This window comes from Ylistrum balloti, unplaced genomic scaffold (assembly GCF_031769215.1).
Source record: "Ylistrum balloti isolate Yb309-2 unplaced genomic scaffold, AGI_CSIRO_Ybal_v1 Utg370120, whole genome shotgun sequence".
NCBI classification, from domain to species: domain Eukaryota; kingdom Metazoa; phylum Mollusca; class Bivalvia; order Pectinida; family Pectinidae; genus Ylistrum; species Ylistrum balloti.
The window spans coordinates 672,611-776,872 of record NW_026782137.1 but is presented as its reverse complement, the minus strand read 5'-3'; the positions used below and the strand labels follow the sequence as shown (position 1 = coordinate 776,872).

Sequence of the window (104,262 nt, the reverse complement as noted above, 5' to 3'; positions counted from 1 at the left end):
TGAGCCGTCCATTACATAATACAAAGAATGCCCTTTTAGATCCGAAGAATCTAGTCTTGATACGAAGCCATCCAGAGTATTGCGGGAAAATCAATTTCATAGTTTATAGTCGGCTTTCACTGTCGGTGTCGACGTCATCGTCCACTACAACAGACAGAAATAACATTTACTGTGTAAAGCAAGAAAAGTCAACATGAGAGTAACACTATTTGTTCAATAACGGCTTTAACTTCATAATAAAATTCACATTTTGAAAAACAATGCGTCAGCATATGTAAAGAAAAAATACGATCACTTTCACAATTACAAGATCCATGATAAAAAATCAAACTCTCTTAAACAGACTTATGAATTGTTCGTTTATATTTCCCAAATTAAACCAAAAAATTGATGATATATATATGTATTTTCTAAATATAGCCATATATGCATGTTAAAAACGAAACAGTATTAATTGTTATACAGAAAGAAGAAAATACAGACGCGGTGGGATAGCCACCATGAAACCAATAGCTTCCAGCAGCTTACATCTCTCTATTAAAATCTTAAATATCTTTTTATGATTAAAAGAAACAACACACTTAAATACTGACACTAAATGAATGATTTTCATGCAAAAATATATCAAAACAATATATGTGATGGAAAATATCTATTTACCAAACTTTGAAAAGAAGAATTTAGTGGTGAAACGAATATTTTATATTGAGATGCAATCGATCTCTTAGTAAATTTGGTTGTATAGAAGCTATAACCCATCAATAGATGAATTTCACATTGTTTTCAAAAAGATTTAATAAATTACAATATTTTCACATTGCTCGTCGTTTGAAATGAAAAAAACGTGTCATTAAGTGATCTATGTAATTCTAATCATTATGTTATGAATACAATAGCCCTGTCATGACTCTTCATCAGTATGTGTTTTTGTTTGTCCTTCTATATCTTTAATGTTTGGATAGAAAATCCGATACGATTAATTCACATGTTTGTATTTGAAATTGTATATAGATGTATTACAAAGTGTATTTTGTTATTAGACGTAAATATTGGTGTTTATGTATGTCGAGCGCTTTGTAGAAACCCGGGTAGGTTATTGTCCATGGCAGACAAATCGATATTACAGTTACCACGATTCATTAACAGTGTCATACAACCCATAAAACAACACTCTAAAAATAAATCTGCCAATAGAATTCTAATATTTACTGATCCTGTGTTCAACAATGACTCTTCCTTATAACATCTACCTTTAACTCCATCATACAGTGTTTTAACTCTGTTGACTGTTACATTGGAGCTGTCGAAGAGTCCACCTTCTTGAAAATCAAAATCACTAATCGTTTTGTTTCATTAACTTTATCTACTTCCGGGTTCAGTCTATAGATAATTTCGTGTAGGCGGTATAGCCATTTTATACGTGATATATTTCGTCTCTACATCCATTATTCACAGGTAAGATGTGACAGAAGTATATATTTACCATGGATACGGTGTATGAACGCTGACTCACTAGGAACTTCTGTGCTTTGATAACAGAAAACTGTATTCTATAATAAAGGTCCACAAGTAACGAATATTACGTATTACAGCTTAACATAGACTTCGTCTGATATGGTTGTAGGTGACGCAATGGGGTATATATACATTGTAGGTCCATTACATCATATATTAAGGCATGTCGTGTGTTAAATAGAAACGACACAAAAAATCACGTGATATTCAATTCAACGATACTCTATTGCGTATGTTTATTCAAAATAAAAATATGAAGACAAAGAAAAAAAATACCAATACATAGAATCACCGATACTGAAAGTTATTTCTAGAACCATGTAAATCACCAGTCTAATTTTAGATCAATCTATTTATAACGCTTTACTTATCTGGATAATGTCGTTGTTTATGTAAATACTTCCCGGTGTTATTGTCGTTGTTTATGTAAATGTTTCCTGGGGATATTGTCGTGTTTATGTAAATGTTTCCCGGTGATATTGTTGTGTTTATGTAAATGTTTCCTGGTGATGTTGTCGTTGTGTTTATGTAAATGTTTCCTGGTGATGTTGTCAAGTTGTTGTCAGAACTTTTAGATTGTCGTTTCTCAATTGATATACTTTGTTTATGTATACAACAAAGAGACAAGTTCAAATCGAACTTGGAATTCACTCTATAAAACCAGAAATCATGTGACCCTGAAAGGGTGAGTTATTACTGGTGGAAGTTATCATTGCATACCTACTTTTGTATTAATAGGTTTTTTTTTCACCAAACAGTATAACGCAGAACCCGTATGGACACTAATTATCGAAATGTATTTGTACAGGTGTCCATTTTTTTTCAGTATACATAAATAGTGACCTGTACTTACCATAACGTTTACAACATCACGCCATTGTCCACCTCTGAGTTGTCTAATAATGATAACCTCCGTGTGGTTTTCCAGCGGTGTTATTGATAGCCGTTACTGGAATTACCTGTGGATTTAAACACGTCACCATAAACCGACTTTTCATAGTACAATCATATCGTGTAAATTAATACAAGATTACGTCAAAGAGAGGGTTCAGAGGTCACGCAAACTAAAAATAGTAATGCCGAAATTGAAAGTTCTATTTTACATGCCTTTTTAAAATTGCTATGTTAAGGTTAAATTATACCAAACCTACAAGTACTTAGTAAATAGCTGACTAATAATCATCATTCTTATTTCTATATCATTTCTGCTATAGGTTATTGTACTTTGTTTGTCCTTGTTAAGAAGTATATAATAGTTGAAACCGATGTATGTATAAAAATAGCATTAATCGTTAAGAAACCATGTCAATGATACAGATGCTTACTGTTTACTTTGGCTGCGATTTTGAGATAAATTTCAATATCGGCAGGTAAAACTGGGTTTATTTAGAGTCATTACGTTTTCTTGCTTATTTCACTGAATATTGAGTCGAAAAATTACTCATTAAGATTGATGTTGACCCGGTTGTAAACTCTCCGAAATTAGTGACTAATAACTTAAATGAAACATGTTTGCGATATCGTTTAGTTTTTAAAGTATGTGGTGAAATTGATTTTAGCTTCTTCAATAACCAACAAAACATTAATCAGTAATCACGTGATTTAATTCTTTGTTTATGACATACAAACTGTAATGTAAGTAGTTCAAACTAGTTAATTGATATTCTATTTGAAATAACGATATTGCCTAAGCATATAATTAACAAAAATACAGTGATTATAATAATAAAATTTCCCAGAAAATATTGTTCTGCTGAGGACTTAAGGTATATTCGGATGTATTAGATTTAACTGTCATTATTTTTTTTATACATGTTTCACGTCTTTTATCGTGAGATATAGGCAAAAGACACGTTGTCTCTTTGTATGTTAATGAAACCCAACACTTATTGTTCAGTTTCTGTATAAGATACACATTATTTAAGATAATTGATATATATATATATATATATATATATATATATATATATATATATATATATCTAGAAGGTATCTACTACATAATATATCTAATATTGTACACAAGATATCTTACATAGTACACAAGCTATCATAGTACACAAAATATCTTACATAGTACACAAAATATCTTACATATTACAAAAGATATCTTACATGGTTTACAAAATATCTTACATAGTACACAAGATATAGTACACAAGATATAGTACACAAGATATCTTACATAGTACAACATAATACACAAGATATCTTACATAGTACACAAGATATCTAACATAGTACATAAGATATCTTACGTAGTACACAAGATATATTGTATTGTACACAAGAAATCTTATGTAATACAGAAGATACATTGTTTAGGACTGAAGATATCTTACATAAGTATGTAGGCTTTCTGACATTTCCTTTCCCATCGTATAGAATTTATAAAAGGCAAAAAAAATTAATAACACCCTCTTACATTCTAGCCATATAATGAATTAAACCACGTCATGCAACTATTTCGTCCTTCGAGGACTCGTCAGTGATACTAATGGTCAAAGGGTCTAGACTTTGAAATCTAGGAGGCGACTGAGGCAACTCCAAAGTGTTCGAATGAAATGTCTGAATCTAGGCGGGGAGGTGTACTAGCCCCACATTACGATAGATCTTTGTGTAACCACACCAGCCTTATCTTTCTGCTCGTAACGTCGCCTGTCTCACGTGTAAGATCCTTCATCGCGATAAAGAAAATAAAAGCCACGCGACTTATATTGAGGTCAAGGATGTCTGCACCGGAGGATCGTCTGTTCGGACCGAATGAAGAAAAATGGGATACAACCTCCCTCACCAGTCCCTGTGAGGCGTTCCGTCAGGGACCACAAGCCTCCAAACCGTTATGGTGACTGGGCAATATGGACTGGATTCTAGGAGACGTCGCTATGAGACCAATGTATTTCTTTTAAAATGGATGAGTCGCAAATGTACTCTTTATTCATTGGTTTAATGTTGTTATCTTATATCTCCGGTTTCTGTAGCCAGATTGGCCGGAAGGTAAGGCTTTCCCCAACCATCGGTTTGGGCATGAGAACCTTAGGACGAATAAATCCGATCAGTTTTAAGTGTTTATAAGCCATTTCTTAATTACCATTGTCATCGAAGCCCGAACGCTAACATCTGAAATCGCCTTTGGTGACACTCTACCTGCTGTTACTTGTAAAAGAGGCATTATGGTGTTTGTGCAGTTGGATAGACATATGTGTAGTCTAAATTTGGCTAAGGTCTAATATATAGAGTTACTGAACTCCTGTAAGTATACAGTACTGATGGAGTTAATATGTTTTGACTCTAAGTCTAGCATATATATGAATGTATGAAAATACCTACTGGATAATGCGGTATCAGTATTATGCTTATGTTAGGTTGTACTAGGCCATTGTAGTCAGCACAGTGGCAGGCATGTTTTACTACGTGTAATTCTGGATCTACAGTAGATTTAGGATAGGATTGGGGAGATGTCTGGACTCATTTATCAAAGAGAGGGAATATGTAACCGGGTTACCTTGTTTTAAAATGTCACTAGCGCGCGTATTCTGCACGTGCTGTGAACGACTGAGTAACGCATACGCCGTTCTATCCACTATCCTTGTTCACTGGAACACTACTCACTCCGCACCTGACCGGCATCCAGCACACACCTGGTTCCCTGGTTTCATTCTGTGTGCTACATGTACACCAGAGACGTATATATACGTCTCTGATGTACACATACGATAACAATGACTAAATACAAAATGTGGATTGACAGAAGTTCAGTCATTATTTTATTTGACCAACTCGGCTACATAATTATATGGTATTCATATCAAATAAATCTATTAAGAAGTCAATAAGTTGTCTGCTACCTATGTAATATCCTTTCGTATTGAGAGTTATTAAACAGTAGATTAAAATTCCTGCTATGAAAATGTATGCTGAATTGAAAGTTGAAGCACACCCCCATTTTTGACCAATCACCGAACAGGAATATTTATCCGTGACGCTTGAAAATATTCATTATTCTACTGCTCTTGCCATTGAAACGTTCAAATGACCTGATCAAAATCTACGGTAGGTTTGGAAACAACACCAGCTGGACGAAATCAGAGGGAGTTTATCTTAGGAAATCACCACTTTTGTCTGTGAGCAGAGATTAATCAAGATGACACATAACGAAGAGAGGGCTCACTGGTTGAGGGAAGGCGCCATTGGTTTAGGAGGTAAGCCTAACATCCATACCGAACAATCGTTATGTCAGCGATATGTTAGGCCAGGGACGTATGATACAGTATTATACGTCCCTGATTAGGCCTAACAGCCTTACGTCACGGTAGGCTTAGCTCTGACAGGCAGTTACAGATACGTTAATTACATGGTAGTACTAATTTTTTTAACTGGAGGGGGCTTAGGATTGGCAGCATGCAAGTGGTCTCTGTGGCCGGACATACTCTTTTTAGACTGAATCCTGGTATGTTTATGACACTGACAGTTAAACAACTTATACACTGTAAACGTAGTTACACTTATTAAACCTTGCCTAACTTTTGTGAATATCGCGAGCTCTGTCTAGGATATTCCAGAAGAAGTTAGAGCTGATATAAACCTATCATTTTTTAATACTGTGTGCCTACTTCCTTTTGGGGTTACTGTGGGTCATGTGTGGTTCCTCTGTAACTGACTTTTGTAATGTAGAACTTGAAGTTGTAAGTAAACATCATCTTAATTACTAGCCTCATCGGTTAGTGGTAATTTCCTTTTAGTCAAACGGTAGAGTGCCCAGTTAGAGGTCACTGTGTTGCTAGTTTGTACCTCTAGAGGGGACAGGGGATATTTTCTATTAATCCTTCTTTCTGCATATTTATTGTTGTTGACCACTCCAGATTTAGTTCCATTGACTACTCCAGGGATAGAAGTTATTGAAGAGAGTACAGATCACTTACTAGAATCAAGTGGTAGTGTCAGGCTAGATACTAAGAGGAACAATCGCTAGTTCAAATCCTGGTGAGAGCAGAACATGCTTTTCATTACTCCTTTCTATTACTAATTTGGTACTGGTAAACACTCCAAGGGTAGAACTATATGAGATTATGCTGTTTCCTTAGGATAAATAAGAAGTTGAGAGTTGCAGATTACCAAATCAGCTTTAGATAGTGGGAATTTCATTGTTACAAGTGAAGGTAGAGTGTCTGCCAGGATAAAGAAAATGCTAGTTCCAACCCTAGTGGGAGCAGGTATTTTTCATTAAATCTTTTCTATCGATTATAGTAATAAAAGCTTTCAAGCATGATGTGTTAAAATATCAAACATGTACCCTAAAGCCAGGAGAAACTCTGAAACTAATGTAGGTGGTTTGTCAGGATCTGTTACAGAGATTGGAAGAAAATTCATTGTTGCTATTCAAAAGAAATGTTAACAAAAATTAAGGCATATTTAGCCAGACATCCAGAACATACTGACCTCTAAAACCATAACTTAGAATGATGTCAGAAGATTTAACAATAATTTACTCAAAGTGAAGAATAACCAAGAATAATTTAATGTTTATTGATATTGTAAAAGTCTCAAAATTTTTGTTAAAAGTTGTTAAACAAATGATAATTTTTGATAAAATCCATATACAGGTATGGTATTTATTTGAAAATATAAACAAGGTTTTTAAGTATTTGAACTCTTCTAATTAAGTATATATCATTACCATTCTCTGATGTACAATTGATTGTTTCAGTTGGAGTTCTATATGGTCTAACCAACACTTGTGTTGGCCACCCCTTTGATACGATCAAAACAAAAATGCAAGGGCAAGTAGGCTATGAGAAAACCAACATGTTCCAGACTTTGACAAAGACACTACGCACACAAGGTGTCATCGGCTTGTACAGGTCTGTAACCCTATGAATGAATTGCCCTTTCACATTTTTTCATTAGTTTTCAAAATCGAATAATAAAGTGTTTTTCATTAAACATGACAGAAAAAGTACAATCAGCATCAACATAACACATACAGGCAATATATAAGAAGGCTCAGAAAGGAAGTTCACAGATATGTGAGTCTTTTTTGTTAATTTTTATTTTTTTTTATCTGATTGAAAACAGTCCCAACTTTTCTGTTGTTAATATCATTTTTCACTGATAATGGAAAACTTGTATTATTTTACTGATCTTTATATGACTGACATCAGGTGAAGAAATGGTTTGATGATGACAAGATGTAAGGATGTGTTTTTATTGTACAGAGGCTGTATCCCACCTCTGTGGGGCTCAGGTATCTACAGGTCAACTCAGTTTGCTGTGTTTGAAGCTATGTAAGTACACATTGATGATACAAGAGAGATTTCTGAACCACAAAATCTGAAATACATTTTTAATTGAAAAGTAATTAGACTGATTGAATTGTGCTTTACTTGTTTTCGGAGCCAGTTTGTTTAAACCCTAGCTATTTTAATAAGTTGATATGCTAATTTTGAAATGAATACAGTTTTGAAAGATAATGCCATACAAAGTTTTGTGTTAATGGGTATCCTATCATTAGCTGATGTAGATTGTTTTGAACTAGGCCCAGAAGTAATATAAAATAGAAGTTAACCAAACTATATACAGAATGTACACTGTATACTTGTTTGAGGTCCAGATTTGATTGGAAACAAAATATGTACCAAAACTATGTGAATGAATGCTGAGAAAGTAAAATTAAAGTACCATATTTATTCTGCAATAAGTCCAAGGCACCAACATATTAACTCTAAGTGAGGGAGTGGGCTTATTATCATACAAAGAAATGACATTACAGTTTTTACTTTACAATTATTTACAGTCATGGGCTTACTGCTAGATAACAAATAGGGTAGTTAACAGTCTCTGACCTAGCATGTGACAAAGAATGTCTTTCCTCTAGGTACACATACTTTGACAGTCCAGTAGGCCGCCATGAGATACCAGGACTTGCTGGATTGCAATTGTAAGTGAACATAATTATATTGATGAAAATGTTTACTATGTCCAGTTTTTAAAATCACATATATCCTATTTAATTGAATTAATATACTAGTAGATACTTTGCCATGTCGTTGTCTTCAGTTCCATTTTACAATGTCCCAAAGGACTCATTGGTGTAACAATTTTTTTGTTATCTTTAGGAGAGTTGTGGGTGCTGGTATTATTGCGTCAACTTCCCGAGCTATCATAGAAACACCTCTTGAGTATGCAAAGGTAATAATGACACACATTTCATTAAGACAACAAATTAGATTTACATACAATACAATATACATGACAAACAAGTACCTGTAAAAGCAAGAATGTTCTTAAAACAGAAAGATTTCAAAATGGAAAACAAACTTTGTTGCAGTGCAGTTTAAACAATTGTAATATATATGATATCAAATAGGCAAAGATATTCATTTGATAAGTTCTACATATATGGTGATTGCTAACCTGGTAACCAATAGAAATGCTTGTGTTTAAGGTGAGACGGCAGACACAACAGACTTGGCAGCTCCGAAAAGTATACACTGTGAGTAAGAAAAGTAAACAAAGTTGTAAACGATAACAATCTGACAAAAGATTTCAGGTTAGAGACCTGTTAAGTGATTTATATTACCTTTTCTGAGATGACCTAATCAGACGATAAAAGTTAACAGTTTCTGTCAAACAATCTTTGATTGTTTTATTATGAAAGAGTCATTATAAATGTTTGATAATGTTTCTATCAAATTCCAGATGTTTGTGGTAGGACTCTTTCTGTAAATTGGCATGGTTAAATTAGTATGTGTCCTTGTGTTCCCACTGCAGGGCTTTGGGGTGACATGGGCTAGGACTATTGGTCTGATGACTACCTACTTTATGTTGGTGGATTCTGTGCGTCGACATTTCCCAGATCTTTTCAAGCAGCCAGTTCTTGGTCCCTTTCTTACATCTGGACTGGCAGCTACGGCAGCATGGTGGATAGTTTGGCCACTGGAGTACATGAAATGTCAGGTCCAGGCTGACTATGGAAAGTAAGTGTCTTCAGAATTCATTCATGAATACTGTTTATAAAAGAAACCTATGTTGAGTGAAAATTATATATATTTTATATATGTATATAAAGTAAACTCTAAACTTCAAAAAGAAAAAAAGTGGAAATAGATTACAAGTATCACCATAGCTACATGTGCTAAAACACTTGAGAGGCATGACTCTTTCTCTAATATACACTTTATTTCATTCTTATATATACATATACATTTAAAAATACAAGAGCAATCATTAGAATTGGATTTAGAAATAAGTTTTCAAACTTAATTAATTCGTCTCCATAGCATGAAGTGGAGAATGTAATGAGAAAAGAAAAGTTAGGATAGGGAATAATTTTGATGGCAGGACATTGCTGCATTTTGTTCATAAACAATGGTGGATTGGAAAAAAATTGATATTAAGAATATCAAAAATAGAAAACCTAAGTTTTGTACACAAGAAAAGATAAGAGAATTTTCACTATATGTTAGTTCATTGTTTCTGAAGAGTAATATTTCAATTGAAATAGGGTTATCTAATGGACCAAAATAACGTATAAGAAGGTCAGAACAGTGCTGACATTTTAATAAACTAATTATCTAATGTTAATAAAAATGTTCGTTGGTCTCATCTTCTTCATTACTCGAACATAAAGGACTATTGACAAAGTTTCTACGAAAAAGATAGAAATTTAGAGAACTGCATTCCAATCTCAGTCTTGCATGGTGAATCTGACCCGGTCTATTACCACTATAGGTGATATTTTTTTTAACATTGTCATTAATGTATTAACATGTCCATTTTTTAATTTTCAGTTTGTAAATGTTCTTGTCTGGTCAATTATGACAATTACCTTAATATAATATAAATCCCAGAATAAAACTTACATTGTTCCTTTCAGTAAAATGCCTGTTTGGCAGAGAATGCGACTCATAATAAGAGAGAGGGGTGGATTCTTTGCCTTATATCGTGGGATTATGCCTGGTACAATTCGTAGCTTCCTAGCCAACGGGACAAGTATGATTGTGATGTCATATGCACAGAAAAAGGTTTCCGAATTAGGACTGCGTGATTCTTGAACCAGGTCACTGTGACCTAGTTTCTGTTAAACATCAGTATCATGAAGATTTATATCAATAGCCTTATTACATATATTACATGTACTCAGTAATCAAAAATATTTTGTTTTGTTGGGAAATGATAAACTGTCAACCTTCCAACATTCCGCAATACTCCAGTATGGTTGTCCTCAGAAAGAATATCTTTATCCTAGACAACTTTACTACCTTTTATAGAGAGTAATGTGTTGTTATTCTGTCATGAGGCATTAGTTAAGTTTTAGATATGGTAACTCATCTGAAATTCAATGTAGAAGAAGTTATTAATATTAAGGATTCCAAATTTTTTAAATATTTGTTGTGACAATTCTGAATTTCTTTAATAATTTTAGTTTTTTTTTTACATTGTGTTGAATGAAAAATATCGCTTTAGTATTACAATTTGTACAATATGCAAGTACCAAAGGGCTTTCAGAAAAATACCCAGTAGCTGGTAAAGAGATGTTAAATATTGTTACAATGATATTTAATTTCGCAGTAAAGCTTTACTATGCAACAACTCAACAAAAATACTACCATTAAAATCATTATTGTGTCAACCACCAAGGTACTACTACTAGTGTTACTTTCAGAAAATTGAAGTTGAGTCATACATATGTTTTGAACAAACTGATATCATGATTTTGATAAGCAGACATCTATTTTACAATGCCCTGATATTATTGATGCTTTTGGTTGACTTTTATTTTTAACCATTATGTAACATAATTAACTATGGTTATCTTGATGTGAATGTTTTGCCTTTTACTATCCTTTTGTTTTTATATATCTAATGTTTGTGAATGATTGAAAAGGAAACTTTTAAAATGTTATTGCTCCTGTTTTCACTGTTGATAACACAATCCATGGTTATGTTGTTACCATTTATTCACTGCTGTTGTCCTATTCTTGTTACTAGTTACTGTGTGCCAGAGATAATTATTCCTAATCTGATAACTACAAAGAAGATATCTGAAACTTTAATTACAAGTATTACATTTTTTTCTATTATAATCACAAAAAAGGATGTTGGTATTTTTAGGTGTCTGTTTACAAAGGAGCCAGTGTATTATAAACTTAAATTTTGTCTGTGTTCAGATTAAACAGCAATAGAAAGTAACTCTCTCATTTGTCCATGTCAATTGATATTCTAATTAACTGGAGATATAACATGGCATTTTATTGGTCAATGAATATTGGTTGTGTGCTGGGTTTATTGCCAGGTAGACAGGATAATTTTGAGGTGGGGTCTCCTTTTAGTAGAACATTTGAGGAGCCTATTACATGCAAATTAGAGCAATTAGGATAAGTGTCTTGCCCAAGGACACAATCATGTCAGCACAAGGCTGTCTGTTTCTCAGCTTCCTGAGAAACACAAGCCGCCATGGGTAGAAAGCGTTGAACTACGCACATCTTCACCTGAAATTATGTAAGTCAACTCTTTAACTGACTGAGCTATCACAGCCCCCTACATTAGAAATAATTCTTGACAATATAACCATGGTATACCATCAGCAAATTTTTCATTGACAAATCTTGTCGAGATGACGACTGTTACGATGCCAATGACCCTGACACATCTTTACAATGATGTCAGTAACGACAGCATGACCCCATAATTTAAGGTTTATTTATTTCTGCTGTGTGTCACCAGTAAAACTCAATTTTCAAAAGTAAAATCACAATATACTGCCATAAAGTTTAAACACAGCAGTGTCATCCCCTAATTTTCAGTCAGATGAAAATGTTCATGAGATTGGTTGTTTATTATTAAATTTACTTTACTATAAGTCAAACAAAATTAATCATGCAATATCTTGTTTTATTTGCACTTTTTGATGTCAGAATCTCATTTATTTGTCTTGCACCCTTGTACAATTATTTGTTTTTGTTATTTAGATCTGTATCATGATACAGCGTTTGTAACCCAGTGTGATACACTGCCTTGTTTATAAGTGAAAACGTGTATTTATACATATCTACACTTTGTAAGATAACTTGTGTGAAGGGATCATTTGATGGTGATAGTATTTAAAAAATGGTGTTGCAAAAGTATGGTTGAGAATATTTCATATCTCATCAGATTTTCTAATCAGCATTTGACAATAAGGAGACAACTGGAGTATCCAGCATTGTTATAGATACTTATGTTTCCCTTATTTGAATCTTTTTTGATATACATGTTAATTATTATTCTCTTTTTTGTTTTTCTTTCCTGTTTGATATCACAGCTGTATACTAACTTGGTGGTGTAACACCTGTATACTCTACTCGTTTTGTATAACACCTATATACTATACTCATTGGAAACGACTGTATACTCTACTTGTTTGGTATAACACCTGTATACTATACTCTATTATGTAATGTTTGGCAATATACACCCTAATTTTCAGTTTATTATTTGTACTCCATTTATATATTGTACAATATATACATATAAATTCCACTTGAACTACTTTTTTCCATTGTAACTATTAAATGAGTAACATGTCCTTGAAGAGGCAAATTGTTACGGCACTTTTGTAATGTTTATATACAATTACTGAGGGGGATGTTCAATGAAAAAAATCCTTTTTGCTCTCTCTTGTTGACCGTTTTAGCTACATGTACTCCTTTTTGGTCTCTATTGTTGGCCGTTTTAGCTACATGTACTCCTTTTTGCTCTCTCTTGTTGACCGTTTTAGCTACATGTAATCCTTTTTGGTCTCTATTGTTGGCCGTTTTAGCTACATGTACTCCTTTTTGGTCCTTTTTTTTTTTAATGTATCTCCTTATTAGTTTTTTCCAGCAATCTCATGAATATGAATCCATAATAATATGATAATAATATACAACATTTATATAGTGCCCTATATAATTTCACAAATTAATCAAAGGCACTTTACAGTGTATGTAAAATTTCAGTCATGGTATCAATAATACATTATACATCTACATATATGTATGGTATGCTGATCATTGTGTTTGCATGATCACCAGAAAAACACATGTATGTACATGTAGCAGAAACTACTAGTCTAAGAAAAAGCACACCTGAACAGATAGGACTGAACACCCTTTTTGAAAGTGGCAAGTGTTGTTGCTTTCCTGGTTTGTGACAGTAGGTTATTCCATAGTGTGGCGGCAACCTTCCCAAAACATTGCAATAGCATTCACCCGCTTTTCCATGGTCATTGAACTGTCGAAGTGTGTACCCAGCTTTTTAACAACTGGAGCTGCCATAGCTGATCAGTATGTACCAGGTATGTTTATTTGTACCTGTATCATGTCCTGATAATTACTGAAACTATCTTGGGATGTGGAGATTCAATTTATCTGAACAAATTGACTCTGAATTCATGACTTATTATCTTTATCGCTTTGGATATTCTTCTTCTGTTTTTAATACATGTTTTTTTATGTCTTTTTTTATTTTGACTTTCAGTATCTATAAATATAATGTCCAACCAGACTTTGGATCTACTGTCCCCTAGTAGTTACACACCAGACCTGGTGGTCACTTTGTACATATTTTATCTTTAATTTTGTGTAGTTTTGGTTTATAGATGTACAGGTATTGAAGTTCTTTTATGTTATGTGATGATTTTATGATTTATAAGTGCCATTTCACTCTGATATCAAATTTTAGGTACCTTCATTTCAAGGCATAATTGTTTAACAAAAATATATAAAAGATATTTTTTCAAAACATTACATATGGCTGAACATAGTGCTAACTTTATCAAGTGCATGGAAACACAAGAATATACAGTAAGGATGTATTGGACAATGTCTTTGGCAAAGCAAATTATTCAGACAACTATTTAGTTCTCTTATAGTAAATAATATATGATTGTTTTATTTTATGTGTTTTATAATATATATCCATTTATAACAGATTGACATGTGAACATAAGGATGTTTACAGTTGTGATAATTAATGTACAATTCTCATATAATGGTTGTTGTTATACAGGAGTTCTAGTTTTTTAAATAATTTCTTCTTTAAACGTTTTGTAAAACAGTGAAAATTTTATCCGTAAAAACCCAGTCTTTATAGGTGATCTGTATGTATTTCACAATGGCAGCTTAATGTTGCATTGTTCACTCTGATGCAAGTGTTGAGTTATATATACTGGGTATATCTTTAATGATCCATTTATGGAGCAAGATTTTATTACATGTATGTACTCAGGTTTCATTAAGTAGATGTCCCCATAAAGGACCTTTAATGAGTGATGACTGGCTGTCCCCATAAAGGACCTTCAATTAGTGATGATTGGCTGTCCACATAAAGGACCTTTAATGAGTGATGACTGGCTGTCCCCATAAAGGATCTTTAATGAGTGATGGCAGACTGTCCCCCATTAAGGGCCTTTAATGAGTGATGACTGGCTGTCCCCATAAAGGATCTTTAATAAGTGATGACTGGCTGTCCCCATAAAGGACCTTTAATGAGTGATGACTGGCTGTCCCCATTTAGGGCCTTTAATGAGTGATGACTGGCTGTCCCCATAAAGGACCTTCAATTAGTGATGACTGGCTGTCCCCATAAAGGATCTTTAATGAGTGATGACTGGCTGTCCTCATAAAGGACCTTGAATGAATGATGACTGGCTGTCCCCATAAAGGGCCTTTAATGATTGATGGCAGACTGTCCCCATAAAGGGCCTTTAATGAGTGATGACTGGCTGTCCCCATAAAGGACCTTTAATGAGTGATGACTGGCTGTCCCCATAAAGGGCCGTTAACGAGTGATGACTGACTCTCCCCATAAAGGCCTTTAATGATTGATGGCAGACTGTCCCCATAAAGGTCCTTTAATGAGTGATGACTGGCTGTCCTCATAAAGGACCTTGAATGAATGATGACTGGCTGTCCCCATAAAGGGCCGTTAACGAGTGATGACTGACTCTCCCCATAAAGGCCTTTAATGATTGATGGCAGACTGTCCCCATAAAGGTCCTTTAATGAGTGATGACTGGCTGTCCTCATAAAGGACCTTGAATGAATGATGACTGGCTGTCCCCATAAAGGACCTTTAATGAGTAATAGCAGGCTGTCCCCATAAAGGACCTTTAATGAGTAATAGCAGGCTGTCCCCATGAAGGACCTTTAATCAGTCATCTTTAAAGAGGCCCTTTATTGACTTGTGAATAATTGATTACACTGTCCTATGATATATATTTTTGTGGGTCAAAATATCACTTTCATTGACACGCATCACAAGTCAATGGCCTCTTTTTCTCTAAAACATCCATTTCAGCAAAGAAAACTGTTTTTATCATACTTTACAGAAGGTTTTATACTTGGACCAGTTAAGAAATGTACAAACTGGACATTGGTGTATAGTTATGCTGCCAGGATGTATTTTTTTTTTTTTTCTATGTTTTAGTCAATGAAATGCTTCTACCCTCATATGGGCAGTTAGTCTGTTTAACTAAAACTTGTGACACAAAAGAAATCACCTAGGAGTGAGGAGACGGAGATTATGTGAGATGTATGTTGATGATAAATGTGTGATCAATAAAAAAGGAAATTGAATCTTTTAAGGTGTTGACAGTTTTACACAAACCAGTGTCGCTAATCCCTGTGTTTTCTTATCAACCGCATCAAACTGACCAACATACATGTTTTAAAGGGATGTTAAAGGAACAAGTTGTGATTTTTCTGGATGTTCTGTACCTTAATTTATATAATCCTTTCTAATGACTTAAAAAAAAAAAAAACTATTGTCAGCATTGAAATATCTTCTTGTGCTGAATTAAGGTTAAATAAATTAGACAGGTGGAGTTGCCTCTGGCTTGTTAAAATTAGACTGCCTAAATAATGATTATGAGAATGTAATACCAGTGCAATGTCTGATCCAAGCAGATGTGATTCTGTAGATTTATTTGAAAAAGACCAAATTCTTCCTTTAGTTTTATCTAGAAAATACATTTATTCTAATTTATAAACTGCCGTACAAATAATTACAAAAATGCATGAAAAATCACTTGTAGCTAGTATGTAATTAGATCTGAATTGAATTAGTTGTCACATTTGTTTTCAATGTGTTGCATCGTTGCAGTTTTGATGCAATCAGGACCATTTGTCTAAATATCCCTTTAATGAATTAATTACACCAAGAACAGCATTGCATCTTGAAAAGCAATATATTGCTGTAATAAGACAAGAGGCCAATAAGGCCTGTATCACTTACCTGACTTTCTTCGGCTGAAATTGCTTCATCCAGTCTAAAGGAAAAGGAATTCTTAATGTTTATACTGGTTTCTTTCTTGGGTCCCTCCCCGTTTCCCCCAACGGGTCAGCAAAAGCATTTGTACCAAAGTCTTCTTTACCCAAGAATACTTCAAACTGAACTGGAACAGAATCCTGATATTCCTACTGAAGTAGATTTTTTTTAAAGAATTTGCTCTATTTTCTGTATTGGGCCTCGCAAACTCCCACCTCTTGGGGCCGATACCTACAGTTTATACAAATTTATTGCTGTCTTCACTCAGCAATGCTTCAGACCAAATTTGGGTAAAATCCAATCAATCCTCCAGAAGGATTAGGATTTTACAGAATTTACAATCCCGCACAAAAGGGCAGAGAACCAATATTTTTATAAAACTTGTTCCCCTTCATCCAAAATTGCTTCACACCAAATTCAGGCAAAATTTAATCCTTTCTACAGAAAGAGTAAGGCACTTAAAGAAATTACTAAATTTCCACTTGTGGGCTCCAAACTTGGGCCTTGAGAAGACAGAGAACCAGTATTCAAACAAACTTTTCCCCTTCTTTCTCCAAGGATGCTTCTAACTAAATTATGTCAAAATCTGTTCTGTTGTTCATAAGAGACAATTTTAAGTGAAAAATTGACTGATGTCCGATGGACGACAGACACCACACCATGGCAAAAGTTGACTGGGCCTTTGGACCAGAGGAGCTAAAAGCTGCACTTGAAGGAAGTACAACATAATGTTCACTGGGATTAATAAATATGAAAATAATTACCATCCTTAAATACGAAATGTCCTGTATTTGTCATTCAAAATCAAAAACACTATGTTGTCATGATACGGACATAGCAATATTGGTCTAAATGGTATGCAATATTTCGTTGAATACACCTCCCATATTTCCTGCTAAAGTCTAAGGTGTTGCAAAATGATAAATAGTCACCATTCAGAAACACAATCGAAGCAGACAGGTTACTATCAAACTGTATAGAGGGAAATATTTGCCCTGGGTTTTTCGCTCTTCAATAGAACTGTTCATTCTTTCCCATCCTTCAACTCAACTGAAAATGTATATATAAAGGAATGTTGTTCAGGTTTTATACAAAACTTCAGTTCACTTTTGAAAAACATTTCACTCTGTGGACAAGTTTTCTTGTAAACTGTATAAAGACATCACACTCTAATGCTGGGTAGTCCCGGTTAAATGTTTTTTACGAGAATCACAACTAGGACAACCAACATTTACTGGATCAATGAGAATTTATTGATGAGACAGGAAATATCAGTATTCCTGAACAAAGAATTGGTCATCATATTTCTAATCAACGTACAATTAGTATTTCTACACCAAGACAGGGCTTGGTAAAATAATGTCAAACTGCTATTACACTTTATACCATGTAATATACAACATTCCATTCCACTATGAAGGGTGTGATTGTTCAAGTTATCCCTCAATAAGCCAATGGGGCCAACACATGAGCTCTGACTCTAAGTAGGAATGCCTGGTTAACGCCAGGCAATAATATAACATTTGTTCATATTTCTACTAAAATAGCATTCCATATGAATGGGCTTATTAGCAGACATGGACTTTTTACTGGAAAAAACGGTGATTGAACTGCAGATTAATATGGACCTAAAGAATCAATGTATTGTGTATAGAAGCTAGAAGCCATTACAACGTTACCGGGAGATGACTTACAGATCCCAGTGGTGTAATATAGTCTCTCATTCAATCAGTTTACTACTGGCCAAATGAAACAACATGAAAAAGTAAATATCAATACTGAATTACAAAGATCATCACAATATTAAAATAGTCATTCTAGTCTGATGGTTTGTCATATAAATACCAGGTATGAACAGTGAATGATGATGAACATACATGTACATGTATATTATTTTAAAATTCGTTAATTTTAGTGAGATACCAAATGTCTAAAATGTCATATCAAAGCTAAAAGAGTATTATTAGTCTTAATTAAAAATAATTTCATATATTCCAATATTAAAATAATATTTTAATGAGACTTAAATGAGGATAATTTAAAATTCTTCACTAGACATAGTAGGAATATTTGCACACTTTCAAAATCCAATGAGATATTATTTAAAATTGAAATCCTATATTTGAACATTGAACAAAAAATGATTTCCTCCTATTTCCCTTTCACTTTCACACTAGACTTTCAGTCATCACATGCAAACACATCATCACAGATTTCATGTGCATAGAACATACTTAAGTTAATAACCAACCAATCACAATCCTCTTACACAAGACATTCGCCGATAAAACATTAATTACTTTCTATATGTTGGCTACATGATATTGTCTTCCTGATTTGAGAGGCGTCATATTGTTTTTTTCATAATACATATATAGTGGAGTCCCCATCAATTCATTTATCATGGTTACCAGTTAAAAAGACTGTATAAGTTCTATAAATAGGAATGAGAACCATTCCCTGATGTTGAAGAAAAAATCTTAACAGAGGTGGCTGATAGACAGAAAGTTACTGATGATGGCTGATAGTAGAAAAGTACTACAGATGATGGCTGATAGAGGGAAAGTATTACTGATGGAGGCTGATAGAGGGAAAGTATTACTGATGGGGGCTGATTGAGGGAAAGTATTACTGATGGGGGCTGATAGAGGGAAAGTATTACTGATGGGGGCTGATAGAGGGAAAGTATTACTGATGGGGGCTGACAGAGGGAAAGTATTACTGATGTGGGCTGATAGAGGGAAAGTATTGCTGATGGGGGCTGATTGAGGGAAAGTATTACTGATGTGGGCTGATAGAGGGAAAGTATTACTGATGGGGGCTGATAGAGGGAAAGTATTACTGATGGGGGCTGATAGAAGGAAAGTATTACTGATGGGGCTGATAGTAGAAAAGTATTACTGATGAAGGCTGATAGAGGGAAAATATTACTGATGGGGGCTGATAGAGGGAATGTATTACTGATGGGGCTGATAGAGGGAAAGTATTACTGATGGGGGCTGATAGAGGGAAAGTATTACTGATGGGGCTGATAGTAGAAAAATATTACTGATAATGGCTGACACTGGGAAAGTATTACTGATAGAGGCTGATGGAAAGCAATTCTTTACTCATGGGACTGAATCAATGACTCCCCATCACATAAAACTTAAATTATCAAGGACTATAGTAAATGTTAACATCATAACTCAGGACCCTGAACAGGATTGTTAAAAAATGACATATCAATTCAATGATAATTCACAGGTTTCATCACACCTAGCTGCAAATGATGTCAGTATTCCAAAGTATCACAATGAGCTGTTTTTTACATTGCAACTAAAATCCTGATATATTAGTGAACCAGTTTAACCTGAACCTGTGCTGCTACTAATTCACATCTAAGTCAGTATTGGAGTGAGCATGCTAGCACAAGACCATGTTGCTGGACAGATGTCCAATCCAACCAATTTCTACATTGAGTTGGCTTCTTGGCACTGCTTTCTGATAGCTCATATTCAAGTCTATATGCTGCCATTAAATAGCAAACACTGCTGCACTAATGTCCACTGAATTTCAAGTGCATGTGTACTATGGACATACACATTAAATCATGTGACCACTTTGTATACAACAGACTCCTATGCTAAATTGGGTGTCCATGCGTGTACTACAGACATCTAGATTACATTGAATGTTCGACACGAGCACTACGGACTCCCACACTCCACCGAGTCTTCACACATGTACTACCGACGCCTTCGTTTAAATGGTCCCTCAGCACTGCTTTCTGCCGACCTCTTCTTAGAATTATTAAATATCTGGAAAGTTCAAAAAGTTAAGGACCACAACAAATAGCATCCATAATCAGGTTTCATGTGTAGAGATTATTATAGAATTCATTTCTATATCAAGTCACATAAGATTTTATTTTTGGAATATCATATCCAAAACTAAACATGCATTTGCTGAGTATCAGATACCAGTAAAACAATATTAAATACATCTTGAGAGAAATTTTACGGGGTTGTGCGATAGTCGAGAGAGCAGTAGACTAATGCAACCTAAGGAGTATGTTTGTTAATCCAACCTCGGGTAGTTTCTATGTCATATAAAAAATCCTATGCTGTGTTGGTTGTGTCCTCCTGCATGATATCCTATACCAATTGTTTAGGATAGAATGTGGAGCACCTCCCACATGATATTCAGTGATATAGCCAACAGCTTCTTCAAAGGTACCCTGTCCCATAATGACTGACTTTTCATAGGCAATCAACCCAGTAAACAAACAAATTTAATTTCAGCAAAGACAAATGAAATGTTAATCACAAGTTATTCTAATACTAGTGGTTTTATACAAAGGATATTTGCTGGGGTTCGCTTCCTGTTGTAAGATTCCAGTCAAAACAAACTCTGCATTCACCACTGGAATGTTAGCCTTCAGTGCATCCTGACAAAGTTTATGGTCCTCTTCACAGGATACAACCACTGTCCGTTCCACCGACTTGCTTGGCATATTTTCAAGGTACTACAAAGATGTAAAATGTCACACATCAATATTACAAAAGAACATGACAATGAAGATCAGGTCCGATGCACAATATTTTTCTTTAACAATTCTTGATCACACACCATAGAAAAATGATTACCTAATATTCAAGTTTAAAATGCAATTCAAGGAGATGAGAAATTCACCCATTAAAGAAAGTTTTTTCCCCCCTATAAACACCTTCAATTCATCTCTTTAACACCTGACTAAAATGTAGATAATGCATAAATCATAAGTCCATTTAAGTTTTTATCACTTACCTGAGCTCCAGCACATTCTAGAATATCTGAAATGAGAAACAAAATTCAATGAGTGGAATGTAAGTTATTGATAAAACCACATAGGTGTTGGAATTTCATAACCAAATTGTCCGATGAGGATATCAATCTTTTATCATAATATTACACAGATTCAAGACAATTCTGTAATACCCAGTACATAAAGTGATCTCTTGAAACATTTCTCTTATTTTTCATTCACATTGTGAACATTTTTTCTGTCCTATTTTTAAAGTAGCACATCTTGGATATCAATGGCAAAATTTCAACAAAGAGAAAATTCTTTTGTTTTTTCTTTTGGGTTTTTCAATTTTCATCACAAAAGTATACCATGTTAATAGTGCACATATTGGGCAAAGATAAATTTAGAATTCTCCATTTTAAAGTGAAATATAAAATGTAATACTAAACTGTTCCAACTTAAGATTCACAAAAAAATTACAACTTAAACTTAATTACAATCCACTATTCTCTTTTACCACACAATATGATAACAAGTGACTGAGAGACTGACCTTTCATCTGTGAGGGATCAGGACGTGTGGACTTTGTTACATGAATGCGATAATCAAGCAGCACGCTGGCTTGACTAGCTCGTTCAATGGATCGCTGGAGAGAAAACTTATACTGTTTCTCTGCAGCTGTGTCCTTCACTAGGTAGGGCGTCACATCTAGAGGTAAGATAGCACACACTATTACTAAAGAGTTTCATTGAATACATCTTGTCAACATGTCAGCTGCAATCACATTTGCTTATTGAAAGGATTTGTTATATAATACATATACAATCTATCAACATTCAGGAAATGGAAAGAAAGGGAGGCAAGAGAGTCACCCTCAACGGTCATCTAACAATTGACGAATGGATGGACAAACCACAGAAATCACTGATGGTGGTCTGAAAAATCTGATGGATTCAGATATTGAACATTCCTTGAATGTATCAGAAACTCAGAAATGGTAGATTTTGTTCATGAAAAAATGTAGCACAATTATGTCAGAAAATGGCTACTGTGGTTGCCATGTTGAAGTTTTGATCAGGCCGAAAAATAAGAACAAATCATCATCTCTTTCTTTTCTGTAACAAATCAAACTCCAAATATTTTTCTCATTGGTGTGAATGAAACTTGAGAAGTAGTTCTGACTATTTACTCTTGGTGAGTTATGTTGGATTTTGGACCAAAGATTTGGTCAAGACAATCTTAGGATCACTTCATGCAAGTTTGACATCATTGCTTCTCCCTAATAAAGATTCAGGCCAAATATGATTGAAATCTACCTTGGTATTATGAAGGAGAAGTGTTTTGAAGCAAATATTGTCTAACTTTCTCTTCTGAGGCCCCACCCCCAAGTCCTTTCAGGTTGAATCAACTTTCTGAATTTAAGAAACGATTTCCCACTATAAATGATATCTCAGACCAAATTTGGTTGAAATCCATCCAAGCATTAAGAAAGAGTGGCATTTTGAACCTGTGAGTCCCTTGTGGTCAAACAAACTTTCTAAATCTAAGAAGTAAATATGACAATATCTACTGATTTAAGGAAGAGAAGCGTTTTGAAGCAAAGTATTGTCTAACTACCCTTTTGGGGCCCCATTTCAAGGTCCCTAGGGGTCAAATCAACTTTCTGAAGTTAAGATATGATCCCCCCAATGTTTCAGACCAAATTTGGTTGAAATCCATTGAGTTATTAAGCATGACTAGTGTTTAAAAGGGGAAGTTTATGGAGGCTGACAGCAGATGGCACATGGCACATGACAACGGACAATGCCTGATTGCAAAATCAGTGTCAAGAAAAAACCTAAATATGCCATTTCGGGCTGCGGGTAAATAATCACTTTTACTCTTCTTTATGAGGCACATTGCCTTCATTCCGATAAAAGGATCTATCAAATCCTGACAGTTAACTCTGATTGCGGTATCAATGACAGATTTCTTGATTGATAGAAAAACGATGAATAGAAACATTTTTAGGCATCCTATCTATAACCAGGTTGACATTTTAATGGTAATTTTCCTTTTAAAATGATGCAGAAGTCTTACAGAACTGGAACCAATGACTAATCTGTCATACTACTTACCCTGTATAAATGTACCAGTTTGTTTACTGCTGCTGAGCCAGGTTGGCTGGACAATAGGAATGCCTCGAGAAAGACAGCACAGCAGTTTGACTGTTCGTCGCACCTGTGTGGAGGAATGAAAGAGCTAGATTTTGCATACTTCTTGTATGTAAAGTGAAAGAGAATTTAAGTACTTCATTTGTACAACATCATCAAGCAAAAAGAGTATTTCACGTAGATCTAATACATTCTGACAGACCTCGACAGCTAAAGAATGTGTAGATGTATATAAGTGTGCACATAGAAATGTGGTCTATACCTGTAAGTTACAATATAAGAAAGTTCCAGCACTAGAGGTCTATTTAAAGGGTAAAAAAATCACTACAACTATCGCAGGAGATACCTATAGTCTGGCCAAGCGTTCCGATTTAACTTTTGGTAGGGGATGAAGTGGGACACGTCATTCAATCATGAATACCTCATGTGTTTAGGTAATTCAATAATTGACCTTATTTCTAATCCATAAGGCCCTGTTGAATCATCTTGTATTATCTGTTTCAGAATGGCAGAAGTTTAACATCACTTTCTATGAACTTGACCCCTTGTGATTTTTTTGGTAGGAAGATTTTTTTATGATTTTTTTTCATCAAGTATCATGTATCTTCTGAGCAGGATTTAAATAAATTAGCACAGTGATTTTCAAATGTGTGCTTTTTGTTGTTTTTTATTTTTACCTTGTCAGTGACTAGATGAGTACAGTCTCGGACAGAAGTCACCATTTCTCCACCAAGATCCTTCACAGTCTGTAACAGATAAAATATTGATGTACACATGTATAGTTACATATCAGGCATAAATATGGCTGGCCAGGAAACAGACACTATAAAAGTAATTGCTGTGTTGTTGTTTTATTTACAACTTAGGCACATACAAAGTATACAAACTTCTGATAATTTTTTTGTTTTTAACTATGTCATTTGAACTAGACGACAGATACCTACAGATTAATCTTTTCTATATCATATACCTTCTGGCCTTGTTCGTCTACCATCCCTGTGAACATCACACGTGGCTTAGGGTCCATGGACTTTCTTCTCAGAGATGGTGAGTCCACAGATAAAACATCTGTTTTAGACTGGACAGGTGTGCCTGGAGTAACTTTATCCTTTGTCTTCTTGGCTGGTGACTCAACTGCATCCTGACAAGTTACAAACATTTCATAAAAGTAAATTTTGTTAAAAAAGGACTGCTCTCAAGAAGTAAATCCATCACACATGTTATAGAGCAATAAACGAAGTCCTTATAACAACAAGTAGCCCAAATTATCTAGGATTTCATTCTAACAGCCCTGATTTATGAATAAACACACAATACTGTTATAACTGTGATGTGTCTAACCACACTGCCTTTACCATGTAAGCATAGAATTACTGCTTTCATTTATATAGAATACCTTTTTGTATGAAATGATATTGGTTAAATGATATATATGTGATTTATTTGACTCAACTCTGATGAAATTTCACCTTTGATGAATTCTTGAATGAATTTGGCAAACCTGATCTGACTACCTTTAGCTTTTCAACATAAATGATATAAAATGCAAATGTACCTGGTCCTGACTGTGTCCTCGTTTACCTCGAGATGCTGTCTTTCCTTTACAACTTCCACCTGGATCTTCCTGATGTGTCACACTTACAGATGTGTCAGCTGTTTTCCTTCCTCTGCCTCTCCTACCTTCACTTAAGTCATTTTCCTCACTACATTTTGTTATATTCACATCCTCTTTCAAATTTGACACTTTACCTCTACCCTTATTCCTGCCTTTACTTTGCTCAACTTTACTTTCCTTATCAGTAGGTTCGTCTTTAGAATCTTTATCATCAGAAACACCAATGTCCTTAGTTTTATTTGCACCTCTAGGTTTAGTCTTTCTGGAGGTAGAGACCTCACTTTCTGATTCCTCCATTTCTTCACTATTCACCGACACACTGTCTCCTTTTTGTTTAGCCTTTCCTCTACTAGTCCGACTCTCAACTTTACTGTCCACACTCATCACTTCTACACTCTGCTTACCACGAGGTTTTCTTTCAGAGATGCCACTCATATTGGCCAAATCTGTAGTTGAAATTTCCTCACTCTCCACAGAATCCTGCGAGGAATCTATCACTTTTTTCCCTCTACCCCCTCGCCTTGATTTTGGAGGCTCATTGACCTCAGTCATTTCTTTTACAATAACTTCCTCCTTGTCCTCTAGTGCCAGTTTAGAATTTCTTCCCAGTATCCTTCCTCTTCCAGTCCTCCTTCCTTTCTTTTCTTCTTCTTTGTCCTCCTGCTCAGTAATAACCTCATCTACAGTCTTACTAGTTTCCTCCTTGACAAGTTCTACTTTGTCAGAATTATTGGCGACCTGTTTGGATCTTCTTCCTCCTCTAGATACTATTTCTTCACTAGAGTCCTTCACTTCCTTATCTTTCTTACTCTCTTGTTTTGAAGTATGAATATCTTTCTCAATTTTTTCTCCTTCTACTACAGCTGAATCCTCCTCTTCTACTAGTTTTGACTTGGATCTTTTACCCCGTCCTCCAGAAAGAACAATTTTATCTTCAGCAGCTTCCTTCTCTGTTGCCTCCTTTTCAGAAAGTTGTTTTGATTGCCGTCCTCTAGACATTTTCTTTCCTTTTTCTATCACTTCCTCTGCTGGCTCACATTCTTCTTTATCTTCTTCTGTAAATTTTATTTCAGAAGTAGCCAGTTTGGATTTCCGTCCTTTAGAACTCCTTCCTTTTACTTCCCCCTCTTCGACTGAGGGAGATTCTTCAGTGTGTACTGGATTATCAGGAGTAGATTCAGTGCTAGCAGTTTCCACTGCCTCTTCTACCTTTCTTCTACCACCTATCCTAACAAGCTTAGTCTTGTCTTTTTCCACTACTACACTGGAGTCTCCACTCCCTCCAGGCTGGACTGACCTTTTACCTCTACCTCTTGCTTTGACCTCTTCCACAGAGGTTTCAACCTTAGACCCTTTACTACTATTTTCTACAGGCAATTGTTCGACCTCCTTATCACTCTTGTCAACTGTTTTGAGAATGGTATCCTCAACTTTTTCTGAATCCTTTGTTAAACTCCTACCTCTTCTTGCATCTCTTTTTCCATTCACATTACTTTCCTCTTTTTGTTTTACATTTTCAGACAATGTTGATTTTCTTTCTGTATTTATATCCTCAATTTTTGGTTCTTTGGTCACTTTGACCCCAACTGACCTTCTCCCACCCCTTTTTCTTACTATGGTTGTCTCTACTTCCATTTCTGGCTCTTTCTTTCCAAATCCTTCACCATCCTCCATTTCAGTCATTTCTTTCTTTTCGTCCTTTTCAAGTGCATCATGATCTAAGTCTGAGGCAGGAAGTGACCTTCGACCTATCCTAACAATCTTAGTCTTGTCTTTTTCCACTACTACACTGGGGTCTCCACTCCCTCCAGCCTGGACTGACCTTTTACCTCTACCTCTTGCTTTGACCTCTTCAACAGAGGTTTCAACCTTAGACCCTTTACTACTATTTTCTACAGGCAATTGTTCGACCTCCTTATCACTCTTGTCAACTGTTTTGAGAATGGTATCCTCAACTTTTTCTGAATCCTTTGTTAAACTTCTACCTCTTCTTGCATCTCTTTTTCCATTCACATTACTTCCCTCTTTTTGTTTTACATTTTCAGACGATGTTGATTTTCTTTCTGTATTTGTATCTTCAATTTTTGGTTCTTCAATCACTTTGACCCCAGCTGATCTTCTCCCACCCCTTTTTCTTACTGTGGTTGTCTCTACTTCCACTTCTGGTTCTTTCTTTCCAAATCCTTCAACACCCTCCATTTCAGTCACTTCTTTCTTTTCATCTTTTTCAAGTGCAACATGATCTAAATCGGAGACCGGAAGTGACCTTCGACCTCTGGGTTTTCTGCTAGTAATTTCTTTTTTTTCTTCAACAGAAATTGCAGGTAATGACTTTCGACCTTTTGTCACATTTTTCTTTACTTTTACCTCTGCAGTTGCAAGTTTTGACCTTGTAGCTGTGTTTCCAGTAGATGACTCTGCTTTCACATCATCATCACCATTAGTTGATTCTGAAGACTGGCTCTGAAATAAGTGGCATAAATACATTCAAAATATTCAACTGATACTGTAGTATTACCTTATCTAGCAATTTATAAATATGAATGCTTGCAACACAAACCTTAATGCCATTTTGAACAATAAAACAATGCCACATCCATAATTAATCTGACGTTTCATTTATCGGTCACTGAAACATCAATCATTCCTTAGAAATGATAATGGGTAAAATTGATAAGTTCAAATGATGCACTATGTCTATGATCTATTATTTTTATACATCCCAAAAAGATGATAGTCACTGTATAGTGCTTTCCAGCAAATTTATTCAAATTCCTGGTATGTATTATTTAAAGCTAACCCTTTCAAATAGGCACTTAAAACTTACCTCAACAGCAAATTTTACCCTCTTTGGAGATGGGCTTTTTTGGCGTTTCTCTGGATTAGAGAGAGCAGACTTGTGAGGCGAGGTTTGAGGGAGTGGTATGATTGGACTTTTCCCCAAGATTTCATCACTATCTTGGACAACCTTTAGAAAGAATACAACAAAATATACAGTCAACTCCAGAAGTTTTCATTCTCAGTTTAAAAACTTCATCAATAATCACGTTGGCGACAAAGACATGGAAAATTGATTTGTATCAGGAATATAACTTTCAACAATAACATTGTCAAATCAGTAAGCATTACTACCTAAAATTTCAGGTACTGATCAGTTGACAGAGTAAGGAGTTTTACTGACAGAAACCCAGATCCCACGGTACCTTCTTAATTTAGGTTTTTATAGAGAGATAACAGTTTTTGTGAGTTGTTTATGTAGCAATGATTGTGGATGTGTAAATTCACCAAGGCAATTACTTGTCACAGAAATAAAAATGCACTAAAATTTAATTTTGCAAACTGAAATATTTACAGTAAATATACCAAATCAGCTAGACTTCAACACTGTTGTATTATAATTTTCAATTTCTCAAGCTGTCATAGAATAACTGTTCTTATCTGGAAATAAAAACATGACTGATGATAAGCTCATTGCTACCTGTTGTAGTTCTGCAGTAATTCTATCATTTCCTTATCCTGTTACAAGCTAACTGCCTCACTTTGTGTCAGAAATATTTTAGCCTTCTTTGTTTATAGCAGGACAATATAGTATATTGAAAGGATGTAATAAACTGACCTCCTCACTAAGTGGTGGGGTGTCCTCCTCATCAACTTCTCCTCCATATCTCTGTGTGGCTGCCTCAGTTTCTGCAAGGCAAAACTAAATTACAATTGACATAACATAGCATATTTCATCTCAAATATTTGAAAATCAGATGTAACTAAATCTGAGAGTAATCATTAAGATAAACAAATCATATTTTTTACTTTTGAAATTGCATAAATAACGATGGCTTTAAAATCCTTTTTTTCTTCCATACTTTAAACACTACATTCTCAAAGCAATATAAAAAGTATAATATTTTCATATATAATTGACAGTTTCCTTCTATGTGTATCACCATGTTAACAACCTGGGTCTCCTTGTAGTGTCTAGTGGCTAACTCAATGAACAACATATGGAAGACTTGTTGCATGTCATACACAGCAATTAGGGTAAAATGTCATGCAGAAGGATAACAACAACAACAACATGGAGCAGTCCATTATTATATTCCTTAGAAACACAAACCACCATGGGTAGGGGCTAACTACACACCTCTGATCTTCACCCGAAGTTATGTAGGTCAATGCTCTACCAAAAGAACTATCCCTGCCCTACAATTACTGATATACTTTTGGATCTTACCCTCTTCACTTGGTTTAAGTGCTGGTAAGTTGATAAGGTCCTTCTTTACTTTGTCTTTTCCACGCCTGGGGGATGCAGACTTTGCTTGTCCACTGACTTGGGGTTGGTCCAAATCCTCCTCATCTACTTCCATACTATACACTTGTGTTGCTTCTTCCCCACCAGATACATATGGTTCCTCTGTGGTCTCTCCTAGATTACCCTCAGCTACTTGCGCTGCGCCCTCATCAGTGGCCTTCTTTCCCATACCTCTTCTCCTTGGACGTCCCCTCTGACCCTTGACCTTTTCTGTAGATTTCTTAACAGTGTTATCTGACATGTCCTCAATAACCTGTGTGGCTTGGTCATCACCTATTTCAGCATCCTCTATAACCTGTGTAACCTTCTCTTCTGCCTTTTTTGCTTTACTTTTTCTTCTTTGACCTACAGCTGCTTTGGATTTAAGGGAAACTTTTTGCTGAATTTCAGATTCAACACAAGCATCATCAATAACTTGCGTGGCTTCATCTTCAGCAGCATTGTCATTTACAATGTTACTGGTGTCTATCTCAGTCACCTTAACACCTTTTCTTTTTCTGCTGCTTCCCCTGACCTTTTTTCCATCTGGCATATGTTCTGGTAAATTAATATCCTCTACAACTTGTGTGGCCTCATCCTCACCTGATGTTACATCATCCATATCTTGAGTGACATCCTCTGCAATAACTTTCTTTGTGTTACTTTTGCTGCCTGGTCTTCCTCTACTTTTTTCTTCATCATCAATCCCATCTTCTATAACTTGTGTGGCATCATTCTCTACATCTGTGGCATCATCTATACCCTGAGTGTCTCCTTCTTGGTTTACTGCAGTTGTATCATCAGTAACACCTACTGTTGCTTCAAAAGCAAGAGTGGCCTCTTCTGGGATAGCCATTGTGGCTTGGTCTGTGACAGCAACTGTGGCTTCTTCTGTGATAGCCATTGTGGCATCTTCTGTGACAGCCACTGTGACCTCCTCTTCTGTGACAACCATTGTGGCCTCTTCTGTGACAGCCACTGTTGCTTCTTCTGTGACAGCCATAGTAGCCTCTTCTGTGACAGCCATTGTGGCCTCTTCTGTGACAGCCACTGTTGCTTCTTCTGTGACAGCCATAGTAGCCTCTTCTGTGACAGCCATTGTGGCATCTTCTGTGACAGCCATTGTGGCATCTTCAGTGACAGCCATTGTGGCATCTTCTCTAACTGCTACTGTAGCATTTTCTGTAACTTTCGTTGTGGAATCTGTAACTGACAGTGCATCATCCTTCTTGAGAGAAAATCTCTCTGTTTCTTCTATTACCATAGTTTCCTCTTCTGGAAGAGCCACAGTTGCATCCTCAGTAACTGCCACAGTGGCACCTTCAGCTACTGCCACAGTTGGATCATCTGTGACAACAGCCACTGTTGCATCCTGAAGACATTGCGTAGCAGTGTTTTCTGATTTCCCCTCCTCCTCAACAACTTGAGTAGCCTCCTCATCCCGGTCTTCAATGACCTTGGTGGCCACTACCAGTTGGGTAGCATCTTCATTCACCATCTGTGTTGCAACATCGTCATCACCATCTGCCACATCTGTAAATGCCTGTGGGGCCTCCTTGACCTCACCATTTTCTTCTTCCTCCTCTGTGTCTGCCATGTCACAGGCCAGGGTCGATGCAGCAAAGATATGACTAACATCTATGTTTTCGTCTTCTCCCTCAGTCTCATCATCTATCATAGACTCTTTCAAATTCTCCTGTCATTAAAAGAAAGCATGCAAGGTCTGATGAAAACAAATTTTAAGTGTTGTATTGAGCTGTGACTGAAATTTAAAAAACAGTTAACACTATGGAATTCCATGCTGGCCTTATGATACATAACAACAGCAAATAAAGAGTAAGATTTCAGTCTATCATGTATATATCATTAATGAGTTTCTTTTTCAGCACAACTGATCAAACAAGTAAATATTGTATTTACTTAACACATCCAATTAATTCAATATAGTGCAAATGGAGAATAAATCTTTAAATCAAGAACTGAGGCTTCATTTGTGTTTTCTTTTGATAAAGCATGAGTGCCATGGCATAACTTTATCATGGTAACCTACATCTTCAAATGGATGTTTTATGAACATTTAAGACTGGTCCTAATTCCTAGGGCTGATCACAATGCTAAGTTTATAATAACATAAATACTTTTTACTTTTCCAATCACAATAACTCTTCTGCACATGACTGTTTCATACCTGTGTATATTCACTAATTATACAAAAATGTTTTACAGTCCTAACGAGTAAGGATTCCTATATAAAGTTTGACATTGAGCAGCTCTTGCTTACCTCATTGCTGTCCTCTTCACTGTCTGCAACAAAGGTCTTCACAGGTTTTTGATCATCTGCAACCTTCTGGACATCGCTACAGAACATACATCATTATAATTACAACAGACAGTATATTATTAGAAAGAGGTTAGATTCTCACTTAACTTCTATATAAGTGGTCAGTAAGTGAACAAGTGGTCAGTGATGTAAAGGCTAACAATTTCAAACTTTTAAGGATGTCTCTTAGAAACAAATCTTTATATTCTTGAGGAATAATAATGTCTAAAATATCTGATCTATTTCACTTCCATGAAAACATCATCACACTTACCCTTCATCAGTAAATGCTTGAGTTTCTGCGGCAAAGATGGCAGGGGATACATTTTTAGCATTCTCATCATCAGTAGCATCTATTAATCAGCAAAATATTTAGTTTTATCATCAGTAGCATGTGATAATCAGTGTTTTCTTTATTGAAATCATCCATCATCTGTATTGAAAATTTTCTGAAGGATAAGATATGCTTCTTTGCCAAAACCTGAGTACATGGTCAATCTTTCAAGACAATAAGTGTCCTTATGGGTCAAAATGATTCATCTGTTCTGCAACTTACAAAGACTACTTTGATTGTTCCGAAGTCATATTCTGCATGTAAGATAAAAGTCCATTCCCCAAGAATGTTACTACACAAATACCATGACCCACTGTATTTTGGTTACTGAGGAGAAGTTTAAAGTTCCTAAGTCATCTGAGTGTGTGACCTTAAAAGTCAGTCAAGGTAATTCATATGAACAAACATGGTAGCCTTTCATCTCAGAATTCTACTGGCTCTTTGTCATAAACCTTGGCCTCTTGGTTATTGAGATATATTTAAAGATTGTGACAGTAAAAGTGGGCCAAGATTATTCCTTTCAATAAACTTTGAAACCCTTTATCCAAACATGCTTCAGGCCCATTATCATTATCTAGGGCCTTGCAAGCGGGTCAACGTCATTAATTTTCAGAAAATTTAGTAGCCCTTTATTCACAGCATGCTGCATGCCTAATATCAGTATCCTGCACCTTTTGGTTATTAAGAAGTTGTTTGAAGATTTAAAACAAATTTGACACCTTGACCATACAAATGACAATTACCATCATCTGATTCACTTTCCATGACATATGCCTGTGTGGCTCCAAACATAGCTGGGCAGACCTTGCTGATTTCCTCTCCTTCCTCCTCTGTCTCCTCCTCCTGGGTATCTGATCCAAGAAAATATTATTTGAAATTTTGTGATGATTTAAACAGTTGAAAAGGCAATCACCATCTGATCTTTATATATAACAAACATAAGACAATCACCATTAGATCTTTATACATAACAAACATAAGACAATCACCATCTGATCTTTATACATAACAAACATAAGACAATCACCATTAGATCTTTATACATAACAAACATAGGACAGTCACCATTAGATCTTTATACATAACAAACATAAGGAAATCACCATCTGATCTTTATACATAACAAACATAAGACAATCACCATTAGATCTTTATACATAACAAACATCAGTTGCTGTAAGCTTGGTATTATCTATAGAGCTTTACACATAATAACACTAGTTAATGTTTGATTAGAATTATAAAGTTTAAACATAATAACACTAGTTGCTGTTCGTTTAGAATTATAAACTTTACACATAATAACACTAGTTGCTGTTCGTTTAGAATTATAAACTTCACACATAATAACACTAGCTGCTGTAAGTTTAGTATTTTCTTTTCCAGAGAATGTTTCAGAAGTTACACAGGGTTGCACTGATTGTCCAGGAATAGCATAGAACAGAGACACATTAACTCTGTGGTTTACCTGCAACAACTTGTGTCTGTAGACTTTGTATAGCTCTGGCTTTTCTTCGATCTTCTTCCTCATCATCTGAGTCTGATTCAGGCAGTACTAATGTGGACATGGCTATAACAACAAAACTATCGGCTATGAACCTGGAAACTGACTGAATCCACAGTACTGGTAAAGATGTGTTTTCAATGAACTGTGAAAGGTGTCATTGGGACTGCTATCCCAACGTGAACTAAATTGTTGTATTACGACCGCAGAATAGTTAAAAACAGGGCCTACTTAATCTTTAAATATCCAGGACCTTTGACAATTTTTTTCTAAGTTTACAGAAAAAACTATAGTTTTAAAATTTGTATAAATTTTTCTTTTCTTCTAAATCTAATATAGTAATGAATCTTACTTGTAGTGCCTACAGCCCCAGGTCGTTTTGGTGGAAGAGGTGTGTCTTGTACAGTCACATTAGTTTTGTGATGGGGGCCTTCTGAAAACATAAGTCATATAATATACTCACTATCTATATAATAGAAGTACCACGGCTTAAAGAGCTGACAGATTTGTAAAATAATTAACACAGAGAATGGTGACTTTTAATCTTGATGTGTAATAAATATATATATCAAAGATCAATACAATTGTGAAATTTAAGTCATTTCACCTTCTTCATCTGAATCTGGTGCCAGGTTTAATGTTCTTCCTGAATGGTAGGCCTGGAAAATAGTGAAAGATTATATACATGAGGTGTTGCTCTCATCACTGCTATTCTGTGAAATGCCAACAATCACAGAAAATTCGACTTTAAGATGTATATTCCCAGAGGGAGCAGCTCTGTCAAAATGACAGTTTACATGTATTTTGTAGTATTGCTATTCTAAATCAACAGATAAACAGGAAATAACCTGATACCACACATCCTTGGTTTATACATATACTATAGATTAAATTGCCTACAGATATTTTTAATATACATTTGACAGTGTTGATGGGAGGAAAAACATCAATCTCTCTGATCTGATAAATTGTGGTAAAGCAGTATATAACACAAAATACCTTGACAATATTTTTTTCAACTTCTGAAAGAAACAATTGTCTTATGAGGATTAAGAACAGAAAAATCAAATATTTTTTTCCATCTGATCAAAGCAGATGAAGCCACTACAGGTAATTGTGATGGTTATTTACCTGTGTTGGTTGCAGAAGATCAACACTGGCATCACTATCATAATCTTCCTCCTCCTCTGTTACAAGTAATGTAGTCCCTTCCTTATCAGCAGTGTCAATACCCTCATCTTCCATAGGGGCTGTCTGGAATTGCTCTGAACCAGTCTCAGATCCTTTGTCATTAATCTATGAAAGAAATGATTGAACAGTTATCAACAAGCATGGTAAATAACCTTCCTGTCAAAACACGAAAAAAAAAAAAAAAAAAATAAAATGAAAAAATAAATAAATAATGACCACAGCATGATAAACACAGTAAAACATGACTTAAAATTCTGAATTGAAGAAAAATATATTAAAAGATGGCTTTTCAAGTTAAGGACATGAACAAGTTGTCCCAATGCATCAAAGTGCTGTTCAATTAAGATATTCATTGTTCTGTTCAGCATGCAATTATGATCTTTTCCTTTATCTGGAGGGTTGGTAGTCATTTCAATCATACATGCATCATGCAGATACTTTGAAAATAACTTCAAATTCCCAAATCTAACATGTCTGTGCTATTAAAAGATGAGTTTGACTTTTGACCAATTAACTTATATCGTAATGTGTCAAACAACAAATTACACAGTATTAATTTAGCACAGAGAATGTTAACCCACCTCCTCTCCGATGTAATATACTGCCTCCACATCTCCAAAGGTGACACTGGTTTTACTTGTTAATTCATACCTCACATCAGGTTTCAGCACAACCTGTCAAGTTAATATCATAAACTTGATTTGATAATTAATATCTCCTTTATTTTCATACTTAATCCTCCTTTTCTCTATATGGCTATGTCAAATGTTTTCTTTTCATACAGGAACTTGTTTTTGACATCAGAGCAATATTATTTTTCAATGTTATTTGATTTCATGCTATTGTTGATTGTCCAAATGATAAAAGACACTTTCTGAGCTCACAGCAAATACAATAATGTACAACATACTTATATAAAATGTCATGTTAGAGATTTATTGATTTTTGTTTTGTTTCAAATTCTAATGATTTTCACTTATATCTTAATAATTTTAAGGCAGAATATTGTGCATAAGTTCATTTCTGAATGTGATATCAATTTTACTGTAGTGTGGAATGCTTTAGCTGTCTATCATAAACTCAGCAGTACTTACCTTTCCTCGTCTGGTTTTGTTCCTACTTCCTTTGTCATAGATGAAATGTGAGTCCCCTTTAACCTCTATACAGGCATGTTCTCGAGAGAGCGCCTGTAATAGTTTGCATCCAGGATTCATCACATTAATGTTAAGATGATAATTATTCAATAACTTGATCATTAACATAATAAAAGAATGCTTAAGTCCAAAATTCTGTTATTTGTTATTACTAAAAATCTGTATGGCCTTTTTTCCAATTCTAGCATTGACTGTAGGAGTAAACTCTTGATATCCATTGTGATTTCCTTTAAACAGGAAAAACTTTCCCAAAGAATGTAGAAGCAAACTCCTGAGATATATTGTGATGTCATATATACAGTACAAGTAATATCTGGAAAAACATCTACCAATCAGAGTTGAGAAAATCTGTCAACAAATAACACCGATTCTGCCCATTATTAATCTTCATCCAAGGAAACCTCCAACCAAATATAATGATTCTAGGCCTTATTGAGAAGTTGTTTAAATGGAAATGTTGACGGCTGACACACCATGGCATGAAAAAGTGTTTAACAGAATTTTTTAAAGTTTGAAATGTAAATTAACCTTGAGTGGAATCCAGACACTGCAGGCGATCTCATGCCGTCCTATCACATTATCACCTACAAAAAAGAAACTGAATTCATCAACAACATTCTGCATCAAATTGACATTCATACATGTGCAACCTATGTTCTATTCTTCAAATAAGACTGATCATCTACTTACAATCAACAAATAAAACCCTGGGTTTACATGGAGTCAGAGTAACAAAGGCAAGAAGACTTTGTTCCATTTACCAGGTACATTTTCTGAAAATGATGTTTACCTTCATATATTTCAAACACTTTTTCTTCAAATTCTTTTTGGCTTTTTACTTTCAAGTATGCAACCTGAAACAGAAAAACAAAGGATGCCATATGAGGACAACAAGAATACATATTTATATACGAGTATAGGGTTGATTGCTGTCAGTTTCCTTAAAAGAATTTTTTTTGAACAAGTTGAAAATTACTGGATGTTCTGTACCATTTACAAGAATCCATTTTACTGACTTTTCAACCTATAATTAGCATTAAACTTTTTTAATTTTGGTCCAAGCAACTGCAATACTATATAACGTCTCCCATTAAAATCATCTTTACTAAAAACATTACTACCTGGTGTACTTTATATCTTTACAATAAAAAGATACTGAAATACATGAAAAATTGCTCAGAGCTACTGAATAATGACCAATTAAAAAAATTATCATATTTGTTTGCACTATATTTCACAGGTGTGAATGTGTTGTGATGCAATCAGTGCCATTTGTAAACTGATCTAGCTAAGCCAGATCTAGAGAGAATTTCTACTTATTAAATACTGCAAGTTGGTTTTTGCATCAGATTGAGCAATGACATTCTGTATCTATTAAGTTCAGCAAGTTTGATAACTATATATCATGTGGACTATTTTAGTAATAAATGTCAAAATAAATCATACACCATTTTAAGAGCAGTGGGAGGTACCGTATTCATCCTGTAATTAATGAACCCAGAGGGAAAATACCCTATTAACCTCTCAATCAATGTCAAGGGATGGCCTTATTACAGAGCACAGATCATTGGTATACATGCTATCAATAGAATACCCAAAGTCAAATGAAAGTGATGTATGCACATGCATGATTGTGTATACATCATTTTGACAACTCATTGGCAGGATGGTAATGTCAATAAAGTAGAAGTTCTTATAGCAACTAGTAAGTAGAAGATGATACAAAGATTCTTTTATTCATTCTTAAATTTCATGCTTTCAGACACAACTTATTTCATATACAAGAGATTCAAAAGGGATCTTGGCACCCATCATTGTTTGGTCCTTGTTTATTCTTTGAAATTTGGATATTTTCCCTTATTTTTTCCCCTGTTTTTGCTCTTAATAACAATTTAAAACATTTCTATGCAGAAATAGTGAGAAAAATCTTTAACTGACAAATCCAATATGGTCGTCTGTCAGCCATTTGTTTTTGTGATCACACCCAAATTCAAACTGCTTCTACTAGGGACCGAGGGACAAAATATATAGGAAATTTGAGAGGGATACATCCAGTGCTTCTCAAGAGTTAGTCATAACAAACTTCATTGGAAAAATCCAAGATGGCTGTCTGTCTGCCATTTTGTTTTTCTGATCAGTCCCAAAATCAAATGGGCACTACAAAGGACCAAGGGGAACCTACATAAAATTTGAGAAAGATCTATCCAGCACTTCTAAAGAAATAGCAATATCAAAAATTATTTATGAATGTAAGACGATTTGAATAGTCCACCATCTGATGAGGTGGGCTAATAAACATTTTATTATGCCTTTTATTCATTCTGAGACACTACACTTTAATGCATATTTACCGGCTTTTTGGCTGCATCTTCATCATCAGTTTCATCTCCATCATCAAAATCTCCATCAAAGTCTAGAACTTGTGTTTGTTCAAAATCCATCTATGTCTCCGGGTGTAAACTATTGAATAAAATAGGGTTCATTCATACAAGAGGATTTATATTCATCATGTTTTTGTCAGTTATTTCACAACAGATCTTTCAAGTTGTGTTTATATAATTTGAATCCACAAAAAGTCATGACTTCTAACTTGTCATGAATCTGAAATAATGCACAAATAAAATTATATGAAAAACAACTTGCCTGGTTATCTTTATAATTTGTAGACATCCATGAACATCAAATTACAAGATGTATTTGTAGGTCACAAAACCAAAACCTGGAAAAATATTTTTGAAAAACATGATCAAATAGTAAATTTTAATTTATAGCTTCAACATAGATTTACATGACAGATTGCTCTTACACATGGAAAAAATACGCTGATTCCTTCCCTCAGAGAGGTGGGCAATGTTATTTATGCTTTTGCATCTTTAGAATGAGAGATGTTTTATATATTCACCATAATTGTATCATACCAAAAATCTGGGATGTACAGTAGAGGGATAGATGACTATATCCCTTTGTAAAGCTACTGCAAAGAATCAGACTAAACTAGCTTTGCTGTTTTTTTCATTTTTCTTCAAAAGCACATTGATTTTGGCTACTGAAGCGCCCGTGTCTCTTTCCAATTTTTACGATCTTTTGGGTACAAAGTTTTTGAGTACGAATCCTTTCATTTCAAAACATGCGCTCAAGTGATTTACACATATTTCAATGACGTCACTGGTCTGCATGCTCAGTAAAACAGTCAACATCGTCTGTATCTACATCCCAGATCTAGAACGTAAAGAATCATTTTGAGCATGCCACCTAAAAAGAAATTAAAGAGACCACTTGATCAGGGTCCCATCAGTAAATTCAATCAGTCGTCATCTAGTTAGTCAAAATATGTCAAACTAGTAAAGTTTCATCGGAAACACTGCCCGATCCCCAGTCTGATGGACAAGCCGTCATTAAAAAATCAAATGTCGCAGATGAATCTACCTCGTCACTCATTGTAGATCAAGACTTAAGTGTCCCACAAAATGTGCCATCTATCGGTATCCCTACGTCAACTGAAAATGTCAAAGTTACGAAAACTAGGAAAATTCAAGATAACTGGTTGGAAATTTGGCCATGGCTCTATGTTGAAAAAGGTGCACTTTTTGTCGAATTTGTGTTGAATATAAGTGGAAGAATGTGTTTGCTACTGATGGCTGTAAGGTATACAAAACATCCTCAATGGCACGTCAAAAGTTAGATGAACATGTAGCTTCTGTAAATTCTCCACAACTTGCAACAGGTTTTTCACATATGATTATTCTGATTTCAATAAAAGATGTGTGTAAATTACATCGTAATTTATGATATGTCACATAAGATTTTGAAAATGTCACATAGGTTTTGAAAATGTCACATTGATTTTGGATTATGAAGAGCCATTGTCCCATCATAAAAAAATCTTTCCCAGGCACTGGGTCAGTGCTAAATTGAATCTAGAATATAGCCTAGAAGTGAATGGGACACAAGTAGATAAGACTGACAACATACACAAGGGTTAGCATTCAGGCAATGTTTTATATAGTTTATAACAGCATGATAGCTATAAATCATACACTGATTTACATTTTACCAAACAGTAAGTTCTCTACCAGTAGAGATTGGCAAGACGGTAGATTTAACATTGCGGATACACAGTCTGAATCCCAAGACTATGCACAGGAATGTAGGATTACCACCCTCGCTTACCGCAGGACTATGCATACAAGAATGAGTGGAATATATTAAAAATACAAACAACATACTTATAAGCTGGAGCAGCGCTGCAAGCAGGAGTAGCAACAGGACAAACTGATTTAGTTATTCTCTCACAGAATGGAAAGTATGGAACAACCTTCCAGTGTTAATAACACATTCAAAAATCGCCTGGATAAACAATGGAAACACCAGGAGCTGTATTACAGCTAATTAACAATCCCACCTGTAAAATCATAAAACTATAAGAAGCATATCTGATTGTATGAAGATCGTGGTTTTGCACCCCCTGTCACCCTAAAATTGTTTTCAGATCCGGTGGCATGCTTCGTTTATTTAGAAACACGATCTGATAGGGCGAGTTTGCAGCGTGTCGGTAAAAGTACAAGTTTAGAATTTAACGCCGAGTCAGTCGTTCACGGAGGCGGCGGAGCTAATTTCATTGCTTTGTTGTTAATCACAGCGAGTAATAAATATATAACATTTATAGAAGACATACAGACAACTGTCGGACATCTTCAGCTTGTTTTACTCTATTAATGCAGGGATTAAAGCCCAAAATTCGATGACACCATCTGTGTACGATCACGTATTTCGTTGTGTAAAGTGAAATCACAAGATTGACATGCTCCCGATCTTAATTACTGAAGTTTCACTCCGTAGAAAATTTCCCATATGAAAAAAGAAAAGCCAAATGAAAGCATATATCACACTCATGTTTACCTTCTTGAAGTTCTTCAGATTTTCTGCTGTTCGCGCACTTTCACCACGCATGCGCATGTTCATGGCCTACTAACTAATATATTTAACGAAGTGGTTGGTGCGAAATTCCGAATCCAAGTTCATCTTTTTTATTTAATTCTTCATGATGTAAAAATAATAAATATTGAATATAATGATAGCAGTATTACAAAAATCTAAAAAAATCCACCGATACGTAACCAATATATTTTTATGAATTCATTCCGGAAAATATCATTTGAGTCTCAGAATATTAAGAATGCCGCATTTTCAAACATTTTAGTGATCAAAAAATAAGGCAGACAACAAGCATGACTACCTCTGGCGTGAAACTTCTTTCCAGAATAAAACCAAGACTTCCTGAGAAATGGAAAGGTGGAAAAATAGAGAAAATAGGTAAAAGATTATTCAGTAAGAAAGAAATGCGTCGAATAACTGACTATCGGTAATTTCTAAGTTTAACTTTCAATTTGCAGTTGAGAGGTCACCGCACAGTACAACGTATTGAACATATACAGCTGATTTATGTCTGATGAAATATGTTTATAGTTGGGGCCAAAACTGGCAACAGTTTAGTCCCCAGCTTGGCACTCTACGCTTCACTAAAGATAACCTTCCACTAGCCGAAAATAGTAATAAAAAGTGGCAACGTCAACTCCTAATGATAGCTGTACACAGCACTGGTTCTTCATGTTAGTAGTACATGGGGGCCGAGCTGTACACAGCACAGGTTCTTCATATTAGTAGTACATGGGGGCCGAGCTGTACACAGCACAGGTTCTTCATATTAGTAGTACATGGGGGCCGAGCTGTACACAGCACAGGTTCTTCATATTAGTAGTACATGGGGGCCGTCAATTCTGAAGGTTAGTTCAAAAGGCGTTGGACAAAAAGGTATTTTTTAAAGATGATATGAATTTGAGTTTTAGTGATGAGGTAGGTAAGACACTGTGACAAGTGATTTGAAGGTGTCTGCAGAAACAAAACCTGGAATAGTGAGTTCCATTGTATGATAGATTTTGGATAGAATAATATCAAAGTGTTTATAGCAGTATGTAGAGGTTTGTATGAGCCTGAAAGCATGATGGGTTGTGATGGCTTGAATGAGTGCACAAGTCAACAGAGAGGAGATTTTCAGCATGAAGTGTGACAAGGCCATGTACTATTTTGTAGATCATAATAAGTCTGTTTTTACAAGCAGCGAATGTGATGTGGTGCCCAATGTAGAGATTCAATCATGTTAGCGATGGAGCTTGTATTGTGGTAATTGTTACATATGTATCTAATAAGTCTGTTTTTACAAGCAGCGATAACATGTGGAGAGTTTAGTTTTAAATTTCACAGAAGGAAGTTACATTGATGCTACTGTTATTCAAATACAGCAGAAATTATTTCAAAGCTTTTGCTAGGGTTGATCCCATGACTAATAGCTAATTCCTGATTGATCTTGAGAGAAATTCTTTGTTTGAATCGTAGCAATGTTAATGTGAACTGAAAAGTTGTTTATCTGTGTGAAAGAACGTGGAAAAACACACATCCTGCCATGTACCTTGACCTGGAATCTGTGGGTCGTCTGTGTGATAAATGACTAACTCTACCAACTGAGCCAAAGAAGCATTCTTGGTCAGCTGAGTTACAGAGACTGTATCTAACACTATGTATTAGCCACACCAAACTGCTCCTTTTACACCAGATTGACATAATCCTATTTGATAGAATAGTATATCCTAGAATTATGAAGTAGTATCAGTGGGCGGACAACTTTTCCCTAGTAGGAAGCAAAACTTTTTTGAATTTGGTGACATAATTTTATGTTACACATACAGGTTGGTGCTCATTGTCTTCATACTCTTATTTGTTGTCTGTGCACATTTTGACATTTGTCTCTAGATGTTCAGCATGCTGAATGACAAAAATTTGAGCAGTTGTTAAAAGGAAAACATAATGAATTGTCAAACTTTTTATAACTGAATATTAGTCATCTTCAACTGATCCTTTTCTGGAAGACTAACTTGACCCCTGTGACAGGATAAAGATCAAGGTCATTTCTATTCACAAACTTTGTCAAGCTCTATAAATCTACCAGCCAAAGATTATGAATTTAGGTCATTTGGTTAATCGGGGTCGTTTGAGCAGTTTAACAAATATGATGTGTATTTCTTTTCCTAAACTGTCATGGATTTCATCCCAGGAATCTATCGGACAAGTACCACCATTTTGAACCTTCTGGTTAATCATGAGTAGGAGCAGTTAATATCATCTTAGGAACCTATCTAATTATAAATCATTTGACTTCTATGACATGGTTCAATCTTAAAAGGTCATTGGTTTTCGCAAAACTTCTTGGCTTTCATTCCAGGGACCTACAACCCAAATATTATACCTTCTGGTAATTTTAGACTGTTTGAATTATCTGAAGAAGTTGTTAAATTCTTTGAACCCTTTGACCTTGAGGATTATTTGATTTCTTTTTACAAACTTTCTAAGCTTTATCTCAGATACCCTTAATACCAACAGAATATCATGTCTCTACCCTAAATGTTTCTTCTTCAGGAGTTGTAACAGACACTGCAACAAGGCAAACAATTAAAGTAATCTCTGTTATCTATTGGTAATTGGTCTGTAGATAATGGATTGAAGAAAAAAAAAACAGAAATCAATAGAAAACAGGTGAAGTGGAGGGGAATCAGTGTTAATCTATAACCTAAAATATTGAAGTTATTAAATTAGGCTAAAAACTGTATTTTTACAGTTTCTGAATGAGGTGATGGAAAAGGTACTTTAAATTAATATGTTATCATGTTTTGAATGACTGTTCTATTTTTTTTCAGCAAATTATTTTAATATCATCCTCAATGACTACCACATGGTATATAAAGACACAATCCGTGATATGAAGGATCGACCTCTGAAGGCATCTGTGTATGTATCGCTCTTGGCAACAGCTGGGGCCCTCATCAAAACCAATCCAACTACACCGAAAGAAAACTATCAAGCACATTTACTGGAATATCATAATGATGTGGGTGTTGTTGGAGTTTCAGTAAGGAATCCGGAATCTGTTAATTTTCTACAGAAAATGTTTGCAGCACATAAAGACTATAAACTAAAGTTTCATAACTTTTACCTGTTTACACTTGTAAGGATTGATGCAGGATCTACAGGAGTGGATTTGTTTGCTTCCAAGTGTAAACAAATCAAACCTCACTGGAAAGAATTCCATAAAAGTATTGTGGATGTGTGTGTATTTGGACGTTGGATTAATTTGGAGAAAGCCATGCAAGATTATGATGTTAATCCTTCTGAATGGGAAAAATAAATTGAATAATAGATGCAAATAGAATTTGTTCTAGTGATTTCAACATTTTAATTTAATGAATGTAAGATAAAAATAATCTTGGCGCCAATCATTTGTTCATGATCACATGATAGATCAGGAAAATGGGATCTCTTGCTATGGTTATTTTGTTTTCTTTTTCAATTTCTGCATCCATTCAAACAATATAATTTCATTACTACAATGACATGCTGGAGTTTTGGCTTTCTATTTGTAAATTAAAATTTGACCTTGACCTTTTGATCTTCACTTTCAGATTATGATATTGTGTCTGGAATATGAGCTCTCTGGGTAATTGAAGACATTCATTGCTTGCTATTTTTAGACCTTTTGACATTGAAGGTCCAGAGTACATATTAGGATTGAGTGCCTAAAGCCAGTGAAGTCTCATGAACAAATGTGGTTTACAAGGTTGTGAGGGTTATGTCCCCTTCAGCATGGCTTAAAGATATTGGTGCAAATTGTCTTTCCCTATCGTATCCCATAAAATATGATCTGTTTGATACCATCTTCAAGACAAATTGATTTAAAACAGTTTTTTCATGTCTCAAGCTTGATTGTAAAATTTTTACATTATCAATAAAGTGTAAGTGTATGGATATTCTCCCTATAATCAATATGATAGAATATGAAGCTCATGATGTCATCATGATTGAAATCGGGTGAGTGTGACCTTTACTTCAAGGTAAAATATATGCTATAAGTAAACATCTCTGTTATTGTAAGCTTGATAGAATAACAAGTTACAGACTTAGGTTGTCTGTCCTAGTATTGTCTTTTTGAATATCATTCTGTCTGGAGGGGATTATTACTTTGTAAATTTTTTATAGTCAACTAGTTGTCATTTTACATTTCACATCTAGTATAGGTTAAAGTTCCCGGAACTAGAGGGGGTCTAATACTGGAAGGAAACTGAACAGTACCTGATCAGAAAATGAAATCCTGGTCATCTAAGTGGCACTAAATTTTAAATACAGTTTGAATTAAGAACTTAAATGCTTGTCATCTCTAAAGTTCTAAAATGCTAAGTACATTAAGACTAAACCATATCAAAGTCTGTGTTTTATGTGTTGTCATAAAATACAAAAACAAATAAAATAACTCTTTTACGAAACACTTTATTTGAGATATCTTGTAGAACATGTAAATGAATGCTTTATAAAGCTAATGGAATGTTCCAAAGGTACAGATAAATTAAGTCACAACCAGAAGGTCGAGTAATCACATTGTAACAAACGATGGAGGTGACAGAAGCACAGAAATTAAACATACATCTACATCACAGAAACAATATACACCTAAGACTCATGATAACCATGGCTATCCTTGCACCATGTTAGTAACGGGTAATAGTAAGATTTCATTTAGAACTGTAGACAAATGTTTAAATGAAAAGAATTGTTATCTGCCATTTTATTGTTGATGTAATATGATAATGAATGAATTAGACCTATGAATCATATTTTGAAAACATGATAATTGACTCCCCAATGTTTTATTTTAATAGCGAGGCCAGGTATAAGAACTTCAAATTCTTTATCTGTGAGGAGTTAATGAGAACTGTTGCTCTACAATTGGTCTTAAAATACTTTCATGAAACAATCTAAAAATGTCCTTTCTGATTAACGCGGGAATAGGAAGTCCATTTAGCATAATGTCTCGTCATATTCTACATCATGCTCATGGTACTGCATATCAAAATTGAACTACTGTTGATGTGAAATTTATACACAAAATATAATGCTGGCTATTTCAAAAATGTGCTTTGTGCAAACAAATACATTTACAGGTATTTACTTACAAAATAAACAAGGTCTAGAAAGAAGTTTTTCACATTTTGTCTTTTGTCACCCCAATACAAAAACATGAATGATAATGAGATGATGATGTCTCAAAATGGAACTCTCTAATGTGCACAGATAAAAAATACACATTCTAAATTAAATGGCAAACTTCAAAGATATCAAATATCCCATTAGACTTTGTGCTTGTTGAACATGCACATTACAGAGTTCCAAAAATGAAATAATGTTCTGATGAGTCACAACCATAGTGTTTGAAGTATAAATGCTTAAAGCTGTGTAGGTGAATATACAATGTTTAAGGAACATCCAGGTGAACAGAGAATACATCGACTCCAGAGGATATAGAATCCGTAATAACATATTATATAATAATCCTTGCTACTTATAATCTTCATGTAAATGCATAAGCTGTTTTTTTTCAAGGTTTTTATTTTTGTGTTTGTAACAGAGGTCATTTCTTATTTCAATGCATCCACTAGGAATCAAACCCGGAACCTCTGGTTTATTAGTCTGACACTCAACCAACTGAGCTTAAGAGAAGATCTCTTTAGCCAAGTGCTAGTGCGGCTAGTATTTACCAGGGTAACATGTTCCCTGGGTGTAAATATCTTTAGCACTAATACATTTAATATCCATGAAGAATATCAGACATTTACAGCTTTTTTTATTAGCATACAATTTTACAGTTTACTCGTAATGTAAACTTAAATGTTCCCAGAGTAAACAGAAAAGTTAAAATGCCCAAGAATGAATTTTGTCTTGGCATTTTCTCAGTAATTAACTCAAGTGTTTCACAACAGATTAACTTTATGTGGGAAAACAATTGATACTCTGTACCTTATGTATTGTAAGTAAAGATCAGTTATCTTTGTCTCTGGGAATTAACTCTAGAAGAACATTGTTTCACCTTCAAAAACATAGAGGTCACAGAGAATACAAACAGCAAATACAAGGATCAACGACCAGGCTCACAAACACACAGCATTGTACAACAGTACCAATGTACACCTATCTATACCCACATACTGACCCATTCTTCTTGTTGTTGAAGAGATATGGATTTCCAGAATGTTTAAGATTTTTTTTCTCCATTTCTAAACATATATCCAGTATCCCATGTACTTTTTTTTTTAGTAAGAATTCAAAGCAGTCAAGTAAAAAAACAAAGAATTGTGATTTGAAATATTATGACAGTTTACTGAAATAATTTTTAACAACAAAGATGGGTCAATATCTAGAAATTATACATCCTCCTGGCAAAACTGCTGATATACCTCAATTTTCACAAACATCAACTGTACAGTATTGTTATGATACATTTATAAACACTTATTTGTAGATGACATATTTGTCATATATCTGACCAATTTAGACCAGTTGATTTGTTTGTAATACCCGCACATAAGTCCACATTTGGATCTATCTATATTAGGTACAATATGTAAATCTGTGTTAACCAGGCATTCAGGGACAAGTTTCCTATGAACTTGTATAATCTGAAAACAGTTAACACCAAATTATATTGTACATAAATGATACAAACTGTTGTAATCTGTTTCTGCATAATATTACTGATCACTACAAGTCTATCACGTGAAAATTTCCTTTCAATTAGATTATGAAACCAATAAAAAAATCTTTTCATGGCAGATGATAATTTCAACTTGAAACTATGATGCAGAATTTTTTATGTTTTAATTTATTCTTCAAAAACATGTAAGAGTCAATCATTGTTTAGGCCAGAGTTCTGACTTATCACAATAAGTTACTAAAAGTAACAATTTTGTGATCTATAGTAGAATGAAATTAATGCTTTACATGGTCAGACGCCATGCACTGGCATCTATTTCACAAATGACGATTAGGTAAATGGCTGATGGATGTAACAGGATTATGAGCCTGAAATTTATTATGCCCTTCATGTGTATTTTTGAAATACACAAACGTACAGTAGTTATACAGTAGATGATAAAACGATTAATGACAGTACATCTTGTTTAGTGACAAAATATTAGTAGTTTTTATCAAACAATGTGTTAGTAAAACTTTTACACTTTTTAAAAAAATACCCTTGAAACTTTCAATAACCATTAACTTCCTGACTGAAATGTTAATAGATCTAGAAGTTATAACTGTATGCTATGACTGGACACCAGTTAGGATTCTATATATACAGAGTGTTTATTGCACGATGCCTTACCGGTATCAGTTACAGGGAGCAATACACAGACATATCAACAAAAAGACAAGATATTGTTACAGAAACAATACAAAGGTTTTCATAAAATACAGAGAGTTCAAGAATAAGGGAGTAAAAAAAAATTATATTGAGAATGAACATTTTCTTGGGAAAATGAATATTTTCAAACATGTAATTATGGATATACTTTGATTTATAATCTACTTCTACCAAGATTTTAATTCATTATCAAACTTTATAAATATTTAACAATCATTTTACTAAATGACAGTTAGCTATTTCCTTGAAATTAAATATCATAATATTCAATGTTTAATACATGATCTTGTAAACAGGAAAAAAATCTAACCATTTTTATGCTGCAAAATATCAGGCTATAGTTTTTGTTCACAATAAAAACAAAAATGGTCAGTGATCCATAAATAAGTCAAGATATCAACATTTCCTTTGGCATTGTTAGATTTTGTTGTGAAATCTTAATTAAGTATTTTGTTCCATTTTATAAGTTAACATAGCACTTTTGAGTGGAAATATTGAATATTATGCAATAATATTAAGTTAATACAACAGTCAAATTAACATGTTAGATTTTGGTATGTTTATAAATTACATATTTTATAATATACAGTGTATATATATTTAATTATCACTTGCTAAAAATCAGCACTTTCAAACAGATCTGTCACTGAGTTTCAAAGACTTTTAAATAGGAGTCAGTGAGCCTTCTAAATAAACATGTATCAACATTTTCTTCGTTGTTTCCACAATTGATAGAGCTTAGATCTCTGGAGTTGGGAGTAGAGAAACAAAGATCCTGTAACTCAAACCAATGTGACAGGACAGCTGAAGACATAAAGCAAATTATGACAATGAAATGATAAGAGGAAGCCAATAGAACTATAGTATAGAAATAGGGTCAAATGACCTGTCACATGACTAGTTATAGTTCCGTGGCATCACCAGTGTCCAGTAGAGACAGAGATCCGTAGAAATGGGCTGGTACATTAACAACTTCACTGATTGGTCGAGAGCCCGGTTTAATATTGAGCTGCTTCGGTGATGATGTCAATCCTGGCTTACACTTCTTACTTTTTTCGAACTGTGCTTGACACACATAGTTTTTACTGACTCGATTTGGATGGGGGTTTTCTCGCTTGGTCTCTCCTTGTTGCACGTTTTCATCCATGGAACATGTCTCATCATCTGTGATGTCAACATCCTTGTCGTCCGTTTTGATATTTGTGGATATTGGTGCAATGGGAACAACACTCACATCCTCATCTGTTTCCTTGGATGTTTGTGGTGTGTACAAACCTACCCCAAGTTCATTACTATCCGAATAGTCCTGCAATGTCTTAATATCAACAGGGTGTCTCTTGATATTAAAGTGACTGTGCTGGAGAAAGTTTTCCGCGGATTTTGACGGCAATGTTACACATTTCTTCTTCAGCGGGGTGGCAGAGAGATTGTTTGTGCCATATGCTGGGTCACTGTATGTACTCCCAACACTGCGGGCTCCACCATCCAAAGCAATCATGAGGTCGCTCCCCGTCGCAGGCAGATTTACAATGTCCACACAACTGTAGGGGGAAGTCTCCACTGTTCTCAAAACATCCTGACTAGATGATAACTGTTTCTTTTTCCACACTGGTGAATTAGGATCTCTGAGAAATGTCTTATTACTTTGAATTCCATAATCATAGCGAGGGGTTGGCCCCCGCTGAGGAGTCTGCGGAGGATGACCCTGAGTTACTCCATACCCATACTGCCTCCTCTCTAGAGTGCCTCCTGCTGGCTGCAGCCTGGAGAAGATGGAGCCTGCTGCAGAAATCATGCTTCCCCTGCCACTGTCAGTTCCTGCTTTCTCTCCACTTGTTCGTAGATACATCCTCTGTGGGTCTCCATAGAGCTGAGACTGAAAATGACAATAGCCCGGTTAACAAAGAAAACAGAAATAGTGTTAAAACCCTTCAGTTACATGGAATTGACATGAAATCAACTTCTTTAAGCTTCCCTGTAATAGATGTTATTTTGTTTTAGTAATTCAATTCATTTGACGTCATGCTATTTCATCAATATTCTTACAGAACCAACAAACTGTCACCATGTGTATTTTTAAGATGAATAACATTGCTTGACTAAAAAAATGCTGAAATACAGAAACAAACTAGAAGAATACAAATTCTGTGGCACAAACAACAGGATAAAATCACTGAAGTAACGTTTCTTCTGCAAAAGGTGTGGCATTGAAATTTTCACCTTTGAAGGTTTCTATCTATACCTCTGTGACCTCTTCATTATATATAAGGTCATAGCTACCTTGGTTAATGTGCCATTTTTGTTGATCAGGGGAATGTCTATTGATCCATCAGGAGAAGATGGTGAAGAACTGTCACGACGGCGGCCATCAATTCTCTCATAGATGCTGTCGGAGTCATCAGAACTTGGTGACTGTGGCGGTAGAGGGTCAGGCATTGGCTGCAAGGGAGATAACTCAAAATAGAACTGTGTTCAAATGACCAATAGTTATATCTATCTATTCGTCTTTAACATCACATATATATGTCATCTTTCAGTCATTTTCAACATTTCATTTCTCAAAAGAACTTGACAACACCCAAACCATTTTATCTTAATTTTCCTGAGTATGATGAAAACTGATACATGTATGTACACCAGATAAATGGCAGCTGCATTGAACAAGAGGAACAAACTTTCCTTAATCATTGAAGATGGACAGTTTTTGGCACATCTATTCTGATATATGAGAAAGCTTCAGCTTCTAGCAGACTTATCTATATCTCTTTTCATGAACAAAGCATCATGAACAAAATGACCCTCTATGTACACCATCTGTAAAGACTTACTGGTACATACACACTTTACATATAAATGTATATAGCTTCAGTGGTTTTTTTTTCACTTCTGTAAAATCAATTTCAATTTTCAATGCAGCTCTATTTCTAAAATGACACTTTACAAAATAAAGAACAAGAACACATTTAAACAGACAGAACAAGGAGTGGAGTGTAGGAGTAAACAGGTTTATGCTTAGTCTAATGACACACAGAGTACAAGTCTAAACATCAATTTAAAAAATGTCATGTTGAAACATGGAAAAATTCTCTTGAAAGTGTCATTAGATTAAGTGAAGGTGTAGTTAGTGAGGTTAAACATAAAGATAATATCGTGGATACATGCCAGTGCAGTCCTTACCCTGAAGAAGTAAGTTCCGGACGTCCAAGTTGAGGAACTGTAGTCCGGAACGAAATTCTTTCCAAAACAAAATTTAGAAGTTTGATGGATTGTTGAAATCACAAAACTTCTATAAGTATTTTGTTCATCGATTTTGTTTTGTTGACACAGTATTTTACGTGTTTTGATAATTCTGTCAACATTGGTACACCAAACTGTAATCACACTATTCCCGTCTTTCAATTTCTGCTTAGAATTTTTTGTTTAGGTGTTAGTAAGCATTAATAAATTAAAGGGAGATAATTAAAGGGCAGATAACACTTACAATTGGTGGGAGAGGAACATGAGGCATGATGATGTCATATGGTTTAAACTTCTGTTTGACAGTGGTAACACAGCGTCTGTTCAAAAACAAATGAGATATGCATGTAATTATAAATATCAGAAAATGAAATTACATTGTTTTCATATTTCTACTATATCATTTTATTTTACTCAAATTCCTATCTGTCCACAGTGGATTCATCATAAAGTGTATGGATGTCACTATTCAAGCTGATAGGACTTTTTTCAGGGTTACAACCCTTTTATATGGCCCATGCATCTCCATTTGTATGTTTGCTTTACTCTAATTATTTATCCGTAGAACTGCAGGCAGTACATATGTATTCCCCAAGTTATAAATTTTCTGATCTTATTTACTGAAAGTCCTCAGGATGGGTAACAGTAGACATAAAACATCTTTAAGAGATAGATACTTACTTGACAAAGATGATGACACTGCAAAGAGCCAGTATACAGATAAAAACCACAGCAGCAGCAATACCCCCAATCTCCTCCATAGATATCCCCACTGTATCAGATACAAAATAGAGATCAATTAAACAGGAACTAGAATCAGTGACACTGTGTATGATTAATAATCTTTTTGTCTTAAACACTTACTATCTGCATCAACTTCCAAAGATTTTAACTTAAGACATGTTTAATTATCGATAGATATTAATGTATTGGACTTCTGTGTAATTACCAACACAGCTGATCATATGCATGTAACATTCATATTACTTTAAATTCTATGAAAAATCTCTCGAAGGAAATATCTTGAGACCAGGTCTCTCTGTTTACTCACCTTTGATTGGATGTTGCACAGTAGTGTACAGAGGAGAAGTTACTGGTCCCTGTCCTGCATCAGCCTCCGCAGCCATCCACACTCGATAGGTTGTTTCTGTCTCCAGATGTTGAAGAGTGAATGTCGTTGTTTTGCCATTCACTGTCATAACCTTTACTAACCCTGTAATACAAAGAGGTTAAAGTTAATCCAGTGACATTAAGAAGTAAAAAATAAATAGAGGAGAAAGGGCAATCTTGTAATAAAAAGTGGCAAAAAGGGCAAAAATAAAAGGTGTGTTGAAGACTGATGTTGAAGTTTGAATATGTATTTCAGGCCAAATTTAATTAAGACTGGGACGAAAGTGAATGATTTTCTGTGAAGAAAACCTGCCATTTACAAAATCATATCATTTACAAAGTCATATCAGTATAAGCCTGATTACCTGTACAGTTTCCATCCCTGGATGAGGTACAGAAGAAGATGAGAAAGGACTGTATGTAGCCATGAGATTCATGACATTGGAACAGGTCCCAATCCAGTCGTACCCTGTTGTCCCCTGGATACTCCATCAACGCAAAGTTCTTAGGGGCCATTGTAGGTCCTGTATAACAGTATAATGGCTAGGAATAAAGGCTTTCAGATAAACAGAGTTATAAAAATGATGCCAATGGAAACATTTGTTAAAACATAATGCAGGAAAAGTACATTTGTTTTGGACAAATTACATTTTTATCAACTGACATTGTAAACTTCTCAAATATAAATGTATTAGCTGTATCTCAAAAATGATTCCAAAATCAATCTTACTTTCATTCTTGTTAAAAAGACAGGAGTTCCATAATATTCCGCTGCTTATTTTCTCCCCTGACGACATCTTGGTTTCCATGGAAATGCCAAATATAGTAAACTCTAGAGATGTCCTTGACACGTTGGTGTAGAACTCAGTTGTGCTTCGATTCAAAACTTTCCATTGTAAAGGATCCTGGAAATAGCATGTACATATTTCATTATTGATGTGACCCAAATTCTAAAATTAAACATTGTCTGCTGGACTTGATGATTGCAACTGTTTCATATTGTCAAGACCACTGTGTATCCTGAATTTCTTGATCCACAATTATTTACAAAATAACTCTTCAACCTTTGGATTTCTGAACAAATAAGTCATGACCCCTGACTTACTATTAGTGATATAAATACAGTAACCAAGCAGCTTTTATCTACCATGGTGACCTGTGGTTTTCTAATGAACACCCTGACCCTTGATTTACCCTGCTTATCATGACTTTTTTATCACTGACCTACACCCTGACCCTTGACTTACCCTGCTAATCATGACCTCTTTATCACTGAGCTGTACCCTGACCCTTGACTTACCCTGCTAATAATGACCTCTTTATCACTGAGCTACACCCAGCTACATCATTCATAACTTCATCATTACTGAGCTACACCCAGCTACATCATGATCTCTTCATCACACAGCCTCAGACCCTTGACTTACCGAGCTACATCTGTGTAGATTAGGGGATCCTTTACACATGTACACTGTGTAGGAAGCAATAGAGAAATCAGCATCTCCTTCATCAGGCCGTGGTGCTGACCAGCTCATTCGCACCAACTTCTTGACATCATTAGTCGCATTAACTGCTTCAACAACAAAGCTTTCTGGAAATGGTGGCACTGAAAAAAATCATCCAGAGATTAATTCTGCTTGTTTTTATGAACAATGAAGAATACTACACAGGCTTCAGAACAAATTGGAAATCGATCAACACAGACCTAAATTCTCAATAGTCAAGAGTTGCTTAGATATGTAATCTACAATGCATGGATTCTCTTTCTTGTATGTATACATGTGTGTAATTTGGAAAATTAACCAACAACTGGTTATTGTACCATTCAAATAAAAGATGAACTTTTCTAAAAGGTGATTTCCTTAACATTAAATCCCACGATATGCTTAGTAGCAGTGACCTACTTTTGGATTGTGCTGGTATGAAGATGGTGGAAAAGTGTGGTGACAGTCCTGCTTTTGTTGCCCCGCGGATCTCAATCACATAGTCCTGACTCCGAGCCAACACTAGGCTGCCTTGATTGGCATGACTGACATAGGTGTCCTCCTTGCTACCTGTGCTCTGTGTTACCTTGGTGATCTGGTAGAACTTGATCATTCCATTGGCAGCTGTTCGTGGGATAGGCTAGAAACACACAAGTAAGAACAATAACACATCACCATTTTTATTCCATCACAACTATTCACAATTTTACAGATACAAACAATTAAAAACAATTGAGCAGTTACAAATATAATGTCAAGAAAGTTGTAACCATATTTTTCAGATTTAAGATGTTAAAGCATCTGAAACATAACTCATTCTGAGTGAATTAATTAATTCTAAATTAGGTATAAATGATATCTCAAGAAACTACAAACAGTAGTGTGAAGAGATAGCAATGAAATAGAAATATGCTCTGAAATATTGCAAATATCATAAATTAATGCCCACAAAACTATGTTTAATTTATTACCTGCCAATACAGGACAATCTGGCGACAGTCTTTAAGCATGTCACATGACTGCTCCGAAAAACTGCCAGACTGAAGAGATGGGGCAGCGCCAGGCACTGTAAGAGAAAGTGTGTCATGTTGTGTTATATTTGAAAGATAAACAATACTTTAATTGCAGCTTACTGTTATTTTCCTTATCTTTTAAAAAATATTTATTAAACTTTGGTTTCAAAATTGATACCATATAAATTAGAAACTACTAACTATCTTCCTTGGTTAACAGGGTGGTATCCACTTCTTTACTCAGGAACCCATCAATCAGAGGTGAACAGCGAATCTTCACCACATAGACAGTGTAGGGAGTCAGTCCACAGATTGACACATTGGTGTTACCATTGGAAATCTCAAACTTCTGCAAACACAAAGGATAATGTTGATTGTAAAAAATTGTCTACAATGTTATAAAAAACATAATTGTAAATGTAAAAGAAAGTAACACAATTTATAAAGAGTGTTTCTTTCAAAGATATAGTAATAAACGTTTTTTAAAAACCAAAAATTTAGAAGTAGACAACCAACCTTCCAGTGATGTGGATCCCATTCTGAATTGTACTGGAGGTGGAAGACTTTGCTGTTGTTAGGACGTGAGTGAGACCAGGAGAAGACCATACATGTGCTGTTGTAGGTATACTTGACATTACTGACTGCTGCAGGCTCCACTAAAGGTAAAAATACAGGTGAGACAATTGTAACACACTGAAGTATGGAAGTAATGATAATTGAAAATGTAAACAGATGTTTCTGTAGAATTCCCCCCTCCCAAATGATATGGCAGCAACTAATTTCCTATTCATACCAAGGCCTAAATCTGAAGACAGTCACATACAGAGGTATGTCTTTTGACTGGATCTGAATTGATTCACTTTTTCTTCATCTTTACTATAAAATCTGTGATTCTTCTTTCAACATACCCATCTTTTCTGGATATTGAAATTTGTTGTGACAAAGTAAGGCTGTAAGTTTGTCACCTTACTAACGATGTATGTGTATACCTATCACTAGTATTCAAACAATTTGTGAATTTTGGATTACTGTAATGTCTTCGATGAAAAGAAAGCATGTGGCATTGACAACACTCATTTGGAAGCATCTTTTTCATAAGAATGACAAAAGTCTAGGTATTATTTTGGTCTTATAACAATGACTTGACAATAGCAGGCATTGTGGATTGTCATAGTCCTATTATAATCCAAGGCTGTCGGTGCTGATTCTTTAGATGTGTTTCCTAATTCCTGATTCTCTGACCCAAATAAACACTGTTTCATAGCCAGTATACAATATGTGTTTATATAGCACCACAAGTGCCTATTTAGTATTTTTCAAACACGATACAATCACTTATATGTGATGCGTACTCATTAGTGTCATGTCTGGTTGTAAGACATCACACCGCAGACCTCCACAGTAGTGTTAAGCATTGCACCTTAGATGTCAGTGTTTATGAGAAATTCATGTAAATGAGATTTCCAGTAGGAATATCGAGACACAACTACGCCAACTGATTAATCTATAGATAGCATGTGAAGAGCAATATTACAGAAGAATAATCCAATCCAATACATCTCCTTGGAAAACAAGGGAACACCATACACTGCGACTTCATTATCACATTCTGTGTGTTGCTATATGACTATCATCATCTGATAAGATAATTATTTTGATTTTATATGTTGAGTAAGAGTTCTTTCCCTTACCAATGCGTCGTGTGTCCTTCTTCATGAGTCGTGACTTTGCCATGTCCCCTGTGCGTGTGTTATGGATTGTCAGTTGCATATAATACATCATACCGTCATAGTAAGTGCTGTCAAAAGAACTCATCTTCCAGGTACATGATGTTGGTGTAGGATGGGGGCAGTCTGCATGCTCCATGTACCTGTGGAGAAAGAGGTTTTAATCTGCAGTTGAACCTAATATCAACCATGAATGACACAGAATCTTGATAAATCCTTTCAAAGGAATGTGTTAGAATTATGATATTATTACTGATTGTGAAACAAGTCTAAATATATGTATGTTTGATTTACAGAAAAAACAAAAGAAAATTTGTGCTGATTTTAATCTCATTTCAATTTCACAAAACCGGGTCAGAGAACAAACAATTACTAATTATAATTATTTCCATGTTAATGTGATATATGGAACTTAGCATCATTACTTCATATAAAGGATTTAAATCACATGATAAAGAGCCCTGTTAGATTGACTTACTCCACGGTCCAGACTAGGTCGATCTTGATGTCCTCCATATGTATATAGTTGACTCCCAGATTCCATACACATGTCATGTTTTCCCAGTTATACACTCGACAGTCAATGTCCTCCACCACTTTTGGTGCAACTGTCAAATAAAATTTACTTATCAATTAGCTATTCTTTCAATAAAATACATCATATTTTAATACTTTAGTTGAGAAAATGTTCTCTGCAGTTTTAACTTTAATCAATTTTATCCTTTTGGAAAACAGCGTTAAAAAAAAAGACAAAAAAGAATGGTTAGGATTGATACTAAAGCAAATATACACATTTTTATATGTTTTAAGGCAAATGTAACATTGGGCAAAAATAGGCAGTTTTTGACGAGGGCCAAAAAAACTCTGTCATGTGATCTGTACAAAGTAAACATTTATACTTTTGATCTGACCTTCATAAAAAGAACACATGTATTTGACCTTGACATGATACTCACATTCAACCTTGACATACTGGTTGGCGATGACCTTTGGTGTGCCATGAGTGGTGTTGATTTTACAGACATAATTTCCCTCATCGTACATGGACTCAATAGGAAGGCGGAGCTGTATGGTGCGTGTGCTGAGACGAAACACATACTTCCCAGGAATCACCTTGTTATCCTTCCGTGTAAAGTACATTCGTGATGAGTCTTCCACCAGGGGGCGGGTCAAGTTGCATGTTAGCACCACCTCATGGCCGATATAAATATACGGATCATCAGGCAGTAGTACTACAAAATAGACCAGAGATGTAATTATTCAAATATATATGGGCCATTGGGGTTAAATAAACCGAGTTAAACATAGTTCCTACTGCTGAAATTGGAAGTTTTTTACAGTACTTATCAAGCATTTTCTTGTATCTTAAGGTCTTAATTCCAGGCAAAGGATCAATATTGATAGTTTATTGTATTTAAAAGAAAATGTAATTGCTTCTAGTGCACCTTAATGAAAAGACAGCAGTAAAACAAAAACAAAGTTACATTGAAAGTCTTTCATAAACAATTCATTTTATCCAAGACATAACTAATGTTATTGTTCTTTTTGAATTGTGTTAAATTTTGCATCGATCAATTCAACTGCACAGGAGATGCAATAAAGCTGTTGTATTCTGATAGTTTCTCAGTTTAAATTAAATAACTTTTTTACATGAACTGTGATACAAATTGAATTTATTGCAATGTTCAATAAATCTTTGTAAATTTGTTTTACTGTTTTCATCATCAAAGTATTGGTACTCTAGAAAATTAGTTTATCATGCTAGCTCTTGAGATTTATAGTCGAAGTAACATTCAATTAACAACCTGCCAAAACAACTTAATCAGGAAATCTATAAATAGACATATTAGGTCTTATTGTGATTATCTTCAAGTTCAGTTACATAAATTGATTAAGCTATTCAGTTGTCAGTGGGAAAGAAAAAGGAAATTCATGTAAGAGTATGTTGTCAATATATTTGATAAGCTGACAAATCTTTAACAACAGTATTTTAGTGTACCAACTACGTATAACTTCTACCTCATTCTTTATATAGATTTGTTAGCTTAATATCTTACTAAATAATTTATTTTCTAAATTCTTTGAATATTTCAAACAGTATTCTTTTGTAATATTTCTTTCAAGACAATCACGAGCATAAATTAACATAAATATTTTGTAAATGATCATGATGTTGTAAAATTTAATAATGCTTTGTAATAAGACATTCCTGGTTGTAACTTCTGTCCTCCTTTTCAGGAACTTTAATTCCGTTTGCCGATATCCTTTTCATCCCTTTAAAAAGCCCACACCTACATTTTATCCAACATTTAATACTAGCCTCTTGGGCTTAGAGGAGATTTAATATGGTACTAAATTGAAACCTCACTATGCAGAAAATCCCTGTAGACAGAATTTATATCGCTAGGATATTAATAACATCACTTTTGTCTTAAATTACAGTTTGATGAAAGGCGTTGGAGAGAATATTGGAGAGGTAGTTTTGTGATGCCATCGAGATTAGTCACTAATCCAGATGGAATGCTTGGAGCACTAGCTTTAGGTAATATCTACTAGTATCACAGTAGGGTCTTGGAAACAGTTCCCTAATACCTTACTGTCTAAGACCATCTTATAAATTTTAGAATCATTTGAACTAAGAGAGTTATGAGCTGAATCGGAAATTTTAATATATCTGAGCCTCTGGAGAGCTAAACTAAATCAATATGTATGCAATGGGTGTTATGACAACCAAAACCAGGTAGTTCCGTAACAGCTATAATTTACATATTGAAATTGGGGCTGCCATTTGCTTCAACATGAACTCTATGTGAACAAAAAAAAACCTTCAGAATTTTATTTAGAACTATCTTAAAACTCCTCCCATTTGGAAACCTATAAATGCTAGTATAGATATTATGTATCAAATTCTCAATACAAGCTAAATACAGGCATGTCTATCTTAGGCTAAGTATGGGAAAGCAATGTTAGAATCTGTTGTAAAACAAAGGAAAAATACCTATAAGATACGAGTAACAAACCACCCACCCCATCTACCAACACCCCCCCAACTCCTATACAAACCAGAATCAGATCATGATTACGTTAAGAACTTGACTTGATGTTATGATAGTGTATGGGTAGTATGAACCAAACCTATTGAGAGGTTTTCAAGATATGATACTGATTCACAACCCAACAGGATGGATTTACAGTGGTAATAATATATATCCCCCCCTACCTCCCCTAACACCCAAACCTGCCCTCCTCACAAAAGGTACCTCTCACTGTAACCTTCCCACATTAGTAACAAAAGTTGGGTACAATTGGCAAGGGTCAAATGTGTGTAAATAAATAAACATTAAATTCCATGAGTTCAACTTTATTGGTATCATCCAAATGAGAATTTAATGGTGGCCTGTCTCGTTCCATATCAGTGAAAAATACAAGTCATCCTTCCACTGGGAATTAATCATTATTTTTAAATCATCCAACCATGTCCAGGGTTTCTGGCCAGTTAAAGGGTATCACCTCTATGGTGGTCCCTAGCTATTTCTAACTGTAAAAATTATACCAGCAGTCCCTTATCACTCAAAAAAAAATACTATCATCTGGGGTTCGTAAGAGTTCATGATTTATTTCATGAGGATGGTCCCTAGAATGAATTATAATATCAGAGTATATTAAGTTCACATGTTACTGAGTGACAATGATATAAAGACACCCCCAAGGAAATTTAGGATAAATCAACCAAATCATTGATGGATAAAACAGGTTTTAACCTAGTACTTAAAAAAAAATTGTTTATGCATTAATGAGAAGTTACATGTTGATCACTATTCAAAATAAGAAATATTATATATCTTAATATTTTTATCACCATTTAATAAATCGTATATGATCCCCTGTTGTCTTAAGTAAAGATGAACCAGATAAATGACTTTTTAAAATCTACAGTTAAGGATTTTTGATGGCAATCACACACTAAAATACTACATGTAGTATGTAGTTTACTGGTTGCCATTCAAGTATTTACCTCCGATGTCCCCCTCATTGCTGTACATGAAGCCGGAGGCAATGGTTGCCAAGGCGAGGGAGAGAAGAGCGTACAGTGCTACGCCTTCCATACCACCAAGGTAGTGTGTTCATTTCCTTACATGGCAGGGTGGTCGTATCTGCGAAAACAAAGTTATTAACATCAATACACTATTTGCAATTCTTTATGAAAGTAATATAGGGGTTCAACACCTAAGTTAGTAGGCTTCTTTGGGAATTGCTAAGGCTTTTTGTCACAAGTCAAATGTCAGTTACCCTCATCTGCAAGCAACATGCCAACAGATGAGTGCATCAGTTTCTTCATAACAACAGCAATATACAGGTCATGCTGTACACTATCGCACTGAGGCTCTCAAACAATTCCTGTAACATATAGTTTCTGTTAAGAAACCTTGTTCCATACATATAAGATCATGAAAATTGAAGTGTACAATATTTTCATCACATACAGTATACAAAGTTAAATATTTACATAAATTGAGATGTCTACTGCGGATAAACATAAGGAAACAGCACCTTAGTCAACTGCTTTTCTAGCAAATGTTCTAATAATGAAAATTGATTAATAAGAAAAACATGAAATTTTTGTCTATTTTTCGTTGTCATTTATTTGAAGAAATGGTCCTATGGAGGTAAAGCTTATTTGTTAAATTGCAGTATTCACTTAACCAACTGCATATCATGGAGTTTTCAAACAACAAACCTAAGAACAATTTCAAACAACCTTCGTGATAAGACATTTGTATAACCAACCAATTTGATAACACCAAACAATGGAATACCTAATATCGAGCCCCCCACCCCTCCCCTCTTCCAATCGGAATAATGCTTGGCTTTATTTCATACCTACAGATGTAATGGAATGTAATGACTGTATTGACTCATACGTATTATTTCCGTAACCTCCTGATAATGGGGACAGATGCCTGTCTGTGGAGGAGAGGAGGGGACGACCAACTTCCTGCAATTAACGCTATTATTTTGGAATGTCCCAAGCTCCTGCCAATCCCTGGCCCATCCAACCCTCCTCCTATCACTTTGAAACAGATAATTTGATTTGGTCATAATGAGCCACATACAAAATTTGATATTTCAGATTCACTCAGATATTATTTATGGTTGTTTAAATCAGTTTAACTGTCAATTTTGGCGGTATTTGATGGGAGTATAATTGTGTGATAGGGACAAGATAAGGCCAGACTCTCTCGCCTATCTTTACGAATATCCCACACTGCAGGCTTTCGGTTGTACATAGATCTCAAGCCTACGGCAACACCAAATGAAATCCTCTGTAATTAATGAAACAAATTTTCACAAAATCATGTCTCATGTGTTTCTCAATTCTGACAGTTACACTTCGGAAGCATGCATAGAATATCGGCAAAGATGGTCGCATGATAGGCTGCAACGTTGTGAATTGTGTAACGGACGTTATGCGAAACATTGTCGGGTATAATTAGATTTACAACTACTAGTAAAATATAGTAATGACTAATTTGTGATACAAATTTATTGTTATAGTTCTATTAAGTTACTATGGTGATATTCAACATGACTGGAGGGAATCTGCTTGGCCAAATCAAAGTATTGTAAACCAAGGTTTGTGTGAATCTCGATTTTCACTCGAGAGATGTACACAAAAGCAAGACAACATTATTTACCATTCTGTTATTCATGAATTAAATTATGTGAAGAAATACCTGTTTCTTTTTCAGAATAAATAAAATTATTGAAAGGTTTTCATTTTATTTTGTTACAATTAATTCATGAATAATCAGCATTTATCACACCAATACAACGAAATTGTTTGAAAAATTAAGTATCAGGTATATGTTATTAATTATATCATACCATTTCATCAGAGATTTTTTACAGAAAATTTTATTGTATTAGGTTGTTGCAAAAAAAGTGTTTCTCGATGACGGTCAGAAAAATAGAATCATGCTGCATGCAGCCATCAGTTTGATATGAACAGGAAATAATGTTAGAATCTCTAAATAAAATGTTCTTATATAACTACTTGTACAATTATATGTAATGCTGAAGATTTAAGTGTACAAACCTCTGCACCAACTAAGAATGATACCAAAGAATTTTCAGGGTGTGCCCAAATAAATCTTCAAAGATAGGGTTATATTCAGCTGCACACATTTAACGTTGTTAGGTGAATTAACTTCCAGTTTCCAAGGTCAAACACTTCACTGAGGAGGTTTTTAATTCTCAACCTTATATATTTTGTGTAAGGACAATGTTTAATTAGCTGTAGAGTATATTTTAGCTAGGTCTATCAATGTCAAATAAAACTGACTTAGATTACATTACTGTTGTTATAACAGTTTCACAAGTTTCAGACATTCTTAGGAAAATCTCTTGGATTAGTAATTGTATATATCTAATGTCTGTCTCCAGTTAATCCTAACAGCCCCTAATCCCTCCACAATGATCTCTTAATATCCTCCTTCTTGCTGCTCCTAATCCTGCCCTTGTCGACACCCAGGGAGCTAAACTCAAGACTTACAACAAAAGGGGAGACTTTCAGTGTTTGTTTTGTAGTCAATGGTGTGAAAGTTGTGTAAGACATTACATGACAAACATTCATACAGATATACTGTATGGATAACACAGACATCCAGAGCTGTGAAGTCTGTTACATAAACAATACACCAAATTGAAAAGTAAATAAAATAAACAAAATTCTGGATCAAAGAGAAGCTACAAAACAAATTAGAATTTAAAAACAGGTCACAAAGATGTTAGGTAAAGTGTAACAAGACAGAAAGGAAGAGGCAGGATCAAAGAAAAGCTTGGACGCAAGTGTCAAAATGACCAGTACAATTAGCCATTATATGTCCCTAAAACACAATCCCATCATGATTATACTGAAAACAACAGAAAGATCAAAGGTTGGAAATTTGGACACATCAATCATATTTTATGTCAGAGTTCTATTTCTGCAATCTATCATTTTCAAAATTCAGTACAAAAACATTCTGCCTTGACATAATACATTAACCAGTAAAATGGAATTTACTCACAAAAGTTTGATCAGGATCAAAGGAAGTGTAGGTATCTGTCTGTAGCTAGAAGCTAACCTCCTAGTCCAGAAGATGTTGAATTCTGATAAAGCTTTTCATCTCTACAAACAGCGACACACTTGACTGAGACGTAATGTTAAGTCAGAGTATGTCACGTCCTGCCTTGGGCTATTACACTCTGAACACACTTATTGTACACAACTACTGGTGTAAGTGTGTTCATCTTTACTGCTTATGTCACAGGTGAAACCGCCACACAGGTAAACTGGGATACTCATTTAACTGTTTAGGGATTTAATGTGGCTACATTGGCATTATGGTTTAGCAAATTCTGGGTTACTTCTGTGTTATACCATTTTCATGATATCTGGGTTACAGTAAGTTATGATAATTTGGTGATATATGGGTTATTGTAAGTTATGATAATTTGGTGATATATGGGTTATTGTAAATAATTATAATTTGGTGATATATGGGTTATTGTAAATAATCATAATTTGGTGATATATTGGTAACAGCATGTTATAGTTTGGTGATACCTAGTGAACTGTCATCTATTGGTAAATAATTCTTATCAAACAAATAATGACAAAGTACATACAATATAACAAATACAGAAAAAAAATGTATCCCTTCTGAGAAATTAACGATTCTCGGAACTGAATTTTGTACCTACAAAACAAAGCTTGAGGCTTCATGTGTCAAGTCATACCAGGTAAGTAATCAGTCAAAAACAAAAAAACAGGAATTAGTTTCAACCATGTTCACCACAATCTAATATATATACAATGACCTGAATTAATATAACGAGGCTTGGTCTGAAAACAAATTAAATTAATGTTTTCCACTTAAATAAACAGTGTCATGAAATACAAAACACATCATAGAGACAAAACACTTTTACAGTTCATCTTCTAGAAATATTACAACTTCTAGGTACATTTCACCTTTTAGAGACATCACACCTTCTAGAGAAATTACATCTTCTGAAGACATTACACTCTCTAGAAACATAACATTTCAAGAGACGTTACACTCTCTAGAAACATAACATTTCAAGAGACGTTACACTCTCTAGAAACATAACATTTCAAGAGACGTTACACTCTCTAGAAACATAACATTTCAAGCGATATTACATTACAATCTCTAGAAACATAAAATTTTAATAAACATTACACTCTCTAGAAACATAACATTTCAAGCAACATTACACTCTCTAGAAACATAACATTTCAAGAGATATTACACTCTCTAGAAACATAACATTTCAAGAGATATTACACTCTCTAGAAATATAACATTTCAAGAGACGTTACACTCTCTAGAAACATAACATTTCAAGAGATATTACACTCTCTAGAAACATAACATTTCAAGCAACATTACACTCTCTAGAAACATAACATTTCAAGCAACATTACACTCTCTAGAAATATAACATTTCAAGAGACGTTACACTCTCTAGAAACATAACATTTCAAGAGACATTACACTCTCTAGAAACATAACATTTTAAGCAACCTTACACTCTCTAGAAATATAACATTTCAAGAGATATTACACTCTCTAGAAACATAACATTTCAAGAGATATTACACTCTCTAGAAACATAACATTTCAAGAGATATTACACTCTCTAGAAACATAACATTTCAAGAGATATTACACTCTCTAGAAACATAACATTTCAAGCAACATTACACTCTCTAGAAACATAACATTTCAAGAGATATTACACTCTCTAGAAACATAACATTTCAAGAGATATTACACTCTCTAGAAACATAACATTTCAAGAGATATTACACTCTCTAGAAACATAACATTTCAAGAGATATTACACTCTCTAGAAACATAACATTTCAAGCAACATTACACTCTCTAGAAACATAACATTTCAAGCAACATTACACTCTCTAGAAACATAACATTTCAAGAGACATTACACTCTCTAGAAACATAACATTTCAAGAGACATTACACTCTCTAGAAACATATCATTTCAAGAGACGTTACACTCTCTAGAATCATAACATTTCAAGAGACATTACACTCTCTAGAAACATAACATTTCAAGAGATATTACACTCTCTAGAAACATAACATTTCAAGAGATATTACACTCTCTAGAAACATAACATTTCAAGAGATATTACACTCTCTAGAAACAGCATTTCAAGAGACATTACACTCTCTAGAAATATAACATTTCAAGCAACATTACACTCTCTACAAACATAACATCTCAAGAGACGTTACACTCTCTAGAAACATAACATTTCAAGCAACATTACACTCTCTAGAAACATAACATTTCAAGCAACATTACACTCTCTAGAATCATAACATTTCAAGAGACATTACACTCTCTAGAAACATAACATTTCAAGCAACATTACACTCTCTAGAAACATAACATTTTAAGAGACATTACACTCTCTAGAAATATAACATTTCAAGAGACATTACACTCTCTAGAAACATAACATTTCAAGCAACATTACACTCTCTAGAAACAGCATTTCAAGCAACATTACACTCTCTAGAAACATAACATTTCAAGCAACATTACACTCTCTAGAAACATAACATTTCAAGCAACATTACACTCTCTAGAAACATAACATTTCAAGCAACATTACACTCTCTAGAAACATAACATTTCAAGCAACATTACACTCTCTAGAAACATAACATTTCAAGAGACGTTACACTCTCTAGAAACAACATTTCAAGCAACAATACACCTCTTAGAGATATGAAATCATCTTTACAACTTCTTGAGATATTTTTTTAAGAACATAACATCTTCTAGACATTATGCCCTCTAAAGACATAATACCTTCTGAAGACAATACATCCTCTAGACATATTACACATTCTGAAGACATCACCTCTTTTAGAGACACCACATACAGACACATTTACCTGGCTTCTTTACATTCACTAGAGAGACATTGTCGTGCTCTCGAGAATTATCACGCACTAGAGAGACATTGTCGTGCTCTCGAGAATTATCACGCACTAGAGAGACATTGTCGTGCTCTCGAGAATTATCACGCACTAGAGAGATATCACTACTGCTAACCTGTCTTCATTCCATTTCAAAGTTTTTGAAGTTGTCCTATACACATTTCACAAACTTTAAGGGAATAGTTCAAATGGATTCCAAATCAAAATAAATTCATTTTCTTTTTAGCTGGATTTGACTGAATGTAAAAAAGGTCTTTAAATATTTGAAAGTTGAGTGTTCTCAATGCCCCATCACCGTACAAAATTCAAACCTCTACATACACTAACTAACCACAGTTTTGATCATTTTCTTAATTTCATAATTAAACCACAATGATACTGACCACACACAAGTTACACTCTAACTTATTCCATAAAGTTTAACTGAATCCTAATCCAATCATACATACAGGATTTAATCCTAATCTGATCATATATACAGGATTTAGTCCTAATCCAATCATACATACAGGAGTTAGTGCTAATCCAATCATGAATACAGGATTATGTAACACTCTGTGAGGTCAAAAATAGCTGCAGGGCATCACAAGCTACAATCCCAAGTCAAATATCCCCAGCAATATTAGTCTTGCAGAAAGTATAAAAGTACAACAATTGGATGATGAAGATTGGAAGTCAATAGGTTAACACTGATTTATTAGGCTAGAACATCATCATGGCTGGTTTCCATGTAAGTCAGGTACATTAGGGATAATTCATCAGCTGTAGAGGACAACTCACCCACAATATAAAGGCAGTCCACGTAGATAAAGCTCCAAGATCTTATTACTGAATCCAGAAATAGGTATTCACAGCTTCATCAGAAATATAGACTCAATGAGCTAGTACAGCAATCCTTTCAAGCATTCAATATTGTAAACACCCGCATGGAAAACATACCAGACTTTGTTGAATATTTCAGCATTTAATCCTTGCTTGTATGACTAAAGCAAATCTCTAAACTTAAATCCAGAAAGTAGATCAGATTATGCTATCGGTAAGATTCTTCTCGTGTTTATACACCTCTCAGGTAAACAAAGTGTTTCTGGTCTTTAAATGTACATGTAATTGGCCATCATTTTCTAATAGACAAACTTTCAATGCTCCTGTCTTCTAGCTCTGTATAAATAAGGCTCACCTGACTGAATATCTGAATGTTTACCTGTTCACTTACCTGTACTAATGTACATAACACTTTAACAAGCAGTTCTATCTGGATTCACTGAGAAAGCATTAAGTAATTGGCCCAAAGGTACGCAGTTACGCTCGGTAAATATATACTTTTCTCAGCTATTGATTGTAGAGAAATATTTCTTCCTCACAAAAAGTAGGAAGCTAAAGTATGATTCAGCCCAAATATTTAGGTTTGGACAAATGATTGATAGTTCTGGTATAAAAAGGGGTGCGATTGTCACCCAAATCTCCAAAAATATATCAACACAAACCTTTACAAAACTCTTAGTTTCCTCTGAGTCATCTAACAATCTACCGCCACCTCAAGAGTTTTTCTATTGATTTAAAAAACTTGGAGACAAGAAAATGAAGCATGCTAGATCCAGGAGAAATGAATAATTTCAAACTAAAGTTTATTTACATTTAGAAGCCACATAAGCTTGAAACAATGGTGATGTCTTAACCTAGAGTAATACCATGCATGTTTACATAAATGAATGCAGCTTGAAGTAGCCTATGTCTTCCCAAGTTCAAAGTAATTTCAAACATTTTCAAGTTGGAGTATGTGAATTATTCACTCTCTTTCATGATGATATGGGGAGCTTATTTATTGATTTTCTGTTAAAAGGATCCATACAACACAAAAATGCCATGGTCCTATATCAGGTGAGAATTATCGAGGAGCAGTAAGAGGCTAATTTAGCAGGCCAAAGTGACCTAATTTGTTTTGGCAAGTAACCTTCACATCAAGTCAGGTCAAGGTCGTTATGAGATCTTACCACATCACACAGGATACTGTCACAGGATAATAAATCTGCTCAGCAAATCTTAAAGAGGTATGCTACCTTGCACTTTTCTTATTTGTATGAATAAGCACTTATTAAGCATCTCTAAAACAATTTATTAAATCTGAACTGTTTTTGGAAAGCAAATAAGTTCACAGTTCCATTGTAAAGATCTTCAGACGATCATTTATTTATTTTAAAAAATGAGAAATTGTTCAAAGTGACAATGTCGTATTTGAAGACATAGCCTCTAACTGTCAGACATTCTCTATCATATAGTTATAAAACATGAACGTATGTACCAGATTTAAAATCAGTTTAAACATCCTGGTGTATAAAGTGGACCAAAAGGTTACTAAGTTATATGGAATAGACAACTAAACTTTATGAAGTTCATAAGCATAGACTTGTCAAAGGCATAAAAAATTCATCATTATCCAATTTTTACATCAATTTAGCATGGCTCTTTCTGATTTATTTTCCTTTCTTACTAAAACAAATACTATTTTCAAATTGTTTTAAAACAGTTTTCAAAGGAGGTTTTTAGCATTTACACATATTGAATGTCAACAATTCCTTGTTATTTGAACGTAAAAGGTAAAGAACTTCAACAGTAATTCCTTCAGATTAAAAACAAACAACAGCAATTATCCCTGGTAAGCCACCTTTCGTGAATATCCACACAAGAGGCTCACAGAGTCTGTAGCTATCACTTGGATCCAGAATGTTCATTGTCAGAATAATTTTTACAGATGTTCCACATCACATTTTAGGATGTATGTTTGTGTCTGGTAGCATTACGTCAAAAAGAATATGAAGCATTTCCATCTGTTTTCCCTATTGACCCCCACTCCTCTTTTAAATGGGGAAAAAAATTGTTTACAACATATTTGCCAGTACTTAATCTAAGATTTTAATTCCTACAGACCTTCTAACGTAAACATTTAACAGTCAAAACAATGCATCATAAATTCTGTAAACATGCAGGTGAGACATATCTTTATGTGGGTTATTATGATATACAGGAAAGAACAGGGTCTGCCTGCATTTGCGGTTGAATTGCAGCCTTGGTAAATGCCCTCTAGAGATGTAGTACAGTTATAAACAGAGCTGTCTTACAAAATAAAAACACCTACCTTTAAAAATAAAAATGTTCATGACAAATAACTATAACAACAATTTATCTCGTGGCCTTGAGTTTTGTGAGATGAGAAAATTACATCATGGTAGACCATTTAACCACCTGGGCTTAACAGATAAACGACAAATATCAGCAGTAAGAGAAATACACATAAGTAACGGTAATGTCTTGGGAACAAAATAACAAACAGCAAATAACAAACAGTATAACGATCCATTAAGATCAGAAATCCTACATGATCCTTCTGTCTGTAATTTTGTGGTTCAACAGGAAAAAACAGGCTACAGTAATTAATCCTGTTTAAGCATGCATGATTGCACATTCGAATTAGAATAAAGAAATTGTTTCTCTTCTAATAAATGTGATGTGAATCCTTGTTTGACATGAGAATCATATTGTAAACAATGTAGCAGTGCATTTTAGTGCCTACTTTTTCAGATATAAGATACTTTCAAACCTGTTGCCGAGCTAACAATATTGAAATTCTATTTTGAAATACTATACAGCATAATTGTTCTTGTCCCCTCCCTTCTGCAAGAAAAAAAAGTATAATTACTTCTTTTTTCTTTTATTTAGAAAAAACCCTGATATGTTGTGTGATTCACGGTTTAAATACTCTTAAAATGCTATACACTGAGAAGTATTTCAACAACTCAGTGTTTTAATGACATCGAAAAACCACTTGGAAATGAGTTGGTAAATAGAAGGTAATGGATATAACAAACAAATCCTATAATGAGAATTATCATCTTGTCCTGTCCCTCACCCCCTTAATTAATGTAACACGAAGTCAGATGTCACTTAAACCAGCATTCATTCTAACGAAAAGGACAACAACAGTATTGATGACAAACCAAACAAGTCAAATGATTTATGAATTGAGAATCCATACAATATATAAATACAAATGTATCAGCTGCCAAATAAAGATAATAAAAATCCATTAGAGTCGATGGTAGCCTTGGTTGGAATCCAGCCTGTGTGGTTGTCCTAGTATTTTACAGGTGTACAGCTGTCGTATATCTGCCACACTGGTCAATAATGTCTACCTGTTACATGCTACCTGTTATAACCTTTACCTAACATTACCTGTGCACACTGCTTATTAACAAAGTCACCTGTAATAATGTTATCGCACACTTGTAACAAACTGATCTGAGGCCCAGATAATATCTTATAGACATTTGGAAATGAATAGCTCTGATAATCTTATTTTTCAAAGACAAATTTATAGATTAAATATTCACTTTTGTTTTTGTAACGCCTATTAGTAAAGCATTTAGTGTCGTAGACATAATCTACATCATTGAAACACATAGCTGAACAACATAAAACTTCTTCGGAGTGAACTGTGACATAACAACCTCTCTAGAGTAAATTCAAGTGTATCATGGGAAGAAAAAGGCAACATTTTGGGAGTAGACAAACACAATCTCTTGAGAATGGGCAAACACAATCTCTTGAGCGTGGAGAAACACAATCTCTTGACATTAGCAAAACACAATCTCTTGAGCGTGGGCAAACACAATCTCTTGATATTAGAAAAACATAATCTCTTGAGCGTGGGCAAACACAATCTCTTGATATTAGAAAAACATAATCTCTTGGGAGTGGGCAAACACAATCTCTTGAGACAGTGAACAAATGCAAAATTCTGAGAGTGGACCAATACCTTTCCAGACAGGAAATAAGTAAACCTCACATGTGTTTTTCCAGTGTGGAAAAACACAGCCTCTGCAGAGTTGACAGATGCAGCCTCTCCAGATTGGAAAAACACCTCCCCAGTCTCAAACAGGACACAACACCTCTCAAGTATGGATAAACAGAATCTCTCTAGAGTTGAGAAATCTCTCTATTGGACACTGCAGATATCTCAAATAAAATGAGTGGAGTCAACCTTCTAGACGGTGATCTTACCCCAAATTTATACCTCAATTTTTGTTATGTTTTCTAATTCATTATCTTCAAATACAGGAAATCTAAATAACAATAGATGACGGAATATTCTTCCAGCTTATAATTAAGTCATACACACAACAGACAACCAATCTTCATTTGTGGAGACATTTAAACGAGATAGCACATAGCTGAAGGTAGCAATTTGTCACACCTTGTTTAAATCAGACAGGTAGAAAATTGATGGCCAGGATTTTAAACTCACTTGATTGCATTTTGTGTTGGATGGTGTATACTACATTTAATTTCATACATAGTTCAACAAACTCATTTAATATCATGACAGTTTTAAATGGTTAAGCAAACCAACAATATTAATTAGTTTTATTTTGTTTATTGTGCTTAAAAATTTTCTGTTACAGCAATATGTGGTAAAAAGTGAACCCAAAAGACACACATCAAATGTCCAAGTTGTTTTAGGTATAAAATAGAAGATTACAGAAAAATGTACACATGATTTACAGATCTATAACCCTCACAAAGCATTCTTCCTATTATGTAGAAATGATTTAATAAATAACCTTGTAAAAGCATACTTAATGATTTTAAAACTTGGTAGTATTTTCTGTTCTCTGAATATCAAAATCAAAATCGGATTCTTGTTCTCAATGGAAATGTAATTCATAATTAGGGTTTGTGTATTTGGTTAAAACAGATGTAGTTCAGGGTGATATAACTTGGTCAGGAAAAATTGTAGATATATGGTAAAAGTTAGACATATCCTTTAATCTCAGTTGAACATTAATTCCATTTCTTCTGTGTTCCTTGTGTGAGTGCATGTCATAAAGTTCAAATCAATGGAAAATGACTCGATGTAACAGTGCTTTGATCAATGGGTTGTGATGTTAAATCTTCCTGAATTCAAAATCTATCTCAAATGTTAAAATGACACTGATATTGTTTCTGATGCTCATTATCAAGGTTGTTACTACCAGAGATCACGATACCTTGGGATTGAACATTTCTCACCTGAATTGACTCACATCTGTATCAGTATCAATAATCTCCAATCCAATTCGTCCTGCAGACAGAGAGGATCAATCACATTGATACCTTCCAATGTTGTTCATTAATCATATTCATACATATCAGTGATTAAAGTGGTTACCATGACAACAAATTACCTGGGTATCATAAATTCAACTATTTGTGACAATCAAATTACCTTAAGCCAGCTCTAAGCCCAAATCACATCAACACACAAGTGCTAACAAACTGCTGTTCACTGTGATTAACATCTGTTGTTTAAAATGTCACAGGTAAATTATATAAATCCATGTAAGTTAACATAATGCTGATCTCGGACACTGAAGAGTTCCAACTGACAACACTGGGATGATGGTACATATATATATACAGCCACGCACTATCAACTATAGATACAGGAGATTACATCTTTGGGTAGACTGCGAAAGCAACAGCCTCACAGAATCAATATGAGTGTACAACAAGCCAGGCTTTCACTGGGGGAATCTCTGTGTTCATTCCACTATTTACCTGGCTATAGTGAAGTTCAGATGCATGTGAAAAAACATGCTTTACAGTTGGTTGTTGGGATGTAAAACTTGTTTAAATGTTTACTAAAATGAAAGCCCTTCTACTATTAGACTTTACACACGTCTGCAGGCAAGTCACAGCAGATTATGTCTGTAGGGTGTACATCATAACATCATGTTAGATCACTCTCGTTATCTGTCTGGGACACCAAGTAGAAAAGTATGGTCAGATTCTACATATTGATCATACAAGTCAGTTTATATGTAACAATAGGACCACCAAAAATATACTTTCAGATAAAAGGAACATATTAACACAACCTGACAATGAAATTTGCATTTTCTTTTTCCTTCCCCATCTCTTTTCTATACTAGTTTCATGTGTTAAAAGCAAGTGACAAAATGTATGATATATCATATTAATTGTAAGTGTCTGTATATCACAATGAATTACTGTAAAATCTGACATTTTGGTAGGGCTGAATTTTTGTGGTTTTTCAAAGCACAACTATTTCAATGACACATTTGTGGATATACATAGCTAAAGAAAAATGCTTATATTAATTTCAGCAGTTAGTAGACGTATAAATTAATTGATTAAGGGTAACCACGAAATAATGAAAATAAAATTTTCTCCAAACTAATGACTTTATAGTTAAAACAGTATATAATCAGTACATGTCAATATTGTTTCTGATATGTACATATACTGTAACAATAATAACTTATCATTGTGTTTTTATAGTAATTGAATAAAATGCCTCAATGCTTTTTATATGAAAAAAATATATGTATACTTTGTACTCATGAAATTTGATATATGGAGCATTGCTTTTGAATGAATGCTATGAGCATCTCAATTAAATATTCATAAAATCCATTTTAGCTTCGTGTCCATAACTATATATATCAAGCATTTACAGGTTAACATCGGCTCAAGCAATTCAATAAATCAGCTGGTAATTGCTTTGTTTTAAATGTCAGCTGCTGTATACAACCATCATTTATATGCTGTAGAAACAAACTGGATAGGATTCGTGCATAACTATAAAATTATTCACAATTTATGAGAATTTTATATTTTCATCAATATTTTGCATGTAAGGAACTTGGAAACTGGTTTCAAAAGCCTTGAGCTTTAGTAAGACACTTATAACACAGAAACATAAACTAACATTACTATCAGACACAATTGTCTGAACACATTCATTCTAGGTGTACTGGACTCCAGTATATCAAATTTGTCTCAAATTTAGGAGCTGTAGAAATGTTTCAGGCAAGACATAGACAGTATATTCTTATAGAATCCATGTAAATGCAGCATGAAAATCTCGCACATCCATGTTAAACTGTCACAGATTTTTTACTTGGTTGTTCTATTATCCTAATATGAAATTAATTTGATCATTCAGTGAATGTTTATGTACCCTTTTAAATAAAATTCCTTTCAAGAGTCATATTTCCAAATTCTACATGAAACCACACTGCAAAATAAATTAATTTTCACTTACATTAGAATTTTAATCCAGGATCTTGTTTGAACTTGTGTTGTTTGTTGTTGACAGTCAACGTTAATTAATCCCCACTGAAGGTCTGACAATAACTACAACAATGTCCTGTGGAATAATCCCTGACTGTGTGTACAGGTACTTAAGGTGGCACACTCCACCAAATTTACACCTTATAGGTGTGACCATTGGTCAGTTAGAGGTAAAGGTGTGATGTGAGGGACTCCAACCATCCCTTACAGGATCAGAGTCCAAGCTGTCACACTGACCTGTGGTCTCTGTGATACTGAGTGCCAATCACTGTTCCTTATCCAATGTAATTATTATGATCACTATGGAGGTAAAAGCCCTTCACAAATGACCAGTTATTTTTAACTCCAGACTATTGCTGTTTAATCCAAATAAATGTTTTGAGAAACTACATGTAGCACAACCTGCTGTGAAAATAATTGACTATAAATTGTACAGCTTCTAAAGTCCTTTTCACACTGTCCACTGCAGGTCACTACTGCAATAATGAATGATTAAAAACAAGATTAGAGAGTTTTAAATACCTGAATAGTTGTAAATAAAACATTGGCTGTAAACTCATCACAGACACAGTGGTCACTAATGATAACTGACCACTCACCCTTTCATTCACTGTCCAAAATCAGCAGGATATGTCTGGACACAGTAGTGACCAGTCGGTGAATGAACCAAAGCAACCAAAATACAGGTAACAGGACCCGTTGAAGCCAATAGGAAGTGTATATATGAATGGCTAGGGTGAGTGACCCTCTATGATCAAACACAGGTAAAGGGATCAGACTGACCTCTTCCCTGTTATGAATCACTCAGCAGTGGTCAGACAATGACTGACCGTTGACTATTCCCAGGGGCTAATTTTTCCGACAATAGGTCTGCGTAACGATTGCCAATGTAATGATGATCAGGGTAGCTTGACCGCTAAATCAATAAACAGCCACAGGTTTTTGTACAGGTATATATGACAAATAGGCCTGTTGGTCAAAAACCTGGTCAGTCAACACTTCTGCTGGTGGTCAGTCAAAAGGAGTGTCCAGCATGACCACCCACCATACAATTCTGATTTAAGCAAAGCATGGAAAACCTAATTCAATACAAACTAGCCAAATTAATCGCAACACCTTCACTTTTCTTGCCAGTTTGGAGTTGACACAAAATAGCTACAGGTATATTGAAAAGATGTCAAGTGGGTTTTAGTGCCAGCTCAAACATAGCTGTCTTCTACCAAAGGATGCCAGATGGCACAACACCACCTGGTAGACAGGATCAGAATCTGTACATCACAGACAATTATTTCGGACATTTCCTGTACTCGTGAAAGGCTTTGTAAAGTTTTTAGAAACTACCCTTTTAAAACTGTTTCACTTTTAAAACATTTGCTTTTATTCCTTATCAGATTACCATTTGCAAAGTCAGTGCCCAACCTGACTCAACTCTCATTCTACCAACCCCTTTGTAATTGTAGATATTATAATGTGAAATGAGCTACCATTGAACCAAATGTGTCTCCAGCACATATATACACAGGAACAAACTTGATGAGGTATTTAGTAAGGAGATTTTTGGTTACCATGGATACATCTTCTACTTTTTTGAATTGCTTTCTGTTTTCTCATAATGATTTTTTTCTTGAAGAATTTACAGCGGTGGACAAATCACGATGGTCAGATGACCTAATAACATTCAGGTAAATCAAAACGCATGAAAAACAAATCAGACGAGTCAAAGTAGATAGATCTTACAGTGAAATTATTGATAATTTATTAGACGGTAAAAGTTCCATGTGAACTGTCTGTTTTGTACATATATATATTAACAGCATGTTGAACATGTGCCATAATTGAGTCAATGTAAAAACAATGCCACTTTTACATGGCAAGTTACCAACATCTGCTCAAATTCTCACCAAAACTCTTTCATTTTTTAGACAAATGATAGAAGTGGAATTGAAGATTTCTACAGACAGATCAGGCAGGTCATGCAAATTAACAATATCAAACTGAAAGCCAATTCACTAATACAAAAAATATGTTTATCAAATGCATTCATCCTCAATGCCAAGGAAATACGAGAAACTGTCCACTTAACACTGTTTATCTTGCAGTAAAATTCAGAGGAAACAGCCTTGTGGTCATTATCACCCATATCTGGTTACCTTATTGGTACACCTGTGTTTGACTACAGTCATCAGCCTCCAAAATATCTCGGTTACTGCCTTGTGTTACCTGTCCAGTGTTAATCTTCCTGTCAAACCCAGGTGGGAATTACAGGTAAAAAAAAATCTCTACGTCTAGTTTTATACTTCCTAACATGACAACACAATGTATACATTGTCTGGTAAGAATAAAAGTTTTTTGCTTTGTTTGACACAATCCATCAATATATGCTAAAGTGTTTTGTTAATCCTATTTGTATATGTTAATGAAGCCACTTACCTTTTCCCTGCAGGTATATATGAAATGCCTAATTCATGTCCTTAACAGTGACAGAAACTGACAAAGTTTTAAATTAATATCTCACTTAAAACATCTGGAAACTAATCCCATATAGAACCATTTTTGTAACATACAAAATGTAATATTCTACTAGCCGAGGGGCTTTGATGGCTTGGTTTAGCAGTAGATAATTCACTCCCAGAGGATATAAGGTTTGAGCCTTCTTGGCACACACTTTGTTTTTCTCGGGAAGGCGAGATCACATACAGTCCTGAGCTGTTGTGGCTGTCATTGAGTATCATACACTCCACCCCAATTGCTCTGGACAGCATGCAGTAGGCCTCTTGCATGCTGTTCAGTGAGGTAGCCACCAGCTGCTACAAGGAAACCTGCCTCAAATTGTTAATGGCTGCTGAGAAGGCAATGAACCCAGCAAACAAATAATTTACTAGCATTACTTTCCCACATTTATTCTCCCAAATACAAATGTCGTAAACGAGTTATATCAGGCGCTTATTTAAGCCAACATCCAAACCAGTCGTCTTTCAGTGTTTACTATGTAAGCCAATTCTGATTTCCTGCCAGAAATCCTGTGCTGGCTTCAAGAGCTTATTGCTAAGTAAATCTAGTGATCATATAAAACTTCTGCCTGTCAATCATGTTATATTTGTAATTCATGTTATTTCATCAAATTTTAAAGGAGATTACTAATTAACAATGAGATATGGTGAAAAGTTTAATTTTGATCAGCATATAAAACTAGGTCATGATTTTATCAATATTTCAGAATTCTAGATCACTAATGAAATTGGACAAGAAAAATGTATCAAAACTATATAAAAATACGTTTTACATTAAGAAAACCCAGACAAACACATTCTCAACAGGTTAGCCATCCCATGGGATGTTTAATCATTCTAAAAGCAGCTAGCACAGATCTGAAATGTTTGGCTCCGATATACAATTTTCAGGCAATCCCCAGACATCTGTGGATTTCCACACAGTCATGTCTTTCTCTTGATAAATACCCAGCGAAAAACTATTTACCACAGAATTCTCCCATGCCTAAGGTCAAATTCTTAAACCAATTAGTAAAATAGAGATCAGCTGAACTAAAATACATATACCCTGGTGAGACACAATAATGTAGTATATTACAACTCATCCTCTGATCCCCGAGAAATGGAAATGGACTACGTTATCCATTTGTATGGCTGGTACCAAATACCATCCAAGGGTTTACAGCTCCACTTGCTCTTACTGACCTTACATCTATCTGGGAGTCTGGAAATTTCTTACCCTATAGACACAAATATCATTAAAATGGTTTGGGTTATGAATCCAAATGGCTTCAGTATAGGCATATGTAGAGTCTACGATCAATGGAAGAGTGGAAATCTGTTTTAAAGTTAGATATCCATCATGCAGACGTGGCCAGATATTTCAAGGCAATGTTACATTATACAAATTTCCAAAACGTCTGTCATCGTGAAGAACACTTACTTCTCTTTATTCTGTCTCATTCATCACGTTATACCGCCTCTAAAATAGAAGAAAAATGAAGATATAAGTAAAAGACCAGATTAATTTGGTTTGAATGAGTGTAAAAATCAAATTTTGCACGCATACATTTATTGTGAAGCAGTATTTTCATGGAAAACCTGAAATAAAATCTAAATACAAAAAAATAAAATAATGATAATAAAAAAAAGTTGATTTATTAAAATATTCTTTAGAATATTGTATTGATATCATCCCTTCAACAGAGTAATCTAAAACATGCTTTATCAGTCCTACAGCCGAGTCAATGATTCATAACTTTAGCAATCCTACAACTGTGTCGATCCTTGTGGAGTTAGACCTACAGCCGAGTCAGTGATCCATAACTTTAGCAATCCTACAACTGAGTGGATGCTCCTTGTGGAGTTAGTCCTACAGCCGAGTCAGTGATCCATAACTTTAGCGATATGAATATTGAAAAAAACAAGTTGATGATAATACCGTTATCTACGGAAACACATGTTAATTAACAGTCTAGAAATCACATGTCAATCACAACAAAGAATATCATGTTAAATGTAGCCCTAAAAGCATACCTGCTTGTGTATTGGTGGAAGTTAGGGTAGAATCATCAGTATACAGAGTATGGATACAGACTTTTGGCTATGGATTAATGTTTGTCATCTCATTGGTGTTTATGAAGCCTATCTATGGGTCTTACAATTATTATTTACTATTCATCTACAGCATATATAGGGACCATCTTTGTATGATTATCTTATCAAAATGTTTAGTGAAATACCATTGCACTTTGACAAAATTCTGTGCTCTGTATATGGATTGTTTGTAATACAGATTTGGTTCTCAAGTTGTGTCAACGGGCACAAAGTGACAAGCAAAGACATGAAAGAAATCACATGAAATCAATGCTTATCAAGTGACATGTATGTGTTTAATTGATGGTATCATTTGAACATGATGGTCATTTACAGTCCACTATCTACAGCATTTACTGTTGGAGCAATTCTTATCGGGCCAACATTACCATCATTAGTTCGACAAATGAATAATCATGTGATGTGTTTAAACAATTCAAAATGTAAGTGAAACAAAAAGAGAAAGGGTTCAAAATATCACTGGACTGAAAAGTATTGTTTTATTGAAAAAAGTCGCATGTTTATACTACGCATAAATTCAAACCAACTTTCTTTTGTGCACAATTTACATTCAGAATCAAAGCAAAAATGCAGTTTATCCTGAATCTACATGTACATTGCATACAGCTATAACACTTTTTGTAAATTTATGATTTAATTCAGTGACAAGGCAATTTCTTCCCTTGAATATCAATTTTGATTTTGAGGCGTGAGTGTTTTGTAAATGGCGATTGTAGCATATTCTGAGTTATATAACGGATCATCTTTATACAAAGCTTTCATATAACTGATTGACCTTCACATTGATATCTCAACAAAACCACAAGAAACCTAATGAACTCTCATGTTAATTAGCCTCATTTATTCCTCTTGTGTATTGTAATCTATGCTGGTAATAAGGTGTCAAAATTTGTTCTGGTCTATGAACAGGTTACCACCGATCCATGTCCCTTGAACGTCCTTTCGAAGTTGCTCACCTGTTGTGACTAAATTATAATCGTAACTTGGTATGAGGCTTTTATAGGTTTAAATGAAGATGACTATACTAAGAATTTACAACTGTGACTCAGAGTTTGAAAAAAATAAACCTCCGCAAATTTGTTTGTATTACTAAAATTGACAAAATTAGTAGCTGCAAAAAAAGTCCTTTTATAATTGGGTAATGACATATTACGAAGTAAGTACCCTATGTTATCTTCTAAAAGCTATATCTGGGACTTGATTTGTTTATTTTGTAACTGATTTGAAGGTTTTATACCCACTTATTTAATATACATTATAGTCTGTACAGCATTTTGTGGTTTCCGATATAAAAATTATAATACACTTGGTACCTATGAAATTGTACATCACCTTTCTAGAATAGAATAAATTAATTTTTGTGCTGTATATCTGAAATACTGACTAAATTCTTCTAAATCTTCTTTGGTTTGGGACAAAAACAAATGAAATCTGTTTGTGAATGACGATGATTAAATACTACAACAGAAATAAATGATATTGGATAATTCCGGAATGGTGGGATGTATCAATTTTGTGTCCTGATATTTCTTATCTTATTCTCTGGCTCTCGCGCATCGCAGCTGGTCCCTGTGGACAGAGATAGAGTTATCTACCCTGGAGATCTAACATTTCATTAGGAGGCTGTTGTTTGGTACGAGAAAAATTAAAAAAACCCGATGAATTCAGAGACAGGTCCCAGGAAATATATGACATATTCGGCCAAGCAGAAAGAAAACTTGTGTATTGGACAACGATGCCCATTTCATTCCACGCTTCGTGTCACAACAACATTTATAATGCATCTGGCAATATGGCCATTAGTGAGGTGCATTATCACTAGTAGTAATCAACTCTCAATAGCATACAGCTGGAAAACCAGATCCAAAACGAACAAACAGCACCTAACTAGTACTGCGAAAATGTTGTTTTTCCTCATTCATACACAAAAAATGCATTAGTTTTGACTGCATCAATGGCAAAATAATGGAAGTCAGAATATTATGTACAAGTCACCAATTCATACAAAATATTTTCAGATGCAAGCAGAATGCTGATTTTGTTACATCAAATATTCTTGGTGTCCTTATCAGGCCAAATTAAAAGCTAAGCGTATATGTTACTGATACAATGGGTTTCTTTTTCTGAAATAATTATCCTGTTATTAATGGATGTTGCAGACAATTTATTTCTTATAAATCCAGTACAGTCTGTGATAAGCTTTACTGTAAGTCGACATTTAGCAGGGATGTGGCCCTTTTCAGAATCCATTAACATTTTAGAAGGTCAGTATAGGAAGGGTTTAACCTGTCTATAAAGGTCATTTAAAGAGAGAAAATTGTATGTCATTCTATTGCCCATCTACAAAGGTCACTGAGGGACATTAGGGTTACTTCAACTTGTATAAGCATAAATAAAACTCACTTAGAAGAGAGATAAGGAGATAATATGTGGTTCTGTTACAATCATATATACAACGTATGCTGTTTTATGGTTTGTGAATATTTGTCCAATATGACAGCAGCTGTATTCTCATAGTCAAGCAGGAACTACCGTAGAATGCTAATACTCTGTTTAATATCCATTAAATATCATCTTTCATTTCATTCCAAGTTATAAATCACCAATCAGGCATGGCTATTCTGCCTGGATCGATATCCAGGTTCTCATTAGGGGCTGACTTTAATCTCTGGAGAGTCTTCAAGGATGGTCACAGTATAATTCTGGACACAGTGCTGTTCAGAAAATGCTGTCCCTGTGCAGAGGCAAGAGACATTTCCAGCTGCTCAAGATATTCCTTCTTAATGTGACAAGACATTCAATCCTATCCAGCTTACTTGGTCAGTCTTCCTGAGCTGTATAAAGCCCGTGGCTGACACAGGAATGATTCAAAACCTATGTGGTTTGTGTGTACATATCAATAAACTGGAAATAGTACTTGCTTGGTCCTGCCCAATTGCAATCCTGATAATGAATTGGCACCTCTTTGTTGACAATATGATTATTTATCAATGTATGCTGATTGATGAATATATGGTATATCAAGGTTTATCTTGAAAGTTTGATAAAGAAGATGGTAAGTGAAATTAAGATCACCTCTAAATACTTCCTATTGGGACAACCATGAAACATAAGTCCTGCAAAATTATAAAACTGTTGGGTACTAGTATCAACATTTCAACATGCTTACAAGCACCTGTTATTGGTAATATAAAGATACACCAATTTGTTACATGCCAAATATGTTCTATCATTAAATTCTTATAAATGAAATTATTGCTTTGATGGTAGACAATACATACATACATTTAAATATTCAAGCTTAATAATAAAAATATACATCTGAGACATTTTCAGTATTTTTTCCTAGAGATCTAGAGATATTATGTTTACTATCAAAACAGAATTCCTATTCCCAGTTTGCTTGAAGGCAACATCATACAAATAATCATTATCAAAACTGTTCATTGCCATGGCAACTGTGTGTGCAATCTGATTTAGTCTAGATAAAGGCACCTGTAGATGTAAGGACTACTGTCTTTGTTTCAAAGGATGCTGATACATACATGAGCTGTCAACACTACTCAGGTTACATTAGAAAATGATAATCAATAACTTCAGCTTTGATAACGAATGTCTCATCACTGAAATACTAGACATGAAATTTTTTTTAGACATTGTGATGAATTCAAGTAAACAGGATGACTCAAAATGTCTCATTTATTTTTTAAAGCCCAGTAGAGCACAAGAACTGTTGCAATTCAATGTTTTACCTTAGAAATATTCCAATTGCAGCTTCTCCTGCAAAGGTGAGTAATAAAAAAAATGATAATACATTTATTTCCATTTGTTGGTACAACCTAATTACATTGTAAAATTAAATGACACATTCCACTCGGAGCATGACCAGTATACTGAGCATTGCAATCCCCTATAACGGTAGATAAATAATTGATACCTTACGAGATCCGAAGCATTTCTCTAACGTCACACAACACCCTCCCCACCACATTGTCACAGTGCCCATGCAAAATATTTCAGTTAAAAAAATACTGCACTTTAAAGGCTTAGAATACTATTCTAGAAGTCAGTATTTTGCCTGATGATATATTTTATTCAAATTTTTTGACACTTCATGTTGGTGTTATCAAACCAGCAAATTCAGTCCAATAAGTATAGTTTATAAGGGACGAGAACATTAGGAAATATAAGAGAATATTATGAAATTTCAAAAATCCTTCCCAACAAAAGTTTTCCTATAAACAACCACTTCCTGCTCTCATCCTGCAATATATCAATCCATGTAGATAAAATCAACATTGAGAAAAAAAAAAATTATGTGTCGAAAAATTCTGACCTTCATACTTTCATTTTATACCCTCATACATTGCAAAGATTTTGATGCCCGAAAAATGAAAATAGCACAGAATGTAACTGGTGTATTTTTTGCTATATGTCTATATTTGAAAAATTTGAAACAGATCAGAAATAAAATATGATTTCTCTAATTTCATTTGGTCATTAAATTTCTTTATTTTAAAATAAGTTTAGAAAACCATACCTAATTTTATTAAAAAAAAACCATAATTTAAGTAATTTTGAAGATTTGCTGCTCTGAAATACAAGGTTAAATTCTGGAGTCTAGACTAGTTCATTGTTTTATTGTAGATGCTCGACAGGAAATTCAGAAGAAAAGTTTTATAATGAAATCGATCAAATTTTTTTTAATAGCATATAAACCTAATAGCAATTACAGTGTTCATGCATAAGGATAGATGACAGACAGATTGAATGAGAATTGAAGAGATGAAAAACACTGATACAGGTCCAGTATGTGTATATGGATACCTACTTCACACTAATGGAACCAACGTAGCAGACTTTTAAGCAAATTACATCGATGAAGGCCTATTTCCGATATGATATATTAAAACTTAACTTCAGGATTTGCTAACTAGGCACCAAATTATCGTGGGGACGATGGCCAAACTGGATCCAGCCTTGATAGAGAGGTACTATAGCATAAATGAAATCCAACCAGTGATACATTTATCTCTATGGCTCCCATCTTTTCTATTAAACTTACCATAGGGAATGAAAACCAAATCTTGGGCTTAATTTCCGACTGGAGTTGTCATGGAAACAGAACAGTGAAGCCATGAAGGCTGAAAATGAGTGTTAATTGAAGAATAACAATAGATTTTTGTGTGAGGAAAGCAGACCAGTCTATCGCAAACTGACTTAACGTTCATAGCAAACCACCAAATTTTGTTCCTCGGACGAAGGCAATGCAATCAAATCGTAACATTGCTAGACAGATGAATAAATACAATTCCTTCTCTAGTCACACAAGGCAAACTACAAATTACCGATATAGGACAGTCATTCCTGGAATGGAGAACTTTGGATTACATTATACATTTCCCGAAAAAGTTGCACAATTGTTTGTTTTATTTACTTTTATTCCCTAAATTGACGTCACTGTGGCAACATAATTTAATTTTGCCAATCTGCGATGTAAAATCCTCGTTTCCACATCTGTAGATTTACAAGTCAGCGTGCCTTACAGTGCAAAGCGAGGATTGATTCACTTTGTGAGCTGGTGGTCTTTTGTTCAATGTAAAATGTAGAAATAGTGATTTTTTCCCCTTTATGCCGACGCACTTCTTAATTCAAATAAAGTAGAGGATATACTGACATGATCTTAAAAGTGCAAAATGTTGATAATACTGGTATATGTTTGTTGAGTTCATTGCCCTATGAATAGCCAGTGATATTTTGAGGCGAGAACTCTTTGAAGTAGCTGTTAGCTTCCTCACTGAACACCATATGGGAGGCATGTTGTATGCAATCTAGAGAAATTAATATAAAATGTTTGCAAAAGGACACAACCACGTCAAATCTTCACCTAAATAATGTAGGCCGACACTCTAATCGACTGAACTATTGTGGCACCTGGTAAATGTATCAACAACAAATCTAACTGAAAGTTATGTTTATTCAGAAGTTGTAGGTTTCATTATGTTCTTCATGTTGGATATCACAATGAAGAAGCCATGTACAGCCCCCAAATAGATCACATCTTGGCAGAAGTCAGCATTTACATATCAGTATGTAGAGTGTGGTTTGAGACAATGACTATGGATAAAAGTTTCATTGATGTTTATGAAATATGTCCATAAGTCTTTCAATCATTAATTTATTAATAGGTATAATCTAGGTGTGACCACTATCAAAAATGAATAGTGAAACAGTGTTGCGTCTTAACAACACAGTCAAATGTTCTGCACTCCACAAACTGATTGCTTGATATACAGTGTTTGGTTCTGAAGTTGTGTCATTTAAAACATATGACGATGTGACAGCGAAAAAGATCTTAAAGAAATCACACCATGCTAATTAAGTGACATGTGTACAATTGTCAGTTTCAGTTTTTCATCTTCTGATGATCATTTACAGCCAGCTGCTACCTGCTGCATTTACTGTCAATGTGACATAGAAGAATTTTCACATCACTGATAATTCTATCAATAGTTAGACTTATGTACAATCTTAGATGTGTAAAGTTGCTTTTGATTGAAGCAATACAAGAATAGAAAGGGTGTGAACTACCACTAGACAGAAAATTAATCTTGTATTGAAACAATCAATTATATAAATTAAAACTACTCAAAAATTCCAGCAGACTTGAGGTTTACAGTAATTATGATACAATTTGACTGTCTATCTTCTGTGGCCTCTTCCTTTTTTCTTAATTCTGTAATTCATGGTCTTAATCACCAATAGATTTAACACATCTTCTCATTAATATTTTTTTTCATATGTCAAACCTTCATCTTCACTAATTTTGGTTACTGTGCCTCTTTAATTCCTTCTATTCGGCCTCATACTTTTATCCATGATGTATTTTTCATCTTCCTTTCCATCATTCTTTTCAATCAATTTCTCCTTCCTTATGTCAATCAAATTATTACACCTTTCCTTTTAACAATTATCTGCCTGTCTGATATCTGAATTTAAATTTACCACATGTTGCCTGTATTCTACAGATCTATGACCCTTTGTGTTTTACTCTTTTAAATCTTTTCCCTTTTACTTTTATTTGACTCTCTATAATAACATATGATTTTAATTAACTTTTCTAAATATCTGTTGTAGTTCATATCCCTTTCTTTAAATCACTGCTTTGCTATCCATTTTCTTTTATAATCAATACATCTACCTCTTTTATTTTTATTTTTTTTTTGTTTTAATTTATTTTCATTGATGGTGTGGGTATTTTTTTTTTTTTTCCAAGATTTTTTTACATTCTTTTTATTCAGTGATAAACAAACAGATACAGAAATATCCTCTCGCAGGAGGGCTCACATTCTTCACTCGCCTTTCACATAACCATTCATCCTAAATACATGTAGCTGTATTCTGACATATAGCTATTTGTTTACAGTAGATAAATTAGATATCACATTCATTCCAACAAAGAATTTCGATTTGTTTATAGGTATATAAACATATTAAAATATTAAGACAATAAAAAGACGTATTAGGTATTCATAACTATTTGTTGTATGCACGTCGCTTGAGTCGAACGCGCCCACGATTATTCCATGCACTAGTATAGGCGCCAACGGTACTTTAACCTCTTTTATTAATCAATTTTTCCAGTTTCTCTTTTCCTTCCATGAACTTGTTTTTTTTCGTTCTTAACAGTACTTTCCATGATTCCAACTTTAAACCTTTCACCATGGTTTTATCTGTCAAAATGTCTATCCATCTGTGAACCTCTGCCCTGTACCTCACTCCTTTCCTATCTTTTCGTAATTTCAGTCTACCTTATTTACCAGATCTACGAGAAAATTCTTTTCAAAAGCTGTTTTCCAATAGATCTTTGATTTCAGATCTTGTTTTCACACCCAAATAAAGAAAACTACATTTTAATCTTTAAGCTTTATGTCGCAGAATGGCGCTCCTCCTTAACACATAAGATGGAAGCAATAACACATTAAGAGTCCTGATACAAAAAACCTGACAACACCTTCTTAAACTAGATTTTATTATCCCTAGCCAAATCCTGGAGCTGGTAAGATTGATTTTCTATCTGAAGCCATTCCAAAGTCGGCCACTCTAGAACTACTTATACATCCCACTGCTAAAAGGAATTTGGAATTTATGATCATGATTAAATGGAATCTTGGCATGCTAAGGGTGATTGGCGGGTTAATCCAAACATACTGCTCACCCTGATCACAGTACCATTACTCTCTCTAAAGCTATAGTCATAAAAAAGCTGCATCTTTTCAATTTACATCCATTTACACGACAAAAAGGGATTAAGAAAAGGAAATATTTCAGTCATGCAAATACCTAATTTTGTGCGCTGATTATGGGGCTTAGGAGATCTTACCGCAACTGAAGACACACATGCCAAAGGGGGAGGACGCCATCTACATTGTAATACCCTTCCACAATAGCATGTGACAATACATTAAAGTCTACTACATAACCCCTACCAAAATTGTTTTATTATTACAGCATGCATTGTTAATACAAAATTTCCAACAGTGTCGATGAAAGGTTTTACAACTATCTCCCCTTAAATCCAACAATGGATTATTCCAGTGTTTTGTACGGGACCATTCCAAAGTTGAGTAGGGGTAAGATAGCTTGGTCTGACAGCTTTTCGCTGAGTAGCAAAATGCTATATAATTTGTTCAAAGTAAAATTCAGCTATTGGAAATGATGTCACAAAATTTCAGCATATAGATGAATAATTCATGAAGAGATTTTTCAGATAAAATTTTGCCTGATCATCATTTTTTTTTTCATATTTTCATTCCATAGTTACAATGAATTAAAAAGGAAGGTAGAGATCTTCTGACATCATTCAATAATCAATGGCCTAATATACACAAATCATCACAGTACTGTTAAACTTTGTCATTTATCCTGTAAACATTTCAGTAGCAAAATCTGATTTATCTTAGTCCCCTATACAGTGATATTTCATATGGACCAACATTCTTCGGGTGATCTTCTCTAGATAAATCTGAACTGCAACAGATATGTTTGACAGTTATACATGTTGCATCACAAAAGGTCAAACAGGTTGTCTTTCTCCAACACATGCTACAAAGAGTGGGTGACTACAGATGCTGGAATTCCAATGACAAACTGAACTGATTGTGTTAGGTACACTAACCCTCTGTTACTGACACTCCTACTGATGGGAATGTTTATGATGAATCAATGCTTTTGCAGACAATTTGAACAGTTCTCACTGTATGAACTCAACACATTGTTTAAAAGCTAATGCTCTTCAATCACTCATGTAAATGACCTCTTTTCCTGTCATTTCACAATTTTTTTATATGAATGTCTCACACGACATTACGACAACCCATGATGTAAACAATAGAAAAAACAAAGTTTTGGCAGTATAATAAGGTTTCATTGAAAGAATGGTAGCTGTATAACATGGTTTTTATTGGAAAAATTGTGGCAGTATTACAAGGTTTTATTGTACTAAAGCCAGTAGTAGTTTAAAATCAAGATTTCCTAGATAAAATGATAAAAAAATTTCAAGATTCAATGGTGAATTTCCATTGTAAATGTTTGTAGCATAAGGTTTTGAAAAACATTCTGAAACAATGCCATTAATAGCTAGGTTTATCAAGAATTCAAAGCAAATACTTAAAAAAGCACATGCCATATTGAAACATGAATCCTTAAAAGGAAGCTGATGTAAGGTTTCTAGTAAATTTCAACATAATTAATTTCTGGTATCTTCAGACATATTAATGACATTTAATTTGTAATTGACATCTGAACTATATGGCTCTGCCAACCGTCACATCTAACATCAAAAGTCAACTGTCACTGTCAAGGCAAAATGTTGTGATTCCCACGAGACAGTGGACAATAGCAATAACACTTTGTTTAATAAAGGAATTTTTCTGTCCTTAAGGCAGACAGTGGTACAGTGTCCCTGTGGATTAATATTACTTCCCCTTACTACAGGGAAGTACAGTAATTTCCACTGCAGAAGCGATACATCACAGCAACATATTGCTAGCTCCCACGAGGTTTTAGTAATGGTCGATTAATAAGAAGATCTGCTGCATTTTGCATTTCCAGTAGTCAGCATCTTGGTAAAAAATTCTTCGTTTGCACCATATGTATGTTAATTATTTCCTTATGTTTTTTTTTATTTCAACATCAGTTTTTATATGACAGTCTTATTATCACAGATAAACATTTCAAAATAGATAAATTCCTATTGTAGCTATTATCCTGTCCATAGTTTCTGTCTACCAAAGAAAACTAACACCAGTCGGCAGAGAAAAGCGTGCCTAAAATTCCTACCGCATACAAAAAGGAAAGAAGACGGTACCAACTAGAATGGTTGCATGGTAGAAAGTAAGAAATGGGAGTGGGTATCTCAAATAAACTCACAGTGATATGGTATTATCCTGTAGGAAACCCAGTGGGTAAACAGACAAATTCTAACTTAAAATCAGGAGGTGGGCTTATAAAAGATCAATTAGAAAACATGTATTGCCATTCCACAGAACAGCAACATAGATATTGTTGGGCTTACTTTAAATCCTGCAGGGGCTTATATAGGGGATACATAGTGTACATATTACAAAAAGCGTTTTAATCCCGAAGGGATAGTTACCTTTTCTGTCCATATCTATATTTAGTATGGACATTTTCTGTTGAACTAACAGCGATTGGGTATCTAATTATTTTTAATAAGTGGTCCCTAAAGGTCCATGCTCTCTCCTCCAGATCTGTCATGTTAAGGTTAGGTCCCCGGCTTACATTTCCTCAATAACACTATGTCTAGATCCTTATATCACAGCTAGCGGCTACACAATGTCAGACATTGTTCTACATATTCATCCATTCCTATTCACTGTTTTTAATGTCAAGCCTTTGTCCTTCAACTGATAATTGAATCTATCTTCCAGACAAAGATACTTGTTTGTCATTCAACATGTTTATATCTATTCAGGTCTCAGCTATCACGGAAAACCCTGCTTTCTTACTTGCCAACAATGACAAAACCAGGCACATTTATTCTCCACGAAATGCTTTTATTTTTCAATGAAGCATGTATAAGGATTCCAAAATGATTGGAATCTGAGTGAACATCTTTGTTTTGTGTTTTGAGCCATTGGGGATTGGACACTTGTCAGTGACAATTATAGGACAGTTTCATACAAATCTGACATCAGGAGAGCTGCCCTGCAGCCAGCTTAGTAAATTACTACCTCCCTCTACACACAGCATTGAAACAGACTTAATGGAGAATTGTCTAATGATCAGGTCATAACGAATCTGTAACAACTCTCAAACTTTCAATAGACTTCAGCTTGACAAACTGTTCTTTTAAAAGAAATAAGAATTTAGTGAAAAATAGTAAAAATTGTTAGTAAACATTCAATATTTGAAGTAATTGAGATTGAGCTGATAAAGTCTCCACAATATTTAAAACATGCGAACTCCATATAATGATAGACAGCAGGATACATCAGAATATACAGATCTATGAGGAACGAACAGATTATAAGCACTTTTTTTACAAAATAAGATCTCAAATTTGGAAATTTGTTCAACAGCTCTAAATGCGAACTTGGCTCCATAGTGATATACAGTGACACTTTGATATGATAGCAGGACATTATCTTATTAACAGACTAAGTATGGAGGTAGCAATTGCCTATCAACCCAGAGTAATGTTATCTCGGAGAGAGAGAGTGGGACATTGACTGTGCGGTTTACATGTCTTTCGTCCTTTGGGGAGGACACATTCGCCACTCCAGTTTATCACTACCATAAATTGGGACACAGGCGGATGATTTACCGTCATCTATGATACAATTATCCTCCAGTTGTAATTCCCACTGTGCGATCTCATATTAATCATCATCCCATCAATGGCCGACATTGCTCTCACCGATCCTCGGAAATGTCATCAAGCGTATCATCTCCTCCATGCATGAGTATACTTGCTGACATTGGTCAAAAGGTCATAGGTAAATGTCAAAGTTCAATACAAGAATCAACACTGACTGAGTTACAATATGGTATATTTCCCCTGTGACAGCCCAGTAATTTAATGACAATACTTTCTTCGTTTGTTCTTTTCTCCTTGTGTATTGCTGCAGTCAATCTCATTGATTCAAGCCCATTAGTAGAGCTCAGTAAATGTCATGTACAATAAAATCCGTTATGTTCAAATATGGCTTCTGTCAACTCCTGACTTCCAGGCAGGATATATTATTACCAGGAGTGGAGGTATTTCAGTTGATGAACCAATTACAGTCATTATGAAAAACAGATGAGCATGTAGACAATCTGATAAACATATACATCAGAATACAGATAAAGTTAGCAGAAGGGTCTAGAACGCCTGTCTGGTTATAATGAAATTTTACAACTCTATTAATGATTTATAAAATTACACAAAAACGAAAGGGGCTTCAATATTGTAATGTGCTCAGTCATACCTCAAGATTTTTCATTATCAGTTATCAACAAGGTGCAGAAAACTAAGAATATTCTAGCTGTCAAGCTATGAGACTTAATCACCTCATGACCAAACAGATGAAAATTGGATTAAATTGAAATTTTACATTATATTCAAATTTAAAAAAAAAAGACTGAAATCCGTCAAAAGACTAAAAATTTTCAATTCTGCATGGCCTTATCATATCTTTCAATATTTCTGTGACATCCCATACAAAATACTCCCCATTAAATCTGGTATTGTAGAATAATTGGGTTCAATTCCAACCTGTATCTTAAAAAAATTATGTGTTTTCAGAATGCTCTCACTTTATGAATATTTTGCTTGAAACTGAGCAATTAGAATCCATCTCCAGGGAAAAATTGTGAATATTAATGCAGTGCCAAAATAACCTGTCAGTATACAGATGATGCATGTATAGGGCTTATTTATTTTAGCCCAGTGGAACATCACATCATCGTAGCATTTTCACGACTAGTAAGTAACAGCATCAGTGTACAGGCCCAGAGGTGTTAAAATTCAAGTCAGATAGCCTTGTCTACTGGTAAGTATATACAGAATCGATCCTGAGGTGATTTGTGAGCAGGTTACACACAACATTGTATAAAAGACTTGAAAGGGTGTAAATAATGCTTAAATTATCTCCCCTTGTAGTGAGAAACCCTGCCATAGGATACACTAAGGTATTACCATCAAGGGGCATTTAATTACATCATGATTATAAAGTGTTCCTTCACTGACAAAAACTGATTACTCTCCTAAATAACCTCGCCTTTTACAGCTTTACCTTAATACTATTCCCGCCTATCTGTCAGTCTAATACTTAAACGACATCCATCTGAAACTCGAAGCACATGAAAATTCTGACTTGTGGCAAGATAGGCCAAGTGCTTCCTAGATTAAAACTTCCATTTTTAGATAAAAACATTGGTCGACATAAAAATCCCATGTAATTCAGTCAAGTCTCCAAAACGGAGAAATTTAAAGGTGAAATGAAATCTTTTATTTTTTTTTACTTAATTCAAAGATAAGTGAAAAAAAGTTCAGGCTGGTCATACTGATGAACTAACAGCAAATAATTAGAAGTAATTCCCTTCCCCCTCCAAATTTTTAATGAAGTTCATACATGTTAAAAAATTATAATCTCCATTACATTATTACACAGATGCAGACATTACTTGGGTTTTTACGGTAACTAGCAAATAATTACAGTCAGTGCATGCACGACAGTTAAAAAAACTTTTCTTTCAAATGAACTGTTAGAAAATAATGGAGAGTGATGATAAAAGGTTGCCATGTTTCAATCTAATTGACAGAAAATAATGAACAGTGAAATTAAATGTCTTCTCCATTCTTATTACATTGACAATCCTTCATTAAGGATTCGGTCAAAATGGACAGAGGTCAAACAAAGGCTTTTGGTTGACCTCTACAGTGACCCCAGCTGGATGTTAATACTATGTAATCATAGTGACAGTCTTCCTTTGACCAGTGGCAAGTTTTGTACTCAGCGTCAGTTATAATGATATTCAATGGTCACTCCTGGCCGAATTTCAGACAAAAAGGTTTCCATGCCTATTGATTATACTGGACTAAATGTAAACATTTATTTTTGACAAATGGCAATACAGATTAAAGCTGAGACAAGTCCTAAGCCGGAGATAACCATTCTCCAGTTCGTGACTAGAATACAAATTGATAATAGTCTGTGAGAGAAAGGCATTTTATGTACGCCTCGCATACTAACTTAATTTGAGCCAACTCATTACGGGATGTGCTGTATCATTATTGGGAGTCTGTACCCAATATTAGCGATATGCTGGCTGATGAAGCTGTACCCCAAATTAAAGATATGGAGCCTGGCGTTCAGCTTTACCCGCCAGTAAGCGATACCATGGCTCACGAGCATTCATTATTAGATTAAGCTCCCTACTCTTGACAGATGAGCAGGGTATCGATAACACCCTACAGAAAGGCTGATAAATAAAAGCTTATTCTCCATTTTGTTACAATTTAGACTGATAAATGAAACAACATTCTTTCCCTTCCATCATATTTTTTAAGCTTGTTCTGAAAAGAGGTTCTCTCAAATTTAGCTGATCCTCAACAGGCCCTAATTTTCTATCCATTTGAAAATTTCTTTCTTAGTTCCTCAACATTGTTCCATGTTCTGATTAATTTTCCTTTTGTTGTACATGTCTGTAAATCAATGCAGTGAACTTATCATTGTTTCGTTGCCCATCATCAGATATCCTGTCATGTATTCTTCCACTAATCCGGTCGTACAGCCCTGATAACACGTTGTCCTCAGTTTTATCTCTTTTACAACAACATCAAAACAACAGCATTTTTTTATATTTTGACAATACAAGTATCTTTATCACATCATTGTCATAAGTTAGATTTCCATTATTGAAAATATGATTTGTGTTCCTCATTCCAATTACACAACGTCCAATTACACATTTTTTTGCACTTGGCTTTCCCTGTAAAACATTGTTTTTCAGGTCATTTGTGTAATTTACAAACTAGATAGAAAGTTGACATATAGCATTCTAGATTAGAGTCTCCATTTCTTGCTTTTATGAGCTGAATATCTTATTAAATTTTGCACTTCATTGACTGAAATAGAATTAGCGTCCAGTTTTTCTAGCCAAAGTATTAGAAAGTACATCAAATTTTACAAGACAAACATAATACATATAATTGCTTTTGACAATTCTCTAAAATAAGGAAAAGATTGAGCCACCTTGAGAATTCTGTTCATATTGTGCAGGCTTGGTTGTAAAACACTGGATTTCATTAGAAATTACAGTATTTCTATGGTAATTTGAACTTTTTCATAGTAATAATTTTGAAGAAGTTGGTTTTCTAAAGTACTATCAAATACTATATAAGATTTACTTCACACACACAACCAACCAACCCTCGATCCATTCATATAAATCACTTTCATTATCATGACAATTTACTGTAATTATAGAAAAGTTCATTAACTTAACATTCTTGATCTATTTAAATGAAAGTACTCAAAGTACTTGGAGTCAGGCCTGCGTTGAGAAAAAGTCAACACACATATATAGGTCACCAAAGCCCACATAAGTCAATCAATATATGGTTTATTGCTTATCTTATAATAATGTTAGGTTATGCCTAATTTTAATAGAAAGGTCACAAAAGGTCATAGGTCAAAAGTATCAATCAATAGTGTACTTATAAAAACATAAAGCTATGTCAAAAGTCAATATAAAGCCATAAAGGTCACCACAGGCAATAGGTCAAATTGGTTTTCATATTTCAATCAAAATACTGTTAGTATACTTCTCAACTGAACATATCATTACAATGTAAAGTTATATCAAATGTCAATATATACAAAGGTCACCAAAGGTCATAGGTCAAACAAGTTTTCTTATCAATCTATGAATATTTTCTATTTAGAAATGAATCAAGTGAAGCGTTATGACAAACATTGTTCTCAATTAATTCCTTATAAGAGCTAACTGATATCGTAGTTAGAAAAATGATTTTGCCTTTAAAATTGAGACAGTATCATATACATATGTATTGATTCTAAACACTACTATACCATAATCAATGTTGAAGGACGTACAAATGATAGCTTAATTTCCTCGCAGTATCGGACGGCTCAAACTCGAGCAAAACACAAGATAAACAAATGGTACAGCGGCACATAAAATGTTAGCTATGATTACTAGGCAGAGATATCTCGCCCGTTTTAACTGCGCCACAAAAACAGTGTTGTACCGCAAATAAATGACATACCTACATGTATGTATTGGACCCAGCGTATATCAATTTGAGACAAAATGACACTGGGAAACATAAAACGGAGGAATATGTTTCTGAATGTTACAGAGATAAAATAGTGTTGTTACAGAGAACAATTTGTCGTTAAGTGTTACTACCGAAATACATGTCAATTATGACTTCTAAAAAATTCTACTGATTTCTATAATAAGTGCAATGTATAATAAATTGTCTAGTTGCTCTTTGTAACTCAGATAAGACTCTAGTGTACAACATTTGAGATAACAGCAACAATGGCTTGTTGTTCAGCGAAATTCTTATTTAGATTGGAATTATTCATTTTTTGGAGAAGATCTTTAATGACACTGATACAAACTGAACTGAAAATCTGATACGATGGAATAATTTCTTTTTCAGGTCTTACTCAAGTCAACAGAACAGAAACTGAGACAGCTCATATGATAGCTACTGGACATATTTTACTTTCAAAAGAAAATTATCACAATATTTTGATTTCAATGTCAGATAATTTCAAGATTACTCAAATACAAGAGAGCAAATCTAGCCTTTTTATTAGACCTGATAACCAATGTAAGATCAATGTTTCTTAGAGAAAAGAATTTCCTTCCTTAGAGTTTTAACAATATAGGAAAGCATGAATTCCAAGGTTAGAAAAATTCCGCAGTGCACGTATATTAACACCACAGTATATGTCCATTAACACCAGTTATCAGTTCTTCAAAAAGAGAGAAGAAGATGAGAAATTCCTATGAAATTGGGAATGTTCTAGAAACTGGACCCAGGTGTGGAACGGTCTGTGTATATATATCCTCCAGCAGCATTACCTCAGACCCCCTGTCCTAACGTATAGGGTTCCTGATATGTAATTTATCCCAAATAAGGGCATACCGACATTTTATCACCCTTGGTACCCCAGGAGAAATCATTTCCTATGATCATTACCCACAGTTATTGCTAAAAGCTTTTTTCATTATAAAGGAATTTCTGGCTGCTTCCCTTGTTTCTTGCCTCTACAAATAACATAGGGTCGTTAATGTATGGCCAATAATCTGCGTTACGCCGTGTTGACGAGTAACTAACGTGGTCATGCGGCCAATTTCAACACATCATTTCCGTAGCCGAGCAAAGTATGAAGGAGAAATTCTCTTAAAAGTGCCAAAAACCATTATCTATTGGGTACCCTTATATTGATTACAGAAACAACATGATCAGGCATGCAGACAAACAAATCTCTCCAAGGACAAGACCGCTTTAGGCCAGTGGAACTCTGAACTTTCTTGGTGTCTCAGGGAATTGGATATTGTCATTTCATGTTTGGTTTAATGATTTAACGACAAATACACCTGCTCACTAGACTGTATAACATCCCTTGTCACCCGTTTGTCGGGGTTGTACAGGAACCTTAGTAACTGACCAACAGCTGATATACCATAAGTTTTAACTATCCTATTAATATTTACATTAGCAGTAAGACTAGACCCTGTGTAGTTTGTATTTCTCACTGGCAGCAATGCCCTATAGAACCAAAATGGGTTGCATGATCCTGTAGTGTAACAGATCACCTTTGAGAAATGATGATAGTTGAATTATGATGTCATCATTGTGACTAATAGTACTGAAGTGTACTTAAGAGTAACATTTGTGATATCACAACTAAATTGCCATATAACCTGCAGCAATTCCATTTCCTACAGCTCACAAATATTACATAGCAATAAGAGTGACTGTCTATTTTAAAACCTCATTTTTTGCTAAATTTCATAAATGTTCACAAAGGCCATGTTGTATGACAAAAAAGAAAAGCTTTTGATAGTATTCTTATTACAAACACTTTTTCTTCAAGTTGGGTTTTTGGGAGTGAAGTAAGAATTAAATTGCAAATTTTGGAAAATATACACAGGTATAAGATATGAAATCTCGCCAATTACTATTGCTTGGTTGGTTCGTTGAAGGGAATTATACTTAAGATTAAAACAAGTTTACATTAACATGCATAAATCTCACCTCCTGACATCACACTCTGTACTGAGGAAACACTATGAAATATACAAATCCTATTGAAGTTACTGCCAGCTTGAAATGAAAAATGCATTGTAATTAAGTCTTTAGCTAGCAGTTATAATTGGTCTCTTTCAACAATATTTACCAAAGGGATTTGACCCAAAGACTCCTGGATAAACATCATCTGGGGCAAGGTGTTTTATTTATCACTAACCTTGAGCACCATCAATACACAAATAATTTTTAATTGTTATAGTTTTCTAGAATTTTCAAACATTGCCAGCAGTGGCCATCAACTTCTCTCCAAATCCAAAGCTTTACTGTCCTTATTTAGTGTGGGCAATCACACAGTGGTCATTTGTCACTGCAGTAATTAGGAGTCAGACTGGATTTGGCACCAGCTGTTGTTAGATACCTGTTGGTAATAGAACCACCCCCTCAATGGATTACCAGGATAAAATAGGATAAAAATGGGAGACAGTTACTGTGTAACAAGTCTCCCAAACCCAGACACAAATGATTGGTCAGTATTTCAATTGAATAAATTGTCTACTCTTTCCAGCCCTAACATGACCAAAGAAATGGTACTGACAAGCTCAAATTTACTGAAATATCCTCTCCCTATTTCCAAGCACACTTTGACCAAACTTTCATGAATAACTTGTGATTTGAACAAAAACATTCTCTCCTTCCTCAACACCTAAAAATATCAAAGACACATAAATGGCTAGATTTAAATCATTGCCATGTCTGCTAAGCACATGATGAAATATTCTGATGTCATTGGTCAGATGATGAAATATTCAGGAGTCATTGGTCAGATGATGAAATATTCAGATATCATTGGTCAGATGATGAAATATTCAGATGTCATTGGTCAGATGATGAAATATTCAGATATCATTGGTCAGATGATGAAATATTCAGATGTCATTGGTCAGATGATGAAATATTCAGATGTCATTGGTCAGATATAAACTATACATAGGTTCTTTGAATATCTCTTTATGGTCAAAGACATAATATAACCACCAAGATAAAAAAAATTGTTTGGTGTACGTTACTTAATGAAGATGAATCAAACAGAATATAATAGTCTTGATAAAAAAGTGTTATGAAGACTTTGTAATTCATTCAACTAGAAAATGTCTTTAAGAAGCTCTGATGTAAACCAGAATCTGATCATGAAGTATAGAACTTGATGTTATGATACTATGGGGTAGATTATAGATTATGGTGAACTAAATGAGGTAAGAGATTTTCAAGATTTCTCAAGATATGCCCCTCTCCTGCCCAACATCACAAGGGCATGAAATAATTGCTATAACATTGGCCCATTGTAAGTCATCAAGAGCTTTTGGACTGAAGCATCTTACCATGTCCAAGGAGGCAGGTCTGTTTGTCTGTGCTGGTGTTGTCCTGTGGTAAGAACTTTTAATTTTATAAATGGAGTGTTTTTCTTAGCTTTCATTGGTTCCTTTATATATTTCATATGAAATTACATGAAAAAGTTACATTTTGACAGGTTTTTAAAGTCAAAATGTTGAGGACGATGTCAAACAGACACATCATGATCAATTTTTGACATGTGCAGCCAATGAAAGCCATCTCCGGGTATTACACTAGTAGCATACATGTATATGCAAAAATATTACATGCATGGACAATTCGGTGGATAACAGTTTGATTCTGTAATTAATTTCTATAAATACGTAATAAGGTTGTAACTTTATCATTAAACAAAAAATAATCAATGAAAATGTTTGTCATTGGTAATTTGACTCTGTGTCCTATTGAATGGCCTAGCTGTAATCATTTTTTTCATTATTCTATTTTAAGCAGTAAAGTCAAACAATCCTGTATAAGTAGATACATTCAGTTCAATGAAAAAATCCCTTTAGATGAAACCTGTAATAACCCCATTTCTGAGTCTTCAATGATTCCCATTGGAAGCACCAGTTGGATACACAAAGTCTTCCAGTCTTAATTACAGAACCTCATACCATAAATCATAAAAGTTTTATCTCACAGGGATAATTCCAAAGGGAAAAAACAGCTGACTAAACAAAGTCACATTGATTAGACTTTCAATATATATATATATACCATTTTAATTAAACAATCCCCACTAACAGTTAACCCACTTTGATGAGGAAGCTAGGTTCCTTTCTGACGGTCAGCCATATCGGCTCTAAAATGAGTTGTTTGTATCGTAACAATATGTGTGAAAACCCTATCCAACCCTCTGGGGAAATGTCATCCTCCATGAAGTCATACACAACTAAAAATCTATAAATTTTAATTAGTACAGCGTAATCTCCCTTACAAACGAGTGTAATGACAGAAATAGACAAATCAGAGAAGCCATACAGCTAGGGATTTTGAATCACACTTGGATGGTTTTCGATGAGGTGGGCTTCTGAGAGATGAATTAATGCAGCAAAGTCTCTCTAATGAAAGCATTCTTGCAAATGAACAAAAAAAAAACCCTGAAAAACTTGAAATGAATCAACAGCTAAAAGATTAAAATTAGAAATAGTAACATTGGTTGTGATCAATCCATCCATATAGCTTTGGCTATTTTAATACAAGGACATGAAGTAAGATTGTTCATGATTTGAAAAATTTGAAAAAATATTCCAACTATCAAAAGCCAAACAAAGTATTAACTTGCTTAATGATAACCCTCTTGATAGGTAACAGCTGATAAAGATATCTAAAGCCAAAATATCACCTGTGTCCAGAGGTAAGAGAAACCTGAGAAATCACTTGTAAAAAGAGATCTCTTATAATGAAAAATAAATCAGATAACCCTTGTATACAGAGATTTCTTCTTATGAGAAAGGTGAGATATCCCTAGTATACAGAGATTTCTTCAAATGAGAAAGGTGATCATTTGTATACAGAGATTTCTTCAAATGAGAAAGGTGAGATATCACTTGTATACAGAGATTTCTTCAAATGAGAAAGGTGAGATATCATTTGTATACAGAGATTTCTTCAAATGAGAAAGGTGAGATATCACTTGTATACAGAGATTTCTTCAAATGAGAAAGGTGAGATATCATTTGTATACAGAGATTTCTTCAAATGAGAAAGGTGAGATATCATTTGTATACAGAGATTTCTTCAAATGAGAAAGGTGAGATATCACTTGTATACAGAGATTTCTTCAAATGAGAAAGGTGAGATATCACTTGTATACAGAGATTTCTTCAAATGAGAAAGGTGAGATATCATTTGTATACAGAGATTTCTTCAAATGAGAAAGGTGAGATATCATTTGTATACAGAGATTTCTTCTTATGAGAAAGGTGAGATATCCCTTGTATACAGAGATTTCTTCAAATGAGAAAGGTGAGATATCATTTGTATACAGAGATTTCTTCAAATGAGAAAGGTGAGATATCACTTGTATACAGAGATTTCTTCAAATGAGAAAGGTGAGATATCATTTGTATACAGAGATTTCTTCTTATGAGAAAGGTGAGATATCCCTTGTATACAGAGATTTCTTCAAATGAGAAAGGTGAGATATCATTTGTATACAGAGATTTCTTCAAATGAGAAAGGTGAGATATCATTTGTATACAGAGATTTCTTCAAATGAGAAAGGTGATATAACCCTTGTATACAGAGATTTCTTCTTATGAGAAAGGTGATATAACCCTTGTATACAGAGATTTCTTCTTATGAGAAAGGTGATATAACCCTTGTATACAGAGATTTCTTCAAATGAGAAAGGTGAGATATCATTTGTATACAGAGATTTCTTCAAATGAGAAAGGTGAGATATCATTTGTATACAGAGATTTCTTCAAATGAGAAAGGTGAGATATCATTTGTATACAGAGATTTCTTCTTATGAGAAAGGTGAGATATCCCTTGTATACAGAGATTTCTTCAAATGAGAAAGGTGAGATATCATTTGTATACAGAGATTTCTTCAAATGAGAAAGGTGAGATATCATTTGTATACAGAGATTTCTTCTTATGAGAAAGGTGATATAACCCTTGTATACAGAGATTTCTTCTTATGAGAAAGGTGATATAACCCTTGTATACAGAGATTTCTTCTTATGAGAAAGGTGATATAACCCTTGTATACAGAGATTTCTTCAAATGAGAAAGGTGAGATATCATTTGTATACAGAGATTTCTTCAAATGAGAAAGGTGAGATATCATTTGTATACAGAGATTTCTTCAAATGAGAAAGGTGAGATATCACTTGTATACAGAGATTTCTTCTTATGAGAAAGGTGGTATAACCCTTGTATACAGATTTCTTCTTATGAGAAAGGTGAGATATCCCATGTATACAGAGATTTCTTCTTATGAGAAAGGTGAGATATCATTTGTATACAGAGATTTCTTCAAATGAGAAAGGTGAGATATCATTTGTATACAGAGATTTCTTCAAATGAGAAAGGTGAGATATCATTTGTATACAGAGATTTCTTCAAATGAGAAAGGTGAGATATCATTTGTATACAGAGATTTCTTCAAATGAGAAAGGTGAGATATCATTTGTATACAGAGATTTCTTCAAATGAGAAAGGTGAGATATCACTTGTATACAGAGATTTCTTCAAATGAGAAAGGTGAGATATCACTTGTATACAGAGATTTCTTCAAATGAGAAAGGTGAGATATCATTTGTATACAGAGATTTCTTCTTATGAGAAAGGTGAGATATCCCTTGTATACAGAGATTTCTTCTTATGAGAAAGGTGGTATAACCCTTGTATACAGATTTCTTCTTATGAGAAAGGTGGTATAACCCTTGTATACAGAGATTTCTTCAAATGAGAAAGGTGAGATATCACTTGTATACAGAGATTTCTTCAAATGAGAAAGGTGAGATATCATTTGTATACAGAGATTTCTTCAAATGAGAAAGGTGAGATATCATTTGTATACAGAGATTTCTTCTTATGAGAAAGGTGAGATATCCTATGTATATAGATATTCCTTCTTATGAGAAAGGTGAGATATCCCGTGTATACAGATATTCCTTCTCATGAGAAAGGTGAGATATCCATAGTATACAGATATTCCTTCTTATGAGAAAGGTGAGATATCCCTAGTATACAGAGATTTCTTCAAATAAGAAAGGTGAGATATCACTTGTATACAGAGATTTCTTCTTATGAGAAAGGTGAGATATCACTTGTCTACAGAAATTTGTAATCCCTAATAGTAGGACAAGTCAAGATTACGTCTGTGTATTGGGATCTCTAATAGTAAGACAAGTCGAGATATCATCTGTTTATAGATATCTGTAATAGTGTGGCAAGTCGAGATATCATCGGTGTATAGATACCTCTAGTGGTAGGAGAAAGCTGAAATATCCTCTGTGTGTCCAATATATTCCCTATAGATATAGGTCACTTAGCATATACTTCAACTAGTCCTTGTGTTGAATATGGCAGAACTCAGGATTTCACTATCAGAAATTGGACCCAATTTAATTAATTGCCTTTGGTAGCCACAGAATGACACTCCCTTTGGAACTGTGTGATGAATGTAAAATCACTAACAGATATTACAACTTAATGCAGTGGCTAAATGTACCATGCAAAATTGAAATTCAATTGTCACCATTGCTGACGATGTTGATCAGTAGAACCTCATGATAATTCTTATAATATTGCTACAGTTTAAAAATATAGGCTGGTGATTAGAAATGTTTCATATTCAAATCTTACATTTTTTTGTCCTTTTTATTTTCTTCTCAGTATTACAAAGAGACTATTCACCCAAACATTATCCATAAAACTGGCATATTTTATTTACTTAAGATACTTTTTAACACATTGATTACTTAAAAGCATGCACCGACCCAGTAGCAATACAAGGCAGTGAACAAGAGTGCATCACTAATACAAAGAAAAGAAACTGTATGTACCAAGTAAAAGTTAACATTGTGGGTATGACTTAATTATTTTGTCATAACCACCAATTATTGTGGAGAAAACTGCTGCCGGTTGATAGAATTGCATGTAGCTATACCGTTTATTTGCAACTTCCCATCGCGGGATTTCAATTTCTCGGAGCCTAATTCATCTGTACAGAAACTAAATACAAAATCAATTTTAATGGCTGATTAGAATGGAAGAACTAATTTACCAAATGTATAAAATTTCCTATTTCCAGCAGATTAAGGACCTGGTCG

The 104,262-nt window shown here is 34.5% G+C and overlaps 4 protein-coding genes across 4 annotated transcripts; 2 read left to right on the top strand and 2 right to left on the bottom strand.

Moving 5' to 3' along the window:
• The first annotated feature begins 5,588 nt into the window (after nt 1-5,588).
• LOC132550373 (mitochondrial ornithine transporter 1-like) lies at nt 5,589-11,319 on the top strand. The gene is made up of 8 exons (XM_060214424.1): nt 5,589-5,717; nt 7,223-7,376; nt 7,731-7,799; nt 8,390-8,452; nt 8,631-8,703; nt 8,960-9,007; nt 9,286-9,491; nt 10,391-11,319. Exons 1-8 carry the CDS (start codon nt 5,660-5,662, stop codon nt 10,566-10,568), a joined length of 849 nt encoding a protein of 282 aa, XP_060070407.1. The 5' UTR covers nt 5,589-5,659; the 3' UTR covers nt 10,569-11,319.
• A 7,484-nt stretch (nt 11,320-18,803) lies between these two features.
• LOC132550357 (mediator of DNA damage checkpoint protein 1-like) lies at nt 18,804-38,568 on the bottom strand. Its single transcript, XM_060214406.1, has 24 exons — nt 38,479-38,568; nt 36,918-36,981; nt 36,656-36,711; nt 36,068-36,160; nt 35,555-35,647; nt 34,914-35,078; nt 34,390-34,441; nt 34,135-34,215; nt 33,747-33,848; nt 33,022-33,129; nt 32,219-32,297; nt 31,906-31,981; nt 29,568-31,320; nt 28,956-29,026; nt 28,167-28,307; nt 27,130-27,802; nt 25,280-26,595; nt 24,695-24,865; nt 24,402-24,470; nt 23,689-23,791; nt 22,124-22,279; nt 21,592-21,617; nt 21,150-21,310; nt 18,804-20,610 (listed from the first exon to the last, which is right to left on the bottom strand). Exons 1-24 carry the CDS (start codon nt 38,566-38,568, stop codon nt 20,532-20,534), a joined length of 5,778 nt encoding a protein of 1,925 aa, XP_060070389.1. The 3' UTR covers nt 18,804-20,531.
• A 2,780-nt stretch (nt 38,569-41,348) lies between these two features.
• On the top strand, nt 41,349-46,206 carry LOC132550349 (uncharacterized). Its single transcript, XM_060214399.1, has 2 exons — nt 41,349-41,440; nt 43,876-46,206. The coding sequence occupies exons 1-2, from the start codon at nt 41,356-41,358 to the stop codon at nt 44,361-44,363; spliced, it is 573 nt and encodes a 190-aa protein (XP_060070382.1). The 5' UTR covers nt 41,349-41,355; the 3' UTR covers nt 44,364-46,206.
• Nucleotides 46,207-48,988: 2,782 nt separating this feature from the next.
• LOC132550374 (uncharacterized) lies at nt 48,989-61,102 on the bottom strand. The gene is made up of 16 exons (XM_060214425.1): nt 61,012-61,102; nt 57,953-58,228; nt 57,475-57,604; nt 56,961-57,139; nt 55,786-55,925; nt 55,471-55,618; nt 55,228-55,322; nt 54,677-54,896; nt 54,200-54,378; nt 53,503-53,677; nt 53,138-53,296; nt 52,714-52,875; nt 52,344-52,434; nt 51,907-51,982; nt 50,706-50,864; nt 48,989-50,301 (listed from the first exon to the last, which is right to left on the bottom strand). The coding sequence occupies exons 1-16, from the start codon at nt 61,100-61,102 to the stop codon at nt 49,327-49,329; spliced, it is 3,255 nt and encodes a 1,084-aa protein (XP_060070408.1). The 3' UTR covers nt 48,989-49,326.
• Nucleotides 61,103-104,262: the final 43,160 nt, after the last annotated feature.

Coding starts and splice junctions, on each gene's coding strand:
- LOC132550349 (XM_060214399.1), top strand. CDS start 41,356: ATGACTACCTCTGGCGTGAAACTTCTTTCCAGAATAAAACCAAGACTT. Junction 41,441..43,875: donor TGGAAAAATAGAGAAAATAG/GTAAAAGATTAT, acceptor ATTTTTTTTCAG/CAAATTATTTTAATATCATC.
- LOC132550373 (XM_060214424.1), top strand. CDS start 5,660: ATGACACATAACGAAGAGAGGGCTCACTGGTTGAGGGAAGGCGCCATT. Junction 5,718..7,222: donor AGGCGCCATTGGTTTAGGAG/GTAAGCCTAACA, acceptor TGATTGTTTCAG/TTGGAGTTCTATATGGTCTA. Junction 7,377..7,730: donor GGTGTCATCGGCTTGTACAG/GTCTGTAACCCT, acceptor TTTATTGTACAG/AGGCTGTATCCCACCTCTGT.
- LOC132550374 (XM_060214425.1), bottom strand. CDS start 61,102: ATGGAAGGCGTAGCACTGTACGCTCTTCTCTCCCTCGCCTTGGCAACC. Junction 55,323..55,470: donor CCTGTTAACCAAGGAAGATA/GTTAGTAGTTTC, acceptor TTTCTCTTACAG/TGCCTGGCGCTGCCCCATCT. Junction 54,379..54,676: donor CATACCAGCACAATCCAAAA/GTAGGTCACTGC, acceptor GATTTTTTTCAG/TGCCACCATTTCCAGAAAGC.
- LOC132550357 (XM_060214406.1), bottom strand. CDS start 38,568: ATGGATTTTGAACAAACACAAGTTCTAGACTTTGATGGAGATTTTGAT. Junction 24,866..25,279: donor GAGGACACAGTCAGGACCAG/GTACATTTGCAT, acceptor GTAACTTGTCAG/GATGCAGTTGAGTCACCAGC. Junction 24,471..24,694: donor TAGACGAACAAGGCCAGAAG/GTATATGATATA, acceptor TATCTGTTACAG/ACTGTGAAGGATCTTGGTGG.